Here is a 144,179-nt window from a genome sequence, read left to right as displayed (position 1 = left end):
TCGGATGATGTGGTTTTTCAGTTTTCAAGCAGAGATTTGCTCGCTTCGGGGAACATTTTATCGGTAGAAGCAGCATTTATTCCCAAATGTATAAAAATAAAGTCAACAAACTTCCTGGGGAACGAGGAAAATGGACCTCAAAGTAAAGCTCCAGAAAATGGAGGCCCCATTTCGAGGATTTATGTGGTGACAGTCTGTGTGAGTTGTTGAACTCATCAAAAACCAACATCGAACGGACGAACGATTGCTACTTTGTGTCAATGTCAATGGTGATGGGCCGTTAAAGTCGACATTTAGGGAGGGCGAATTTATTTTCCTTCTTCGGCAAAAATGGCACGTTTGGACAGATTCAAGAGCTTCTGAGTGGAGATTTTATTGGAATGACGAATTTTCGATAGCCTGCAATATGAGATCATTGAAAATAGGACACAATTTGAAGACTCTTCTCGAAAAGAATAAATTCTTTCGATTGGAAAATTATAGTTGCAGTCTAGAAAGTTTAATAGTTTGATCGAACAAAAAGACTTTTAAGAAAATATTCAACTAAGAGAAATTAATTAGAAACACATCAATTATATCTGACCACAGGTCTACAAAATGGACCTATTGCCAGGAAGCCAATATTTATGCAGCCGTAAAGGTTATTTGAAGGCAATATACTAAATGCATTTCCAGTTCCATTTCACGATTAAAATGTTATGTATTCGTTGGAGTGGCATATGCTTGCTTATACACAGCAAAAAATTTCTATAAATATACGCAATCTAAAACACGAGGGATCTACTTTTTAACCATTGTAATCAAAAAATGATGTAATTTTAAACTCTTTTTGATCTCTTTTTGAATCGTTGGTATATACTTAATTTTGTTTGATGTTCTTTTACACGCCCTGATCTAAAAAATATTTCTCAATACCAAATTATATCGAAATCAGATATATCTATCGCAGATCTATCGTATTCCTTTTTTTTGTGGCATAAGTTTTTCTGCTTTGATACACCCATAGAAGAGGTTGCAAAAATCCAATGCCTATTTAGCACATCTCTGTGCCGATAATGCGCTGAAATGTGCACTGTTCCGAAGATGATATGTTTGAAAAACCGTAACTGGCATAAGGACTCGGCTCCCAACTAAAATGATGCATGACCATTACATTCAAGCAAAACAAGAAAAACATTTTATGGGATTTTGTTCCTATTGGATAATTCATCCCAGAAACAAGAAAATAAAAATATAAACCACAGCGCCCGAAGGGAGAATCGAACTCAAATCACTAACTAGATGGTCTTGCCAGACCGACATCTTAACCAGTGTACTATTTGAGCTTCATGCAGGAAGAGGGATATTTGTCATAGGCATTCTGCCACCGATCAATCACAAAAGAAACGCACGACAGTGGCTTCCTTGCGATGGAAAAGGGAAAGGGAACGGGAGTGGAGGAAACGGGAAACCCATTGAATGAGAACTGTGCTTTGCTTACTGCCTGCTATTACATACACACGCTACATATACACAGCTGCTAAAGCCGGGCAGCTTGGCCGGTGCTTGTTTGCCGGTGAATTGAAGGAATATATTCTCGTTGCTTTTGCTACATACACACGCACAGCTTAGCCGTGGTTGTTTGCCGGCGAATTGAATTGAAGGAATGTTTTTTTTTGTTGTTGCTTTTACTGCATACACACGCACAGCTCGGCCGTGGTTGTTTGCCGGTGGATTGAAGGGATTGAATTAGAAGGATGTTTTTGTTGTTGCTTTTGCTACATTCACACGCACAGTGCTCGGTTCGCTGGCTGCCTGGTGTTGGCCGGTATTTATTTCCATCCTTCTTCGTCTTGTGATGCGATAGGGAGGGACGTGAAAACGTTTTTATTTTGTTTCTTTCAGACATACGCAATTCGGTTGCGCTGGGAGATTAATGCCGGTGGGAGCAAATCGAATCAGCACCGATCGCGTTATCTTCTTGTACCAATGATGCTATGTAATTGACTACACGCCATTGGCACAGATGCTGAATTTTGGGTGTACTAGAAGGTGGTTTATTGTGCGAAAAGCCAAAATTTCTTTTTCGCAGCTAATGTGGTATTCGTCCCGAACAAAATTCTTTCAGAATTGAATTGAAAACTGTTAAGTTAGAAAGATGAAATAAAAAAAAAGTGGAATTAAAAATTCTCTCTGGAACGATTATTGCAGTTAAATGCAAGGATCAAAGGCCGAATCAATGTAAATTTTTTCTTAAGTTCAGGATATTTCGGTATTTGTAATTTATAAAACCGATAAAACCGGTAAAACCGGTATTTTTCAAAGCATATCGAATTCATAAAAAACAATTACGTCTAATTACAGTAGTAATGGCATAAAATGCTCAAAATTTATAACGCAATAGATTTAGTAACATTTGCGATTGAAAAATATTGTTTTGTGTCTTTAAATTATCCCTTTGTCATAAATCTATCATCATCCTCATAATCATCATATTTATCATAGTCTTTTCATAATTATAATTTCGCTGTGAGGTTGCAGAAATTATAAAAGGTTCATATAATTTTTAAGGAATTTTTTTCTGTACCCCGTTATACAGTATTTAAATTTAAGAATAGATTTTACAGATTTAGTAACAGTTTTAAAAATATATTTCGATATACAAAAAGATTAATCGGTAAAAAAATTACTTTATTTCGCTAGACAAAACACAAAACACTGTGACAAAGTTTCTGGTTGACTCACAGAATTATAGATTTTTGCTGTCCAAAATACAAATGTTTTCCCCACAACCTAGGTAGTGATCGCATTAGTTCGCCTTTTCAACATTAAAACGAACAAAAAGGAAAAAAACTATCCAAAATCCAGTCAAAATTCAGGAATAAATATAGTTGTTGGGTCTGATCCATACGCTTTTTACTATAATACTGTTGCAAATTTATAAAAAACTTTGTTACTACTTTGTCTGGAAAAAGAAATTGCTTCAACAGTGTTAAAAATAAAAACAACCGAGTTCCATAAATTACCTGAAAAATATTGATAGATAGATTTTTTACCAAAATTTTAACATGTGTTTAACTGTAGACGCTGTTGCAGCATTTAATGTTTTAAAACAAAGTAGGAAGTTTCTTATCAGTTTTTAACATTTTCGGTTTAAATTTTTTAATTTGTGAAAGCTCGGCACTGCTTAGAACGGTTTTGATAAACTTCGCCTGCTTAAAGATAAATCATTTTTGCATCTTTTGACCAAATTCCAGTTTTTTAATAAAAAATACAGTGATTATTGTGGAGCAATCTTAAATTTCTTGTAGCTGTATCTTTTCTTCAGTCATTGTACACTTGTACAGTCTTTGAATATTGTGGAGCTTCAGTTCGATAGCTAAATTGAAATGTGCAGCTTGTCAATGCTCTTTTGAACGCCACTATAGCTTTAATCCAAAAAATTTTATCAACAAGTTTTAGCAATAATCAAATCTCACATAAACATTGCAGTTAAATTTATTGAGCTAAGATTTTTAGCTGATTGAACAAAATTTGAGTATTTGTACTCATACATATTTGGTAAAAAAAAAGATTCAGCTGTGTCAATTTTATTTCAATGCCAAAGAACAATGAAAATTTTACCGGAAATACCGGTTTTTTACCGTCTCAATAGCCGATTTTTCTTGCTGTGTACCCAAGCAACCAAAAGTCTCGTTAAAATGGTCGAACACAGCTTAATCAGCATAATCAATGTGCTGAAGTTCGTTTTATTCAGCACAAAATTTAAGTTCTTATTGAAACTTTGAAGTTCCGTTACAGATTTGAACGGCCTTCTATCCAGCCCACAAGTAAACGTTTGATCAGCAAAAACAAAAATAATTTTTCTCTCCTCTCTTACTTTGGTCACCACAAGCCCATGTGGTGCTGCTGGTTTCTCGGCATCCATCTTTATTCCTCCCTTCACCTCCCTCAATTGATCTTACTTAATTACTTTGTTTTTAACTTTGTTCGATACATGCCAGCACGCACGCTCCTTGTTTTAAACTCAAAATTAAGTAGTTTTGGTTCAAAACAGCACTTCAGTTGCAGCCCTCAACTTTGAGTAAGACTGAGCAAACGCAAAAACTAAGTTCTGGCTGGCATACTCAAACCTAAGTTCGAAAGCGAGTTCCATTTTTTGAACTTTCTTTATGCCTTTATTCGTAGCTACCCAAAATGCAGTTCTCGCAGCCGAACTCGCTAAGTGCTTTCAGTTCAACACACGCGAGGAGGGTTCAATTTTTAGTTCATTAGATCGATCTCAGTTTTGCTCCTTCGCCGAAGGAAAAATGGGATTAGTTTGAGTTCGCAGTTCGAACTTCCTTTTGAACCATCGCAAGGAGGAAAAAAGGAACTCAACTTTAGTTCATACAATCGAACTATGATTTGACCACGGTCAAACAGCACTTCAGTGGCAGCCCTCAGCTTTGAGTTTGATTGGGCAAGAGCGAAACTAAGTTCTGACAAGCATACTCAAAACTAAGTTCAAAAGCGAGTACCATTTTTTGAACCGTTTTTTATACCCTTGTTCGTAGCTACCTGAAATGCGGCTCGGCAAAAATGGCACGAATGGGATTAGTTTTGAGTTCGCAGTTCGAACTCCATTTTGAACAATCGCGAGGAGGAAAAAGGGTACTTAACTTTAAGTTCATAGAATCGAACTATGTTTTGAACCTCGGTCGTACTTAATTTTGAGTTTAAAAAAAGGAGCGTGCGGTTCTGCTACACAATTATTTGATTCGCTTACTCAAGCAATCAAACAGCCTAATGGAAAAAAATAGTCCTGGTACCAGATTTGAATCCGATCCTCCGAAATTATAGCCAAATACGATATTTAATGAATGCATTGCTTCAACTGACTTTCTATGTGTGATAAATTTGTGGTAAGTAAATTCAGTTGGACGGAATTTTATAAAGTCAAAATATTAACTCTTTTCAAAAACAATCATTTGCGAGTTAGCTTTAGGTTGTTCTGATTTGAAGTTTCAAAATAAATTATACATTTCAACAATTCCCGAGCTCCAAAAAATGATTTATTTATTAGATGCCCTTTTGTGATGTTCGTTCACATTTCATATTCATGAAATGGCGGACATGTCTCAAAAAAGGCTATTTGAGGAACTTCTTGGAACTTGAAGTTCACAGAAGGCTATTTGAGACCTAATTTGTAACTTTTATACTGCATGGATGCGATTGACATGTTACAAAAAAAGCTATTTGAGGAACTTTTTGGAACTTCAAGTCCATAGAAGGCTATTTGAGGATCTTCTTGGAACTGTCATGCTCACATTCGAGAAAATTCGGTACCAGTTCCCTTTGGAACCTTTTTTCAGCGAAATTCGAACTTTGGAGGCACGAGTTTAAGAAGATATGAGACTTTTGGTTGCTTGGGTACTATTTACTACTCATCTCATATCGGTCGGGCCCTCTGTGCAGTATTGAACGCAGAGACAACTGGAATCAAGGGAAGAAGAAATGTGGACAGCAGTACCAAACGTTTCCAGGATTAAAAAATATTTGAAATATTCATGTCGAAAGCTGTTGATACTCATGGTTTTCGGATCCTCTACAAATTCGTCCTCCTGTTCATCCTGGGATTCCGTTCAGGAACGCTCCTACACGCCGGTGAGAAAATCCAAAACCACGTTGATTTGTTTTGGTTTCGTTTTCCTTTTTGTTCGGTCAATTCGCATACTGAGAACAATAGCGTTAAGCCTAGTCCACACTAGGCAACATGAACTGCGATTTTTGTTATGATACGAACTTTGTTGTCTGTTGTTGTTGTTGGAAACCTGAGACGGTCTCAGTGTCTCCCGAAGAAAATGGGAGACGCTGAGACCGTCTCGAGACGAACCGTCTCCTAATGTGCACTAGGCTTTATAATAGCTAATATTTATCGATGATGATGACAGCAATACAAATGTTGTCATCGTACACGATCAACTTAGCCAACACAGCATGTGGTTAAGAGTAACCCAGCAGTGTTATCCAGAGGTTATTGTATAAGGACTTGACGAAGGGAAAAAAAGAATAACTCAATTCCTAATTCCTACACAAACCTGCGTTGATTACTCATACTTCAACAGAAGCACATTTGCTAAAATTTACTGTGCTTCTTGATGTTGGCCCTTGCGAGTTCGTCCTTCAGTGGCTGGAAATGAAGTTTTTGCTGCACAGAATTCAGAAACAATTCAGTATGAATTGAACCAATAGATAAATAGTATTTTTTAATTACTTTACTAGACGTTTAATTAATAGCGTTTTCAATGGTTGGAATCAGTAAGTTTTGGCACCGAATGTATACTAAGAGAATAGTTGGAATAGTTATTGTCATAAGGAATCTTTTGAAAACAAACTTGGCAGCACTTAATGTAGTTTTAAAAAAGGAATTTAATTACCTTACACTACATGTTCAATGAATAAATAAATAATCAAACTACATGTTTCGAATTAGTGTGCACCATAATCTCTGGTCATTGACCTTGAATAAAGCACCTTTACTCGCTCTTGAAAAAAAAAATTAAAGCAAAAAAAATTATTACCATTACAAAATCTTTTAAAATAAAGTCTTCCAAAGATTTTGCGGAATAATTGTGAAAGTACACATCCATGACTGACACAGTATCTGGACGATTCCAATGTGTTGTCATGGATATGAATCATATCGATTAAAATTATATCTTTCAATAACTTATCGCCAGTTGAACTCTAGCATACAAAACTTTGGTAAATATCAGAAATTGCAAACCTGTGACATGATTTAGTTATAAAACGAGCACCTAAACAAACTGTTGAGTTTCAAGACACAACGTAATTGGAAAATGCCCTTATTTGTACGATGATATCTGACGTATTTCTTATGAGCATCTCATTTTTCATCCAGTTACTTGTTTTCAAATCTCAAAATACGACGGCCAAAGCGCGATCCCGGAGGCTGTATACGATGATGCTGACGAAGTTTTACTGCGTGGTAATGGACGACGAAACCTACGTCAAAGCCGACTACAAGCAGCTTCCGGGACAGGAGTTTTATACGGCAAAGGAAGGGGAAAGGTAGCAGATATTCTCAAGCACATGAAACTGTCAAATTTCGTTAAGAAATATCTGGTTTGGCAAGCCATCTGTACCTGTGGTTTGAAAAGAATAAACATCTGCTGCCTTTCGTGAAGAAACACGGTTGTTCCGTACTGTTTTGGCCGGATTTGGCATCTTCCCATTACGGTAAAAAGGTCATCGAGTGGTACGCCGCCAACAACGTGCAGGTGGTTCCCAAGGACAAGAACCCTCCCAACACGCCAAAGCAATTGAAAAATACTGGGCTATTATCAAGCGGAACCTAAATAAGGCAAAAAAAACTGCTAAGGACGAGTAGCAGTTCAAGGCAAACTGGCTTTCTGCGGCGAAGAAGGTGAACAAGGTGGTTGTACAAAATCTGATGGCAGGGGTTAAGCGTAAGGCCCGGTAATTCGGATTTGGAAAAGCGGAAGCCTAACTGAATAATTTTCCTGAATTTTATACTAATTAAACTTGAAAAAGAAATTTAATTTGATTTTTTAAAGGAACGATTTCACCGATTTACACGCATTTTCCCTTGACCAAATTTTGACCGTATCACCCTTTATTCGGGTTAGCCCGGATGTTTGGGAAAAGTCCTGTCCGGCCCGGTTGCCCAGATTTTTTGAATTATGCTCAGATTTTGCCCGGATTTATTCAAAACCGTGTTTATGAATATTTTTATTCATAAATCCATCCGATGCAAAAAAAATGAAATGATGAAAAAAAAATGTTTTCTAGATTTTTTTTCTTGATTTTTATTGAGTTCAAATCAAATGTTCGGATTTTGCCAGGAGGCTTGTGATATAGCTCAGTTGGTAAGTCAGTTGCTTCCTGAGCCGATGTCCGTGAGTTCGAGCTCAAGAGTAAACATCGATCACAGTTGAACCGGATACGTTTTTCAATGACTGTCCGTCAGCTGCATCGTTGATTAAGTCGCGAATGGCATGAAGATTTTAAAACGACTATATTCGAAACAAAAAGCAAAGGATTTTGCCAGGTTTTTACAGGGTACGGCAATTGAAGTGGTACATTGAAATAAACATACAAACTGATCAAACAACAACTTTCTATTTCAAATTCATTTAGTTTAACCAATCGCCGCAGACGGTCGAGGAACGCATCGTATGAGGCCCGCAGGTGTTCTTTTGGTATTTTATCCCAGGCTGCCACGAGTTGTCGCTTCAGAACCTCCACACCTTTATGTTTCTTAGAGCAGACTTCGGCCTCCAAGATACTCCAAACAGCAAAGTCCACAGGGTTCAGGTATGGCGAACTCGCCGGCCACTCGGAGCTCGAAATGAACCCTGGAAAACGTTGCGCAATCCAAAGTTGGGTTTTCTTCGCTTTGTGAGCCGGCACCGAGTCCTGTTGGAAAACCCAATCCCTGGAACCAAAATGTCGACGTGCCCGCGGTTCGACGACATTCTGTAAAACTGGTTCCCGATATGTATGTATTTTGGTTTATCTTCACTCCTTCAGGGACAAAAACCAGCGGCCATCACGGGTGATTCCGGCCCAAACCATCACCGATGCTGGTTTCTGTCGCCGAGTGGCCGTCAGCAAGTCGGCATGGCTTCGTGATCTGTCTAGCAACCAAACTCTGTCGTTCTGTTATTCACGAACTGCTGTACGGTTAAGAGTTTCTCGTCGGTAAACACAATATTCTTCACCTTCCTTCCGCGTCCTCTTCAGCAGCGCCTTCGCTCTTTTTACCCGCTCTTGTTTCTGCTTCACCGTAAGGTCTTGAACCTTTTGGATCTTTTAGGGCATGGTCTGAAGTTTTTTTTTTCAGGATCCGACGGAGAATTCGATCCGATATGTTGAGATCCTCTGTCAATTTAGTGGCACTACGACGAGGATTTCTCTTAAGGCGCTTCTTGACGATCTTCGCCATGGCAGGTGTCACCACAGAAGGTCCGCGTCCCCCTTCATACCGTTAACACTTTGGAATTGTAGAGTGATTCAGTCGGAAGGTTTCTTAAAATTTTTATGGCTTTATTCTGGTTATATGGAAAGTACCTATATCTTCCAGGCTGTATTTTCAGAAATTAGTGAGCGTATTTTTCTTAAAGCAAACATATATGGTGTTATTTTGCCACAGACGTTTTTTGTAGGAATATACCATTTCATGTTCTCATCTATGAATAGACCCAAATACTTTGATGAGCCGACTTGTTTTATCGGAGAAGCTTTAACAGTAATGTTTAAAGTTTGAGATTTTCCCCGAAGTTTGAACAACATAAAATTGGTTCTCTCATCAACAGGAAATCCAAGTTGTGTCTGCGAAATAAGTTGCTCGCTCATATACAAACAGGTGTTCCGACCAGCGATAATGTATGCGGTTCCGATTTGGTCTAGCTGCTGCGCGACGAGGAAGAAAGCCATCCAGAGGATTCAGAACAAGGTTCTGAAAATGATTTTGCGGCTTCCACCTTGGCACAGCACCGAAGATCTTCATCGGATTGCGGGCATGAAATCTATCGAAGAGATGGCCAACAAAATCATCTCCAACTTCAGAGGCAAATCGATGCAGTCTTCCATCGCCGAGATTCGTTCTCTTTACAATTAAGTTAGTTTTTAGGATATAGTTTAGGCTTAAGTAAGTTAAGTTATAGACAGTATTTATTAGATTTGTTCCTTGATCCGATATAACAAAATTCTTCAAATCAAAAACAAAGGGATAAATCTTCATCCGATGAACTTGGATCCATCTTCGCTGTTTTCGGTAATCGATTTCCAAAATTACTGCCGCTGAGGTGATCTACCAGCAGGCATTCGGCGGATCATTCCATGGACGAAAAAGGCAGGCAGAGAAGCGCCGGATGATCGTCGTGGCCCATTGCAGCCAACTGGGCAGATTGCTGGGCAGCAGAATTTCGACTTGATTGTGACCACCCCGGTTATTTTCCCATCACCGCTTAAGTGAGTAATTATCTTGTTAAGATTGGAAGTTTTGTTTACTTTTTTCGCCTGCAAGCCTCTTCACCCATCATTTGGCCACGATCATCGTTCTTCGTTCCGCAATTTCCGCCCAATTCTTCGGCATCCGTCGGCTTGTAGAAGGTTTAATTTTTGGAGCAGCTTTCCATTTTTTGAACTTATTTTCCATCCTTCTGCGCTGGTCGAGACAAGAAGCCACCCAGAGTGAACCATTATTGGGGCCCGGCCAACGTAAAATGGTTTGGGGAAATTGCAGCCTCCGCATTGCATATTCTCATCGATGGCGGCGTGGCGGAGGCCCCAAATCGGAAGATCTTGATGGTATATTTGGCTTCGTCGTATGCGCTCCTAATTGCGAATCGCCTCAATTTTCGGCATACCGTTCACGTTTCGTTCCGTATTATTGCCGATCTTCTGCAAAAAAAGCAGAGTTGAGAAAAAAAGCAAGTAAAATCAAATATTCCCGTGGCAATGAAATCCAAGCTGGTCCACCAGGCGTCCAGCTTCAGCGCAAACAAAACGAAGCTGCATATGTGATTAGAGTTTCGATAATGACGTTTTTATTGAATTTCTTCCATCTGTCTTTGAGATCGTTTGCTGGTGGTCCCATATGGAATATGGGATATTTGATTAGTTTGGGCTCCGATAAAGCGAACCAGTCAATTTATAGATGGAAATGATGTATCGTTCACTATTTAGCTTTCTGATCATTTACTTTGATATGACAAACCAAATATTTCTGACTTTTTGGTATTCTATAATTTAACCTCTAACCCTCATTCGTCCCTGAAATGTTTTCAAGCTATAGCTCTATAATTAAGTTGACTACATCGAGTTGAATTCGCTGCTAGATGCTACGGCAGAAAACGCTCATCGTGCCCCGATTGATAGTGATCATTTTAATGTCATAAATGCATATTTTGTGGAGCTCAAAAATTATAAAATTTTCGTCACTTGAGAACCAAGCTGGTTTTTTCTAAATATTTCTGTAAAGATGATAAGAAGATTTCTTTTTTGGTGAAAAATTAATACTTTAGAAAGTACGAAACAAATCCTCATGAAAATGTATTTAAGAAAATACGTACTTTTGTAGAAAAGAGGAGTGTTTATTGTGCCTCGGGTGCTCGTTATGCCCTTATCTCCCCTATCTCAGAAATAATTTTTGGATTCGTTCTATTCTGTTTTTATGTACATTGTAGTATGGCTGCTTCACTATACTGGCGTATTCGATGGCAGTTCGGATAAGACCAACATAAATCGAAACAATGGTGTAAGGATTGTCCAGCTCGTGACAAATCCTTCTTACCATACCGTACATGGGGTTTGCTTTGACAACGACTTGTTCGATATGTTTTGAAGAACTGAGTTCCGCATCCAACTCAACGCCTAGGTCCTTCACCGACGATTTTCTAGCAACGACACTGCTATTTTCGAAACGACATTCATGCAAGATGTTACTCATCTTCCGAGAAAAGGTTATCGTGGTACATTTTGAGGCATTAATTTCCAATCCAAACGCGCTACAGCACTCAGAAAACCTACATATATATACAGGGTCCAGCAATTGAAGTGCTACATTGGAACTAACAAATAATTTGATCAAAACAAAATTTTTTTCTTTTAAATTTAATACGATTTACATCAAAACAGATCATATTTTCAAAATCCATTGGCGCCTTTCGATCTTTTGTTCTTGAGCTTAGCCACCCGCTGCAGAAGCTCAAGGCACATATTCTAAAAAGCCCGCAGGTGGATTTTGAGATTTTTCATCCCAGGATTCAACTAGATGGCGCTTCAGAACTTCCAATCCGTCATGTTTTGTAGAGCAGACTTCGGGCTTCTGCATACCCTAGACAGCCAATAGGGTTCAGGTCCGGCGAACTCCCCGACCATTCCGTACTCGACCATTAACCCTTGGAAAAAAATTCGCACTCAAAAATTGGGACCTCTTTCCTTCGTAAGCCAATGCGAAGTGCTGCTGAAAAACCACCAACCAAAACCAAAATTGGGACATGCCGTAGAACTTTTTTCGATACGTAAATTGATTGATCTACACCTCTTCAGGGTGTTCGGTTTATCTTCACCAGGAAAGTACGGGCGATTCCGACCCAGACCTTTAATAAGACAGATTTCTGTCGTCTTGTGGCCTTTAATACGTTTGCATAGGTTCTCTCTGTACAGTATCGTTGATACTCGACACTATTAAACGGTGGTCCATTATCCGAACGCATGGTTGATGGGAAACCTTCCCTGTCGAACACCTCTTCGAGGACTCGTCTGGTGTGTTCGAAACTGGTTGATCTTACTGCGCGAGTGATAAGGTATCTAGACCGGTAATCTACGTATACCAAAATAGATATTCCGCCTTGTTTTATGTATGGACCATTGAAATCAAGTGCAATAGTTTCCCAAACGGACTGAGGGGCGAATATGCGCATCATCGGGGTTGACTTTTCGGGCATACCGTTCATTGCGCATGTTTTGCATGATACGACCCATTTTTCGGCATCGGCTGCCATTCCCGGCCACCATACACGTTCCCTTAGGATACTCTTCAGTTTCGCTATTCTGGGGTGACCATCATGTGCCAGCTACAAAGTGCGTTCTTTCAGAGTTTCTGGTATTACTCCGCAACCATTCTTCACTATCAAGCCGTTCTGTAGAGAAAGTGCTTTTGCAACATAGCGACAACGACATCTGTTCCTACATAAAGTCTGGACGACGGGTCAGCGATATTGTTGCGTCTTTTACAAATTGTACTTCGTAGTTGTATGGACTAAGGCGGAGTGCCCATCCGTCAGCCCTGGTAAGTGTTCTTTTTGAGTTCTCACGCGTGCGGTTACGAATGAACATTATGCCTTCCGCATCGGTTCTCAAAATAAAATGCCTTCCGAGGAGGAAGAACGAAAAATGTTCGATTGCCCAAACGACTCCTAGTGTCCACGCTGACTTTGAGCATACTTCTTTTCAGTCGTAGTTAAGGCTTTCGATGCAAAGCTTATTATTCTTGGGGAATGCCCAACTCTCTCTTGTACCAGGACTGCTCCTAGTGCGATTGGAGAGGCATCAGTGTACAGTATCGTTTTATCATGCTCCGAGAAATAACCAAGGGTAGTGGTGCACTGTGTGATCTTGTTTTTGACATCTTCAAACGCCTTCTGTTGTTGGGTTCCCCAAGTCCAAGTTTTCCCTGAACACGCTGCCAAAGGGGGCTTGTTAACCTACTAAAATTGTTGATATGCGGACTTAAAAAGGCAGCCAGGCCCAGGAAACTGTGGAATTCAGAGCTTGTTGTCGGAGGGCGAAAGTTTTTTTTATATCTTTAATCTTCACTTCATCCACATGGAAGCCATGCTCGTCCAGCTCATGTCCGAGGAACTTGATGCGAGTCCTCTCATATTCGCATTTGGGGCTATTAAGCGTCAGGTTATTAAAGCGCAAAATCAAAAGTACCCGGCAGGTGTTCGTTCTAAGTTGCTCGATAGAATCCGCAAAGATAAGCACGTCGTCAATGTAGTTTATGACATTCTTCTCATTCCCGCGGATGCGGGACATTTCCCTCTGGAATATTTCAGGAGTGCAATTGACCCCGAATATTAGCCGAGTGAAACGGTACATCCCGTTCTCCGTCAAAAAGGTGGTCAAATTTCGGGAGTCCTTACTTAATTCCAAGTGATAGTAAGCGCTGGTAAGATCAAGCTTCGTGAATATCTTAGCACCATGCAACTTTATTTTCATTTCATTCACTAAGAGGAGTCGAAAATACTCCCTCTTTATAGCATTATTAGCCGACCGCATATTCACGACAAGCCTGAAGTCATTTTTGCTCTTCGGAACGGCAGACATGCCGCTGATCCAGTTGGGTGCCCCAATGACTCGCTCAATGATCCCTTGATTTTCCATTTCCTGTAGTCGCCGTCTGGCATCTTTGCGGTATGCAGATGGTACATTATAGTAAGCATTTTTATCAGGTGGTACGGTCCGATCAATGCTAAATTTTACAATCACACCCGGCATCTTCGGGAAAATTTTCAAGATCGCAGTTGTTTACAGAAAGGCCTACCCTCAGCAGGTTCATTTCTCCAGCGGTTGATACCCTCACTGACGACTAGGAAATCTGCTTGCACTATCGGTTTAGAACTCCCAATAACTTCAACAACGCACGCAGCTCCTGAGTTATTACGTCTTGCGTGATTTCAAGATGTGCCGAACCCTGCTGGTATTGTGTTTTTTAAATTTTCCAGTCCGAAACTCTGATTATGTTGGCATCGGCCCCGGAATCGATCAGAAAACGAATAGGGCCCGATTTTCCAACCCGGCAGTTTACCAGAACGTCATCAAATGATGTGGAAATGACCTCCTGCAAAAAAAAAACATTGGAATGAACATAACTAACAAATAAAATTTCTTTACTTCAGTTCAAATTTTCTTCATTCTTACTCATGTAAACTTATTACATCATACCTGCTCAATATCATCGAAGCGTTTATTACGCTTCTCGAGTACATTTATGTTCCTTCTGTTGCCACGGCAGGCTGCGGCATAATGGTCCCACCTCTTGCAATTACGACATTGCTGGCCTATTGCGGGACATTTGCTACCGTTATGAGATGCTTCGTTGCACCTATAGAAACGGAAACGTCTTCCTTGCCCAGGTGTTTTCTTAGTCTGCCTTTGCTTATACCTGTGTTGTGGTTCTAACAATCTGGGAGCTAATGAAATTGTTGAGACATCAAGTCTGGCTGAGAATGGTGCAGGAGATGTACTCTTGCAGCTCGTTTTGGAGGGTTGGAAGAAGAGGAGGACAGCTGGTCCGCGGTAGGAATGGTAGATTCCAATCAAAAGGACAACTCTAGTGCTGTGGGAGAGAAAAACGAACTACAAGCTGGTGATTTGGGTGAACGGATGGATCGGCTAGAGCGGCTTACTCTTCAATTGACCGACTCGCACAGAAAACCTGCAGCAATTGAGCCGACAAAGTCGACGGAAACTGGTTGGGGTTTCCCTGAGGAAGATACACCACATTTTCCAAGATACCTTCCCGTTAGATTGGAGGCGATTCCTCCATTCCCAAGGGATGTCCCATCTAACAAACTTTGGGAAGCATGGCGTCGCTTTATTGAGAATTTTGAAATCTCTGTTTCGTTGTCGCAACCACTCGATCCTGCGCGTCGCACGAAGCTCCTGTACTTATCGATGGGTCAAGAGCTACAAGGGCTAGTTCGTGCGGCAGATTTGCTCCCGAAACTAGATGACCCCGGTTGTTATTCGGCTTTTATATCGAACATAGACGGCTACCTCAAGGCGATGACTGACGAATCTGCGGAACATGAGGGTTTTAGCTCGATGAAACAGGAAAAAAGGTTCAGGCACTTTAACACCAGATACCAATATTTTCGTTTTTCCTGTTCTTCGATTGGGTTCGCGAAAATTTCATTTATTTAACCATTTAGACCTTTAAAAAAAATTTATTTGCCTAACACTTCATAGAGAATTTTCACAATAACAATAAGTTCAATGAATCCTTGTGATCTCAAACAAACTTCTTCGTGCAAAACCGATTTCCGATGCAATAATTCGCGGGGCTCTCACCAGCCCAACCGAACGCAACCGAAGCCAGATCCGAACTGCTCTACGGTGACGAATTCATCGGCAGAAAACGCGATATTCTCCAAAATTTTTTTTTCTACCCATTGTTGCTTCTGTTCAAACGGGAGGTCTAGAAATCTTAGGATCTTGTAAGGCTGGGTCTAAAGATCATCTTCCAAGATCCTTCGGCGATTTTGATCCGGTGTATTAAAATCTATCACCAATTTAGTGTTACTACGCCAAGAAATTCTCTCAGGGTGCATCTAGATGATCTTCACCATGGTAGGTGTCGCCACTGTAGCTTGACGGTCCCCACCATATTATACTTGGGTACTTCTGATCTCCTGGTATCTTCCAAGTGCGAGCCAACATAAAAAAAATACATACACTCTTTGGACAACTCACGAAATATGTCTTTCTACCGTTTCACAGCCTGGGACTAGGCAATCAAAGCACTACGTTAAAGTTTGAGGACTATTTTTACAAAAAACACTTGATTACAAAATTAACAAAAATACACTCTGACATCTTAGACATAATATTAACAAAGTGACAAGGTGTCATCTAACTCGGTTTTGTATACTTCGTAATAATCACTCCTAAAGTTATGTAGAAGTTCAATTGCAGGACCCCGCATTTTGCAGAGTCAAGCAATCCTTGGGGTTTTGAACTGGAAGGAACATTTTCAGATCATCTGCGTACATCAAAACATACACGTCACGCAACACTCCGGTAAACTCGTTCATAACAGTCATCAAAAGAAGGGGTCCCAAGTGACTCCCTTGTGGTAAACCACTGTTAACCGAGAATACGCTGGATCTTGCAATCCCAAGCTTCACGAACTTAATTCTTTCTGCTAGGTATGAACCAATCCCCTGCAGGCAAGTACCGGTAATTCCATTTTTACATAGAACTGACAGGAGAGCATTGATGTCGATCACGTCAATTCCGCCAAGTTCGTCACTGTTGAACTTTTTTTTTAAGCCGTGCTGGAAATATGACATCTTTCTTTCTTACCAGGGGTACATTTGATTGTAAATTATGCTCTCAAACAGTTTTGGGAATCGCAGAGAGAGTTTCTACCCCACGGTAGTTTTCAGTAGGCAGTAAATATTGAACCATTCTTATGAATCGACAAAATGTGTGAGATCTATCATTGTTTTGGAAACTGACCTTCACGAATTAAAGCTGAGAATAGCTATTGCATAGGCACTTCGATGCTGGTTTTGCACTTTTTGAGGAATGAATTTGGAATTCCATGAGGTGCACTTCCTTTGGGTTCATCGAGCAGTGAAATTTTTCATTGAATGTCTGTGATCGATACCTTCAATTCAGGAATAATTTCGGTTGCGGCTTGGAATCGCAGTTCTGCATTCAAATCGCTAACGCTGTAAATACTGCGAAAATATTCGACGAATAATTCTGAAGCGTCATTCAAAGTTGGACTTAGCTGGCGGAAACCGCATTTCATAAATTCAGCCGCTCGCTGCGAGACAGACGCTGTTTAAGCCGCCCCTGACCTGGAGAACAGACGCTCGGTTGTTGTTGCACGCCACCCCTGACCTGGGGAACAGACGCGTGCGGCCACCTTCTCAATCTTCGGAATCCGAAAGAAATGACCGACCTGGAACTTTGGCGATGACTTTTAGCATGAAAACACGGACACGAGTTGGAAATTGGAACGTTTTAACCCTTGCCCAACAAGGCAAACTGGAACAACTTGCTAGAGAAGCTAGCCGCCTCAAGCTTGAAATTCTGGGACTGAGCGAAGTACGTTGGCCTAATACTGGAGAACACAAGACTCAATCCGGGCAAGTCCTGCTTAACTCTAGCATACGAGGAGAACATGCTACTCGGGAACGAGGAGTTGGTTTCCTGTTATGCCCGCAGGCCTACGCGGCCCTCATTAGATGGGAACCGATAAACGAAAGAATAATCGTAGCCAGATTTAGAACACGGGTTAGAAACCTTACGATGGTCCAGTGTTATGAGCCAACTGACGTTGCCGATTTGCAAGAGAAAGAGCAGTTTTACAGTCAACTGAACAGCGTGGTAGAGAAAATTCCGAAGGGTGACGTTCAAATCCATTCGGGCGACTTCAACGCAAAGATTGGCTCCGACAATCAAGACCTTGAGCGCATCATGGGGCGCCATGGCCTAGGACAGATGAGCGAAAACGGAAAGCTGTTTGTAGAATTTTGTGGCAACAACAACATGATGATCGGTGGATCGCTCTTCCCCCATCGACCAGCACATATAAGGTCACTTGGGTATCTCGAGATGGCCGAACAGAAAATCAAATTGACCACATTTGCATCAGTCGAAAATGGAGAAGGAGCCTTCTTGATGTCCGCAACAAACGAAGCGCAGACATTGTATCTGACCATCACCTCGTCCTTGGCGAGATACGACTGAGAGTTGCGCGTGTCCAACGGCGCGAGGAGAAAGTCGGGTGTCGATACGACGTCCACCGGTTGGAGAATCTAGAGGTGAAAAGGGCATACGTTGAACAGCTAGAATCCCGAGCCTCGGAATTGCCGACAGACGGAACAGTCGAAGAACAGTGGTGTGGAATCAAGAATGCCTTTATCACGACGAGCCATGGTACTCTTGGTAAAGTGTGTGGAAGAAGAAATTAATGGATGTCGGATGAAACTTGGAGGATGGTCGATGATCGGAGAAAGGCGAAAGTCGGAATTGAGCAGGCATGTACCGGGTCAGCCAAAGCAGCCGCCCGCTTACGATATGCGGAGCTGGAAAAGGCAGTTAAACGAGCTTGTAGACGAGACAAGAGAGCCTGGACAAACTCCCTAGCCGAAGAGAGAGAAAGAGCCGCCGCCATTGGAAATATCCGATTACTTTATGACATTTCTCGCCACCTCAGTGGTGCAAGGACTAATGCAAAAATGCCGCTGAAAGACCGAGCAGGTCAGTTATTGACCGATCGAACAGATAAGCTCAAACGATGGACTGAGCACTTCGAACAACTCTTCCGACTCACGAATAGCGATGGCCAACAGAATCCGCAGCTCGAAGCACCAACAGTAAGTCGCATAAATGGCGTCAACTCGGAAGCGCCTTCGTTGGCTGAAATAGAAGCGGCAATCAAAAACATGAAATCCAACAATGCACCTGGGATCGATTGCATCCCTGGTGAAATGCTGAAAGCCGATCCTGCCTTGTCAGCACAAATGTTGCATCGTCTTTTCTCTGACATCTGGGATACAGCAACATTCCCGGCCGACTGGATGCAGGGTATCCTTGTAAAGGTCCCGAAGAAAGGAGACCTAACAGAGTGCGGTAACTGGCGAGGCATAGCGTTGATTTGTACAACCCTCAAAGTACTCTGCAAAGTGATCCTGAACAGGATCCAGGAGAAAATTGACGCTATACACCGACGACAACAAGCTGGATTTCGATCCGGATTATCATGAGTGGACCACATCACAACGCTACGAATCATACTGGAACAAATCAACGAATTCCAGAACTCTCTTCTGCTGGTTTTCGTTGATTTCGAAAAAACATTCGACCGACTTAACCATGAAAACATCTGGGCGGCTCTAAGGCGACGAGGGGTCCCAGAGAAACTAGTCCATCTCATCGAAGTACAGTATAAGGCATTTTCGTGCAAGGTCTTGCACGATGGTGTAGTGCCGATGTGGTCTAGTGGATAGGCTGGTGCGAGTCTGGTATTGGTACGCCAGGCGTACTGGGTTCGATTCCCGGTATCGGCAAGAAAAACTTTTGGGTTCGAATCCCATAAGCGAGCCGACAGGTAAGATGTGTTTCATTATATAACTGACTTGGAATGTTCAATCAGTTGCCAGCTGGCCATGTATATACACGGATGCCATAATACCTGTAAGTAAACTAGCCCACCTGATTGATTCGTTCTTCCAAAATATACCTACGTTAACACACGCAATACATTCACCACATAACAGTTCATACGAAGCCATGGGGTCCGGGTATGATGGCGCGCTGCATTGGAGATTTGTCGAACCTAAATAATCTAAGGAATGTATGTGAACCCATACTTTGGCAGAAACTGCGGTGAATCCGTGCACTCATGGTGGATTACCAACTTACATACATACATACAGGTCTTGCACGATGGTGTCTTGTCCGAACGAATCCCGGTAAGTGCTGAAGTGAGACAAGGATGTATCTTATCATCGCTACTTTTTCTCATCGTAATGGATGAGATTCTGACTGGATCGATCGACTGTGCACCGAACCGAGGATTGCCGTGGAATCCTTCAACAATGGAGCAACTGAACGACCTTGACCTGGCTGACGATATTGTTTTGCTCGCCCAAACACAACCGGATATGCAGAGCAAACTCGACGACCTCACCGAAAGTTCCAAGGCAGCAGGTCTCAAAGTCAATGTCGGAAAGACCAAGTCGATGGAGATCAACACAGGAAATCCCTCCAGTTTCATGGTAGCTGGGCAACAAGTTGAGAAAGTGGAGTGCTTCCAGTATCTTGGTAGCCAGATAACGCCTGATGGTGGTACCAGGAAAGACATCGAAACCCGGATCAGAAAGGCCCGATTTGCGTTTGCGTGTCTCCGAAACATCTGGCGGTCATGCCAGATCTCTCTACGAACGAAAATCCGAATCTTCAACTCAAACGTCAAATCCGTATTGCTGTATGGGTGCGAAACTTGGTGCACATATGCGGTAACGACGCGAAAACTGCAAGTATTTGTGAACCGCTGCCTGTGGAACATCATCCGCGCTTGGTGGCTTAGCAACTGGATCTCAAATGAGGAACTACATCGCCATGTCATGAAAGGGCGCTAGAAATCGAGATTCCTGAACGTAAGTGGATATGGATTGGGCACACGTTGCGGAGAGATGAACTTTTGAATGCATGGATGTTAATTGATAAAATTTTCAGCGAAGTTACCTGGTAATGTAATGTTTACCAATGCAAATTTTTGTGTTCTGTCATTTTGAGATAGCGTCCAAAGAAGAATTTTTTCAACATAAATTTTAGGGCAACAAGTGCGTCATCTATAATGCATACTATGAACCACCTTTTTTCAAATCGAATGTCTCGCCAAGAGCAGTCCAAATATTGTGATCACGATTTGATCACCGCATTTTGTTTATTTTACCGGTGGGCTGCTTTTCTTCCTCAGCTAGAAGAACCAGTCAGAAAAAATGACTTTTTAATCACTTCCTCTACTCAAATTTTCGAATTCAGCTTGAAAAAACCTTTCATATTCCCCTCACTTCATTGAATCAATCATCTGAACTTTTATTCGAATTTAAGCTTACTATTGGATCCTCTAAGAATTCTTAAACAATTTACCATATGAATTTTGGTCAAATAGTTTATTTCCAGCTGTTTTTTGGTCTCCCATTTGGACTTTTCTGAATTTTCTCGATCCTGCTCAAATAATTTTGCCAAAGTTCTTCAGTATTGGACACTATCTCAAAAACCACTTGACAGATTGTCACCAAATTTTGAACGCGTACACATTACTTTACAAGGTTGTTTCGCTGAAAATTTTATCAATTTCCGTCCACGCTTTCAAGAGTTATTCATAAAACAAAGTGTTGCTTTTTTTCGAATACACTCCTTACTTTAGAAGAAAACCCATCTCATGTCCCAATGTGAAAGCTTCGTCCTCGATTTCCAGAATTTTTGCAGACGTATTCAGACCGTACAAAACCGGGCTGTTTTATCTAAAAACCTGGCAATGCGGACATTTGATTTTAAATCTGTCGACAAAAATCCGGACAAATTTGGTCAAAACCCAGGAATCACTCAGTAAAATCCAAAAGAAAATCTTGAATAACAATAAAACTTGTTCAAAAAACTTAATTCTGGACGTATGGGGAAAAAATTATAACAACTTTTTGTTTTTTTTTCGTTTTTGGAAAATAAATTGAATGTCACTTTTTTACCAACAGTTTTGTAGAAAAAGAAAGGAGATTTTCTCTAATTTCCTTAGTCTGGCCAGAAAATGATTATCACTTATAGAGGTTTTTCATCCTCACTCAAAGAGATATTGTACTTTTGAAATTCTTGGGATCTGGTGATTTCTCACACTTATAGAGGTATCTTGCTTATCCAGTTCTCGCTTATCCAAGTTTGATTGTTTAAAGAAGAGCGGTCCTAGACTGCTTCCTTGCTGGATGTCTGATTTGCCATCGAAGTTTTACAAAAAAACTGATCTTAACAATTCTTGAAGCTTGTAGTTGTCATTAAATAAAATGCTGTAATTTCCTTAATTTCTCCACCTGTAGTGTCTTTGCTCCAAGTTAATTTAAGACCTCATCGACGGCACGTTTCAGTAATTCATTCATCAAGTAGGAACGAAATCTTCCGGACTTTTCAATGCTCCTCGCTAAGCTTATTCCAACAAACTACCGAATGCTCACTTAAAACTGTCCAGAGAAACGGAAAAACTCTTCGGCTGCTGACTGGTGAAAATCCGTCAGGCAAATCATCAAAATCCAACCCGGGCCCGGGATTGAAAAGTTTCCAACAAATCCTCCCGGTTTCTTTTCGCTTGGCCCGTCCTAGCCGTATCTTGTCACGATGATGGGAACTTTTCTGCCTTCAAGAAAGTCCCAGCATCGAGCCACGAAGAAGACGATTGCCTTTTCATCCTTCTACTTCTTCTGGAATGGAGGATCGCTTTGAGCGACGACTTTGCCGGTGACGTTGCTATAAATATTCAAATTAAATTTATATAAACTTTATGAAGCGCATAATTTGCCATCGTTAATATTTTTGCTTCCTTCGTCCACTTGGCCTTAACTTTCTTCCGACAGAGTTATCTTCATTGGTTGGTCGGTGTATTTTTTTATGCTCTTCGAAGGAAAGTGGCGGGCGGGGAAATTTTTCAATATGGATGTGTTGCAGTAACAGAAATTTTTGGTCAATTTTTCTTCGGGTCGCCTGAGCTGAGCTGGACAGTTTCGGGGAATCGTTAAAATCTAGAACTTGTGCTCTGGACCGGGCACAGAAAGCCATTTTTGCTGGAAGATATCTTGCGTGTTGTGTACCGATTTTCCATTCCTCGATTCGAGAGATGGCTTCCGGAAGATTAATGGAGCTCGAAGCCCCCGGAGGGACAGATCAAACGACGAAGATGGCGAACATTATAAATTTCTTTTCGCTTTCACGCTCTGGTCCGGGTCGAAAGTGTCGTGTATATGTGTGGGATTATTGTTGTTTTTTCTCTCGCAGTTTTGCTGAACAACTTACTTCGAATCGACGGCTGGCAGAGATATCCGGGAATCGGAATCCAAATAAGTCAATTGTTTTAAAGTTATTTTGTTCCATCTTGCTTGTCCTGTCCCGAAGCGCAAAATTAATGTCTGTTGTGGAAAGTTGGGCGTTGCGCTTAATTGAACCCATATTGGATTAATGTGATACGGGCCATTTGTTGTTGTAAAACAACTGCCGAAAAAGCTCACTAAACGAGAAAAAAAAAACAGGAAAAATGTTTTCAGGCAATCCCAAACTTAATTTGCACAGTTTTTTTTAATTGAAAAAGAAATTTATTCTTTGTTTTTGAAGTTGGATTGAAATGAAATTTATTGCCTTGAACTCTCTTTTTGAATCTTTTATCTGATTCTCTGTAAACACAGTTAGTTTGAGATATCCTATAGTTTAAAAATACATAATTCAATAAATTGGGGCTTTAAGACACTTCTTATATATTTATATTTGTATCTATGTTTACGCGACATTTTTAAAAGGATATAAAATCTTCAATGTGTTTGGGTTATGGTATTTATTTGTATAAAATGCCAGTTGGAAATTATTCTTTCATAAAATACAAAATCCGATTAGGCTCCAGATGGGTAAGCCAACTCAAAAAGAACTTTGAAGTGAGATTAAGCGTTTGGCACCACAGCATGTAATACGATTTTTTCTACCTAACGAAGATATCCCCGAAACTGCTAATTCAAATAACCGATCTATGTTAGATTTTTTGAGTAGCGTAGAAGTTTTCAACAAAATTAATGAAAATGATCGTTCTGAAGGATGTGCCGTGGATTTCGACGTGTTGTGGTTTTACTCTGTTGTTTATGGTCTTTTACTCGATCACTTCATCAGATATCCAGGCCGGACGAATCCGGCCAATTTTATCATAAGACCCAGCAAAATCCGGGCATTTGATTTCGAAATTAGCCAATAATCACTAAACAAAAATCTAGAAAAAAAAACTTAAAAACAATTTTTTTTACTCCAGAGGTGAACCAGCCTGTGGCTGAAAACCTCTTAAATATAGACAAAAAAAATCCTCAAAAGTTATCAAAAGATTTAACATTGAATTTTAGGCTTCCAAAACACCTTTTATGTTTTTTCTTAGCTTGCTAGAAAAATTGCTTTTTTGAACGCAAACATATCCCGAATTTTTTTTTATTTTTCCCAAAATTTTGTTTTGACTATCCGGACAAAACCGGATAAAACCGGGCAATCTGGCAACCTTAGTGTAGAACTGTCAGAGTGAAATCGTTTCTAGATACCAACACGCAGAAAAAGAACGGGGGTTGGTTTCAACAAAACGTTTTGTTATATTATTTTGTATTTTTAAAGCAGATTTTTGGATAGCATTCACTTCATTTTGGCATATAGGTAAACGAACATTTTTGTTGTTTTTACTAACTAATTTTTTATAACATGAAATTAAATTTGGTTTATTTTAAAACAAATATTGCGTTTATTCGATAAACGTGTAACTAAAAAACGATAAGTCAAAAAAAAGAAAAAAATGAAATTTTAGCTTTAAAGCTTTAAATTTAAGGTAGGCAGCTTTGAAGGTAGCTATCAAAGATGTTAACTAGCCGAAAAACTGTTCAAAACCGGCTGGTGGAATAAAATTTTCTGAGCTTACATTTTACTTTTTTTTCTATTTCAGATGCAACGACTCAAATCGTGCGGTCTATTCTTCTTGGAATTATTTTTCCTTAAGGTTTTGTGTATTTCTTTAATGATTTGTGAAAAAGGAAAATAAAATAACTTTTAGATGTTTTCTTGATTATAATGGTAGATTGGCTCAAATATTACTTATTTATTGAGTGATCCAAAAGGCTAACAGTCATTCTGAATTCAAATAGGCGCTTACATTTTGGCGAAAAGACAAAATGAGAAAAAGAAAGGGGCAATAATCCAATTTCTTCATTTTTATTATAACCTATATTTAGCTCTCGCAAAATGAAATTATACTAATTTTATAGAAGTTTAGGTATTAAGTGAAGAAAATTATTAGATACAGCAAAATAGGCACTTGATTATATTTTCTCAAACTTTGAATGCGTTTTTGTCAAAACAGAGGTCTTGTCGTATTGGCCCTTTTCGAAAATCGATACCGAAATATCAAACAGTGGCAAATTTAATTAAACCAAATATCCAATCTATAACACCACTTTTTCAGAAAAATGTTGAAATGAAAGCAAACTTATCACTTTAACATTAGTGTGTAATTTTTGAGTTGAAACTTGACACAAACCCACTTTTATACCAGTGATTAACAACAGATTTTATCCTGCTAAATGAAATGCTCCGCACTGTGGACTGGACTCAACTTGCTTCATGTCAGACAATCCGAATTAATGATTTCGTCACACACAATGATTTCGTCACACTTTTCACAAACCTGATAACCGATATGTTCCAGATCATAGTACCCAAAAGTAAATCCATGCCCGAAACCACCGTGGTCAAACCATCAACTAAAAGCCTTAAAACGCAAAAGAGCATCAACATTGAAATTTTATACGCATAACAGAAAACCCTCATCGAAAGCTGCTCTTACTGCAGCAAGTAACGCTTACAAGAAGCAAATCCGTTTTCTTTACCGGTGTTATGTATTGCAGTCTCAATCCAACCCTAAATGCAACCCTAAGAGCTACTGGAATTTTGTGAACGACAAGAGGAAGGAAAATGGCCTTCCCTTAACGATGTACCTCGGGAACAAAAACAGCAACAACGCCAGCGAACATAGCGAGTAGCGAGCTTTTCGGGTAGCATTTCTCTTGCGTCTTTTCGAACGAAACAATTGATGATTCAGATATCCAGAAAGCACTCGATAATCTACCTGCTGATTCATTCCACATTTCCGTTCCTATATACACCGAAGAGGAAGTTCGAATTTCGATCACGAAACTAAAACCGTCCACTTGCCCAGGGCCAGATGGTATACCGACAATAGTGCTAAAAAACTGCGCTCATTTTCTCTGTAAACCATTGACGAATCTTTTTACCTCATTCTGTGCATGTTCGAAGCTCATGGAAATTCACGGATTCTACCCAGGACGCTCGACAACTACGAATCTTCTGCTGTTTACTTCGACCTGTCTGAAAGCAATTAAGGATGGGTTTCAGATCGGCACAATATATACAGATCTGAAAGCCGCCTTTGATAGAGTCAACCATCAACTTCTACTAGCCAAGCTACAACGACTAGGATTCTCAAGCGAATTAGTTCAATGGCTAAAATCCTACCTAACAAACAAGAAAATGACCGTTAAATTAGGTAGCTGTGAGTCCAGCGAATACACCAACTTTTCTGGAGTCTCACAAGGCAGCGACCTAGGTACTCTGTTGTTCTCAATGTTTTTCAATGATGTACATTTGCTGCTCCCACAAGAATGCAGGATGTCTTACGCAGATGATCTTAAAGTTTACGCTAAAATCAGATCTGATGCTGACTGTTTCACCTTACAAACTCTCATCGATAAATTCATCAAATGGTGTGAAACAAACTGTCTCTGCGTTAGTGTTAAAAAAAATGCGCTATTATATCGTTCAGCCGAAGAGTCGATCCGATACAGTTTCCTTATCATATTTGTAATACACAAATCGAAAGAGTGTGCTTGCTTTTAAGAACCTCGGGGTGCTTCTAGACTCGAAAGTGACCATTCGCGACTACCATTCTCATATAATCTCCAGAGCAAATCGCAACTTCGGATTCCTCAAAAGAGTATCGAAAGAGTTCCGAGACCCTCACTGCCTTAGATCCTTATACTGTTTCCTAGTGCGCTCATTACTAGAGTATGCCTCGGAAGTTTGGTCTCCTTATACGATGGTTTGGTCCAAAAGACTGGAAGTTGTACAATCGAGGTTTGTAAAATACGCACTCAGATTCCTGCCGTTGAACCACCCCCACTGCACAGTGGTGCAGAACATCAATCTAGCTGTACGAAATTAATAGCGCCCAGGGATGAGAAGATAGACATTTGATGTCTTCAGCAACATTGTTCAGTTTTACAAGGAGCATATTCTAGTATCAACATTTTTGCCGAGGGGTCCACCGATAGCGAGATAAAAATGCTAACTTTTTTGTTTTTCAAATTAGAGCTTTGATGTCTTCAACAAAGTTGTTTATCTGATCAAAATACATAAGTTTGTTGAATATGTCAAAGTCCTATCACATCACCCTCAGGAGTTACAGTCAAAGTAAAAAAAATGTATTGAAAAAACAGTTTTTTGAACCTGACACGTTGTAGATTGGATAAAATGGTTCGCTGTCTTTGAAACAAAGTTGTAACAAGCCACGATCTACATTTGTCTCATACATTATGATGGGTTTAGAAGTTGCTGAAGCTCTATAGAAAGCATATAGTGCATTTTATTGGCAATTTTGGAAGGCTCGTCCATCGAAAAGTGCACATTTTCGCAACACCCCCTTTTTTGTGATTATTTTTGATGATAAGCGAAACCGTTTCCATTAGAAATTAGCGCGGAAATCGGTGGAAATAGTAGAGATTTGAATGATTGAAAATACACATTTTATGAAAAAATTACCTATTTTACTTATAGAAAAAACGTTAAAACATTTAATTGATTAATAAAATGTTAGAGTTTTCTTTAATATAGTTTGCTTGATTAAAATACATTGAAATTCGATTTTTCAAATCATTTAAACCTAAAAAAACAAATGGAACTTATCTGTTAAATTTGGTAGAGCACTAAATTAGTATTTGATATTATTTAAATGAATAAAAGAATTTTGTCATTACAATATAACTGCTTCAACTGGTTCCAAGTAACCAATCTTACAAGCAATTCGCTTTTGTCTTTTCGTTGAGTCATGATTTTGAATAGAATTTAAATGCTTTTTAATAAAACAAAAATATAAAAGTAAACTGCAACATTTTATTAATCAATTAAATGTTTTAACGTTTTTTCTATAAGTAAAATAGGTAATTTTTTCATAAAATGTGTATTTTCAATCATTCAAATCTCTACTATTTCCACCGATTTCCGCGCTAATTTCTAATGGAAATGGTTCCGCTTATCATCAAAAATAATCACAAAAAAGGGGGTGTTGCGAAAATGTGCACTTTTTGATGGAAGAGCCTTCCAAAATTGCCAATAAAATGCACTATATGCTTTCTATAGAGCTTCAGCAACTTCTAAACCCATCATAATGTATGAGACAAATGTAGATCGTGGCTTGTTACAACTTTGTTTCAAAGACAGCGAACCATTTTATCCAATCTACAACGTGTCAGGTTCAAAAAACTGTTTTTTCAATACATTTTTTTTACTTTGACTGTAACTCCTGAGGGTGATGTGATAGGACTTTGACATATTCAACAAACTTATGTATTTTGATCAGATAAACAACTTTGTCGAAGACATCAAAGCTCTAATTTGAAAAACAAAAAAGTTAGCATTTTTATCTCGCTATCGGTGGACCCCTCGGCAAAAATGTTGATACTAGAATATGCTCCTTGTAAAACTGAACAATGTTGCTGAAGACATCAAATGTCTATCTCTTCATCCCTGGGCGCTATTAATTTCGTACAGCTAGATTGATGTTCTGCACCACTGTGCACTGACTACAGCGAACGTTGCAGACTGCTTGGTCTAGACACTCTTGTGGAGAGTGGTAGTCACAGCACGAGCTTTACTTGTAAACAAGATCTTCAGACATCTTCACTACCGACTGCCCGGAATTACTAAGCTCCTTTAATATCAACGTTCCGGCAAGAACACTAAGGCAACGAGATTTCCTTCAACCAATAAGATGCATGAGTCGGATCTTCAACTGGTTTTTTTAACTTCACGAATTTGACATTACAACTAAATGTTTTAGATCTAGAATAAGAAATTCACCACAACTTAGAAACCTGATTGTCACGATAGAAAATTATACATTTTAGTGAATTATGTTTGTCATGTTCCCGTTAAATTTGGAATTAAACTCCTGTAATGGTCATTGCATTCTGCCTGCACCTTTTATAGAATCGGATAGGTTCAGGAGTTGGAACTTGCTTCGACGAACGGCAGCCTGGATTCTTCGATTTACACACAGTGCTCAATACAAGAAGCATAAAGAACGATGGTGTGTACCTTTATCGGGAAAGGAGCTTCAACAAGGAGAAGAGTTGATGGTTAGACTAGCTCAGGGCGAATTTTTCAAAGATGAGATAAACTCATTGTTGTCGACAAAATCTACTACACCTACCCTAAACAAATCAAGTCCAATCTACAAGCTGTGGCCATTTCTCGATGATGAACTAGTCTTGCGAGCTACAACTCGAATAGAAGCATGTGAAGCAGCTAGTATGGATGCAAAAAATCCAATAATTCTCCCGAAAGATCATCCAATTTCTCGACTCATAGTGCAACACTATCACATAAAATTCTACCATCGGAATCATAAAACGAACTACGACAGAGATTCCGTGTGACTCCTAGACTATCTTGTTTATATTGGAAGGTGCGAGCTAATTGCCAGCTATGCAAGAACTTAAAAGCAGCTCCTAGACCACCCCGAATGAGTAATCTTCCATCTGCAAGCAAGGCTATCGACATTCACAAGACCATTTTCTTTCGTAGGCATTGACTACTTTGGTCCGATGTTTGTTTCTGTCAAACGTTGTACTGAAAAGCGTTGGGGGGTGTTAATAACGTGTTTAACTGTTCGAGCGATATACATTGAAATCGCGCACTCTCTATCGGCAGAGTCATGTATTATGGGTATTCGAAACTTTATGGGGAGAAGGGGGACTCCTAACAAAATCTTTAGCGACCGTGGCACTAATTTTATTGAGGCAAGTAAAGAGCTTAAGTTGGCACTGGGGGAAATGGACCAAAATACTATCTTCCAGGAAATTTCAAGTCCAGATACCACCTGGTCTTTCATTCCACCGGTGACTCCCCATATGGAGGATCTTGGGAACGTATGATCCATACCGTCAAAAGCAATTTGAACCAGATTAAACCCAAGCATCAGCTCAACGACGAGGTTCTGCGCAATTTATAAATCGAAGTGGAAAACATTGTTAACTCTAGACCGCTAACACATGTTTTATCGGAGGATCCAGAACAACCAGTATTGACACCCAACCACTTCCTCGTTGGATCATCGAACGGACTGAAACCAGCTTGGTCGTTTTATGACAGCGAACAGGTTGTTAGGAGATCGTGGCGATCTTCTCAGGTGGAAGCAAACATATTTTGGAAACGATGGTGTAGTAAATGAGGTAAAGAATAGTAATGAACAATTAAGTTAGATGTAACTTTACCGGTGAATGACATAAGAAGTAGAAGAGAATTTTATTAAGTGTTTTTAGCTCAAACGCTTCGGAAACCGTTAGAATGAAATGGTACATTGACGAGAATTGAGAATTGCAAGAGTAAAAGAGAGGTGAATATATAAATCGGATGGATGAGGGTGCCGAAGAAAATACGAGAGCATTCTATCTGTGATTGTTACTGAAGGTAGACGCGCCGAGATTAACAATTTAAAACGCGAAAAATTCCGTCACAAAAAAGCGAAATTCACACAGGATACGACAGATGGGTACACGACTTCCCAGTAAGCGCGTCCTCTCAGAAATCGACAGAGCATTAAAAAAATTGAGAGTTGAGTCACCGAACTTAGAATAAAATGGTTAACTTCGGCGACACTCCAAGAACGCAAATATTTTCATTCGGTTTGTCCTGCCGAGATACCTAGAGGCAACAAATACGAATGCGTACATGCGAAATCAGTTTGAATCGTACACTCGTACGGTGTGGTCGCATTTTGTCCCCGTGTCCCGTGTGTGCTTTCAATCGTGAATGTCGACTTCTCAGGCAGGCGAACACGCGTCTCGGAGGGAAACATACAAACACGATTCGGATTGTGTTCGTGTGTTTCTTTGGAGGGCGTGTCTTAGCTTAATTCGTGACACTCACCCAAGGCACGCGTATGGTGTGTTCCTCTCTAACGATGTGATGATGCAAAATCGCCAAAGAGATCGTTACGATCCCTCTGGCGATTTGAGTTACCTCTCTGCCGATTCAAATTTACCGGCTACCTTCCCCCGGTAAATTTGAATCGGCAGAGAGGTAACTTAAATCGCCAGAGGGATCGTAACGATCTCTTTGGCGATTTTGCATCATCACATCGTTAGAGAGGAACACACCATACGCGTGCCTTGGGTGAGTGTCACGAATTAAGCTAAGACACGCCCTCCAGAGAAACACACGAACACAATCCGAATCGTGTTTGTATGTTTCCCTCCGAGACGCGTGTTCGCCTGCCTGAGAAGTCGACAGCTACGATTGAAAGCACACACGGGACACGGGGACAAAATGCGACCACACCGTACGAGTGTACGATTAAAACTGATTTCGCATGTACGCATTCGTATTTGTTGCCTCTAGTTATCTCGGCAGGACAAACCGAATGAAAATATTTGCGTTCTTGGAGTGTCGCCGAAGTTAACCGTTTTATTCTAATTTCGGTGACTCAACTCTCAATTTTTTGCATGCTCTGTCGATTTCTGAGAGGACGCGCTTACTGGGCCAGATCTAACTCAATGCTCTAAATGGCACTCTCCAGATGTGCCAATCCAAGTAGACGATATAGTGGATGCCAATCTCCCAAGAAATTGTTGGCCAATAGGAAAAGCTATTTCTGCAGAGGTAAGCAGCGACGGACAAGTAAGAAAGGCTGTTGTTCAAACAGCTAATGTAATCTACGAACGACCGGTAGTGAAACTCGCTGTAGGTATTGGGTGTTCGACGTAGAGAAAAGTAAGTCATGACGGATCCACTGGCTTACACTGGGGGGGGGGGGGAATGTGACGAGCACTCAGACGTAGCGTTGCTATGAACAGCTCCGTCACCAAACACTTTATCACTGGGGTTATAGTTATAGTCGATTGAAGAAGAGGACAGCTTGGAATTGAACCAAGAAATCCTACAAGCAACAAACATACGATTAAAAAGAAGACGCTTAACGGAAGTGGTAGGGAATCACCTAGTAAGAACGGTTACCCTCGTTATTTAATAGAAGAATAGTTACGTTTAATAGTGCAAGAAGCACAAGTAAGTTTATTTCCCTATTTTTCTCATGTTTGCTTATCCTAATTGCAAACACTCAAAAATAAATTAATTTATATAGGACACTAGAGCTAATCGAAACGCCGATCATCCCGATAGTAATCCTCGCCGCCAGTAACCACCTTAGAAAAAACGGAAGTCCGGTTCACTGACTCCGTGGGAAAGGTAAATCCTAAAATGATAAAGCGAAAACTATCAATTTACAAACAAAAACAAATGTTAATCACAGACTCGTAACTGCATTAGTTGCACCTGAGTGCTCTCGATAACGGAAGATTTGTAGTAGACAGAAACAGAATTAAAAGAAACGAAAACTAGTAAACGTATGTCGAATTACCCATTTAATTGAACTGCTGATTAACTTGATCACTATTTAACCATTTAAGATATTTCAATATACTACAACTATTAATTTATTTTTCGACCGGGAATAATTTATAGGTTATGTTCGGCTTTCGGTCTTTCGGTCAAGATATACAACACTTTTTATGTGTTCTTCATCCAACGTTTCGAATAAATATTTGTTCTTTTTCAAGGAACTAAAATAAAATATAAAGCATAAAACATATTTCTTATGGAACCAAAAACTGTTCACTTACTCGAACATTCGTGCTATAGTCCGAAACAGATGCGCTCCTAAAGCGTTCATCAATCGTCGGGTTCTGGCTATAAAATTTTAAATTTGAAATGGTTCAGCTCAAAAGTGAGGAGGATCGCGTGTAACTTACGTGCCCGATACTATAATTTGGCCTGGCCGGCGGCGCCTAATCCGTATTTCGAATGACGTCCGAAGCAACACTTTATCACTCGACTCACAGTTTGTTATTGTTGTTTGGGTTTCTTCTTCATAGTCAGAAACCGGCGCCGATGAGTGCTTGTGAGCAGTCCGAGAGAGTGTGTGGAACACTCCGCTGTAGGAGATCGCTCTTCCGTCTGTGTCGTTCTGTATAATTACGGTATTCGGAGTGCTTTGAATATAGCACATTTCGAGTACCGTAAACTGGGGGAACTTTGATCAGCGGGGTAACTTTGATCAACATGAAATTTTTGCAGATAATCATCATTAACTAAGTAAAAAGTTAAAATATATGAAAACGAATTACTACGTTTGAAAGTCTTTAAATTGAGTTACAAATAAGCTAAATTTGGGTTTTATTAGAAGATGTGTAATGTTATTTAAAATGTTATTTTAAAATCTTAAAATATCTAGTTTTTTGTAGACTCACAAACAAACATCTCTCCTGATCAAATTTAAGCATATAGGAGCAAATGGGTTGTTTAAAGTGAAATTTCAACTTTTTTCTTGGTTTAGGTTTAGTTTAAGTGTCATTATTATGGCCATTTGATGATTATTTGTGGATGTTGAAAAAAACGGTCATTTTCCATGAAAATGCCCGTATAGAAAAAATGGCTAAAAACCCAATCAAACGGTTAAATTTGAAGAAAACAAAAACATGGGAACAGTGCGAGGACCTAGGAAATTGCATGAAAGTAAAATTTATTTGTTTTTGAGACCAAAAGCAATGAAAAATATTTATAATTTTAGCCCCTAAATGTATGCAGCAAAATGATCCATCTTTTGAGTAAATTTGATTTTTAAAGAAAACGATGATAAATTCAATTGAGTCCAAACAAAAAAATACTTTTATCGATGTTTTGAGCTTTCTTTACTAAATGGCATCAAAACAATTAATTTGAAGATGTTGAGATACGTAAATACCATAATGATCAAAGTTACCCCGAAACTCGAAGTATGTTTTTGTAACAAACATTTAATTATACCCACCAATGTCGTTTGAATTTACTGTAATCAATGATCATGTTTAATACTCCTCACCTCAGTAAGTGTTTTAAAGCTTTCAAGTTAAACGATTACCCTACAACGTTAATCAATAGATTAGTGCAGAAAGCGAACGAAACCGACACCACCAGCCAAAACACACAAGATACACCCACACAACATTACCGATCCATACTGAACATCGACGGCCTAACTGCGAACATAGTTCGTTCACTGAAAACAGACTATCCGCAAGTACGCATCGGCACCACGCAACATCATACAATACGTAGCCTACTGCCTGTGGTGAAGGACCCGATACAACCGATCGATCGTTCCAATGTGGTATACAACATCCCGTGCGCAGGCGCATCCGACCGTAACGAGACATGCTCAAAAGTTTATGTTGGGCAAACTAGCTACAAACTTCGTACTAGAATGTCCAAGCATAAATACGACGTCACCAAATTGAACCGAATCATCGCCTCAGGGTCCACAGCATCAGACTCAGCCATCAGAGAGCTACGACAATCGGCCGTTGTTGAACATTGCTTCAACCAGGGACACATGTTCGACTTCGATAAAGCCACCGTTCTCGATAGCTCCAACAAGCACCGCCGGCATCTAGAGGTACTCGAAATGTGCTATATTCAAAGCACTCCGAATACCGTAATTATACAGAACGACACAGACGGAAGAGCGATCTCCTACAGCGGAGTGTTCCACACACTCTCTCGGACTGCTCACAAGCACTCATCGGCGCCGGTTTCTGACTATGAAGAAGAAACCCAAACAACAATAACAAACTGTGAGTCGAGTGATAAAGTGTTGCTTCGGACGTCATTCGAAATACGGATTAGGCGCCGCCGGCCAGGCCAAATTATAGTATCGGGCACGTAAGTTACACGCGATCCTCCTCACTTTTGAGCTGAACCATTTCAAATTTAAAATTTTATAGCCAGAACCCGACGATTGATGAACGCTTTAGGAGCGCATCTGTTTCGGACTATAGCACGAATGTTCGAGTAAGTGAACATTTTTTGGTTCCATAAGAAATATGTTTTATGCTTTATGTTTTATTTTAGTTCCTTGAAAAAGAACAAATATTAATTCGAAATGTTGGATGAAGAACACATAAAAAGTGTTGTAAATCTTGACCGAAAGACCGAAAGCCGAACATAACACAACTATTAAAAAATCGGAAAATCACATGTTTCTCTACAAATCCACAGAAAATTTCTGGGTCTTTTTAACCTTTGTAATCCTTAGTGATTGAGGAGATCATTTTTCTGCCTATCTAACAATCGAGAACCAAAAAATACTGCAATTGGTGCCTTTTGCATTATGATATCACAACTATATTAAAACTATAAATTTTCAAACTTTTCCATTAATTTATCATTAAAAAATAGTTTGTCACAATTAACCTAGTAGGGTGAAAATCGCAAGTTTTTGTAAATCTCAACCGATGAAACCAATGATTTTCCAGACTACATCAATTTGATGTCCCACCAACCTTAAAACATTGGAAGTACAAGCGTTATGATTATCTGCAGACTTTAAGTTTTTAGAAGCCACTGAAGTTGAAAAGTGTTGAATGATACCAAATTTTTAAGCCGGTTCTTGTCTCCAATTGATTCGTTGTTACCTAGGTAATCGAAAAAACGCAGTACGTTAAACTGGAGAACACGAGATCTAGTCTTTTCTCGATTTATCGTTGCATACCACAAGGTAGTCACTTGGGACCCCTTTTCTCCATCACTGCACAAAACAAGATTGTATATTTGTTCTGGCCTCAAGGAGTCAACTAAACCATCTCATATTTTACACTGAAACTTGGTGACCCTAAAACGTTAAAAAAAACAAATGAGAGCAAAATGTTAAAATTTTTAACCATTAATATGGCACAGTAGGCTGATTCGATTTGGGTTCATTTTTGAATTTCTCAAATCCTATATTCGACAAGGTTGTTCAGCGGAAAATTTCCCTGAAAGAATAAATAAATTGGCACAAAAACCATTAGCAGGCTCGGTTCCACCGAAGAAACAAAAATTATGTTGATTTTTCAGTACAAAATATTCAATTTTCCCATACAAACCTAAAAGTTCAAATTTTCTCATGTAAACGTTACTTAAAAATTCTGCAAAAAATCATGGATGAGTTTTGGCCCAAAACGAAGCTTTTAAGACCTCAGGGTTTGAGAAATTCAAAAATGACCCCAAATCGACTCAGTCTAATGGCACAGCCATTTGCAATACTAAACAACAGTACTCGCTCGTTAATTGGACACGCTTAGTAAACAGACGATTTTGGGAGCTTTGTTTTAAGCGATTTTTTCTCAAAAATCGGACGTTTAATTGAAATAATTCCAAAAAAAACATGCTTTTTTAAATTCACTGATTGGACGCTTCTATTCATTACTCGATTATTTTTTTTTTTTTTTTTGCTTGGCTATGTTATCAGGCAAATCTGTTGTTTTCATATATTTTAAATCAAATGTTTGTAGCTCTTAAACTCATTCGATTCAGTTTTTCTCACAATTTATTACTCAACCTTCAATAATATATCAATATTTGTAATGAAAACTAGACGTTATCGTTAATCGGAGACACCCGTTGGTCCCGTGTGGTTTATTTTCTTTTAGCCGATTATTTATGCTTTCTTATTGTGCAATTGCATTTCCCGCTTCTGTTGTATAATCACTGATAAACTGATGTAATTCCCTAAGCAAACGAAAGAATGTTTTATCGCCCAGAAATTTTGGGCGACATCTAGCTCATCATTTCCGAACCATAGGCTCCTGCGTGAGCATTTCCTATTCTACTAGCGCCATCACTATCAACGGTATGATCACTAACTATTGAAATGATGGTTGATGAAAAGGGAGCCCAGAGTTACATCAGCTTATCAGTGGTATAATTTCAGGGGTATAAAACGTTTCATATTTTCTCTCTCAGAAAATTTTCTTTGCACGAGCCCTTACGCAGATGTGTGATAAAAAATTTTTATTATTGTTTGAATTCTGGCATTCCGGAAACAGATTGTTCTATAAATTAGAACTAAAAGACGTTTTTTGCATTTAGGAAAACATCAGTCTTTACGAATTCAAACTCTGATAAGTGCACCAGAAAAGATGAACGATAAATAAACAGTAGTACCAACTCATCTGAACCACATCAGCAAGAAAATACTTTGTCGAAAACTTAGAAAGAGCATCTTGCAAAACTTTCCGAGCACATGCACATGCAATGCATGTATGCAAGTAGTTCACATGCAGCCAGCTAGGGTTATGTGTGGGATATAAAACATATGGAGAGCTGAGTTCTTTGCCAGATATCTCTGCCTGTGGAACTTTCATCGCCAGCTAGCTCCTGGATAAGTTGGAAATTTCTTTGGATCAGTAATAAGTGGCTGACGGGGGGAGAGAGGAAGAATGAGCTATCTTCCTTCGACAACTTGGAAGCAACCTTTCGGAGCAGAAGCACAAAACTTCGAACAGAATGACGCTTGTCTTGGGAAGTTTTCGGTGTACAAGTACGTTCATACAGATATTTTCGGTGCTAGCAAGAGCAAGTGCCAATCGATGAATGTTAAGCTTCCGAAAGTTATCTCGGTGCTTTATTTTGCATTCATGATACTAGAAAAGCTGAATGCAGGAACACTTATCTCATGCTTTTAAGCCAAAACAAACAGTTGAAATCTAATTAAACGATTTTCTCTAGGGTATCATTTTTTATATTTTTTTCTCAATAATTTAGTTTCAAGCGTTAATTATGTCTAAGAGCTAGTGTTATTAAATAAGAATTTAATTATAAAAAACTGTGAACGGTACAAAAAAGCTGATCAATGTTATAAGTGCACCATGAACTTTGAACGTAATATATCAGCATCATCCGAGCAGGCGAGTGGAAAAAAGTTTTCCATCCAGAGCTAAATCAATACTTCCCAGAAGCTTCGCCATCTTGGACATGAAAGCTCACTGCTGCTAACTTTTAGTTCCCAAGTCGATGATTTCAGCGCGTCAAGATCCAAATTGAGGAAAACTTCTTCATCTAAGAAGCAGGAAGAAAAAAAACATATCAGAAGCAGCTGGACCAAACTTTTAGAACCCCCCCTAGCAGAAGAGCTTGAAATGCACGATTGCACTTTTTTTTATCCTCTCCCGATTTCTTCGATAATCAAACTAACTTACTGAGTTCTTGGAGTTTCAGACGAAAGGCAAAAAAACTTACTTGTTCGATGTTGATAAAACTTACGCGTAGGTGGTTTTAAGAAAGGAGAAACCTGTGGATGATGGGTGGAAAAAGTTAGTTTACATATTGTTTTGAAAATTTAATTTTCAGCTAAGCTGGATTCTTTATCGACAAGTCTTGAATTCACGATAAAATAAGCGTATTTTGAAAAAGGTTTTTTTGTCAATAAAACAGCAATAACATGTGTCATGACAAGTTCCAGAAAAACTTTGACAACTTAAAATTTTTCAATTCTAGGATAGAAAAAATAGTTAAGAAAACTTCTTTCTTCTAAAAGTTTTTTTTTTCAGATCAGACTAGTTTACGCGAAACCTGCCCGACACCCTATTTTATTTAAGTTGTGAAGACTAGATCCTGATTCCAAATTCCAATACTGAATCTGAATCCTGACCCTCTATCCTGGATTCCCAAGCTGAACTCTTATCCTGATCGTGAGCTCTAATCCCGGATACCATTTTTGTTTGTTTGGTTTTCATCACCGCACTTTTTTGTGGTCTTCTTTAATTGATAGTTTTCGATAATAAAACTGCTGTTTTTTTACGTTTCGGCTTACTGAATTTATGCCATCCCCAAATAAAACTATATAAAATAAGAAAAAAATTAAATGTAATTTTTTCATAACTCAATTATTTTCTTACTCCCGGCACATTAAAACTTTATAAGTAAAATGCCTTAATAAAACCTTTGTAATTAAAAAAAAATTAATTATTTTCTAAATTACATACTTAAAAATTTCATTAAACTATTTTAGTGCACATTGTCGTGAAAATCACAACATGTTTCGCCACGTGTTTCGTTTACGGCCGTCGCTCGATATTCAAAATCGACGGCAGATAGATTCTCCTAGTCATCCGTCGTCCAAAATTTATTTAAATCCTGAGCCGAAATTGGGATTATTTCCCAGATCCTGGTTATGAACGCGTAATCCTCCATTCTGATCGTAATTCTGATCACAATTTGTGTTCCCAAGCTTGGACCCTAAACTTTTGTCTAGAAACCTGATTGCGAAACCCGATGATTAGCTTGGAGCTTGATCCCAGATTTTGATACCAATCCACAATGTCGGATTCAGATCTTGAATTCTGATACCGGATTTAAATCTTGAGTCCTGATTCAGGACCTGATATTTTTTATTTATTTCGCCAAACAGTGCAGGTTACATAATGGTACCTTAATGCTAGGTGATGGGATCTTAATGTAAGCTAAAATATCATTTTACATTTTCCAAAATTTAGAGTCTTCGGTGTCTGTTGCCGTGAAAGCACTTTTTTTTTTAATTTTTAAAACGGATTTGTGCCAACGTAAGAACTTAACTACACAATTAACCCACGACGTATTACACGACACTTAACGTTCTTACAAACGGAAAAAAAGATTCAAAATTTCCTTTTTTGTCGACCGGTTTCGGTCTCGATGTTGCCCATCTACAGGACGATGTCCAACTGATTACCCGAAGAAATTACTAGCTAGCAGGATCGTACTACGAGTGACGTAGTATTCGTCGAAAGATGGTTCCTTTAAGAAATATTCCTTTTGGTGAAGGTGAAAAGCGGCGACATAATTCGTGGGTCATCTTCATTCCTTAGCGGTTTCTCGGAAGTACTAATGAACATCGACTCCCATGCGTTCAAATGTGAGGCTTTTCTTACACATTTCCTAGAGATCACTTTTTCCCAGTTTATGGAGTGATCCATTTCCGTTGCGTGGGCGGCTACGCTGGATTCATTGACTCCGTAGTTGTCTACAGCAATTCTATGTTCTTTAAGTCGAACTTTAAATTTGGGACGAAATTGGCCAATGTAAACAGCTGGGCAACTCTCACAAGAAAATTTCATAGATTCTAGATCTCTCATCTTGCGAAATCTTATCCTTCAAGGAGACTAACCGTTCCTTAAGGGTGTTACCGCTCTTGTATGCTGTTTTCAGACCGTGTTGAGAAAGGAATTCTGTTATCCCATTAGTTAGTTTAGGGTGGAACGGCAGGCTAATTCTGCAGGACTCTTTCTTCTCTTGCCTGAAAGTGGTTGCATCACTTCGGTACTTTTTTCGGGCATGTTTTCGGATAATTTTGAGAACAAATTCGTTTTCAATACCGTTCAAAAAAAGGATTTAATGCTTTTCCTCTTCAAATTCTGCCTTTTCCATAGGAATATTGAACAGGCGGTGCGCCATGGAGTGGAAGGCGTATTGTTTTGCGCACCAAAGTGGTTGGAATCTGCTGTTATGTATCGGTCGGTTGATGTTGGTTTCAGATATATTCTGAATTTAATGGTGTTGTCCTCTTTCCTTGAGACTAGGAGGTCAAGGAAAGGGAGTTATCCCTCAGCATCCTTTTTCTATTGTAAATTCTATCGACCTGTGTTTGGAGTTTAGAAGCTCTAAAGTCTGCGTGAGATAACGCTCCTTTATCGAGGCAAGGAAGTCATCGACGGCGCCACCAGACACGTGGGAAATGTCTTTCTCTTTTCTCCAAATCTGCTTCCAAGTCGCTCAGAAAACTTCAGCCAAAAGTGAAGATAGTTTGCTAACCAAATGAGAAAAGCTTCTCATTTCAACGCATGGGAGTCGGTTGGAGAATCCAGAGGTGAAAAGAGCATACGTTGAACAGCTAGAGTCCCGAGCGTCGGAATTGCCGACAGACGGAACAGTCGAAGAACAGTGGTGTGGAATCAAGAATGCCTTTGTCACGAAGAGCCATGGTACTCTCGGTAAAGTTTGTAGAAAAAAGAAGTGAATGGATGTCGGAAGAAACTTGGAGGATGGTCGATGATCGGAGAAAGGCGAAAGTCGAAATTTAGCAGGCATGTTCCGGTTCAGATGAAGCAGCCGCCGCTTACGATATGCGGAGCTGGAAAAGGCAGTTAAACGAGCTTGTAGACGAGACCAGAGAGCCCGGACGAACTTCCTAGCCGAAGAGGGAGGAAAAGCTGCCGTCAATGGAGATAAACGATTACTTTATGACATTTCTAGCCGCCTCAGTGGTGCAAAAATTAATGCAAGAATGCCGCTAAAAGACCGAGCTGGTCAGTTATTGACCGATCGAACAGATCAGCTCAAAAGATGGACTGAGCACTTCGAACAACTCTTCCGAGTCACAAATAGCGATGGCCAACAGAATCCGCAGCTCGAAGTGCCAACAGTAAGCCGTATAAATGGCGTCAACTCGGAAGCGCCCTCGCTGGCTGAAATAGAAGCGGCAATCAAAAACATGAAATCCAACAAAGCTCCTGGGATCGATTGCATCCCTGCTGAAATGCTGAAAGCCGACCCTGCCCTGTCAGCACAAATGTAACATTCCCGCCCGACTGGATGCAGGGTATCCTCGTAAAGGCTCCGAAGAAAGGGGCCTGACAGAGTGCGGTAACTGGCGAGGCATAACGTTGATCTGTACAACCCTAAAAGTACTCTGCAAAGTGATCCTGAACAGGATCCAGGAGAAAATCGACGCTACACTCCGACGGCAACAAGCTCAATTCCGATCCGGACGATCATGTGTGGACCACATCACAACGCTACGAATCATACTGGAACAAATCAACGAATTCCAGGACTCTCTTCTGCTGGTGTTCGTTGATTTCAAAAAACCATTCGACCGACTGAATCACGAAAACATCTGGGCGGCTCTAAAGCGACGACGAGTCCCAGAGAAACTAGTCCATCTCATCAAAGTACAATACGAGGCATTTTCGTGCAAGGTCTTGCACGATGGTGTCTTGTCCGAACCAATCCCGGTAACTGCTGGAGTGAGACAAGGATGTATCTTATCAGCGCTACTTTTTCTCATCGTGATGGATGAGATTCTGACTGGATCGATCGACTGTGCACCGAACCAAGGATTGCCGTGGAATCCTTCAACAATAGAGCAACTGAACGTCCTTGACCTGGCTGACGATATTGTTTTGCTCACCCAAACACAACCGGATATGCAGAGCAAACTCGACGACCTCACCGAAAGTTCTAAGGCAGCAGGTCTCAAAGTCAATGTCGGAAAGACCAAGTCGATGGAGATCAACACAGGAAATCCTTCCAGTTTCATGGAAGCTGGGCAACAAGTTGAGAAAGTTGAGTGCTTCCAGTATCTTGGCAGCCAGATAACGCCTGATGGTGGTACCAGGAAAGACATTGAAACCCGGATCAGAAAGGCCCGATTTGCGTTTGCGGGTGCTGTACGCGTGTGATACTTGGTGCACATATGCGGTAACGACGCGAAAACTGCAAGTATTTGTGAACCGCTGACTGCGAAATATCATCCGCGCTTGGTGGCCTGGCAACTGGATCTCGAATGAGGAACTACATCGCCGGTGTCATCAAAGGGCGCTAGAAATCGAGATTCGGGAACGTAAGTGGAGATGGATTGGACACACGCTGCGGAAAGATGAAAACGAGATTTTCAGAGAGGCGCTAGATTGGAATCCAGAAGATCATCGAAGAAGAGGCAGACCTAGAAACTCGTGACGACGAAGCCTAGCCCGGAAAATAAAAAAAAGGTAAAAAATGGTTGAAGCAAATCCTTTTTTTTGACAGGCTCGTGGCAATTCCGTTTGCGTTCTTTCAAGCCAACATGTCCGCTGATTTTTCCTGTATTGCGTTAACATAATCATTCCCTTCTCTGTTCGACTAATCAGGTCAGGTTTCCGGAATGATATCTGGAGGATAGCGTGAAGGTGTAGCTCTGTGGGCCGATCTGAAACAAAAGCAAAGTATTATGACGATAACCAACACAACTAGATGCAATCTAAGAAAACACAATAAACCTTAAGAAACGGGTTCGGCAAATAATTATTTTTCTCGAGATGATTTGTGCCGTTTTGTTTAGCTCAATCCAGGTCATTTTCACCTCGCTACGAGGTAAGATCTACCTTTTATGGATTCACCTTTTTTCTCGGTGAATTGTACCTTTTTTCCAGCAAGGTTCAGGTAAACTTAACCTCACTGTGAGGTTAGTTTCACCTCGAAAAGGTAGAAATTACCTTTTCGGCTTCCACGAGCGTTCACCTTGCTATCCCGGTAAATTTTACCTTTTTATTATTTTCCGTGTAAATTTCTATGGAATCATTTTGTGTTTTGGCAACTCAAGGAAAACAAACAAAACAAAGTCGTGAAAAAACACTATTCCCGGTCATCTTTTTGACATAGCTCTGCAGTATCAAATTTAAAGAACTTAAAATGTTCAACAAAGTGGTGTATTTAAATAAGACAAACAACTTTGTAGGACATATTATTAAACTTAAAATTTACTTAAAAAAGTTATTATTAATAAACTGATTTTTAGAGGTTAAGTTTCTTATTGAGCCTATAGCTCGGAGAGTTATTAGTTTTTCGAAGACATTAAAGAGCTTTAGCCTAGAATAGAGACATTAGAAATTTTATTCCACTTTAAGGAGGATTAATCAGAAAAAATAGTTTTTATTATACAGCTGATTTTACTGACAAACATCTCCGAAGACACCAATAACTTTGTTGTGGCCATGAAAAGCCATTGGGTGCGGCGCTTGGCAAAACGACCACTGGTGGGACTCACTCCCCCTACGGGAGCGAGCCTCTTCTAGACAACCCCTGGTGGCTGTCTCACCAGTGGAGGCAAGCTCGGACTGTACCTGGAGGCCAAGGCCGCGTCGACGTGAGCGCTTGGGAAAACAACCACTGATGGTCCGCTCCCCTCGTGGGATTGGACCCTAAGAGACAACCACGCATGGTTGTCCCATCAGTGGAGGCAGGCCCTCTTGACGCTGCCTGGCGGCCAAGGCTCGTGGAGATCTCGGTCGCCTGGTTGACAGGCTTCGGACGAATCCTGAGGCGCTACTCAAAAGAGGCAGAGCAGTACCACTCATAGAGGAGGAACTCCCAAACTCCTGGCAGTCGGAAATAACTCTTTCTCGCTTCTCCTAACGCCAGAATCTCTAAGAGCGCCAGTCACTCTTTGCTCTCCCAGAGGCTCTGCGTTCCTCCCAAAGAGGCCTCCCCGGGAGGAATTACTTTGCGTGTGACGATTCATAATTGCGTTCGAGTTAGGTACATATTTGATCGCTTCAAGTAGCTCACAGCTGCTGGCTGCCTGATGGGGTGGCTGTGCGGCGATGTAAACACAACGAGTTTTAGACTATTTTTAACTTTAACAACCTTTACATTATTACTCTAATTTACATTCAATGATCATGTAAAACGTTTGTCGTATTTTTAGTTTTCAGATAACTTGTATTACAAAGAATTCGGCCGGTGTTAAAAGAAGTACCGTCAACTGGGGCATCATGCACACTTTTCACCATGAATGGCTTCTAAAAACTTTACGTACACATAATTATTATTGATAGGACATCAAATTAACTTAGTCAGAAAAATTATTGGTTTCCCCAGTTATTTTTGAATTCACAAAAATATGCGAATATCACTCTAATAAAAAAAAGGACAAGATGCAACAAACTTTGTTGTTAATGAAAAAACAAATGGAAACGTCGAATATTTAGATATAGCTCTAGATATAATTGTGATGTCATAACGTATAAAGCACTAATTTTAGTAAGTTTCGATTTTGCTCAAATTTGTTCTGTCAAAAATGATTTGAAAAAAAAAAAGCATAAAGGCGCTGCATACATTTAAGGGTAAAAAAATACTACAAAAATCAACTAGCTTAAACCATAAAAGTTCATGTTATGATAGATGAAATTTTGAAACTAACAAGCGCGTGATGCAAAACAATAATATAAAAAAAAAGTTCTGTCGAAAAATTATTTTAAAAAAATTCATAAGGGTGCTGCATACATTTAGGGGTAAAAAATACTACAAAAAATCAACTAACTTAAATCATAAAAGTTCATGTTATGGTAGATGAAATTTTGAAATTAACAAACGCGTGGTGCAAAACAATCATATTGAAGTATATGAAATCGAGATTTTAATTTGATGAATTTTAGCCCAGACTGGTAACTGAATTATATTTTTTTTTAATTTATTTATTTAAAAATATTTGCATCAGAGTTGTTATAGGGTAATAAAAGCAGTATAAAGTTTGTATGTCGTCAAACTTGGTAAAATGTTTTACGACATCGAAAAATGTGAAAAATTGTACATCTATTGCTCAATTTTTAAAATTGAGAAAATGGGAATCAAAATTTCAAAAATCTATCTCGCGATGTTAAAAACTGAGTAATCATCATTATCATGAAATGATAATTTTATTACATAAAATATATTTATTCAAATCAAAATTGAATAAGTGTGGTGGTATACAAAAGTAGCATCTAACCCTGCTCTTGCATGATACCCCGTTTGACGGTTATTGAAGAAATACTAGCTACTGGTACAAAATATCTCAAATTTCTTACTAACCTGAGGCTTGTTGCGCGATTTCTTCTTATGCTATCGTACTTAAACTTTTCATGTAAACTTCACACAGCAATCTGCTTATTTTGGCCGCTCTACTCAACAAACTTATCAGCCGGGACACGTTCTTTTCACTGCTATTCGTATTAAATCATTCCCAAATGACACCGCCGGCGTAAACCAAAACAAACGAACAAGGGCCAGCCAGATACCTAGCACATAACGTTTGCTTTATAAGCGTGCTCCTAGGGAGCTACTCCCGTAGAGCGCTCGTTTCCCTTTTCAGAGCAGAGCGAGAGGCAACAAGAACTCCCTGGGAGCATTGCATCATTGAGGCAAATGGTAACTCCTTCTCATTCCATCTTGCCGCCTTAAGAGTGGGAGCAGATTTGAGCTCCGTGGGTGTTTGCTCTCAAATGAATCCGAAGCCTGCTGGTTGACCGAGATTCAAAACTCTTTCTGGATGGGAGGGGCTCTGAAAAGAGCCGATTGTGGCAACTGGACCCGGGAGCAAGGCGACGGAGCGAAGCACCAGAAGAAGAAGGCACAAGACACTTTTTCTTTACGTTGCTTCTATTTTATTTCTCTTCACTCATTTCTAATTTAATTACTACTATTTACACTTTTTACACTTCCGCCTATCTTGACGGTTCGGCGGTTTAATAACGACTGACTCCAGGCGCATCGAAGAATACGCCCCTAAATAGGCTGACGAGCAAGCATACAAACACGTGCTTGCGCCAGATGAAACCGCCTAGAACTTTCTAGGCGCTTTCAGCGAGAGCGGCCGTCTTGCTCTCTCAGTGCAGTACTCTCGCGTATTTTCTTTCTCGCTCTCTCCACTTCAGCCGACTGGTCGGACTGAACAAACTTATACCGTATTTTTTTCACCTGGAGGCAAACTAGAGGCAACCTAGGTTCGCTCTAACTGCTGTCATCGTGCTCATTTATTGCTCGAGAGGCAACCTAGGTTCGCTCGAAAAAGGGACGGAGTCGCCCTGAGAAAAAAGTCAGTTTCGCGAGAAGTTCACCAATACTCTCAACGTTGTTGTCAAAACATTAAACAGCTGTTTTTGGCTGAAAACAAAACAGTTGAAATAATGAACGGGCAAATGATTATTGCCGCGATTTTGAACCTCTCAGCCAAGCAAAATCGTACTATCTGCAGTCCAGTGCAATCCGGACACGAAAAACGGCAATCCGGATGTGAAGAACCGAATGAAGAAATCCAGAAGGGAGAACAAAATGACAGCTGCATGTAAACATTGCGCTCGTTCTCACGCACACCTACGTATAGAATAACTCAAAACCCGAAACTTGCTTTTTTATTCTGACGGTTCCAGAGCCAAATCCGGAATCAAAAAAAAATACGCCATTAAAATGTGAACTTGAAAAGATATAAGCAACGATCACGTTTTTCGCATTTTGGCCACAGTTCAAAGGCGTAGTTGGTAGAGTAAATACAAAGAGCACAGATTCTTGAGGGTGCACAACGATTGTTTATTTATGATTTGGGAACCGGTAAAAAGTCGGATTGGCTGAGGAAGCACAGGTTTTTAAGGCTGCTGCAACGATTATTTTTTGTTCTGGCTCTGCTTTACAAAGACAGCGGCTGAAAAAGCACAGATTAGAAAAACTGTGGCTAAGAATGTTTTTTGGACTGTTTTGGCTCTGGAATGGCTGTTGCTTAGAATGTTACAGATTGTTTCAAATTTGGTAAACAAAGTCAGGGCGGCAGGAAAAGTACAGATTTGATAGGATTTTGCTTAATTAAAATGGGATGTAGAATTGAATTGTAGACTATTTGTGAAAATAAACAGCAGCTTTCTGCGAAGGATGAAATGAAATATTTGAAAAATTGAAATAAGATTATTAGAGTAATATCGGTTTATAAATAAGTAAGTAAGTTTTTCTTAAGAATAGAGGTGAGAACAAAAAAGGAAAGGAACTTGAAATTTGGCCCACATGCACCAGCGGTACAAGTAGATACAAGGTAAGTATTTCGATATTACGTCAAATACCTGCCCACACTTGAGTCTCAAATGGTACATTGTCTTGATGTACCCGGCTGTTTTGTTCCGCTGAATCGGATCAATATCCAAAACTCATCTTGAGTTTTGGAAGCGTTAGGAGAAATTTTCCACATTTTCAAGTAATTTAAAAAGGAATTTAATTTTTTTCGCAATCTACTGCGTATCACCCGTAAATTCCGACCTTTGGCTGAAAGCAAAGTATCATCAGCAAACAATCTTCTACCCTTTCCTTCTGGTACATCAGGAAGATCAGAAGTAAAAATATTGTATAAAATTGGTCCAAGCATACTACCCTGAGGGACACCAGCTCTAATGGATGTCCTTTCAGAGCATGAATTTTGATAGCTTTCTTGTAAGGTTCGGCTAGTCAAATAATTTTGAATAATTTTGGTGAGATATACAGGAAAATCAAATCGAGCTAATTTAGCTACTAAACCTTTGTGCCAAACACTGTCAAAAGCTTTTTCAATATCAAGAAGAGCAACACCAGTTGAATATCCTTCAGATTTGCTAGCGTTAATCATATTAGTTACACTCAAAAGTTGATGTGTAGTAGAATGTCCATGACGAAAACCAAATTGTTCATCAGGGAAAATAGAATTCTGATTAATGTGAATCATCATTCTATTCAAAATAACTCTCTCAAATAGTTTACTTAAAGAAGGGAGCAAACTAATTGGTCGATAACTTGAAGGCTCTGAAGCACTTTTTCGAGGTTTTAAAATTGGAGTTACTTTGGCATTTTTCCATTTATTTGGAAAATAAGCCAAGTGAAAACATTTATTGAAGATTTTAACTAAAAAATTTAAAGTGCTTTCAGGCAACTTTTTAATAAGAATATAGAAAATCCCATCTTCCCCTGGGGCTTTCATATTTTTAATTTTTTTGCAAATCAATTTAAGTTCATCAATATTTGTCTCATAAGAACTTTCGAATACATTTTGTTTAGAAAGAATATCATCACATTCAAGGGAAATTTGAGCATCAATTGGACTTACAACGTTTAAATTAAAATCATGAGCAGACTCAAATTGTTGGGCTAATTTTTGAGCTTTTTCTGCATTCGTTAAAAGAAGTTTATCCCCGTCTTTCAAAGTAGGAATTGGCTTCTGGGGCTTTTTCAGAATTTTAGTTAATTTCCAAAAAGGCTTTGAGTAGGGTTTTATGTCCTCTACTGCTTTGGCAAAATTTTCATTACGAATGAAATTTAAACGACGTTTGATCTCTTTTTGAAGGTCGCAATAAATAAATTTCAAATAAGGATCTCTAGTACGTTGATATTGGCGTCGACGAATGTTTTTCAGTCGTATCAAAAACTGAAGATCATCACCAATTAAAGGTTGATTAAATTTATGTTTAACTTTAGGTATTGAAGCGGCTTTAGCATTGACTATTGAAGTTGTCAAATTTTCTTCAGCCTGATCTATATCTTCTATTGAATTCAATGGAACGGTGTGGGGAAACTATTTTTCTCTGTCTCGTAGTTGTCATAAAAACACATGTTGTATTTAGCTTGTTGCAACCATAAAATTTAAAAGTTATTTGAATTTATAAATGTAGCATTAGTAAAACAATAATGTAATGACTTTGAACAGTATTTTGCGACCATTTTAACTTAAAAGTACAAATTCATTTTCCTTTGTGTAGTGTTATAAATTTTGAATAAATTGTAATTTTATCTCATTTAAAAAACCTTTCGAGTTCTAAAGAGATCTCGAAAGGTTTTGTGTTATTTTACAATTTTTCTTTGTTCTATTTTTTTATTTCAAGAGCGAAAAAAGGCGCTATATATCCTTAGTCGATGACAGGGGTGCCAGGTGGTTTCGACATAATCAATCAACAACACGAAGCTAAAAATCAGGATTTTTCAGGACAGCCCTTGATTCATGGAAATAATAAGCAGCTCTGCTTAGATTACATAAATAAAGGCGCAAAAAAAGTTTTGTAAACGCCTAGATTTATGCATAAGCAGTACACAGCTTCTTGGCTAGCCTTCAGTTTATCTCGAAAAACATCATTTAAATATAATCTTAACCGAAGATTACCTTTTGTTAAACGGGTTAAACTATTTTATTACAGATTTATTCGATTTTCTCATAGTTTAACTACAAATTCGATTATATTTGAAAGTTTTCATGAAAATCAGGACAATTGAAGACATTTCCCAAAAACCAATTATCAAAAATCAAGACAACTCAAGAGTTTTTGAAAAATCAGGACGGTCTCTCGAAAATCAGGACAAATCCTGATAAGTTAGGACACCTGGCATCTCTGGTCGATGACCTCAAATGAGGCTATATAGAAATTTAAAATTGAATATCTGTGTAACAAAATAACTCATTTTCAACCATTAAAGAATGACGGATCGAAACTATGAAAACAAATTTCAGCAAGAACCAAAATTCTTTAGCACTGTGCTCCCAACGATAATGCCCCTCGGAGCGTATGGCACTGGTATTAAATGGTGAAAAAATGATATTAATTTCGATGGAAACGTTTTATATTTTGGCAACACAAAACAAACGACTTCAGTAGCGTCTTGAGTAAATATTTGCAAATGTCCGACAAAAATGTACCTGTAGATTGTAATGAAACTCCATCACCCAAACGTAACAAGGCTTAATTTATTTCAATTATAGTTCTTTAAATTTTATAATTTTTTTATTTTCTATACGTGATGTCTAAATGTTGATTCAATTTAGTGGATAGTATAACCATTAATTTTTATCATAGCATCTTAGAGTTGAATACTTCAAATATTAATGTAATTTTTGTCATTCTTGACATTTTTGTCATTTTGTTAATTTTGTCATTTCTGTCACTTTTGTCATTTTTGTCATTTTTGTCATTTTTGTCATTTTTGTCATTTTTGTCATTTTTGTCATTTTTGTCATTTTTGTCATTTTTGTCATTTTTGTCATTTTTGTCATTTTTGTCATTTTTGTCATTTTTGTCATTTTTGTCATTTTTGTCATTTTTGTCATTTTTGTCATTTTTGTCATTTTTGTCATTTTTGTCATTTTTGTCATTTTTGTCATTTTTGTCATTTTTGTCATTTTTGTCATTTTTGTCATTTTTGTCATTTTTGTCATTTTTGTCATTTTTGTCATTTTTGTCATTTTTGTCATTTTTGTCATTTTTGTCATTTTTGTCATTTTTGTCATTTTTGTCATTTTTGTCATTTTTGTCATTTTTGTCATTTTTGTCATTTTTGTCATTTTTGTCATTTTTGTCATTTTTGTCATTTTTGTCATTTTTGTCATTTTTGTCATTTTTGTCATTTTTGTCATTTTTGTCATTTTTGTCATTTTTGTCATTTTTGTCATTTTTGTCATTTTTGTCATTTTTGTCATTTTTGTCATTTTTGTCATTTTTGTCATTTTGGTCATTTTTGTCATTTTTGTCATTTTTGTCATTTTTGTCATTTTTGTCATTTTTGTCATTTTTGTCATTTTTGTCATTTTTGTCATTTTTGTCATTTTTGTCATTTTTGTCATTTTTGTCATTTTTGTCATTTTTGTCTTTTTTGTCTTTTTTGTCATTTTTGTCATTTTTGTCTTTTTTGACATTTTTGTCATTTTCTTATAATGTTGGATAATGTTGGATAAAGTTGGATTGAATTGTCATTAACTGTGAACTGTTTTTCCAGACATTAGGTGACAAGTTTATACCCAAATAAATTTGAACATTTCTTTGACATAGAAAAGCATTCTGAAACCTATCTGGAGTTTTCTTTTTCAAATCAAGCACCGTAACCAAGATCCTCCTATATGATCACCATGTAACTTCTTCAGTGTTCTTTCCAAGACTGTATTCCAAGAATCGGTTTAAATTGACGTTGCATTGATATTAAAGTCCGTTCGACCCCCTAAAGGTGGTTGGAAATTTCGTTGCGCACCCCTGTTTCGTACCACCTCACCCCACGTACCCTTAGCACAGCCAAAACTGGATGTACCATTTGAATGCGAATCTTGCTACTGGCAATTTTCCTTAATATTTGCACCAGCTCGTTCTTGAACGGTTTGTTTTTTTTTTCTAAGATATATTCACCCAAAATTTCCCCATCTTCCATCCGTGGAAGCTACAAGAAATGGTATAAAAATGTGAAAACGATAGCACCAAGTCGTTGAGACTTATGGTCACATTGAAAAATCCCGGTCCGAAAAAGGGGTAGTTGGAGAGTTCAGTTTCTTTCTATTGAACGGGTTGGATTTTTTTTTTTGCGAGGGGGTTCAATTTTGGCTAGATTTGAATGCTCCTCTTGGTGTCGCCTTCGAACGAGACCTACTGCTAGTCCTATAACGAGAAACGACGATGATGATGATGATGAGGACGGCTCCTGTTGGTATGCAATTCGTGATATTTCAGATGTTGTTGCTTTTGCTGCTGGAAGCCGTCTTTGAGTCGGACATATTCCTCTGGAAAACGGATCCTTATTCACAGTGAACAGACAATAGGACATTTCTTTTTGGGAAGGGTATCGTTTCTTTCTCTGAAAAGTTGTCACTAGGAAACGTGCTTGAAGAAAATAAAAATTGGAGTTAAATATTTAAATTTTTTTAAATTTTTGGTGAGATAAAATAATTTATTGAAAATTTAAATCCAAACTAGGAATTTTTGCGTAACGAAAAATAGAAATTTCGTTTCATAAAACATGTAACAAAAATATTTTTTCCGAAGTACGCTCAACTCTTGCCGTCCATGGAAGTTCAGCCACCCGAAAGGGGCCAAATTCTTACCTTCTCAGAAAAGGATATGCCCGACGACGACGGTGAGATCTCCGGAGGTCCGGGGCCACTGCTATACTCGTTTACCGGTCTCCGACTGGATCAGACAGCTTTATGTCCCAAAATTTTCACCAAAGCTGACTGCATACTAACGATTGTCTGGGATCCGCAAAAGAAAATAAGGACCTATCTGGTAAAAGCAACAGCAGAAGAAGATTGGGATGGGTTTCATGTTTAAACAGCTTCAGTCTCCAATTCCCCCGGCAGCATTCTCCATCCGGTTGTTGGTGGGTCGTTGACGGCTCGTTCCGAAAAAAATGGGGGATATGGCATAAGTGTCTACTTACTTATTTGGGAATGTTTAAAGGGTTTCGGTGAAGGTTCATTGACTTGAGCTGAATTTAGATCGGTTGAGGGTTTCTTCTGTTATTTGAACTAAATGCTTGGCTTTCAGAGAAAGAGAGCATATTTTTGGTAATCAAGTTAGAATGTTTTTCATTTTGTGTTATGCTTGCAGATAAGTAATTTATATTGTAATAGTCATTCATTTGGAAATACGATATTTATAAACAAAAAAAAATGAAACTATGTGAATGAATTTGCTCATCTCAAGTTAAAGACCTAGAATGAATGTCCATAAAAAAATTTAAAAAAAGGCTTGACAATCCAAAGCAAATGTCATCACCTTGATCCCAGTCAATATTCACTGCCTCTTGATCAAAGTCTATTTGCATTCCAAAAAAAAACTCTTTTTGGTTAACTTGTCTGCATCTCGCAGCGTAGTACGTTCAATTCATCTTTACGTTTGAGATCCAGTTAAAAACCCACGAAGTATTGATTGTATTCTGCAGGCAACAATTTTCATAAACTTGTTTTTTTGCAGCGTTGTTCCGCAGCATTTCTGAAAAAATTGAAACAATTTAAGGGTGCTAAACTGTTTTTCAATTTCTTTTTTTGCAAAGATTTTTGAATTGAAACGCATGCGCAATTCGAATAAATTCAATGGGATAAGAGTGCCCCAAATGACCCGACTTTTGAAAAATTTATACGCTGCAGGCTAAAATTGATTCTAGGCTTAGTACAAGATCTCATGCCAAATTTGAGCCAGATCGGATCACGGGAAGGGGTCGGTCAACGAGCCTAAAGTTTTTATGGGATTTTGAGACATTTTGTTCGGGAGAAACATTAAAAACCAGTTTTTCATCAATAACTTTGGTCTCCGTCGGCTAATTTAGGCGACGATATGCTCGACCGATACGACTCATAAACAGTGATGAATAGCATCCTTAAAAAAGTTAGCCCATTTTGAAACCTAATTACTTTTTATCTTAACTCTTAGCGAAACGCAGTCTTCGGATGATATATTTCTCATAATTTACGCTTTAATAAAACCCGTTTTTGAAAGAATTTGGCCGAAAAACTGATGAAAAACTGGTTTTTCATGTTTCTCCCGAACAAAATTTCGCAAAATCCCATAAAAATTTTAGGTTTGTTGACCGACCCCTTCCCGTGATCCGATCTGGCCCAAATTTTGCATGAGATCTTGTACTAGGACTAGGATCAATTTTGGCCTGCAGCGCATAACATTTCACAGGTTTTTAATTTCCCATACAAATTTGGGGCAGTCTAATGGGAATGCATGTTCTAGACCATGGGTGGCCAACATTCTCAGCTGGCGGGCCAAATTTTAGAAATGTGATTTGTCTGTGGGCCAAAAATATTTTTTTGCTAGGCACATTTTTTCCTTTTCATACTTACATATGTATCTATGTATGTTTTCAACATATTACAACAGCATTTAAAAGTCGTAAAAATATATGTAGATGATATGCAGAAAAAATACTGTAATTTCTACAGATTGGAAAATCCCTTAAACCTCAATGAATGTGTCCCAGTACCCAATGAACAATGTTTAATGGAAATGAGCAAAATCGCTGAATAAAAATAAAAAATGAAATAAAATAAGTTCTAACTAAAAATTAAAATTAAGATTAAATGTTTAAAGAAAAATATAATTTTAGTGTTCACTGATGAGGAGCGAATGCCAGAGTAGCTCGAAACGTCCGGGCAACTGGTACATTTTCGTTTTTTTATATCCAAACTCGCAGAAAAAAGTCGTCAAAATTCTAGACCGATATCTATAGAAACATGCAAAGAAGCAATTTAAGAGCGATGAATGAAGATTAGGGTGTACCAATATTGCATAATGTCTGGTAATCTGGGGGCTCACCCTCCAAACGGTAGATTAGATGTGGATTAATTAAGACCCCATCCTCTTCGATTGGGGAGATACAAAAGGAAAAAGCGAGTCTTCCATACAGTAACAAATCATGGAGATGAATCCAAATTTCACATAGGAAGGTATAAGATTACGAGTCAAGTTTCTACGATGTTTGAGACCCATCTGTCCTTCCACTGGAGAGATAAGAATGGTGGAGGGAGTCTCCCTTTTATGCATTACTTGAGAACTTATCAAATAAAACAAACCAAATTTATCATGGAATTATATCCGAGTACGAGAAATGTTTTTTTGAGACCCCTCCATCTCTCCAAAGGGAAGAGGGGAAGAAGGAAGGGGGCTTCATACAACATTTTGAATCACTCGAGAGCCCATCATTCAAGATTAAAAGCAGTTGGTATATGAGTAGATTTTTATTCTATTATTGTTTAAAGCTTCTTCCTCTTTTCATTGATTCGGGGAATGGGGAAGGGGAGCTCCCATACAATATCTCAAGTGCTAATCTTGCAGATGGTAAAAAATCGGGAAGAGTATTTTAATACAAGAAATATTTTAACATGATTCATTCCTCACGGGATAGGAAAGAGACGAGAGGTACCATACGATTGTTTTGATAAATTCAAGAGCTCATCGAATAAATTAACCAAATTTAACAGGGAATTGTATAAGAGTACGAGAAATTATGCTATGGTTATTAAAAAAAAACTTTATCATCATCCAGTGGGAGATAAAAACGGAAAAAGGAGTTTCACGCATTTTTTTTATATAATTTGCGAACTTATTCAGCAAATGGAACCTAATTTGAAAGAAAAAGTATTCGAGTACGAAAAATGTTTTTAATGTTTTAAAGGAAAGATTCCATACTGTACAGAGCCAGGAATGGGGGAGGTTTTATCGCATAGCTTTTAAAACTTTCAAGCAATAGAAACAATATTTTACATGAGAGGTTTATTCAAGATTCACGACCTCTCATTGTCGGCTAGTGAACGGTAGACAATGTGCAACTCGAGACCCCATACACCCAACCTAAGGGGTGGTGGTCATATCACCTCTTGTCTGCAACTCCGATTCTCTACCTCCCCGTGGTGCTAGCTGGGGTGCGAGTAACCTTAGCGGAGATCGGGTACCCAACCCCGGTGGATGCTTTGGTCGCATGCAGACTGAGTCAGGGGGCTTCGTACGCGTCTGTTCTCTACGTCAGGGGCGGCGTGCGGAGCGCAACAACGTCCTGGTGGTGTTCGGGACCCAAAACAGACTCCTGCGAGATAGTGGGGTTAGCTGCGGGCCTTGCGAGCCCGTGACTACAAAAAACATAAGCAACGAACAACGACCTCTCATTGTTTCAGAGAAGAAACGGGAGGTAAGAAAGTATGTATAGCTCGAAAACTTATCAAGTAAATGGAGTCATATATGAAATGTGATGTTATTCGGTTGCGAAAAATGTTGTTATGGCAGTTTATGGACCCTCCCCACATTGTAATTTGATGTGAAAGCTCTTATAGTAAAGATATCGAAAATTTATTTATGATGAAAATATTTTCGCACAATTTATTGTTATTTAGAAGGTGTAGCAAAGCACACCAGGTCAGCTAGTTAAATATAAAATTTATGTATAACTAACGCAAGCTGCTGTGTTGGAATAGAGTGTGTTCGGTAGTTGAGCACCACTGGATGCATCCATCCAAAATCCAATCCTCCACCAACAGATTAAGTTTTTACAATTGCCTTTGTGGAGCGACGATTGTCGTATGGTGAACAATTGTTTACCTAAATGCACTCTCCCACCGAGAATACGATTGTCCACAACCGACCAGGAGAAATCATCATCACCCATCAGTAATGATGGTTCAGTACTGATAAGTTATCATCGCCGCCCGACCAGCGGGAGAGGTTTTCTCCAATCGGATTGTGCCTGGACGAGTTAGTCGCACACCATTCCTCGATTATACCACACGAACCATTTTTAACCGTTGCTAGTTGTTTTTAAGTTAAGCCTAAGCTGTTAGTTGTTAAGCGAAAATATAAAGTTAAGTTCCGAAACTAGTGCGTTTTAACACTTGAAGTGCTATCGGGAAAACCCAACTTTAGTTCGGTTGTAAAGCCGTTGGTGATAGTCTTTTGCATGATATTGCATGTGATAAAGCCCTGCTGTTGATGTGGTGATTGGCATATAGTTGCCACTGGATCGATCACCGTTTGTTGGTTGCTGGTGAAAGGGAGTTTCTGCCGATTGTGCTAACTACTTTACTGCCACGGTATTGGCCCGGTCAGCATACAAGGGGATCTACAAGCCGACATTTTAAGGCAGCTGGTGTTTTTTGGCAAACCAGAACGATCGCACGGTTGGTTATCTCTTGGTAACCGCGCATACTGTTGTTCGTGGTGAATTCAACGGTGGCTCAGGGCAACCTAGCTCAGGTTGCGGACATCGAAGGCTGAAATTTCTATCCGGATAAGGTAACTTTGCTCTGACCCATCAGAGTGGCTTGGTGGTTGTAAAAATATATAGTTCAAGGATTAGTGGCTGGTAAATGGTGGATAATGTGCAACACGAGACCCAATAGTGGTCATATCACCTCTTATTCACAACTCGTATCTCTACCTCCCCGCGATGCCGGCTGGGATGCAAGTAACCTTTGCTCAAAAATCGGTATAAATACCGGAAAATCGGTATGTGTGGCATCGCTGTGTATGAAGAAGACGAGGCACACATACTCATTTACGTTCTTGAATTTGAATAACTCCAGCCGATAGCTGTCGTTGAGGAGAACATCTTCAACCTCGCCGCAAAGGTTGAGGCAACAACAAAAACAACCGAACTTATTGCATTGCATTGCTGGCCCGCAACGTATGGTGCAAAGAGAGGGGAGGAAAAAGAAACGAACAAACTAGCTGCCGGCGTGCGGTTGCTGTGCAATAATAGCAATAGCAGAAAAACCTCACGCATTCGATCCAGGCACAAACGAGGAGACTCGGGTTTGCTCTGCCTTTTGAATTCGGTTCCATCAAGTTTGTAACAGGAGATGAGTGAAAGTCATTCGTTTGGTTTTTTGGACTCGCTACCTCGAATGCATATTGCTTCGTGAAGGCGGCCCATGTTGAGAGCGTATACATCATCGGTTTTGTCGTTTTCGCTGCCTCAAAGCAACCTTTGCTTTCGAGTAAAGCGTTGAGCGAGAGATGGTTGATCAACTCATGCTCAGCAAAATTCAATCACTGGTTTTAACCCTTGCCCAACAAGGCAAACTGCTACAACTTGATAGAGAGGCTAGCCGCCTCAAGCTTGAAATTCTGGGACTGAGCGAAGTCCTTTGGCCTAACACTGGAGAACACAAGACACAGTCCCGGCAAGTACTGCTTTACTCTATCATACGAGGAGAACACGCTACTCGGAACGAGGAGTTGGTTTCCTGTTAAGCCCGCAGACCTACGCGGCCCTTATTAGATGGGAACCGATAAACGAAAGAATAATCGTAGCCAGATTTAGAAGATCAACACAGGAAATCCCTCCAGTTTCATGGTAGCTGGGCAACAAGTTGAGAAAGTGAAGTGCTTCCAGTATCTTGGTAGCTAGATAACGCCTGATGGTGGTACCAGGAAAGACATCGAAACCCGGATCAGAAAGCCCCGTTTTGCATTTGCGAGTCTCCGAAACATCTAGCGGTCACGCCAGATCTCTCTACGAACGAAAACCCGAATCTTCAACTCAAACGTCAAACCCGTATTGTTGTACGGGTGCGAAACTTGGTGCACAACTGGATCTCGAATGAGGAACTACATCGCCGGTGTCATCAAAGGCCGCTAGAAATCGAGATTCGGGAACGTAAGTGGAGATGGATTGGGCACACGCTGCGAAAAGATGAAAACGAGATTTTCAGAGAGGCTCTAGATTGGAATCCAGAAGGTCATCGAAGAAGAGGCAGACCCAGAAACTCGTGGTGGCGAAGCCTAGCCGCTGAAATCGGAACTGTTGATGAGAATCTTGACTGGGACCAGGTGATAACTTTGCTAAAATTTTCCTTCATTTCTTGATTGATCCGCTAAAAGTTTTCACAATTGAAAGGCTGACAATATTGTAGTAAAGATCAAACCAATTAAAATTAAATCAGTCAAAAAATACAAATATTTGGAAATATGATTTATTTATTTTATTTATTTATTGTTCACGGTCTTCGATAACTCAATATCATACAGACTGGTTACTTAAACTACGCTTAAAACTATCCTTACTTATATTAAAATCAAAATATACATACACTTGGTTAAACAATCTACAAGAGATGTCAAATGGGTTATAAAATTCATTTCTTCCATAATTGTTCAATCTTAGCGGCTCGAAGCGGCTGATGCCAATCGGTGGTGCAGAGTGATCATTCTGATGCAAGATGGAAGCATTCAATAAGATGTGGTTTTCAAAAGCATTATGTTATGTAATGTGTGTGCCCGATCGGGCAAATGTAATACATAAAATATAAATAAATTGTCTCAAATAAAATAAACATTTGTAGCTATAAATACAATGAATTACACATAACAAATGAAATTTATAAAAAACACCAATATGGATAAAAAAATAAATATATTCCAATAATGGGAAAATAAATATAATACAATAATAATAGAATATTTATTTTAGATTTTTTAACAATAAATGTTAGATGGTTTCTCAACAAATATATAAAATGATGACTGAAATGAAAATTTAATTAAATTAGTTCATATCTCACATTACATTTAAGCTTAAATTGACAACATGAAGACTTATGATTAAAATGCTGAAATTTTTCCTGTAAAAAAAGAGTATAAAGAAGGATGGCATAAAAAATATTTTTCTACTAAGGCTAATAACAATTTGTTACCATGATAAATTTGATGTCAGGCAACGTCTTATTCAGGCAAGGGAGGAAGTCTAGAAATAAGAATTAAATTTCTGTTAAAAAATTAACGCATCCATTTCTAAAATTCAACAGAAAATTGAGCATCTACGATAGTAAAAAATATTAAAGGAAATAAAAATGGTAGCCTTATTCGTTCCTCCGTTCTGGCCTGAATGTTTAATGTTCCAACGTCCTTGCATTTAAAACACTGACTGTTCTAAATAAATAGCTAACGAGAAAAGTCGCTGCAACGCCTTCTATGCGAACAATAAAATATAATTTCAAATAACAATAAATAAAACAGAAAAGTTAATTCAATCAAACGTGTCTTCAGGAAAGGTTTTTGTAATTTGTTTCAAAACTTTTCATGAAAAATGATAGTTGCTAATAACGTACTGAAAAAACAATAGAATTTTCACCGGAAAAGGGGGTTAGCTTAAACTTATAGAGATTATTTTAAAAAGGTCAATTGAGCAGTTCAATCCATATTTAACATTGGTGAAAATTAAAATGAAATTTATGAGCGAAATATTGATGAAATTGAATCCTGAGTGCTGAAAATCATGACATATTTTTTATGTAAATTTTATTTTGGAACGCTGAAATCATATATATTAGATCATGAATTACAAAACAGAAAACACTTCCAATTGTTCAAAAAATTAAAGAAAAACAGCGAGTAGAAAAGATAACTATTTAGGCATCTGAAATACAGGAGGGAGGAGGGGTAGAGACAAAAAGGGTGCAAGTGGAAGATTGGAATTGGCTCACAGAGTTTTCTGCTCTCGCAATGATGAATCATCATCATCATGGATGTAGAGTCAATCGCAAAATTGATCGTTCACCCATTTTTAATTCTTAAATTTCGAGTTTTTCGGGGTTTAACAGTAAATAAGTAGAAACAACTTTAATCCATTAAAAAATACCCCCGTTTTACTCTTTATCTGTGAATAAAAAATACAAATTATTTACATTTTCACGTCAAATTTGAAAAAAAAACCAACCAAAAAACCACCATTTCAGACGTATCAAAATTGATCGTACAGTGCCACTTTATCTTAAAATTTTATTAAAAATCAATTCATAGATGTAACAACGGCTAGCTCAGTCACTCGTTACCTCAGGGTCGGCTTCACTTGCTGGGGAGTGGACAAACGACCTGGGGAGGAAGGGGCAAGCAAATTGACGAAACTAAAACCAATATGTACCAGGGGGTTTCGGACGTATACTCACAAGTGACGTGTACATTTTTAACAATTTATTCAGGGTAACATTTTAGGGGGAAAGGGTTCAGGGATAAAGGAACGTTGGGGCCCATTCACGGAAATTTTACTTGCCGGTGTATGCTGGCGGGATTCCGAGCGATGCCGATGACCATGCGCATTGACGAGTTGGTGTCGTGTGATCCTCCCGGGGAATGCCTGGCCCATGGACGCACGTGGTGATATCTGCACCACGAGGGTACTCTCCGAGGCCGAACTACCAGCGCGCCCCACTCTCCCGACCGGTAATGCACTGCCGGATCTATCGGGATTGCAGGGTAATTCCTCCTCCCGATGACTCGGTTGAAGGCGCGCCGAGCTTACCTCCACGGTCTGCAGCGCCGGAACTAGGGGCAGGGTGATAGTCCGGACCTTCGGAGCCACGGTTCTGGTGGGCCGAGAGCTTGGTGTGGCCGCGGGGTCCTTGGAGCTGGGACCTGATGGGGCCTGACCTTGCAGTTAAGCCTTGGGATACCGGACCGGTCTGGTGAAGGAGCCTTGGATTGCTGGCACGAAGGCTGCTGGCACGTTTTGACGAGTGCCACGTGGTTATTTGTTGGTTTGCAGGCGGACGGATTTGGACGTCCTCACCGATCAGCGACCACACTTAGAATGACGTTTTCTTTCAGCGCCTCTTCTCGTCCGCTCAGGAAATGTCATCGAAGAAGGGTTGCCAGTATTCCGAGTTCTGACAGATGAGGGATGGGGGACATTGGTTGGGACGAGGGACCTATGTATTTTTACTAATTCCCTAACCGTTATACAATTCAAAATCCGAGGTCCCAGCACATGAAGGTTCGCATTTAAATTGTTGCTACGGTTAGTCCGTAACATAGAAGAAAAAATGGCTAGTGAAAGGTAGACAATGTGCAACTCGAGACCCCATACACCCAACCTTCGCCTGATCGGCGCTCATGCAGGAGACCAATAAGATCAAGGTGGTGGAAGCTACATGGTCGGCGTAGCCTATGACGTATAGGAGCCACTCCCAATGATGAGTGAAGTTAAGGAAGCCATTTGCCAGCTGAATAGTAACAAATCGGCTAGGAAGTATGACACCGCAGCTGAACTTATAAAAATGGATCAGGACAAGTTATCCGATTGCCTACATCGGTTGATGGTCCGGATCTGGGACACAGAACAGCTACCGAAGGAGTGGAAGGAGGGGGTAATATGCTCCATTCACTAGAAGGGTGAAAAATTGGACTGTGAGAGTGAGAACTAACAAGCGATCACTGTCCTAAATGCCGCCTCCAAAATGCGGTCCCGAATCCTACTCCGCCGCCTAACATCACAACCAAACAGATTCGTTCGTCCACGACAGACCAGATCTTCACATACGGCAAATCCTCCAAAAATGCCGTGAATGCCAGGTCCCTACGCACCATCTATTCATCGACTTCAAAGACGTATACAACACGATCAACCTTGACGAGCTATGGAAAATCATGGACGAGAAAGGCTTTTCCGGGAAACTTACCAGACTGATCAAGGCGACGATGGATGGAACGCAGTGCTGTATGCGGATTTCGGATGAATTGTCGAGTTCATTCGAATCGCGCAGGGGGCTTCAACGAGGCGATGGTCTATCCTGCATGATGTTCAACGTGGCGCTAGAAGGTGCAGGAAGGATTGGGACGATGATTAATACGTCCAAGACGAAGTGTATGCTGGCCTGCGGACCCGAGACCGACCGAGCCCGCTTGTCCTGTAATAACAAGGTCACGATCTATGGCGCGGAGCTGTAGATAGTCGAAGACTTTATCTATCTCGGCTCACTGATGACCGCAGATAACGACACCAGCCGTGAGATCCGGAGGAGAATGATCAACGGATATCGTTCCTACTATGGACCCCACAAGCAACTGCGGTCGAGGAGACTTAGCCCTCGCACGAAGTGTAACCTGTATATGACGTCCATTAAACCAGTTGTCCTCTAAGGGCACGCGACGTGGATATTGCTCGAGGAGGACCTGCGCACACTCGGAGTATTCGAGTGATGAGTGTCAAAAACCATCTTTGCGGTGTACAGGAGAGCGGAGTGCGCTTCTCCTCGATGATCCACGAGCTCGCGCAAATCTGCGATAAACACAGTATCCATAAGGTGGCGAAGGCTGGACGGATACGCTGGGCAGAATGTTGCGAGAATGCCGGATGACTGTCCTGCAAAACAGATGTTCGCTGCGAATCCGGTAGGAACGAGACGAGCAGGAGCGCAACGAGCGAGGTGGTTAGGCCATGTGGAGCGTGATCCGGCGAATGTGGGATGCCCGAGAAATTGGAAAACGGTTGCCATGGTCCGAGTGAATTGGAGGAATATTGTTCATTAGGTTATGTCGTGAGATATATAAGATATAAAAAAAAGAGTGTGGCATTGCTCTTGCCCTTATGAGCGACACCTCAGGACTCAGGTCCTCAGGCGTCCGAAACCTTCCTACTGAACCTCAAAAGCGCACAAATATGTCAATGCAATTATCTAAGGTGAACATGGCGTAATCCATTTTATGGAAAGTATCTGATAGCGTTTTCGTTTATCGGCAGACTGCTGTCACTGTATTCGTTGATCCAATAAGGAGTTCACCAGTTTTGCTCGAATTTTTACTCTCAAGCAGGCGGTGGCAACCTGTAGAAAGTTTTCAGAGTTAAGATGTGCATGTGATGAGGGTGAGTTTAGCAACCATATATTTGCATTGTCCAGGGTAACGATTTTGTTTGTTTATTAGGAAAAAGTTTGTCACTGTGTCCCAGTGTTATAAACGAGAATGCTATAAAGTAGCTTTTCAAATCTGAAAACGGCTAACATACAGTCGTAAGTATTCAATAAATGTAGTTATGGTCGTAAATATTGGTACCTACTGTGAATCGCAACTCTAGATGATTAACCAAACGATTGTAAAAACAGTCATTTGAAGTCGGTCTCTTGAATTTGCTCAATTCGAGTAGTTTTTATTGATTTACAAAAATCATGATTGTATATTAACTCAACTATGATAGATACGTTGTATTCAACCTTTCATTTTTTTACTTCATATTGTTTTTTTTAGGTTTTATTATTGACACTTTACCATCATTATGGCATTCGTGTCTAACTTCATATTGTGAATGTTCCACCTTACATTGAAATCATTCAAATAGAAGCACTTGAAAGTTATTTCAAACATTCGCAAGCCTAACTGATATTAGGGGTTCCAACTCTTGTAACAAAATATCCCCCAGTTATAGAAGCTTCCCCTCTTCTGATCCTATACTCAGGGCCCTAGATAATCGTTCCACCACGAAATAAATCGCAGCAATATATCACTCTGCACATTACACAGAAGGGCACATATGACAAAAAGCTTAAGCCTTAAAAAGGTAGACCCGTAACAAGATTAGCACCACCACCGACTGTTTTATGCGGCACGTTTTCCATATATTTAATTCTGTTAGTCAGATTTTTTTTTTGCTTCACCACTTTATTTTTCTGTAGGACTTGTTGCTTGCTGCTCAAGAAGCATGACTGGTTGCAACATCGAGAGGTTGCAGCGCAAAGCAAAAAAAAATGCTGTATCCTATTTATGTATAGATTTCGATCTGAACGACATGGTGTCCCCTGGCTGGTGAACAGGCGCGCGCTCGCGCTAAATCGTGTCTCTTTTTTCGGTTTGCGACCTCAGCGGCTTCCTCTTGAAAAATGGTCCTCCGAATTATTAACCCTTAAACTCATGGCATTTGTTTGAAATTATCCGCCGCACCACACCGTTTTAATAGATTTTGATTGGCAAACGCAAAATAAAATAATCGAAATTGTACTACTGTCCTTTAAAGGGTCCGAGTTCAATTTGCCAACCTTCTAGCTGGGATCTCGTAGGAATTAGGTTCGTGCAGTTTTGCAGCAGCTATCGAATGTCCTCCCTATAGCTATGATACCTTTTGCAACTGCTGCTCGTTCGAGCTACAAAGAAATCGTGTGTGAACCACAAAAAGCACCGGTAATTAAATAGTTATTACAAGCTTTATTAATTATATTAATATATCGAGCGAGGCTGCTGCTGGTATTAGCTTACACCAGAGAGATCTACCAGCCGATCTGAGCGTTCGTTCAGCGATGTTTTTAAAAGCGGTCACATTCTTTGGTGGGCTCCATCCATTCCCGGTCCAAGACAGCACCATCTTAGCCCTCGACGAACCTGTGGGAGGTACTTATTTACCTTCTAATGGGTGGGAAAATGAGCTCGGGAGATCGCGATGAGGACACAGCTAGCGCTAGTTTTTCATGTGATAATTATGACCGTGATCCGATCTCGACGTTGCTCGATCAGAGTTTTACAAGTTTTGATTAACTTTTTGCTACGATCTGCTACTGCTCTTTTTTCCTAGATCTTCATAGAAACATCAACTTTACAAGTAGGGCAATCAATGAGTCCCGATCTTGTTTGGTCGGTTATCTTCGGTACCTCGGACTTGAGCGTGGACTCAAAAAATTTTTAGAGAAATTTGTCAGTAAAAAGTGCTTATGAAGTATTCACATTGTAGGCAGTACTAAAATAAGGTTGCCTGAATATTTCCACACGTATCCGGGTCGGACAATTACGTGCTATTTTATATAAATACCTGGCAAAATCCGGGCATTTGATTTCAAAACTTTCGAAAAAAAAATCCGGGAACTATCCAGTAATATTTTAACAAAAATCAAGGAAGCAACACGAAATTTTCTTTTCTTCAAAACTTATTAGCATTTTGTTTTTTTTTTATGATTGATTTTGGCGAATTAAGTGAATCAATCCGGTCAAAATTCGGGCTTTTTCAATAAAATCTGAGCAACCGGGTCGGACCGGTCTTCTCCCAAATTCTGTATTATATATTCGGGAAAATCTGGATAAAACCGAATAATGAGGCAAGCTTCCGAATCCTAATTTTTAACACTGGTCTACGAGTTAACAAATAGTTGCATTTGTTATAACGACTTATAAAAATCACTATAAATTCTAGTTTTAAGAATTCAACGGTGGTCTCGAAAAATTCTCATCACGAAGCATAATCCCAATAAAGGGTGATACGGTCAAAACTTGGTTAAGGGAAAATGCGTGTTAATCGGTGAAATCGTTTCTTTAAAACATCTAATTAAATTTCTTTTTCAAGTTTAATTAGTATAAAATTCAGGAAAAATATTCAGTTAGGCTTCCGCTTTTCTAAATCCGATTTGCCGGGCCTTACGCTTAATCCCTGCCATCACATTTTTTACAGCCACCTTGTCCACCTTCTTCGCCGCAGAAAGCCAGTTTGCCTTAAACTGCTGCTCGTCCTTAGCAGTTTTATTGGTCTAGACAACCCGCCGAGCCGGTAAGGACGCCTGTCGATAGTGGAGAGAGCGGAGAACCCTTCGCTCAGGTTCAGCAGGCAGTCGAGGAACTCCTAAGCTCCCCGGAGCTTTAGAACCCTGAGACCCTTGCTGAGCTAGCTGTCACGATGGCTGGGGTGCAGGACCTTGTGGATTGTGTGAGGAAGAAGTCCAACATCCACAAGGAAGTGCGCGAGAAACTCGCAAACGTGATGGCAATGTTTGTGAAAGCAAACAGGGCAATAGTGAGCCTGCTCACGGCTCCAGAGTGCCGGTCGAAGGCACGCGAGAATGTTGCTACCCCCCTTCGGGCAGATACAACCCGACCGAAGAAGGCCAGCGTCTGCGTGCAGACGGATGGCAGTGAAGAGGTAGCCGGAAACGGCAAACGAAAGAGAGGGTCGTCAGGCGAAACGAGGCCAGAAGCCCTAAAAAAGCGGGCCCGGGATCCTACGGTCCGGCAGGATCCGGGCGGAAATGAAGACAAGGGTGTAGGAAGTGCGAGCGGCCAAGTTCCTGAAACGCCAACCGGGTGGCAGACGGTTGAGCGCAAAAGGAAAAAATCCAAGCCCAAATCCAATCGGGTCAGGGACAAGGGGCAGGCTTTGGTGGTAAAGGCACCGGAAGGGACCAACGCTGATGTCCTCCGACAAATGAGGTCAAGCGATAGGCTGGTGGGCCTAGGAGCCAGCAAACGCCGCACTCAAGTGTGGGCGGCTAAAGGTGGGTTGGTCTATCTGCCAGATAGCCATCCCCCAGCAACCGGAAAGGTGCTTCAGGTGCGTGGAACTTGGGTACAAGTCTTTCGCGTGCAAGGGCATAGACAGGAGCGGTTTGTGTTGGCGGTACGGTGAAGCCGGTCACCAGGCGGCTAGCTGCACCAAAAACGCAAAGTGTCTCCACTGCGGTGGAGGAAACAGGGCTGGCAACCCTAGATGCCCCGCCTTTCAAAAGGCGTCGGCTGCACCTTCACGGGGCTAGAAGCGGTCCAGCTCAACCTCAACCACTGCCACTCAGCACACCAGCTGTTGCGGCAGTTGGCATTTGAGGAAAAGTTTAACCTGGCGTTAGTAGCAGATCCGTATCGCAGGACCACGGATGGCAGCAATTAGGTAACCGATAAAGCCAAACTGGCGATGGTTACAGGAAGATACCCCATACAAGAGGTGGTATCCGCTGGTGAGGAAGGCTTCGTTATAGTCAAGGTCAACGGGATCTTCGTCTGTAGCTGCTACGCCCACTCAACCCCTCCCCCCCCGGCCCCCCTCCGAGGTGGTCTCTGGAAAGGTTCGGCAGCATGATGGACAGAATCGTTGAAGGTCTCACGGATAGAAGCCCCGTTGTCATAGGCGGGGACTTCAACGCGTGGGCCGTAGAATGGGGTAGTCGCCTTACAAACCCCAGGGGACAACTTCTACTGGAAGCCCTGGCAAGGCTAGACGTTGACCTGAGGAATGTAGGCAATACAAGGACCTACCACAGGAATGGGAGCGAGTCCATCATCGACGTCATCTTCAGCAGTCCGGGCTGGACGAGCAACTGGAGGGTAAGCGACGTGTTCACCGATAGCGATCACTTTGCGATTCGTTATCGTGTGAGCACAAGTTCGCGGGCAGGTAGAAGCGGTACGACAACAGGAGCACGTCTCTGGAAGACAACACAATTCGTCCGGAACGTCTTTGTCGAGGTGTTAAACTGGGAGCGGACGTTGGAAAATCTGTCCGCGGAAAACCTAGCGAGGGTACTCGCACGCGCATGCGACGCTGCGATGACAAGGAGGGCCAAGCGGAAGGACACTCGGCAATCCGTCTACTGGTGGACGGCGGAAATAGCAGACCTGCGTACTAGCTGATTACGGGCTAGGCGCATATGCAGAGAGCGAGGTCCCCGTTAGCGAGAGCAGAGCGGAGAGTACCCTACGCAATTGCGAGGTCTGCCCTCTGCAGGGCAATTAAGGCGAGTAAAAAGGCACGATTCAGGCAACTCTGCGAGGACGCCAACGACAACCCCTGGGGCGACGCTTACAGGATTGTCATGGCCAAAACGTGGAGCGGAGGTGCGCCACAGGAATCGTGTCCGATAAAACTGCGTGAGATCGTCAACGAGGTGTCCCCACAGCACGAGGAAGTGTCATGGTCGAGGGTCCCATACGACTGGGGTACGAGCGAAGAGGAGAGGATTTTCCAGGTCGCGCTCATAGAACATCCCGAAATGTTCCGGTCTTCACTGCAGCAGTACGTGGATGATAGGGTCTTCCCAAATAAGTGGAAGCGGCAGCGATTGATGCTCCTGCCAAAACCAGGCAAGCCACAAGGTGAACCATCAGCATATCGCCCGATGGAAACTGCTGGCAAGGTTTTAGAAAAGGTGTTACAGAGCAGGATCAAGCTCTACACCGAAGGTGCGAACGGCCTATCCGACAAACAGTTCGGTTTTCGGAAAGGTCGCAGTACGGTGGATGCCATTCGACGAGTCATTGAAGGGGCAGATGAAGCCAGATTGAGGAAGAGGAGAGGAGACCGGTCTCGCGCAGTGGTCACCCTTGACGTGAAAAACGCCTTCAACAGCGTCAGTTGGGCAGCGATTGCGGCGTCGCTCATCAAAATGAGGAATCCGGCATACATATATCTGTAGGATGGCGGAGTGTTACTTCCATAACCGCCAACTACAGTATATGACCAGCGAGGGATTGGAAACAGTGAGAGTCTCGGCAGGTGGATCAAGGATCAAGGATCAATACTTGGCCCGGTGTTGTGGAACATTGTCTACGACGAACTGCTGAGACTGCGTCTCCCCACGGGAGTGAGACTTGTGGGATTCGCCGACGACGTGGTTCTCCTGGCATCGGGCCCATCAACCGAAGAGGTCCAGCTACTCGCCACAGTAACTATTGAAAAGGTGGAAAGTTGGATGCGCTCCAAGAGCTTGCGTCTGGCTCACCACAAGACCGAGATGGTGCTGATCACCAACCTGATCTCAGCACAATCAGGGACGATTGCAGCTGGAATGTGTGCAATCGAATCCAAGTGTGCGATCAAGTACCTGGGAGTGATGATCGATGACCGGCTGAGCCCATGTCGACTACGCCTATAAAAGAGCGGCAATGGCGACAGCAGCCCTCTCACGAGCCATGTCGAACAACTCGGCGATCCGTTGCAGCTGAAGGAGGGTCCTGGCGAGTGTGACCTCGTCCATTTTGCGGTACGGAGCGGCAGCCTGGAAGGTAGCTTTGAGTAGGCAGTGTAACCTGCAAAAGCTCTTCAGAGTGCAGCGGCTGATGAACCTGTGCATAGTCAGCGCATACCGAACGGTGTCCTCGGTAGCTGCTGATGTTGTGGCGGGGGTCATGCCCATCTCGGTCTTGCTAGAGGAAGATACCTTCTGCTACGAGCACAGGAACCTGCCCGATGTGCGGAAACATGCCAGAGAGGCCTCGATGTCCAACTGGTAGCACCAGTGGGACAGCTCGGAACGTGGCCGGTGGACCCATCGCATGATCCCTAATATCGGATCCTGGATGGATCGGAGACATGGATAGGTGGATTTTTGCATGACACAGTTCCTGACTGGTGACGGATGTTTCATGCAGTACCACCATCGGTTTGGACACGTGGCCTCGCCATCCTGTCTAACCTGCGGTGACATAGTAGAGAGTAGAGAGCGTGTAGTGTTAAACTGTCCAAGGTTCGAAGAGGTACGTGCTAACATGCTTGTCTCCTGCGGACCAGACATGACAGCCGAAAACATCGTACAGAGGATGTGTGAGGAGGCCAATACTTGGCGCGTGGTCAGCGATGGGTTCACCCGGATCATGACTGCCCTGCAGAAGAATTGGAACCAGCACCAGTCCGCGATCGGTGTAGGGTGACTCCTTCGTCGAGGAGCACCTGAGTAGTGTGCGTCCGACCCTGGCAGTAAAGCATTCAAAGATAAGACAATACCTTCTGCGTATGCCGAACTGCTAGGTACGTCGCGCATCTGTGTGTAGGATACCTCCAAGGTAACCGTCGTGGAGTATCCGAGTCGAACGCGCCCTCTGCGACGGAAGCTGTGGGGATAAGAAAATACCTTCTCCACAGACGAACTCGTAGGGGGAAGAGTATTCACGTCGCGGAGTACTCTCGGGTAGAGTGGTCTCACGTCGCCGTCGGATGATCCACTCGAGTCGGGTAGGATGACATCACCATCGGGATTCATTGGGATTGTGGGGGGCATTTGAGTAGTGTGCGTCCAATCCTAGCAGTAAAGCATACAAAGATAAGACAATACCTTCTGCGTATGCCGAGCTGCTTAGGTACGTCGCGATCGTTGTGTAGGATACCTCCACCGCCGCGAAGTATCTGAGTAAAACGCGCTCCCTACAAGGGAAGCTGCGGGGATAAGACTCGACCTTCTTCGCAGTCGAGCATCTAGGGGGAAAAGTATTTACGCCGCGAAATACTCTCGGGTAGGGTGACTTCACGTCGTCGGCGGGTGAGTCACCTGAGTCGGTGTAAGATGAATTCTTCGCCGGGAATCATCCGAGTAGTCTTCCGTAAAGCCCCGGACGTGTGCGTGACAGGCGCGTGTCCAGGATAAGCTGCTCTCGACCGGCACACGGACGGGCAAAAAGGAGAGAGGGCCTCGAGCCAAACCAAGCGGACCCAAGACCTCGAGTCGTTAGAGGAGAGGTCATTGGTGTCTTGCAGTGGTCTCGAACAGAGGCGGAGCGCACGATAGTCGTGGGAACCAAGCGAGCCTCGAGTTGTGATTTAAGGCCGGACCTCGAGTCGTTAGAGGAGAGGTCCTTAATCTTGAATCGTAGCAAGAGGCAGGGTATATATGCTGGAGTTTTGACTCGAACTGGAGTTTGTCGATGAGTGCTTAAGCGTGGACTTGGTCGCCCAACTCGGGTATAGCCTTCGTTGCAGGTCCGGATGGGAATTATGGCCAGAGGCCCCAGGTGGACTTTATGGCGTAGGGGTACATACTATCATGAGTCGTCCAATTGCACCCATGGACCCAGAGTATCATACTGGGGGGACGCGGTAGCTCGCCGTGCCTTGGAATGCAATCCGTAAAAAGGATTTACCATCTGGGTGATCAACTAAAAGAAAAAAAGACTTATCTATGCGTTGCTTTCTGATCATCTATTGTTCTCTGGGACAGGGCACACATACATATCACACGAAATTCTGCCTCTGTATCAATTCCAAATTAAATGAACTCACACGTCTAGAATAGACTTTTCACAATAAAAACAAAACACTTCGACAAGGTAAAACCGACACAATAAATAATTGCGACTTCTACCGATAGGAACGACACAATTTTCTTTTGTAAATATATCTACTGTTCTTCTCCGCAAATTTTCTAATCTGGAGAACAAATGCAGAACCGGTTGAAAACATTAGACGAACTGATTTCGATTTCCAACTTTCATCTTCTTCTGAGCCTGTCTTTTTCCATTTTGCATTTTGTTCCCTTGCTGGAATTTGGAGTGATGCAAGAGTGGTGAATTTAATAAAGATGGTAGATTTTTAAAGACTTGTCAGTTGATGATGACTTTTGATTTTATTCGAGCAATGGAAACGATAGAGGAAATATTGATTTGATGAGAAATATGATGATCCGAGGTCACATATATACATTTCAGATAGCAGAAGTACCATATAGAGCAATAACACATTTCTCGTACAGGCACATAATCAAAACGATCAACCTCTTTTTTCAATGGAACAGTACTTGGGGTGGTGAATTTCTGATTTGTCATTTTCTTTCAATTGTGTCAATTGTTGTTGTATTGCTGGTAGCCGATTAACGATTGCAGTTTATTGATCATTAATTTGCCGATATTTTTGCCTCAATTGACGAGCGCATGACATAAATAACTAGATGACAATGAAGCATTCTAGGATATTGTATTTTTTCAATTAGCAGGTGAAGTGAGTGCCGTTGACGCGAGTGGAGTTGGATTAGAAGATTTTATTATGTATGATAATTATTGTGAAATGAATTGAATAATTGAGCGACTTATCGACATGAACATAAACTTATTCCTTGATAATTTTGTAATTTTTGTAATTTTTTAATTTTTTTTCCATTTTTGTAGTTTTTTTAAATTTTGGTTATTTTTGGAAATTTTTGTAATACCTATTTGAAAAAAAAAAATTAATATTTGGAAATTTAGTTTTTTTTGTTTAGCTTTTGTTGAGTTTTTTTTTGTTAATTATAATTTTGAAATTTTTGTAATGTTTGTATTTTTTGAAAGAATTGGGGTCATAAATCATCAATAAACAGGTTTCATTGCCATTCTGTTGACCAACTACCAAACCTTCGATGGGAATTAAAACATGTTCCGAAACCCACACATAACTTTTGCAGTTAAACCAGTTGAACTGCACCTGCATGCAGGCATGGAAAAAATCGGATCGAAATACATTCAATCTGCAATCCGTGGTGAACTCATTCAGTTCTAACTGCCAATCGAAGCAATCGGGAAAGGAAAAAGTTCACACACCAGAATGAACACTAACGATTGCAATCCCGAATGCATGAACTTTGAATGGGGGTTTGGGGTTTGGGTGAACGGAACGAAGCCCGAAACATTCGCCGCGTTCAATTGGATCGTTTTTTATTTTCACCACGACGTTCGTTGGATGAATTGATTCGCAAGTGAATGTCGAAACACATTCGCCAAACGATTGTATTTAAGATTGCATTCGCGAATGTTTCCGTAACCGGTAAAGGATTGCGCCATCAGGTGCTTGTTTTTCGGCTTATTTTGTGCATGTTTTAGCCCCCGCGCTCGCTGATGGTTTGTTTTCTCATGATGTTATTTCAATTTATATTCGAATAAGAACATTCAGCATTTATGTAGTTGGTAAAAAAGTGAACTTTTGCGCATTGCGTGGATAAAAAACCGGACAAATGAAAGGGTTTAATTTCCACTCTTTTTCTCGAAGCGTGGAGGTTTGGTCTTTGTCCACTAGAACAATATTGTTGTTGAAATCTAAATTCAAATTTCTAAGCCTCAATTCGAAATTTTAATTCATGAATTCTGAATTCTTACTTCTTAGTTCTCAATTCTTAATTTTTAATTCTAGGTTTTTAAATATAAATTCTTTATTCTAAATTCTATATTCTCAATTCTTAATTCTGAATTCTGAATTCCCAATTCTAAATTCTATATTCGTATTTTTAAATTCTAAATTCAAAGTTTTAAATTATAAATTCTATATTCTAAATTCTAACTTCTCAATTCTTGATTCCTTGATTCTAAATTCTTAATTCCAATATCTAGATTAATACTTCTTTATTCTTAATCTTACTTTCAAATTCTAAATTCAAATTCTAATTCGAAATTCTAACTTTCAAATTCTAAACTCCTAATTCTATATTCTAAGTTCTAAGTTCTAAGTTCTAAGTTCTAAGTTCTAAGTTCTAAGTTCTAAGTTCTAAGTTCTAAGTTCTAAATTCTAAATTCTAAATTCTAAATTCTAAATTCTAAATTTTAAATTCTAAATTCTAAATTCTAAATTCTAAATTCTAAATTCTAAATTCTAAATTCTAAATTCTAAATTCTAAATTCTAAATTCTAAATTCTAAATTCTAAATTCTAAATTCTAAATTCTAAATTCTAAATTCTAAATTCTAAATTCTAAATTCTAAATTCTAAATTCTAAATTCTAAATTCTAAATTCTAAATTCTAAATTCTAAATTCTAAATTCTAAATTCTAAATTCTAAATTCTAAATTCTAAATTCTAAATTCTAAATTCTAAATTCTAAATTCTAAATTCTGAATTCTAAATTCTAAATTCTAAATTCTAAATTCTAAATTCTAAATTCTAAATTCTAAATTCTAAATTCTAAATTCTAAATTCTAAATTCTAAATTCTAAATTCTAAATTCTAAATTCTAAATTCTAAATTCTTAATTCTTAATTCTTAATTCAAAATTCCAAAATTCTAAATTCTAAATTCTAAATTCTAAATTCTAAATTCTAAATTCTAAATTCTAAATTCTAAATTCTAAATTCTAAATTCTAAATTCTAAATTCTAAATTCTAAATTCTAAATTCTAAATTCTAAATTCTAAATTCTTAATTCTTAATTCAAAATTCCAAAATTCTAAATTCTAAATTCTAAATTCTAAATTCTAAATTCTAAATTCTAAATTCTAAATTCTAAATTCTAAATTCTAAATTCTAAATTCTAAATTCTAAATTCTAAATTCTAAATTCTAAATTCTAAATTCTAAATTCTAAATTCTAAATTCTAAATTCTAAATTCTAAATTCAAAATTCTAAATTCTAAATTCTAAATTCTAAATTCTAAATTCTAAATTATAAATTCTAAATTTTAAATTCTAAATTCTAAATTCTAAATTCTAAATTCTAAATTCTAAATTCTAAATTCTAAATTCTAAATTCTAAATTCTAAATTCTAAATTCTAAATTCTAAATTCTAAATTCTAAATTCTAAATTCTAAATTCTAAATTCTAAATTCTAAATTCTAAATTCTAAATTCTAAATTCTAAATTCTAAATTCTAAATTCTAAATTCTAAATTCTAAATTCTAAATTCTAAATTCTAAATTCTAAATTCTAAATTCTAAATTCTAAATTCTAAATTCTAAATTCTAAATTCTAAATTCTAAATTCTAAATTCTAAATTCTAAATTCTAAATTCTAAATTCTAAATTCTAAATTCTAAATTCTAAATTCTAAATTCTAAATTCTAAATTCTAAATTCTAAATTCTAAATTCTAAATTCTAAATTCTGAATTCTAAATTCTAAATTCTAAATTCTAAATTCTAAATTCTAAATTCTAAATTCTAAATTCTTAATTCTTAATTCTTAATTCTTAATTCAAAATTCCAAAATTCTAAATTCTAAATTCTAAATTCTAAATTCTAAATTCTAAATTCTAAATTCTAAATTCTAAATTCTAAATTCTAAATTCTAAATTCTAAATTCTAAATTCTAAATTCTAAATTCTAAATTCTAAATTCTAAATTCTAAATTCTAAATTCTAAATTCTAAATTCTAAATTCTAAATTCTAAATTCTAAATTCTAAATTCTAAATTCTAAATTCTAAATTCTAAATTCTAAATTCTAAATTCTAAATTCTAAATTCTAAATTCTAAATTCTAAATTCTAAATTCTAAATTCTAAATTCTAAATTCTAAATTCTAAATTCTAAATTCTAAATTCTAAATTCTTAATTCTAAATTCTAAATTCTAAATTCTAAATTCTAAATTCTAAATTCTAAATTCTTAATTCTAAATTCTAAATTCTAAATTCTAAATTCTAAATTCTAAATTCTTAATTCTAAATTCTGAATTCTCAATTCTTAATTCATAATTCTAAATTCTTAATTCAAAATTCTAAATTCTTAATTTTAAATGCGAAGTTCGAAATTCGAAATTCTGAATTCTTAATTCGAGATTCTAAATTCTAAATTCTCAATTCTCAATTCTTAATTCTTAATTCTTAATCTTAATTCGAAATTCGAAATTCGAAATTCTAAATTCTTTATTCTAAATTCTAAATTCTAAATTCTACATTCTAAATTCTAAATTCTAAATTCTAAATTCTAAATTCTAAAATCTAAAATCTAAATTCTAAATTCTAAATTCTAAATTCTAAATTCTAAATTCTTAATTCTAAGTTCTTAATTCTTAATTCGAAATTTGAAATTCTAAATTCTTAATTCTAAATTCTTAATTCTAAATTCCAAATTCTTAATTTTTAATTCTTAATCTTAATTCGAAATGCGAAATTCTAAATTCCTAATTCTAATCTCTTAAATTCTAAATTCTTCATTCTTCATTCTTAATTCTTTATTCTAAATTCTAAGTTCTATATTCTGAATAATAAGTTCTAAATTTCAAATTCTAAATTCTAAATTCTTAATTCTATATTCTAAAATTCTCAATTCGAAATTCTAAATCAGATACTAAATTTTTAGTCTAAATTATCAATTCTTAATTCTAAATTTAAAATTCTAAATTCATAATTCCTAATTCTTAATTCTTTTCTCTAAATTCTGAATTCTAAATATGAAATTGCGAATTTTTAATTTCAAATCCTTAATTCGAAATTTCAAATTCTTAATTCTCAACACTTATTCTATGTTCTTAATTCTAAACTCTAAATTCTTATTTCTAAATTCTTTTTAATTTAAATTCTTCACTTTTATTCTATGTTTTTTTATTCTAAATTCCTTTTTCTGAATTCTATTAATCCTAAATTCCTTACTCTTTTTCTATGTTTTTAATTTTAAACTCATTATTCTAAATTTTCAAACCTTCATTTAAATAAATAATTATAAATTTTTATTTCTGAATTCTTTATGCTTAATTCTGATTTTGAAAAGTTTAAATCTTAAATCCTTATTCTTAATTCAAAATCTATAACTAAAAACTCTTTATTCTATTTTCTTATTCCATCCCTATAGATCTTTACTTCGAAGCTCTTAATTCTAAATTCTTTCTGTATTTAGAATCAAGAATTAAGATTTTAGAATTTTAATTAAGAATTAAGAAATGAATTATTTACTAAGACAAATTGAAATTTTTAAATTGAAATATTTTAAATTTTGAAGTAATAAATTTTCAAATTTAATGTTAACATAAAAAATTAAGAATTGAAAAATTATGGTGAGAAATTTTGAATTACAATGTAGAATAAACTATTTAGAATTCAAAAACTACAATTTCGAATTCACAATTCAAATTTAAAAATTAAGAATATAGTCTTGAGAATGTAGTGCTAAATATTTGGAATTTTGTGTTGAGAATTTAGAATTTAGATTTCGGAATTCAGAATCTAAAATTTTGAATTGAGAATTTGGAATTGAGAATTTAAAATTTAGAATCAAGAACTTAGAATTGAGCATTTGAAATCAAGGATTTGAAATCGTGAATTTAGAATTAAGAATTTAGAATTTAGGATTAAGGATTTAGAATTCAGAATTTAGAATTTAGAATTTAGAATTTAGAATTTAGAATTTAGAATTTAGAATTTAGAATTTAGAATTTAGAATTTAGAATTTAGAATTTAGAATTTAGAATTTAGAATTTAGAATTTAGAATTAAGAATTAAGAATTTAAAATTTAGAATTTAGAATTTAGAATTTAGAATTTAGAATTTAGAATTTAGAATTTAGAATTTAGAATTTAGAATTTAGAATTTAGAATTTAGAATTTAGAATTTAGAATTTAGAATTTAGAATTTAGAATTTAGAATTTAGAATTTAAAATTTAGAATTTAGAATTTAGAATTTAGAATTTAGAATTTAGAATTTAGAATTTAGAATTTAGAATTTAGAATTTAGAATTTAAAATTTAGAATTTAGAATTTAGAATTTAGAATTCAGAATTTAGAATTTAGAATTTAGAATTTAAAATTTAGAATTGAGAATTTAGAATTTAGAATTTAGAATTTAGAATTTAGAATTTAGAATTTAGAATAACGAATTTCGAATTTAGACTTTAGAGTTTAGAATTTAGAATTTATTATTTAGAATATAGAATTTAGAATTAAGAATTTAGAATTATTAAATTGTTAAAAAATTTAAATTTAGATTGAAGAATCTGTTTCTGAGTATGCAGTAACATTTATGAAACTATGGGATAAGTACAACTTCATTACGAACTTTGAAATTTCGCAACATTTGTTTAGCTTAATTTAGGAATAAAGCATTGTCCTTTTTCCTATTCAGGATGTTTGAACTAATCAAATTATTAAATAGCTTTGCGATCTCAACATATTTTAATTATTATTTGGCAATATTGGTTACAAAAAGTGTCCCAGTAGACAAAGACTAAATCCCTTCGCTTCATAAGCAAGAGTGGGCATTTACAAACCTCCTCTTTGTCCATTTAGTTATTTAAGCAAAGTGCAAAAGTCCATTTTTTTCTAACTATATGCTGACTGTTTTCATTCGAACATAGAATAAAATAACATCATGAGAAAACAAACCATCAGCGAGCGCGGGGGCTAAAACACGCACAAAATTAGCCGAAAAACAAGCACCTGATGGCGCAATCCTTTACCGGTAACGGAAACATTCGCGAATGAAATCTTACAATCGTTTGGCGATTGTGTTTCGACATTCACTTGTGAATCAATTCATCCAACGAACGTCGTGGTGAAAATAAAAAACGATCTAATTGGACGCGGCGAATGTTTCGGGCTTTGTTTCGTTCATCCAAACGTATTCAAAGTTCATTCATTCGGATTGCCAATCCGACCAATCGGCGATCGTCTGTTCACGCTCGCATCGCTGATGCTACCATCGTAAACGGAGCGGAGATTGAGAATCATTAGCGTTCATGCTGGTGAATGAATTTTTCCATCCTTGCCTGCATGAACAGATCATACTCACATCTTAGTAAGGTAAACGTCAAATACTTAGTGCAGGTGTCAAAGAACGGACCAGTTCGAGATCCGCTCACTTTTGCCGGCCTTGACTTGGTTATGCACAAATGTGGGGTTTCTAATGAAGAAATGAATCAAAGCAATCGAAAGATTCCTTTTAATTCAACCACGGTATACCGTGGTTGAATTAAAAGGAATCTTTCGATTGCTTTGATTCAGTTGAATCATTCAACCAAGTAGGCTCATACCACAACAGAATGAAGAAATCTTTCCAAGGGTGGTGAAATAAAATCTTCATCGGTTTAGTAGAAGCCAAAGAATTTTTTAAATTTTCCTTCGCATTTGAAGCACCAAAAACTAGCTTTGTTTTGGTAACTTTTGTGTTTCAAGTTCTGTTATGATAAGATCAGTTGTGATTGTTTGATGATAATCGTAATTTTTGTTTATCTATGTTATACTGTGGAGAAGTTGAATCCAACACATGGAACTTTTCCTTATCACAATACAAAAAAAACACCGAAAATATTCAGTAGCTTCTAAGTAGCAATTAAGTTATTCATTTCTAGAACCGGTGCAAATAAAATATAATGACAATCAAAAATAAACTCACTCTTTTTTATCAATGAGCTTGTACTACGAATGAGTAGATGCTGCTTATCGGTTACATCATTTGCTGTGTTCACACGTGAATTGACGTTTCAAGCTCAGAGATAGCTAACTCAACTCTGCCTATTTACTCTTGCGATAAGACTGTTACCACACTGAATAGATTGTCTCAGTCTAACGGGAGATAGCAGTTTGGACAGCTCAACTGTGCGAATTTCATGTTTTGAAAGAGTGTTTTTCGCAATAATATTGGCTTTTGAAAGATGTGGAGAAAAATTACGCTGTTCTCTCAAAGTTGGGCCTTGTCCTTGTTTTATGTTTCCAAAAACCTTCATACAGAAAGTAAACTTTGTGTCTCTTTTAAGCTAGTTATTGCTATAATAGACGTAATAAAGGAAAATATATGTCCAATAAATGACGCTTTTCCGATTCACTGTTAGGCAGCTGTAGTATGCATATGATGACCGAAGTCCCATAAGTATTAAATACCATTTTTTGTATTTCTTCTGATCTATCTCTGGTAAGACTTCTAAGAGTGATCTGTCTCAATTTATGCTGACTGATAAGCTCGTCATTCTTAAGTCATCAGAAACATTTTCACCACAACGAAACGTTCGAGAGAATTGTCTACAATCAAAATCAACTAGATAGGTAGTCAATATCTGTATCGGGGAACTCTCTAAGCGTCTTATAATGCTTGTACCGGTTTGTGTTCTGGAGAACTTGCTACTAGGTAGTCAATCAACGACTACCGGCCTTACGTACTGTTGTATACCTGCGAGATTTTTACTCAGCATCGTCAGTTGGAAGTCGATTTGTTTCGCATTCGGTAAACCAACAGGTTGAATTTTGCACCTGTGCGCAAGGGGATTTCCCACGGTGTGCGGTAAACTTGTGCTTGGATTTTTACGTGGGCTGTGCGCTCTATCTACCTATAAGATATGAAAACGATTGCGGTAGAATCGTTGCATATCAATGCCGGGTAAGTGAATGATAATGTTTTGGTTGTTTTGCACGATGATAACAATGATTTTTGTTCCAGTGATGATATTTCGTATGACCCATTCAAACATCGAGATGTCAAGAAACCAACTTCGTGAGTATTTTGTCCATTATTGTTTGAACGTTAGGGGAGATAAGGGAATAACCCAAGTAACAATTTTAGCTTTATTATGGTCCGCAAAATTTCATTAGGACTATAGCATTAATCTTCATAAGAAGCTAAAGCGCATTCTATAACATCATCAGAACTCCAATTAAGCCAAAATCTGGCTATTCCTCAATCCTAAAAACGTCACATTGATCAATTTTTAAAACCTAGGTAAAATCTTTATGCTATACAATTTTGGTAACTGAAGCTTTTATAAAGCTTTTATTAAACTTGGATTTCAAGATGGCGTCGGAAAGGAAAAATAAGACTTCTTGTTGTTCAGCCCTTTCACCCACTATCCATATAGTAGTAGTTTAATACGATTTTTTGTCATTTCCAGCATTTGAAATTAAGCGAAAGCCGCCATCTTGGATTTCAAGATGGCGTTAGATAGTGAAATTCAACTTCTACTCGTTTAGTCCTTTCATCCAATACCAATATGCTGGGAGTCTCGTGCGGTTTTCGGTCATTCACAACATTTTAAAGATCAGCGCAAGCCGCCATCTTGAATTTAAAGATGCCATCTTAACCCTCATCCGCATTAGGGTGTCATTTTGACACCATTGCAAGTTTGAAGGCTTGTAACTTTTTTCAGAAGCTTCAAAATACAAAAATTTCTTCGGGGACCCTAAATGAATTCAAAAGTTCTTCAATATTGCATCTTTACTTTTTTTATGGACGAACCCTGGAAGCCTGGACAAAAAAACTCCCTTTTCCGACTTTTGGTGTCATTTTGACACCACAAAAGTAAAATCTATTTAAGTCGTTTGAATTATTATGAACTTCATATAAAACTTATATCAATAGAAACCTTGTAATGTCAGTAAAATATGTTTAGAACATTATATACAGCTAAAGTTACAAGTTTTCTCGTTATTCAGCATGAAAGAAAAAAATCTGAAAAAACATGCCTCACGAAAACTGCTGTAGTTCATATGTTACACGTCCAAAAAAATATTTGGCTTATGCATATGAAAGCTGAAGTTAATGCCTACATCATGAAGACAAGAAATATTTTTTTAAATTTTTTTTAATGAAATGGTCACAAAAAGTTCAAAAAAGTGGTCTAAAAAACCTACTTTTCATTCGATTGCTAGTAAATACTGTTTGAGCGATGGTAGAGTTTTGAAAAAAATATGACTACAAAATGTATAAAAATTCTAACATTTTGCTGTCTTTAGATTTTTGATGCAACAAAAATTGAATTTACTGGAATTTTTCAAAGTTCACTACTTTGCGCGATTTTTTTACAAATTGAAATTTCATCTGTTTTTGTGGTCCACCGTCAGGTTGTACCCGGATTATCAGTGCTTTTACTTTGTTTGGACCAACCAAGAGTATATTCATTGGAAAGCATATTTAATCTTCATTCTAGTGAGGTGCAACAAATCACGCTGTGAGATTTCACAAAAATATGAAAATTATAAACGTAAAATCATTCCTGAATTTCTAGAACTACAAGCACCTCGTCCAGCAAAACGTGTTTGTTTGCTCTCCGAGTAGGTACGGTGGGTGGTGATTCGGGCAGAGAGCGAAGCCGACAAACGAAATAATGATGCGTGTCGTACATTTCTTGGTTGAAAATATTCTATTGAGAGTAGTTTGCATTTGCTAGTCACGGCGGTATAAATAGGTATATCACATAGGGGAAAGGTTTCCTAAATGGGCCTATCGGGTTAAATGACCCTACGGCTGTTTGATGAAATGGCTAACTAGACAGCTTATCTGACCAATGCATTTTGAGGGTGATACGCTTAGAACATAAGGCAAAAAAGAATTTTATCAATTTACAAACTCAAAAAAATTTAAAAAATCATACAATGTTTTGATACATTTTGATGTAATATTTCGACTTTTAAAAATTCTACCTAAAGAAGCTTAAAATAAAAACTGGGTGGTTTTTGTTTCTTACTCAAATGAACTTCAGAAATTAAACATATTTTAGCTTTTGTGGAAGTTTAATAATGATTAAATAGTGGAATAATACAGTGTTTTTGTATGCCCCCATCATGTTTGTAAAATGCCTCCATCCTAAAATAACAGGTTAAATAGAATAAATAAGTGATTTTTATCATTGAAACTTCAAATCTAAGCTCTGAATAACATCTTAAGAGAGAATTGACGATCTAAAAACAGATTTGATAAAGTTTTACTCATGGATGAACTGCCTCCATAGTATGGCAACCCAAACTTTTGTTTGATTCCATAAAATTATAATATACATAGATTTTTATGAAACTTCAGCTTTGACGTACGGAATTTATTACTTTCTAGCAGTTTCAATGAAATTATTCGGAAATATTGCCAAAAAAACAGAAATTTTGTTCAAGACATAAATAGGCGCATTTAGCCCGCACGGTTTGAGGTTCGGCATTTTAGACAACACTTATAATAAAATCATTTTCTTGGAAACAGAAGAAAATTTTAACATAAAAATTACTCCAATGTATAGAAAACAGATGCCTGCACACGTGTATATAGTTTTTGTACACATATTCGATGTGATATTTGATTAAATCAGTGTTCTGCTTAATAGGCGCATATAGCCCGCTCCTCCCCTACGTTTTTCGAAATCCACACACTTTAAAAAATGTGTTATTATGAAAAAAGACGTGCAATTAAAATAGGGATATAGTCATTTGAAGCTCATAAAATGTCATTTAACCCCCTCCGGTACGTTTAGTGTTAAACACCAAGGTAAAAGATTTTAACTTAAGTACTTTGTTTGTAATTTTACTACCTTCTTTCAGATGTTATTGAATTCGATTCCGAAGAGAAAAAAGGCTATGATCATTTAGAATTCGGGTAGATACAAACGTGTTTATTTCAAATACTATTCATTTGCTTGAAAGACTTTCTATGAAGGAAATGAAGGTTTAAAAACTACTCTTGCTTTATCATAAAATCTCTTTTTTTTTCATTGCACACTCTTTTCACACTGATCTATTATTTTTACCACTGTAGCAGAACCTTTGCAAAATAACGATAATTTCCATTAATTCACCAGGAAAAACCAATTGGAAACTGGTTGGAACCTTTTCATGAGCAGGGCTCTCGAAAAATTTGATTTCTAAATTCGGTATTAACATAAATTTCTTTGTCCATCAGAACACATCTGTCACATTGCGTAAAACCGGTTGAACAGATTGCGATCCATGGAATTGCTAACTATTAGTTATTTGCTGGGTGTCTGCTAGTCAGGCAGCACTTTTTGCATGCCGGAAACGGATTTACTGCATAGTTTAGGGGTCTGCGTTCAAATATTCGCATTAACCATGTCTTTATACCCATATTAGAGATCGAGGGTCCCCCCACTCCGATGCTTTGTTTGAATTTCATAAGCATCCTAAAGTGGTTCTTTATACTTCTTTACCATTTGGGCCAGAAAGAAATGCCGAAAAAAATCAACAGTTCATGAGTTTTCAAGTCGACAATGAAGAATTTCCGAGGTGATTGTGCAAAATTATTTTTCCATGTCTTTTTGCATCGTAAATATCTCAAACACACGTCAACTTAAAAATCCGAAAAAAATAGGCAGGAAATTCCTTTTTACGACCAACACAACGCTACCAACATTTTGCATATTCGAATTTTGAAAATGTAGCTATTACCGAAATGAAGTGCCTATATTCTAAATGATCATAGCCTTAAACACTGGTTTGAGTTTTATAATATAAATAAAGTGTATTACTTTCACGTTGCCACCCTGTACATAACCATTCATTTTCAACACTCACAGCGCATTACTGTTTGAAAAAAAAACTCTATTACTCGATCATAAAAAGAAATTCTTTTTTTAGCACTATTGGAACGTTGTTGCATCTCATCAAAGGCTCTCTTGGCACGGGAATTCTGGCCATGCCGTTAGCATTCAAAAATGGTGGCCTCGTGTTTGGTTTCATCGGAACAGCTCTCGTTGCAGTCATCTATGCTCACTGTATTCATTTGCTGGTAGGTAGTTGTTACCATATTATCTTTCGAACACAGGACACACAATTTAAAATAAGCTTTTTTTTACTTCCAGGTTGGAACGTCTCAGAAAATCTGCCGCCGAAAGCGATTCCCTTCACTCGAATATGCACAAACGGCCGAGCAAGTCTTCCTGAATGGCCCTCCAAGACTGCGTCGCCTAGCCCCTGCCGCGAAGTTAGTGTTGTCAATATCACGGTATTTCAACGACCTTTTTTTAATGTTGTTTTTTTACATTTTAATTTTAGGGCCTATATCGACTACATGATACTGCTGCTCAGCTTCTTCTCGGTCTCCGTCTATTTAGTGTTTATTTCCACCAACTTCAGAAACGTCTTAAATCATGAAACTGACTTGGATTGGGATATCCGGAGCTACATCCTGCTGACAGCGGTAGTAATTGCGGTGATCACCCAGATACGTGAGCTGAAATATCTGGTTCCATTTTCTTTACTCGCCAATTTCTCGATACTGGTAGTGTTTGCCATATGTTTGTTCTACATTTTCAAACTACCACTAAGATTCGAGGAGCAAAGACTATGGCCGGACGTTACCCAACTTCCATCTTTTTTCGGGTAATTTCAACTTGATATTTTTTTTTTTACTTTTTTCAATCTAACATTAATTTTTCCTTTCTCAAGAACTGTTGTCTACGCTTTGGAAGGGATGGCAATCTGTTTGCCGGTGGAAAATAAGATGAAAAATCCCCAATACTTTCTCCGGCGACTCGGTGTCGTTAATGGCGCCATATTTTTCATAACAGTGCTGTACAATATCACTGGATTCTTTGGGTATGGCGTTTTCGGTGCGGACGTTCAAGGTTCGGTTACACTGAACCTTCCCCAGGATGACCTGTAAATACATAATATAGCAACTTGTATACAACTCTTAAAAACAATTCAATTTTTTCTTTTAGCTTAGCAAAATCCACTCAAATACTGGCAGCCGGTGCCATCTTATTAACAACGGGTTTATACTACTACGTTCCCATGGAGATTCTGTGGAGGAAGATTGGACACAGGATTCCGGAGAAGTGGCACAATTGGACTCAAATTGGATGCCGCTTTGCTATTGTACTGATCATGACGATCCTGGCGCTGACGGTGCCCAAGTTGGAACCTTTCATTGGTTTTGTGGGTTCAATCGGGTCCGCAACGCTGGGTTTACTAAATCCTATACTTCTGGATACCGTTTATCGGTGGCCCAACCACTTCGGATGGATGAATTGGCATTTGGTCAAGAACTTGATTCTCGGGGCATTTGCGTTGCTGATTTTAGCTGTTGGGACGTACTTCAGTATGTTGGATATTATAGCGATCTACAAATGAATGTTTGTTATTTCTTTTTTTTTCCGAAACGTCTCTGCAGGGCCTTGACATTTAGTTTCGGTTTCTTTTCATTAATGAGTTCATACAGCAGTTTCAAAGGCTTACAAAGGCATAGGGCTGTGGTAAAAGACCTCCACTGTTGACGATCCAGCCAGCGTCTTCACCTGTTTCCAGTCAAGAATCTTGTCGACAGTTTGCATTTCGGCGGCTAGACTTCGCCGTCACGAGTTTCTGGGTCTGCCTCTTCTTCGATGTGCTTCTGGATTCCATTCAAGCGCCTCTCTGAAATTCTCATGCTCATCTCTTCGTAGCGTGTGACCAATCCATCTCCACTTGCGCTCTCGAATCCCGATTTCTAGCGCCCTTTGATGACACCGGCGATGTAGCTCCTCTATATAATTTCATAATCTTAAGATGTTTTTTCTAAAACAGGACATTACTTTTCACCGATAAGGTCGATAAATGAAGTAACAAATGAATACAAAGAAAACATAGAAATGGAGAGAAAAAAAGAATACGAGAAATTTTACTAACTTGAAATCACTTCTCAAGTCGTCCAGACGCGTAGAACACCTCTTTGATTTGAGCAGGCTTTGGCGTCAACAAGGTTTTTCCAGGCGAGCTGCTCAATGAATTACGCAAGTTATCCATCTCCAAAATAATCGAAAGACACAATTGATACTACTCTGCCGGTGGTCTTGGTGCCAACAGGTTTACTGATATTCAGTGTTCGGCACAAAAGCGCTAATCCGCTAATCGCTTATTAGTACGTTAACTGTTTGTTAGCGGTTTAATTTTGTAGCTAAATTTTGATTGAGCTAGCGAATTGAAAAGTTCCGCTATTTTGTGGTTCCGCTAATAATTGACCGCTATCTCCCATTTATTTGTATAAATCTCACGAATTATTACTGAAAGAAATATACTTTTTGTGAATTAGCATGTTAAATTCGAACAAAACACTTTCGGGATCTCAATAATACTTGATGTTTCTTCGAAGGGATTCCTTTAACTTAACTCTAAGCGTACATCTTTCGAGGTTATGATGGCTAGCATCTTACAAATACTTAAACCATCAACCTACAGGAAGTTTACTTTGTATCCCGTGATCGAAATTCGATCTCATGACCGTAGGCTCAGTTATAGTGTATCCTCTACACCACGGGCTTTGTGTTTGTGTGACGATTAGTTTAGTTTGCTTATATTAGTGCGGTCGAAAAATATTCCATTTCTGAACACACCAATACTTGCACAAGGAATCGAGGTAGCACAGACAAACAGACGGGACACTCTTTTTCCATTCTTCGCAAAACGTAAAACAAAAGCCAGAGTGGTAGGCAATGTCACCACCAGGTAGCTCTACTTTTTCTGTTTTTGAAATCATTATTTTCATCATGGTAGCCATTTGCTTTGTTTATCTTTTCGTGACAACCAGTAACTCTTCAAGAAATAAAACAATTGGTCTAGAAACACTTGAAATGTAAGTTGACTCACTTTTAAATTTTTTCAAATAATTTTTAACAGTTCTACAGTTTAAGTTTCAGGAATAACCTCCAGCTGATGATCAATACTCTCCAGTATCTTGATAGAAGAGAAAATGCATTCAATAAACTTATGTTGTGACGATTTTATCCTGGACCTGTCAAAATGCAATAGTTTCCCAAAAAGACTAGTTAGCAGCCATGGAATGCCAAGCCGAAATGGATAAGAAACAATAACTTAGGATTTTTTTTCCTGGGTTGTGTATATTCCCCCTGTGCTATTAGTACAAATTGTTTGTAAGAAAACCACCCACTGAATTTAGAGAGGGTTCTTTTACAGGAACAAGGCATCGACCATCATGAACAGCTGTATTAGGTTTAAATGAGAACAGATAACATTAAAAAAAAACTTTTCAAATGAATGATCATTTAATTTCTGAAATTAATCTATTTTGACCAGTTTCACATCCGAACCTCACATAACGTTTGAGACACACGTTGCTCTTTCTTACTGTGATTTTTTGGCAATAAATTATTGGTGCAGCCAGAGGCCGAAACGACGAGAAACTTTATGGGTAAGTGTGGACGCGGGGTAAGTGTGGACGGCAGCTTTCAAAAAACAACGGAACACTATTTCCAAAATCCAATCAATAAGAAAGTTTAGCACACTCGTGAGCTACACGTTGCTGTAAAAAAAGTTTTTTTTTGACAGCTATTGATGAGAAGACACTTGTTTTGTTTACATTTGTGTTTTGAACTCTGCTTACGAGGTGCGTGCGATCAATTTCAAATTGATTTTATCCGCATAAAAACAAGTTTTAAAATTTTTTTTCTTGTAGGTTTTTTAAGAGTGACTGGTGTTTAAGGTATTTGAGAAGAAAGAAGTAAAAAATTCTTGAAAACAAGTCCGAAATTGATTGTTTTTTTTTAAAACGTATTTTTGACCAACCTGGGGTAAGTGTGGACGATATGATTTTCGTTTTTTATTTCCACAAATTTGATGCAAACTCGTTTATTTCAGTTATCATGCCTCGACATTACGTCCGGAAAACGAGAAGAGGGGAAAACTACACGGAAACCGGCATGGTTTGTGCTCTGAATTCCGTGGCATCCGGAGAGCTCTCCCTAAAAGGCGCTTCGGAGAAATATGGCATTCCGAAATCCACACTCCACAGTCATGCCAGAGGAATCCGCGGTCACAAGAGTGAAACACAAGGCCGATGTACGATGCTGAGTAGGGACGTCGAATTACGATTGGCCACTTGTGTGAAAACGCTCGAAAAATGGGGATTCGGACTGTCTAAACCAGAGATCCTGGAAGCGATTCGACAATACGTTGTCGAAAACAAAATTAAAAATCCGTTTAAAGATGGGATTCCTGGCGATGACTTCTTCATCGGCTTCAAAACACGGCATGGACTTTCGCAAAAGCGTCCGCAAGTTGTCGAGGTGGCCCGTAAAAAAAGCTTGGATCCGTTTATCATCTCGGATTATTTCGAGTTGTTGAAGGAAGTTACTGAAAGGATTCCACCATCACGCATCTATAATGTAGATGAAACGAGCTTTTGTCTCGACCCTTCCCGGATAAAAGTAGTCGGCGAAAAAGGAACAGCACACCGAGTCACAGCAGGACCAGGCCGTGAAAATTTTACTGTTTTGATGGGTGGAAGTGCTTCTGGCGAAAAACTGCCTCCTTTGATTGTTTTCAAAGGTAAGCATGTTTGGGATACTTGGGTCGCAACTAGTGAAGAGTTTCCCAACACTACGTACGCGGCAACTAAGAACGGTTGGATGGAACAGGAAACGTTTAAAAACTATTTCAAAAATAGTTTTCTAAGGAGTATACCTACACAAAGGCCAGTAGTGTTAGTCTATGATCAACCCCCTGGCAACTTGACAGTTCTGGCGAGTTTCGTGTGCCTGATTGAAATCCGCAGGTGTCGCTTGTGTACCGCTTGTTTACATACTTTTCGAGCCATGCGTATGGAAAGGGCAGATCATCAAATGTGGTGCAAATCATAAAATTCGAATGAATGAAAAAAAATTTCAACCGAAATTATTATTCTCATTGAATATTCTACATATTTATTTATTGTATAGGAACAGTTTTCCATAAACCGAGAAATGTTCTACTATAATTTGAAAGTTTTGTTATACTAAAATTATCATATGTATAGCAGTTTATAAAAATCATTCGATGATTGTTGTGGTAATGTTTTGTTTTACATTTATTTTGTACGATCGTCATCAATAGTTTTGGTGGAAGGGGTTCTTTTCCCAAAAATCTGCCGTATATCAGTGAATTATTTTGATCAGTCCAAAAGTTTTAAACGTAATAAAGGACATACAGATTTACGTCTGTGTGCCCTTTATTCGACTGAACTTTTGAAAACAGATTCATTTTACGTATAACTGAACTAATTTTCAATTCTGAACGTTTTTTTCATTTGTTGAATCGGTTAAAAGAAAACATATTTCCATATGCGTCCTTCCGACATGTTAAGTCGCTTGATTTTCGATTTGACAGAACCAGAGAACCAGAAAAAACTGGCACACGCGATTTGTATGGGAAACGTCAAGTTGCCAGGTCAAGTTGTCTATGATGGACATGCATCCCACATTTGTTTCGAGTTGATCGAATTAGCCCTATCCGAGAATGTTGTCATTCTGAAGCTTCCAGCACATAGCAGCCATTTATTGCAACCGCTCGATTTGAGTGTGTTTAAACCACTCAAAGGCATGTATGATAAAGAATTAATTAAGTGGCAAAGAACACACTACGGAAGGAAGCTACCGAAATCAACTTTTTCTACAATCATTGGACGCATTTGGACAGCTCTGGACAGTAAAATAATTAGAAATGGTTTCAGTAAAGCTGGAATTCATCCGTTTTCCACGAGTGTAATTCCAATCGAGAAATACGAGATATCGGCATGGAAAAGGTTTCAAATCTCAAAACAATCTGATTCAACAGATCTTGCCGTTGTTCGAAGTTCTGCGCCCCATCTTAGAAATAGTTATGTACTACCAGACTGTCCCAGTGACGCATCCTTCCATGGATTTGACGATCATTCGGTTTCGTTAACTTTGCCTGATAATATAAGTCCAAATATTTCCTCAGAAACTCATTCAATTTCCAATTCAATCACATTTGAGGAAATATTTTTGCGTTTCGTTAAGCAGCTGCCGAGTGAAACTAAAAAAAAGAAACGTGTTTGTAATGGAGCAGAGGTTGTAACCTCACGAGAAGCTTTGAGGAGGGCAGCCGAACAAACTACCAAAACTAGAGTAAGATATTAATGTTTTCATTCCATAAAAGTTTGCTCTTTCAACGTTTCTTTGTTATGATTTTATTCACTTATTTTTATTCATGAATTATTATTGTTATTTATTTGTTCTTTTTATCATTTCTAAATTAGTTTTAAGTTTCGAACATTATACTTCCACTGTTTTCATTTTTAACACTAATAAATAAAAATTTATAAAAATCGTTTACGCCTTTTTGAAATATCACTCTAGTCTTTCTAGAGAGGTTAAAAGCTGTAAATAATGATCAATGATCGAAAAAAGAAAGATGATAAAGATATTTGAGTCGATTGGTGGAAAAAACGTATCGTCCACACTTACCCCATAAACTGGGGTAAGTGAAGACGACGCTCGCTCTTCAAAGATTGCTCTAGAAAAAAAGCCAGGCTTTTTCAATCTACTTTTCACCTTGCAGCTTTAACAGGGGATATGTTTAGGCTCCCATTGAACCTTTTTTTAAATAAATACATCAAATCGCCGAGAAGTTATGGGCGTTTGAAGTTGAACCATATGAAAACCCGTCCACACTTACCCCGGTGTACCTTAATTGATTAGACAACTTTTACCAAAATAAATATTTCTAATCTAACTCGTAAGTTTTTGTTGTGTACACATGCTTCGATCCCGCCTTGGAAATGTTCCTACAGGATCACGAAAATTGCTGCTAGTCAACGGTTAAGTTTTTGTATTTTCCAAATTTGCTCCTGCAATATAAAATTGTTAAATAAATTATTTTAAATATACTTACGAAGCATTGATGCAGTGAAAATATAATCCGATTTCAGAAGCTTAGCTTTATGTTTCATCCTCTGTTTGGCTACTATCGTTAAGTTTCAGGAATCTCTTTATTATTTCGGTTTCAACTAGGACACTTCCAAACTCCACAACACTCGTGAATGGCAATAAGGCCAAATTAAAACATTTTCTTCAAAACAGTTGGGTTAGATTTCTTGTTCTTTGATCTCCAATGATTAAAGCTGTCTGGGTCACGCTTGAAACAAATAAATTGAGAAGCAAATCTTGGCACAAGTGCAAAAAATATTTGTTTACTGTTTTTGGTAACATCACAATATCATAGGCTACCTGGATCAGTTTCTTTTATAAATAACTAGTTAGTAGGCAATACCGACACTAGATGGCAATGCAATCTCTTGCGAAAATTCTTACGAATTTTCATCTAAGTGTCTTGTCTGTTTGTCTGTGGAGGTAGTATGAAGAAAAAAAATAGCTTCAATCTTGCAACGACTTTTGATGCGGACGGACGTTTTTAGCGAGTCGGGATTACAGTTATTTAAACGGTTGTTTTGAAGATTGACCAATTTCGAAAAATCATGGACTACGACATTGATGACGATACTGTTGAGTCATGCCCAGACTCAGACCCTCAATGAAGAATGCTACTAAGAGGACGACAGTTCCTAGGACAAAAATTAAGACCCATATCTGATATTCAATTTACACAACTTGAGAGGAAACTAAGCCAATTTTGGCATAGATTTGGTTTTTGGGCACCTCTTGCGTTCCTAGAATTAAATCGTTTTTCTTCACGAAGCATTCGTGGCGAAGCATGATCGTCAGCGAGTCTAGAATAGGGTTACCATACGTACTCTTTTAAGAGTACATGTACTCTTTTTCGGTCGAGAAATAGGCGTACTCTTCTTTTTGTGAAATTTTACCAAATGTACTCTTTTTTTTGTTGGAAGACATTTAATCTGAAAAACCTACATATTTCTTCCATTTTATGAGGCTGTTTCACATCTTATGCTAAAACTACGAAAGGTATACGATTTACAACAAATTGCTTTAACATCTTGTTTTCAATAACATGCATTTTAGTCATAATAAAGTCAACGCGATAAGCGCCTCTGAGTATGCAAACAGTAATCAATACATTTCGATACTTTACTAGCGTTATGACATTCAAATAATGATTGTAACGTAAATGTGCGCGAAATGGATTGTTTTAAAATGTATTTTTTTGTGGTTTGTCTGCATTACATCTTAATACTGCTATCTCTTCGAATAATCAAACATTTGCATAACTTCGTCAAATTGACTGAATTTGATTGAATAGAAATATTTCGGTTTCCAATAACAGTAGAACCCCGCTTATTCGTGGTAGTAGGGGCCTCCTCAGATGATTCGAAATGTAGGGGAAAGTCGGGTAAGATGGACACACTAAGGTAGAATCGCAATAGAAAATCAGATATTGCTTTATTTATCGCAGTTTTCGTGCAGATGGGCAGTTTGAGTTGTTTGCTATCGCATTAAATATTGGAATTTGTAAATTTCCTTCATCAACACTGTTTTTATAGCTTTTTAAAACATGCTTGCAAATTAAACTTTTCAAAAATGGTCGGGTAAAACGGACACTGCTCAGAAAAGGTACATTTTGCCGCAAAAATTGCTGAAAAAGCTGATGTTATTGTGAGTAAAATATTTGAAAACGCTTTTCAACCAAAATGGAACCAACTGGTCCGAGTCCAGAAGCAAAACAGTGTGGTTTCGGAATTCCATATTTAATAAGCGCTTTCTTCACCGGAGATCCTGTTTTTACAGTAATTATGGCCTGATTGAGATGATGAGTGCTTTTCGACCGACAATTGTTCTTGCCAAGGTCTATTGAAGGCATTTGGAGGATCAATCTGATGAAAAAAATTAAAATACCTTGATAACCTTATGTGTCCGTTTTACCCGACCTTTAAGTGTCCGTCTTACCCGCCTTAGCAACTTTTTTTTCAAAACGTTTGTTGTTCAAGCTCTTTGACCGAAATTCACCGATTTTCCTCCAGATGGTTAAAAAGAAGTCTAATAAATACTGTACCTTTGAAAACGGTTGAAATTTTAGAAAATTTTGCGAGTTATGAACTACTTTATGAGGAGAGAAAATTACATCAGATAATGGATCCTCAAATTTTTTGTTTATTTTGTTTATTATTATAAAACCTTGCTTGCTATAAATAAACAAAAGGTTTCGAAAGTGTTGATACACTTAGACGAACATATTCCCATCATTAGATTTGTGCCAAACATTGTAATTTTCGAAATATTGAAAGTGTCCGTTTTAGCCGACTTTCCCCTACATCTTCTTCCTTCTGTTTTGTATACCATCCAGGAGCAAAGCTCAATAATAAAATGAATCTTGTATCAACCTGTTGGCTGTAAGCTCAGAAAACCGAAGTTTTATCGTTTCTCCTGACTTTTTGGGTAAATGATCTCAATGTACTCTTTTTGGTGTTGCGGGATCTGGTAGCCCTAGTCTAGAAGACGTCGAATGATTCAACGCGCTGTTTGTTCTCTGGTGTTGGGAAAAAGTGATAGATATTTTGTCACTTTTAGAACATTATGAAAACTTTACCAAGGAAAAACATTTTCAAGGTCATGACCTTCATGTTTTTTTACAACACGTGTTATATTTTCGCTTGCTGTGATGCAAAAATAGCTTTATTTCTATCACATACGGCTGAAATAGAAACAGTGCTGTAAAAAAAACAACTTCCAATTATCTTGAAAACATTTTTGCATGGTAAAATTTTCAAAATGTCATAATTTCTACCAGTTTTTCCCAACACCAGTGAACTTTCTCTAAGGGCGAATGATGATTGTTTGATGGTTGTCGATAGTAACTCAGAAAATAACTGATCACTAACGAGGGGAAGAAAAACAAACTAGGAATGCGTCGTTCGATGCTGAAAAGCGTCGTTTCTAAAGAAAACAGACTTTCTATCTTAAGGAGCTGAATCGGTGACTAGGATCGGGGAAAAAATCATTCTGATCGAAGATCAGCAACCTTGGGTGCCGATAGTGATGGCAAAATGAATTGATGTTTCTGCCCATATGTCGGGACCGCACTCTAGGGATGGTGAGGACAGCTGGCCATCCTTCACTGCTGTATGACTTTGGTTTATAACCTTGATAACACGGAAAACAAAACACATCCGCACTCTCCGAGCTACTGGGAATGGACTTCAAGTTAAACAATTTGTTTCAAATTCTGAGAACTAATAATTTTACATTGAATTCCGCCAAGTGTGAATTCGAAAGAACAGGCATAGAGTTTATTGGTCCTAGCTAGATTATATGAGAAAGGACATAAGATCTTCAGAGATGATGTGTGAAATTGTTGAATTAATTTAATAATACCAAATTTGTAGAACAATCGAAGCATATACTCAAGAAATAGAGTCTAAAAAGTGTATTTTGCAGTTTCTCTTAAAAAAAACTTCCATACAAACTCGAGTGTCGTTGATTGGGCCCTTGGAGTTGATCAGGGCTATTAAATCTAGGGGTGGAACAACTTTGACACAAAGTAGGCGCGGTGAAGAAGTGGGCACGGAAGCCAAAATTTTGACAGCCTATTACATTGTTTACGTTTTGTGTCAAAGAAAATCAATGAAAAGTAGGACGAAACATTCGTGCTTTGGTAGTGGTGTTTTATATGACGTCACCATCAACTTGATTCAAATCTCGTTTAGTTTTGTTTTTAATACAATAACCAACAGTTACTATTTTCTTACTCCGTAATGCCGTCTTTGTAATCTGTCGACGACAAATATTAATATCGAGGTAAGTATATGGCCCTGATGGTCGGTTCCGGCTGGACGGATCGAACTAGCAGAACATCGGATTGAAAATCGGCAGGCACTCGTTTTATTTTTCGCATCCCCCAAAAATAACTTTTCATATCTCCATAGATAATTGAGCTGCTGAAAACCAAATGCACCCTGTTGCGGTCTACGTCGGTCGAGACTAGCAGCACCAAGGCGGACTTCAGAAGTGAACGGCAAAAGTATCTCATACTGTGTGTCCATGTATCTGCCCTCGGTGTTCGATATTTTGGAAAAGTGCGCCAAGGTGTGCAACCCCGATTATAAAAACGCAGCTCGCTATCGGATGGGGTTCTGAGGGAAAACAGTGATAACAGTAAACAGTTTCAGTATGGTTTCGATAAGCAACTGGAAGACCTGGATGAAGATGTAAGTTGTAGAGAGGATTGTCTTTTTTTAGGCCTAAATGTTTTTGTGTTTTTATTTCAGAACGAAACAGAGCTCCAACATTTTTTGGTCAACCGTTACGCTGATTGCCGAAATTGAGCCGATAGTTTTCCCGGAGTTCGCTTCGGATGCCAGTGTCACATACACGCAGGTGCTAAGGGAAGTGCTAAGGTTACACGCAGTTGCTCTCCACGATCGGTTCAGTACTTGGGGCCTCCAGCGGAATATCTTCGTCGAGACCACCGGAACTAGACGCAGATTCACGGACAGCATTGCGCTGTAAATTCCGGGACTTCATTTCATTGTGCAATTGGCCGTGCGGATAAGCACCCTGTTACACAAGCGTTCGGAAAAGCTCAGCACGTCACTTGGAAGGCTAATTGAGGATCTGATGAAGCTGATAGAAATGGTTTCAAGTCAAGTCATCCGTCGCATCGAACCTGCAATTGAAAAAAGAAAATTATTTGAAAGCCGTGCCGCATCCGGTAGAAACCAACCTAGAGGGGAATAAAATAGATAAATACAAAACATAAAAACAATTTTTAAATACTTTCCCTGAACCAACATTATTCAGTCACTCAATAATATAAAATTACCGTGATACCTGTGCGCTTGATGCACTTTGATCCGTTCCTGTTTTGTAAACAATGTAACAGCATGGCTGATTGGGCTATTTGACATTTTACACCACCCTAGATTTAATAGCCCTGGGAGTTGATCAAATAACCTGAAATAGAGTATTTCCTGAGACAGATCGTGATAGGGTAGCATTTTGTTTTTGTTTTGAAAAATGTTAACATCTACTGGTCGTCATTTTGAACTTGGGAGATTAGCACTGTTAAATTATTTCTTCAAAACATATAATTTATTCAAATTAACATCACATAACATCAACATTACCTTCAAAGTATATCATGCCTACAATTTTTTAATTTAGGCTAGTTTAAAAAATCAAGGGCCCTTATCTCGAGGCGCAGATCGAGTGACGTGACGATAGTCGAGTCACCCAAGTCACTCTATTCTAGCAGTCGGTTTAGGTGAGAAACGTCACTTCGGATGAACTTTGTGAGTTCTTACCCTATTCTCGTAGTCACCCTGGGTGAGAATCGTCGCATTTGCGTGACCATTTTAGGTGACAATTGTCGGTACCTTTTCAGGTGGTGACGAGATAGAAATTTAAAAGAAATTTTATTGAAAACGGAGAAGTTAGGCTGTAAATACCGATTTTCACTACAGTATGATGGTTTAAGAATCAATTAAGAAAAATTCACTTTCATATTTGTATTTTTAAATTTATTCATACAGCGAAACATTTTTTTTACAAGACGTTATTAATAAAAATCATATAAAATTGGGCGACGGTTAATTTTATTTCACTGTTAATATTCAACATGTAGAAAAAAACACACTTATATAGCACTTCACTCCATTTTATTCGATTCCCGTCGCTGGGGGAAAATTTCACTTGCACCGAGTAGTGGTTATTTCGGACAAATTTAAGGTTCGGCTTCGAAGTCCTGCCCTAAACCATTCTTCCTCACTCGCAGTATCCCACGTCTTTCGCCATGTCCCGCGATCAAATCCGCCTTTTGTGACCCGGCTGGTTGAAGCAGCAGCCATCAATTGTTGTGCTTTTTTTTGTTCTATTCGATGCGAATTCCGGATTCATCGTTTTCACTTAGGGCGCACAATAATGCCCGTTTTTTTTTCTTTTGTTGCTTGCTGTCACCTTACGACCCGTTGATGTCCAGTTACGAACCGAAATTATCACAAAAAACTTGGAAAATCAGCTCGGAAAATTCAAATTGCGAGCCAAAAAAAAAACAATACAGAACAAATTCTACCATTTTGACAGATGCGTTCATTCGGCCACTCACCCAGAATGAACCTCTGTCACTTTACCCACGTCGACTACGGGAATAAGGTGACAAATCTCACGGTGACTCCGAGGTGAGGTGACAATCATCACGTCGCGCGCGGCGCAGAATAAGGGCCAAGAATTTTGCATAACCATTAATATTGCACTGCCAATTTGGTTTCGTTACTATCGCACCATTGAACATGCGTAGTGTTGTTGTTATTTTTACCCTACCACCAGATGCCGAAAATTATAAACATGAGAAATCAGCTGTTTTGTTGACAAGTCGGGAAATACCTTATTCATCAAGGAACCTGCTGGCAGATCAAGGAATGATTTCAGACCCAAGGTTTGGATTCCGGATAATACCCCTATTTTTGGACTACTCAATTTTACACCTGTTCCGGGTTGCGGAGGAGTAATCGAACGTCGATCTTTTTAGCAGTTTTACAGACAGCTTTAAGCTGTAATTTTATTTAAGAACTTGTTTAGGGATATAATAAAAAATAAGAAAAATTGTAACTTAAATAATTCGGTGTGATTCTTATTCTAATAATTCCGTCAACCTGAACGTTAAATGAGACTTGCCAGATGCTGTGAACGGAAAAGGAAAGTGAGCGCATTTGTCTTTGTATGCGACGTTGCTTTAGCAAACCTGAGTGCCTCAAAGGCGATATTTTTATCGGCACTGTCCACTACAGTTTCCTAGCTCTTCTGATTATTCCAACAACCGGAGCACGCTTAATTTGACTGGCAAAATGCTGAGGACGGAAAGAAATAGTTTTTTTTTTTAACTTCATTTGCCTTTATTTGTTCAAGATAAAATCGTACATTAAAACTTAAAATCATGAATCACTTTGTTTATAATAAAAAAACAAGAGTATTTAACTTCTACACTTTCACTATTTGCTAAGAGAACGGCAAACATCAGACGGGATCGAATTTATCGCTGGTCCTTTTTTTGCCCGCCTTGAAGTTTTCTGCATAAAACCATCTTCGTCAGTATAACCGGTAGTTTGTTCCGTAACTGGAGATCTCCGCTAGCTGTGGGAACCGAGTGCATTTTGTCGTGTTGGTTAGAGTTTCTTCTATTTTGTGACCATTCCAATTTTTTTTCGGCAATTGGCCTTGAGATGGCCTTCTTGTTTGCATAAAAAACATCGTTGCTCGACTCCTTCATAATATATCCTTCCTCTTCTATTCAGAAAATAGAGAAATCCTGGGATATATTTTTTAATCTCGATAAATACACCTCTGACTCCTGTGAATAAATCTAGATCCAGCTCCATGGGAAATTTTTCTCTTATCATTCTTTTTACTGTTCCGTATTTGCCCAAAACAGCTTCTACACTTTCATTCGTGATTTCCGGAGGCAAATCGAAAATCCTTAAATACTTGGTAAAAGATCCTGCAATCGCAACCGTTACTTTCACTATTCTACCATCGAAGTATGGGAACTCAATTTGATGAACAATGATCTTTCCTCTCCTATTTTATAGTACGATTCCATCATCGACAAATACGCATCAAAACTCTTCACAAACTTGACCATTTCGACGAGTGATGGACTGGGAGCACCATCGGGGAACTTGATAGCTAGCGTATTTTTTACTAGTTCGTCGGCCATTTCTAACACGTGTTCAGAGAACGATATCTTATCACCGCGTTTGTGGTTATCTTGTTTGCTGCATCGACCCGAAAGCAGGTCTGTTTCCAACGAAGTCTGATCGTCAACTGTATAGTTCAATACCCGTCTTTGCATGCAACGTGGATTTCTTTAAACCTGCCTTTAACTATGGAATTGCCTAGCGCTAATATTTAACAGTTCCGTCAACCGGAACTCGCGGACATGCCAAATACTGTGGACGGAAAGGAGATAATTGAACATGCGTCTTACATGTGACGTGGATTTGGCAAACCTGAATGACGCGAATAGCAGTATTAAGAACGGCACTGTCTACAACAGAACTTTCACTATAGTTTTTAGTAGTATGGGGCCCGCCCCGGGCGGGAATTCCCGGGAGTTTGAAAAATTCGGGAATTCCCGATTCCCAGGAATCGTTGTTTCATTCCCGGGAATTCCTGACATGTATGAAATTCTTTCTCTGGAATAGCCTGAAAGTTGTTCTTTTTGAAAATTTAGTCATACAAAACTCATTGAGAATATGCCTCCTGTATGTATCCTGTGGCAGTAGACATTTTGCAGCCATTTTGTTAAATTTTTTATATTCAAATAGATAAGTTTAAAAAGATTATATGTATTTCCACACCGTATTCATTGAATGAAAACTCACAACAGTTCGAAAAATATATGAAAAATTGCGTAGCAGGTAGACAGAGTATTGAAAGTAACATTCATGCACTTGTTTCCCTTTGGCTTTGAAAGCCAGATGAATTTCAAATCCTCAAAATGAAGAATAAAAAGTTTGTTTTTATATAGAGAGCAAATGTGTAAAGTGTTCAGAAAAACGAAAATTTTTTGGAATAATCAAACAAATAAAAACATATTTTTTAATCAATCCCTAATTGCATGGATGAATTTTTCATTTGACTTATTCAGGTTATTTTATAGTTCGTTAGACTGTTTCTAAAACATCATTGTTGAAAACAGTTTAACTTATTTGATAAAAATAAGCTAAAAAACATTATGAAGGGTACATTTTGAACAAACTATGGGATTGTACGCACGAAAAGTTCGATAAGCGATGTATATTTGAATCGAGGTGTATATATTTTACATGTTCTTTAATATTTCCCGGGATCCCGGGATCCCGGGAAACAGGCCACCAGATTTCCCGATTCCCGGGAACGAGAAAATGGCCGGGAAGTGGACACTCTCTTTAGTAGGTCACTAGGTAGGTATGAATTATTGGGCTAATATTACAATTTTTAGGTAGGGTAAATAATTAATAATTAAGCATAAGAAAACGATCTGGAGTATGCGAACTTTTCACCGGATATGGACCTGTCATCCGTCGCTGCTCAAGAAAACGTCAACCAGCAAGCCGCTGAACTGCAGTTGAAGGCGCCGACGTATAATGGCGCGACGCTTGAGCTGGACCAGTGCACCCAGTTGCCAACAACACCTAATAACTAAGTTTTATACACTTTCTCGGTGTCCTTCGAGTTCCATTTTCGTTTAAAAATGTGTACGACTGTTGTGTATTTCAATCAACTTTTGCATTTCAATGAAAAATTACAACAAAATAGTCTAGCACTATGCTGTTCAGATGCCAAAACCCCGGTGCGAGTCCTGTAATCTACTTGTGAATACGAGTGGTCCATAAGAAAAATAATGTGATCCCGAAACTCGATGCTAAATGGAAGACCTTGTATGGAATAACATTTAGTTTGAGAAGACCAAAAATGAAGATAAAATCACAAACACCCACAAAAGACAGTGCCAAACATATTGTTTAAGGTTTTTTCTATTTAAATAACTCAAATGATACGAAATTCCGAAAAAAGCTTGAGTGTCACGATCTTTCCTTAAAATCGACCAAACAGGATCAAAAATAGAAATGGTTCCTTCAAGAAGACAAGTTTTTTTTTTAAATTAATTTTTTTTAAGCCTAAAAGCCTTCATCTCATTAGAGGACAATTTAAAAATAAAACTCCCATGTTTGTGATTCCAGAACGTATCGTTTATGTTTTGGACCCACAAAATATGCGTAGAGGCTCGATAAACATTCAGCAATATAGCTAATCAGTCCCAACTTTTGAAATGTGATAAGCTGGCCATAGACATAACGATTCTCATCTCATTTGATTGGATCAATTTAACAGTATCTATAGCGGAAGGCCCATTACCAAAATGACACCTTCTCAATTTTTGTAAACGTTGTTGTCAATCGAGGACTTATGGCTACAATTGAACGAGATAAACAGACAGTTTCGGCAGATTGGAGTCAATCTGTTCCGCATTGAGTAAGGCCTGAACAGTGCGGCTCAGTGAGGAAGATATTTCGGATGATTAAAGAGTAGTTCAATATGAGTGTAATCGAATCGTCGCGTAACATTTCCTGGTAAGCAGAGAAAAGTTTAAATTAATCAAATCAAACCTTTGAAGACATATATTTTTCTTATGCTAGTGATGATATTGCGTATGATCCATTTCAACATCGAAATGTTAGGAAACCAACATCGTGAGTATAGTTATATGGCGACCGTCAAAATTTGAGTAGATTTCAATCAACGGTTGTGTGTTGAACGACATCCTAGAATTTAAAAATGATGTTAATCTAAATAATGTGTCTCTCCGAAGTACTACTGGAACGTTGTTACATCTCATCAAAGCATCTCTCGGTACGGGAATTTTGGCTATGCCACTGGCTTTCAAAAATGGCGGACTAGTGTTTGGGTTGATTGGAACAGCTCTCGTTGCAGTCATTTATACACACTGTATTCACTTGCTGGTGAGTAAGTTTTAAAAATAAACGAAAACTTATTGAACTGTACCTATCCCATTCCAGGTTGGGACATCTCAGAAAATCTGTCTTCGTCAAAAGTTTCCTTCACTTGAATATGCTCAAACAGTAGAACAAGTTTTTTTAAATGGCCCTCGAAGACTTCGCCGTTTGGCTGGTACTGCCAAGTAAATTTTTAAAGTTATACCAAGTGTTTTCAAGATTTTACCCAAAAACAAATTTTATTTTTAGAGCCTTCATCGACTACATGCTATTGGTACTCTGTTTTTTCTCCGTATCCGTTTATTTAGTGTTTATTTCCACCAACTTCAGAAATGTCATAAATCATGAAACCGACCTGGATTGGGACATTCGGGTCTACATCCTGCTGACAGCGGTAGTAATTGCGGTGATCACCCAAATACGAGAGCTTAAATATCTGGTTCCGTTTTCCCTACTCGCCATTACCTCGATACTGGTAGTGTTTCTCATATGTTTGTTCTACATTTTCAAACTACCACTCAAATTCGGAGAGCAAAGCCTTTGGCCGGATGTCACAAAACTTCCATCTTTCTTTGGGTAAGTTTGATTCTGTATAGAATTTCTGTTTCAACTTTTTTTTTCTCCCTCCAAGAACTGTCGTCTATGCCATGGATGGGATTGCCACGATGTTACCGATTGAAAACAACATGAAACGACCCCAACATTTTCTCAAAACTTTCGGTGTGGTCAACGGAGGACTTTTTTTCATAACAGTGCTATACAGTATCACTGGATTTTTCGGATATGGCGTTTTCGGTGCAGCTGTTCAAGGTTCGGTAACATTGAACCTTCCTGAAAATGATCTGTAACTATTTTTTGTTTCAATATGATCATTATTCTTCAAAGAATCATGAATACATATATTTTTTAGTTTAGCTAAATCAACGCAAATACTGGCAGCCGTAGCCATCCTCTTGACAACGGGTTTGTATTACTACGTTCCGATGGAGATTTTGTGGCGAAAGATCGCTCATCGGATACCGAATAGGTGGCACAACTGGACTCAAATCGGTTGTCGTTTCGGGATTGTCCTGATCATGACGATCCTTGCGTTGACGGTTCCGAAGTTGGAACCTTTCATAGGTTTCGTGGGGTCGATTGGGTCCGCAACGTTGGCTTTGGTAACTCCGATACTTTTGGATACCATCTATCGGTGGCCCAACAATTTCGGATGGATGTATTGGCATTTGGTCAAGAATTTGATTCTCGGAGTCTTTTCTCTGATGATCTTGATCTCCGGGACGTACTTCAGTTTGTTGGATATTATAGACATTTACAAATAAATGAATACAAGTTGTTTAAATTCGGATTGTTTTTTTTATGTATCCATTTATTGTATGCATGTGATGATATCGAAAACACTTTGTGCTTTTAATGTTACGGTTGGTGTGGGTGATCCTTTTACTCGTTAATTGATAAAAAATAGACTATAGATTAACGGTCCTACAAAATAATCATGAGCCAACTTTTTGGCAATTGATTTGAAACGCGATAGTTAAAACCGATGGTCGTCCAAAAAAAAACGCCTTTAAGCCAACTTTTAAAATATTCTGCTTGATTTTGAATGTGGACATCCTCTGAGTGAGGACATGCTTCGGAACGCTCAACTTATCTTTGGCGTGAAAACAGGTTGCCGTTTGAAGTTTGTTGCCTTCACTTATGTTTCGTCGTCTATCATGCAGCATTCAACTTTCGTCAGCATGTTGAGGTACAACTTCCTGACACGGGTTTTGGCAGACTTGTTCTGCTTCTCGTCGCGATTAGGGGCCTTTTATACCTTGGCCTTCTGGACAAAACTTCGGCTTAGGTGCAGCTTGTTAGCCACATCCCGAACGGAGGCGTTCGGGTTTCGGTTGAAGGCTCCAACTCCGCGGTTGTGATTTTTTATGTTGTACAGAATACATTCTCCTTCACTTCTGAGCTTCCGATCGGTGGTCAATCGTTCCTTGAACCGCCTAATCACTTGCGACACCGTGTGATTTGCGATTCCCATCGTTTTAGCGATGGAACGATGCGAGAGATCCTTGTTCTCGTGATGAATGCGCAAGATGTTATCACACACGTGTTGTTCTTTCGATTCCATTTCCGCGAGTTGCAGGATGTAAACAATGCACTATAAACTAAATCTACCTAAATTTTCATTAAACTCTACCCAATGGTTAAAAATTTAGAGCAATTTCATAGTGTGGCAATTTAATCGTGGACACCCTTTTCTAACGACAATTTTACTCTCATCTTCTGAAAAAATTTTAACATTAAAAAAAATTGGGACATTTTCATTAGTAAGCATGTAATGAATAAATGACTAGGAACCCTATCAAATGGTAAAGTTTAAAAAAATATAACATTTAGAAAGCAGTTTGGTCTTTACAAAAAATTACTGTAATTGGGGCGCTTGGGATCAGAGGGGTGCTAGTGCCAATATGATAGTTTCGAGAAAACGCGCTTCAAAGTTGTGAAGGTGCTCGATTTTTCATATATTTTTTTTTAATTCAATCGAAAAAGTCTTCAAAAAAAAATTATAAAAATTTCGAGTTTCGCACCAGATGGTTACCATCAGCAGCAAATCGACACCCGGTTCCGATAGGGGAACATGCCCTATTATGCGCCACCTAAGCGAATCGCTGATTTTTTATGCATTCCACGTACAAATTGTGTTAAAAATGGGTGAAATCGTTGAAGAAAAGTGTTTTCTACAAATGCCTATGATTTTTTATTACTCAAATGGCTATAGTTGCTTCAAAAACTTGATTTTAAAAAACAATATTCAAAGCCACAAAACAAAACTGTGTTGCAAATACGCGCCGCAGTGTATTCAATACGCGCCTAGAAGCCGAACACACCCGAAAGCAGCCGAAGACCGAAAACACACCAATACTTACAGACACTTTGAATGAAAAGATAATCTAAATGGACTAAACAAAATTTAAAAAAAAATTAAAAGAAGATTTTTTGGGCTGAATTCACGCTCAAAATATGGTTTAAGACTTTTTGTACATTTTCAATGAAAATTGGCCTTTTTGAAAAATCAAAGCTATTTTCAGTTTACTACGATTGGCGCGTTATAACGAGTGCATGGGCCGTGATAGAACATACCCATAAAAAGCATACCTTAGCGAGTTCAATATGATTTTTTAGCATAAAATCATAGTTTAGATTCTCCTCTATCGATGAGTCAGAAAATATTGTCTTATACGTTTTTCTCTGCTTGGTGACACCTTATTGAAAGTGTTTTAAAATTTAGATCGAAATGAAGAAAAACCTAAATAGTGAAATTATCACGACACAGGGGCATTTTGAGGAAAAATTCATACTTGCCATGACCAATCACAGCATTTAGAACAAATTGGTAATATTTTGCAAGCTTAAAATGTTACAGATTCTTCAAAACAAAGGTGGCGCGTATTAGCCACATGGGGCGTTATATGAATTTTTCCCCTAATCATTTTTGCCGCATCCGGTTCTTTTGCCTTGCGCCTTTTGCCGGTCAATATGCTGAAAAGTAAACCAAAAATGTATTTTCAGATCGCAAATATATTCAACGTTAGCAAAAATAGAAACTTTAACTCAAAACTTACCATTTAAAAGACCACAATCACATTCAACTATGCATTCAGGAAAACATATCATTTAAAAATGAGTTCTTCGGCTGATGATGAAAAATACTGAAGGAATGAATAAATTTGTTCATTTTATTTTGACAATGTCGTTTCTTCTATTTTCCATTAAATGTTCCTATGAAAATTGAAATTATTTCATAAGACTCTTATGAAAATCAATTTTGCACTCTAAAAAGTGGTTCATCAGACGCATCTTATGAAAATTATCATAGGAATTTGCTTGATGTAGGTGTGTTCGTCCGTTTGGGTTGAGCTGGTTGCTGTTGATGTTTTTTTCCTTCTATTTGTTTCGGTTCTGCTATTGGTTTAGTTTGCGTACTGTTTCCTCGAGTACCACGAACTTTTATTTATTTTTATTGATCTTATTATTAATAATTAAAGATACATCGTATCATCCTCATTTTATGCGTAGATCATTAACAAAAGATAACATGTATGATCCAACCGGTTCGTTGCATTTGAATCGTTGTTGAATCGTAGCTCTACTTAACAACCCGTTCACTTTATCGTAAAGTGTGTCCAAACGATACCCAAAACGATTCATAAAATCATACTTGAATAATCTGATAACCATTAGGGTAATCTTTTGGGTGTCTCAGGAGAAAGATTACAGTTACGGTCATTTTATGATACTTATTTATGCGGGTTGTTAGTTTGCTGTATCAATTTTCGGGCGGCTGCAATCGGTAGATTTTGCTCCTTGCTAATTTTGATTGCTGATGATTCGGCTAACCAAATAGGACACGATCTGTTTATCGGTGAGTAACCTTCTTTTTGACAGTTACCGAGTACGGATGTTTCTTACCGCTTTGGCTGTCGTGTTGAGAGGAATTGCATTTGGTACACGAGAAGAGACTCCCGCACCTTGCCTGGGTGTGTCCGTACTGCAGACAATTTCTACACATCTAACGGCAACAGATAATACAATCGAGTTCACACTCGGAGAAATTCAAACTGCAAAAACTCGGATATAACCGTCCCGTTGAAGGTTATTATCAATGTGGATGCGTCAATAATTTTCGCAGAGGTCTTCTTGGTGATTCTTCGTACATCCATCACATTTTGAGACGAAAGTTCGCTGAGCAACTCTTTTTCAGTCATTCCGTTCACTTCGTTACACGTCACTATAAATTTCCGCTGGTTTAATGTAGAATGGCGTTCGATAACAATCGGTGTTCCATTGGTTTTATTGGTGAGTTTTTCGAGTTCACTTATTTGTTGTTTGTTTCTTGACTTAATCACATACCAACCATGTTTTTTCTCAAAGAAACTCAAATTTTTCCCGGTTTTCGACTGATCTTCCGATGAGAAATGGGTTCTGCGAAAGCTTATGGCCATCTGCTGCTTTTAAAATCAGATAGTGTATGCGACCATGCAAGGTTTAAGAATCCATCCATTCCGGTACACTGCAAAAAATCGACACTTATAGAATATGTTCCTTCACACATAAGCCAAAAATAACTGCTACTATTTGATTCAAATAAAATTTATGTTTGAGTATTAGTTTTAATTGGATTGGAATATGATATCATCTTTGAAAAATTTCACTCTATCAAATGGCCGAGATTGAAAAAGAAACACGAGGTGCCGGTGAAGAAAACTTTGTTTTCAGATTTTTGTCGCCGTCATAACTATGTTATAATATTTTAATGGCATTTCGGCGAGATGAACTCTAGTAAAATGAAATTGAAAGATAGGAAATGATAGGTGGATAGGGCGCTTTTGGAGAAGAAACATTGAAAGGTGGTTTTGAAAATGTAAGTCTAGGGCATGTGGGAGAAAGCTCACGGTTGAATCTTTGCTCGGCAACGGTTAATTCTTTATGGGAGGCGAAGCAATCGCAGCTCCCATACAGAATCAACCCGATGGATTAGATGTGTACCTACACACCTAATCGAGCAAAAATTCAACCGACCAGCGACTTACTGAACAATCTCGAAGGCGCATACAGATCTAGCGATGTGTGCTGTTTTCGGGTCTCGCTAGGTAGTTTTGCTACTCTGTTGTTTCACATATTGAACTACCCGACGCACCTTACTTTTTGCAAAGTACCGCGAAGAACAGTGTTGTAAACACATTTCCCCCCCTTTTTTGCCAATGAAATCTATGTTTTCAGATTTTTATCGCCGTCATAACTATGTTATAATATTTTATGTTTCTCAATGTTTCTTCTCCAAAAGCGCCCTAACTTTAACTATCCACCTATCATTTCCTATCTTTCAATTTCATACTACTAGAGTTCATCTCGCCGAAATGCCATTAAAATATTATAACATGAAGAAAACTTTTCCTCGAAACAATAAAAGCAAATAAAGTTTAGTAAATTTGTATGTATGTGTATGTATGTATGGTTCCCCCATCGGTAGCAAGGTCCAGCCTATGTCTATGTGGCTTGGCCTTCGAATTTCTTCTAGGGCTTCAACGGCCGATGGTTCGTCGAGGGAAGGCATCCAACCTTCAGAGACCTACAATGGTTGGCAATCCACTCCGCTTGCAATAGTCTCTTCAGATCAACCCCAGATGCATTCCCTCTGAAATATTTAGTGCATTTAGTTATTTATACAACTAAACACATCTTACCTGTCGGCAACTTAAGGGATTCGAACCCAAAAGTTTTCTTGCCGATACCGGGCATCGAACCCAGTACGCCTGGGTTACCAGACTCGCGCCATTCTATCCACTAGACCACATCAGCGCTCAGCAAATAAGGTTAGTAAATTTCATTATAAATATTATTTCATTGTATTTTTTTTCTATCTCTCTTTCACAGCAAGTTTTGGTGGTAGTTGCTGGATTCGGGAAAGGAACCTCGGAAATATCGGATGATGAGCCACAACAGTGTAGAGACGAAAACCAGCTTTGTATTCATTGAATAAAAAAATGTTATCATTAAAAACCAAAATCACAGTTTTCCTGCTTTATTCCAAACGCCGGATACATAATTTGAATCCTTTTTTTTGGCGTTTTCATTGCTCATAACGTCCATATACAGTATGCAAAAAAGTTTATCCACCCCACAGCAAAAAACTAAATTTATTCCAATAAACCCTACGGAAAATTAAAACACAGTTCTGTACCAACACGTGAAAAGGATGTATCTCCATATATGGCGAATCGAGAAAAACGCGTGTGAAGAAAATACAACCTATTTTAAATCGCTAATTAAAAATCACTTGAAACGTTTGCATTTAATGACAGACAAACGATGTTTAGAAGCATCCTCTATATGTTAGAATAGAGGAATATCAATTTTAGTGAAAAAACAACGCGTTATCGTAGATAGAACCTAGCTCACGTAATATTTTGTCTCTTTTGTTTATACACCCTTTGCTATTTTCTCATTTCTAGCTTTAGTTTTAAGCTCGCGTTCATTTATAACTATGTTTTTATGTTGAATAAAGTGTCAAATCTTTACCAACACATAAAAAGCATCTATCTCCATATGTGGCGTATCAAGAAAAACGCGTTTGAAAAAAATACAACTTATTTTAAATCCCTAATTAAAAATCACTTCAAATTTTTGGTTTTTATGAAAGACAAAGGATTTTTAAGAAGCATCCCATGTTAGAATAGAGGAATATAAATTGTCATGAAAAAAAAACGCGCTATCGTAGATAGCACCTTGCTCACGTAATATTTTGTCTAACCTGTTTATACACCCTTTGCTATTTTCTTATTTTTAGCTTTAGTTATAAGCTCGCATACATTTGCAACTATGTTTTTATGTTGAATATAGAGTCGAATTGATTATTTTGAGTTTGTTTGAGGAATAGTAGCGAAAAATTGTTCCGGAGTAAAGGGTGTATATCCATGTGATGGCAGTTCTGGTTTTAGAATGTTTATAGATCCTTTACTCAAATTGAGTTTTCAATGTAACGGAATATTATTTTCTCAAAAGGGTTTTACCGTTAAGTAGGGCAACTGTTGGCCTATCATGAGGTACTGAAAATGGTTTTTGTTTACTTTTGGAGATAGATCCTTTTCACGTGTTGGTACAGAGTTGATTGTTATTCAGTTTATTATTGTTTTTGTTAAAACAAAGTCAATTAATTCAAGTTTCAAATAAAAAACATATTCTGTTGCATTTGAGATTATGAAGTAAAAAAAAAGATAAAAAATAACGCAAAAAAAGTTTATCCACACCTCTGGCTCTCATAGCTTTAGTACTTCGTGTGACCTCCTTTGGCTTCAATAACTGCTTGACAACGTCGTGGCATCAATTCAATAAGCTTAGCAGTTCTTTCCGGGTGATTTTGTCCCATTCAGTTGAGATTACCTACCGCAATTGCTGGATGCATGTAGGTTTTTTCTCCTGAACCTTAATTTTCAAAATCAACCGGAGATGCAACCATGGCTTCTTAAGCGACCTTTCTTATGAAGACGATTTCGCACGGATTGTGATGTCAGTTGAATGGAAAATTCGCTTTCAATCTGTTACGTAATTTTCGGAGCTGATAGTCCCCGGTCCATTTTCATGTGTCGCATATAAACTTGAAATATTTCCAGAACCTACTTATATGTGACACATATATTTTAATTGGGAGACAAATTGCAAAAATCTATTTAGGCCGACACATACCCCTAATAAGGAGTGTATGCAACTCCGATTCTCTACCTCCCCGTGGTGCTAGCTGGGGTGCGAGCAACCTTAGCGGAGATCGGGTACCCAACCCCGGTGGATGCTTTGGTCGCATGCAGACTGAGTCAGGGGGCTTCGTACGCGTCTGTTCTCCATGTCAGGGGCGGCGTGCCGAGTGCAACAACGTCCTGGTGGTGTTCGGGACCCAAAACAGCAACATCACGATGGTCCTCCTGCGAGATAGTAGGGTTAGCTGCTGGCCTTGCGAGCCCGTGACTACAAAATACATAAGCAACGAATAACGAACAACAAATTTCGGATGGAAATCGGCAAAGTCCCACGCGACGAAAAGGGACTAGCGATTGGAAACTTGGAACATGGAACTGCCGATCTCTAAATTTTGTGGGCAGTACCCACGTGCTCTCCAACGAATTGAAGAGCCGCAAATACGACATCATAGCGTTGCAGGAGGTATGCTGGAAGGGCTCCACGGTACGAACGTACCCAGATGGTCGTGTCATCTACCAGAGCTGCGGCAACACACACGAGCTTGGAACAGCTTTTATAGTGATGGGAAAGATGCAAAAGCGCGTGATCGGGTGGTGGCCGATCAACTCACGAATGTGCCGGTTGAGAATCAAGGGCCGGTTCTTCAACATCAGCATCATCAACGTGCACAGCCCTCACCTCGGAAGTACCGGTGACTACAAAGACGAATTTTACGCGCAGCTGGAGCGTGAATACGACCGTTGCCCAAAACATGATATCAAGATCGTCATCGGGGATTTCAATGCTCAGGTCGGCCAGGAGGAGGAATTCAAACCGACAATTAGAAGGTTCAGTGCGCACCAGCTGACCAACGAAAACGGCCTCAGACTTATCGATTTCGCCGCCTTCAAACAAATGGCCGTACGTTGTACCTTTTTCCAGCACCGCCTCCCACATAAGTACACCTGGAGATCACCGTACCAAACTCAATCACAGATCGACCACGTTTTGATCGACAGCCGGCACTTCTCGGACATCTTCGACGTCAGATTCTGTCGGGGCACCAACATCGAGTCGGACCATTATCTGGTGATGGTGGAGATGCGCCCAAAACTCTCCGTAGTAAACAACACGCGAAACCGGCGCCCGCCTCGGTTAAATATCGCGCGACTGAAGCAACCCGAGGTCGCGGCAGACTACGCGCAATCGGTCGAAGCAGCGCCGGCAGAGGGCGAGCTTGACGAAGCCCCTCTCGAGGACTGTTGGGATACCATCAAAACAGCCATCAACAGTGCTGCGGAGAACGTCATCGGTTATGTGGAGCGAACTCGACGGAACGACTGGTTCGACGAGGAGTGTAGGAGGGTGATGGACGAAGAGAATGCCGCGCGAGCGGCAGTAGTGCAAAGAGGCACCCGTCGAAATGTGGAAAATCACCGACAGCGGAAGAGGCAGCGAGTCCGACTTTTCCAGGAGAAAAAGCGCCGCCTGGAGGAGGAGGAGCTCGAGGAGCTGGAGCAGCTGCATCGTTCCCAAGAAACACGAAAGTTCTATCAGAAACTCAATGCATCCCGCAAACGCTTCGTGCCGCAAGCCGAAATGTGCCGGGACTAGGACGGGGGTATCCTGACGGACAATCGTGAGGTGATCAAAAGGTGGAAACAGCACTTCGATGAACACCTGAACGGCGCACATGCAGGAGATCAAGACGGTGGGGGAAGGTACATCGTCGGCATAGCCAACGACGAAGAGGAGCCACTCCCAATGATGAGTGAAGTTAAGGAATCCTTTCGCCAGTTGAATAGAAACAAGTCGGCTGGGAAGGATGGCATCGCAGCTGAACTCATCAAAATGGGCCCGGACAAGTTGGCCGATTGTCTACACCGGTTGATAGTGCGGATCTGGGACATAGAACAGCTACCGGAGGAGTGGAAAGAGGGGGTAATATGCCCCATCTACAAGAAGGGCGACAAATTGGACTGTGAGAACTACCGAGCGATCACTGTCCTCAATGCCGCCTACAAAGTGTTGTCCCGAATCCTACTTCGCCGCTTAACGCCGCAAGCAAACAGATTCGTGGGAAGTCATTTGGCCGGCTTCATGGAGGGACGGTCTACGACGGACCAGATATTCACATTACGGCAAATCCTCCAAAAATGCCGGGAACACCAAGTCCCTACGCACCATCTATTCATCGACTTCAAAGCCGCATACGACACGATCGACCGTAACGAACTATGGAAAATCATGGACGAGAACGGCTTTTCCGGGAAGCTGATCAGACTGATCAAGGCGACGATGGATGGAACGCAGTTCTGTGTGCGGATTTCGGGTGAATTGTCGAGTTCATTCGAATCGCGCAGGAGGCTTCGACAAGGTGACGGTCTATCCTGCATGATGTTCAACGTGGCGCTAGAAGGTGTTATTCGACGAGCGGTGGGCGAAATGCGGGGCACGATTTTCAACAGATCCAGTCAACTTATTTGCTTTGCCGATGACATTGATATAGTCGGCAGATCATCTGCGGTGGTGGAGGAGATCTACCGCAAACTGAAACGCGAAGCAGGAAGGATTGGGTTGATGATTAATACGTCCAAGACAAAGTACATGCTGGCCTGCGGATCCGAGACCGACCGAACCCGCTTGCCCAGTAATAACAAGGTCACGATCGACGGCGACGAGCTGGAGATAGTCGAAGACTTTGTTTATCTCGGCTCACTGGTGACCGCAGACAATGACACCAGCCGTGAGATCCGGAGGCGAATTATCAGCGGAAGTCGTGCCTACTATGGACTCCACAAGCAACTGCGGTCGAGAAGACTTAGCCCTCGCACGAAGTGTAACCTGTATACGACGCTCATTAGACCGGTTGTTCTCTACGGGCACGAGACATGGATATTGCTCGAGGAGGACCTGCGTACACTCGGAGTATTTGAGCGACGAGTGTTAAGAACCATCTTTGGCGGCGTACAGGAGAACGGAGTGTGGAGGCGAAGGATGAACCACGAGCTCGCGTGACTCTACGGCGAACCCAGTATCCAGAAGGTGGTGAAGGCTGGTCGGATACGCTGGGCGGGACATGTTGCGAGAATGCCGGACGACTGTCCTGCAAAACAGATGTTCGCTACGAATCCGGTAGGAACAAGACGAGCGGGGACGCAACGAGCGAGATGGTTAGACCAAGTGGAGCGTGATCTGGCGAACGTGGGATGCCCGAGAAATTGGAGAACGGTTGCCATGGACCGAATGAATTTTAGGAATTATGTTCGTCAAGTTATGTCGTGAGACTATGTAAATAAATAAATAAGGAGTGTATCGAAAATTTACTATAAACATATTTGGGCCTTCTACTTACTAACGCGTGAACGCGCACAACTGTGCTCTCCTGTATGTAGCATCTTGATCTGTCAAGAGTGAACCAGCGCTTTGTTTACGTTTGAAACGTTTGTTTCTCTCAAAATTTCGCGAATTTTTAAATTCGCGAAGTTTTTTTTTCTTTATTATAGAGACTTTCAGCCTCGGGCTGGTTCGTCTCTTTAAAAGAAGTAAAAATTCGTGTGTTGGACACTTGGATGCGAGAGAAGGGCATCTCGATGAATGAAGTGGCGAAACGTTTCGGCATTCATCCGGCGAGCGTAAAATCCATCATCCACAAGTTCGGGGTACACTATACGTTCGATGATTTGCCAGGAAGAGGCAGAAAACCAGGATCATCTGACCTAAATCTGGACCGTAAGGTAATCAACCTCATCAACCGGAATCGATCGATGTCCATATGGGATTTGGCGAAAAAAGCTGGGACATCGATCGGAATGGTACAGCGGATCAAGAAGCGGAACAACCTGAAGACATACAAGAAGCAGAAAGTGTCCAAACAAACGGCTGAACAAAAATCAAGAGCCAAAGCCAGATGCGTGCATTCTCATGGACGATGAACTTATGTAAAAGATGATTCCAGTACTCTTTCGGAACCACAATTCTACACTGCAGCTATTGGGAAGGATGTGAGTGACCACGAGAAGTCGATTGAGGTTGAAAAATTTGGCCAGAAATGCTTGTGTGGCCGGCAATCTGCTCCTGCGGATTGAAGTCGGCGAGGAACAATAAATGCCGATATCTACCAAAAGGAGTGTTTGCAGAACAGGTTGCTGCCACTTTACAAGAAACATACGACTCCACCATTGTTCTGGCCGGATTTGGCGTCAACCCACTACGCTAAATCCACTCTTAGATGGTTTGAGGATAACGATGTAGATTTCGATGAGAAAGATATTAACCCACCAAACTGCCCCCAGCTTCGCCCCATAGAACGATATTGGGCTATCGTCAGTCAAGTTTTCAAGAGAATGAAACAGGACCATGGCGGTTTTCAAGAAAAATTGAAATGCTGCGACCAAGAAGTGTGATCAATCAGCTGTACAAAACCTAATGAAACACGTCAAGTCGAAAGCTCGAGAATATTACCAATAATTACTTTTTTACTTGTATTTCTTTTTCGGCTGGTAAACGGTGGATAATGTGCAACACGAGACCCCATAGTGGTCATATCACCTCTTATTCACAACTCCTATCTCTACCTCCCCGCGGTGCCGGCTGGGGTGCGAGTAACCTAAGCGGAGATCGGGTACCCAACCCCGGTGGATGCTTTGGTCGCATGCAGACTGAGAAGGTGGCCGCACGCGTCTGTTCCCCAGGTCAGGGGCGGCGTGCAACAACAACCGAGCGTCTGTTCTCCAGGTCAGGGGCGGCTCAAACAGCGTCTGTCTTGCAGCAAGCGGCTGAACTTATGAAATGCGGCTCCCGCCAGCTAAGTCCAAGATGGCAGCCCCATCGCGGGATAGGGACTTTAGGCTAACAACCTACTGCTCCCGATTCATAAACTTGTTACGGAATCCGAAAGAAATGACCGATCTGGAACTTTGGCGACGACTTTTAGCATGAAAACACGGACACGAATTGGAACTTGGAATGTTTTAACCCTTGCCCAACAAGGCAAGCTGGCTCAACTTGCTAGAGAAGCTAGCCGCCTCAAGCTTGAAATTCTGGGACTGAGCGAAGTCCGTTGGCCTAATACTGGAGAACACAAGACACAATCCGGGCAAGTCCTGCTTTACTCTGGCATACGAGGAGAACATGCTACTCGGGAACGAGGAGTTGGTTTCCTGTTAAGCCCGCAGGCCTACGCGGCCCTCATTAGATGGGAACCGATAAACGAAAGAATAATCGTAGCCAGATTTAGAACACGGGTTAGAAACCTTACAATGGTCCAGTGTTATGCGCCAACTGACGTTGCCGATTTGCAGGAGAAAGAGCAGTTTTACAGTCAACTGAACAGCGTGGTAGAGAGAATTCCGAAGGGTGACATTCAAATCCATTTGGGCGACTTCAACGCAAAGATTGGCTCCGACAATCAAGACCTTGAGCGCATCATGGGGCGCCATGGCTTAGGACAGATGAGCGAAAACGGAGAGCTGTTTGTAGAATTTTGTGGCAACAACAACATGGTGATCGGTGGATCGCTCTTCCCCCATCGACCAGCACATAAGGTCACTTGGGTATCCCGAGATGGCCGAACAGAAAATCAAATTGACCACATCTGCATCAGCCGAAAATGGAGAAGGAGCCTTCTTGATGTCCGCAACAAGCGAAGCGCAGACATTGCATCTGACCATCACCTCGTCCTTGGCGAGATACGACTGAGAGTTGCGCGTGTCCAACGGCGCGAGGAGAAAGTCGGGTGTCGATACGACGTCCGCCGGTTGGAGAATCCAGAGGTGAAAAGGGCATACGTTGAACAGCTAGAATCCCGAGCCTCGGAGCTGCCGACAGACGGAACAGTCGAAGAACAGTGGTGTGGAATCAAGAATGCCTTTATCACGACGAGCCATGGTACTCTCGGTAAAGTTTGTGGAAGACGAAGTGAATGGATGTCGGATGAAACTTGGAGGATGGTCGATGATCGGAGAAAGGCGAAAGTCGGAATTGAGCAGGCATGTACCGGGTCAGCCAAATCAGCCGCCCGCTTACGATATGCGGAGCTGGAAAAGGCAGTTAAACGAGCTTGTAGACGAGACAAGAGAGCCTGGACAAACTCCCTAGCCGAAGAGGGGGAAAGAGCCGCCGCCAATGGAGATATCCGATTACTTTATGACATTTCTCGCCGCCTCAGTGGTGCAAGGACTAATGCAAGAATGCCGCTGAAGGACCGAGCAGGTCAGTTATTGACCGATCGAACAGATCAGCTCAAACGATGGACTGAGCACTTCGAACAACTCTTCCGAGTCACGAATAGCGATGGCCAACAGAACCCGCAGCTCGAGGCGCCTACAGTAAGTCGCATAAATGGCGTCAACTCGGAAGCGCCCTCGCTGGCTGAAATAGAAGCGGCAATCAAAAACATGAAATCCAACAAAGCACCTGGGATCGATTGTATCCCTGCTGAAATGCTGAAAGCCGACCCTGCCCTGTCAGCACAAATGTTACACCGTCTTTTCGCTGACATCTGGGATACTGCAACATTCCCGGCCGACTGGATGCAGGGTATCCTCGTAAAGGTCCCGAAGAAAGGAGACCTGACAGAGTGCGGTAACTGGCGAGGCATAACGTTGATCTGTACAACCCTTAAAGTACTCTGCAAAGTGATCCTGAACAGGATCCAGGAGAAAATCGACGCTACACTCCGACGGCAACAAGCTGGATTCCGATCCGGACGATCATGTGTGGACCACATCACAACGCTACGAATCATACTGGAACAAATCAACGAATTCCAGGACTCTCTTCTGCTGGTGTTCGTTGATTTCGAAAAAGCATTCGACCGACTCAACCATGAAAACATCTGGGCGGCTCTAAGGCGACGAGGGGTCCCAGAGAAACTAGTCCATCTCATCGAAGCACAATACGAGGCATTTTCATGCAAGGTCTTGCACGATGGTGTCTTGTCCGAACCAATCCCGGTAACTGCTGGAGTGAGACAAGGATGTATTTTATCACCGCTACTTTTTCTAATCGTAATGGATGAGATTCTGACTGGATCGATCGACTGTGCACCGAACCGAGGATTGCCGTGGAATCCTTCAACAATGGAGCATCTGAACGACCTTGACCTGGCTGACGATATTGTTTTGCTCGCCCAAACGCAACCGGATATGCAGAGCAAACTCGACGACCTCACCGAAAGTTCCAAGGCAGCAGGTCTCAAAGTCAATGTCGGAAAGACCAAGTCGATGGAGATCAACACAGGAAATCCCTCCAGTTTCATGGTAGCTGGGCAACAAGTTGAGAAAGTGGAGTGCTTCCAGTATCTTGGTAGCCAGATAACGCCTGATGGTGGTACCAGGAAAGACATCGAAACCCGGATCAGAAAGGCCCGATTTGCGTTTGCGAGTCTCCGAAACATCTGGCGGTCACGCCAGATCTCTCTACGAACAAAAATCCGAATCTTCAACTCAAACGTCAAATCCGTATTGCTGTACGGGTGCGAAACTTGGTGCACATATGCGGTGACGACGCGAAAACTGCAAGTATTTGTAAACCGCTGCCTGCGGAATATCATCCGCGCTTGGTGGCCTGGCAACTGGATCTCGAATGAGGAACTACATCGCCGGTGTCATCAAAGGGCGCTAGAAATCGAGATTCGAGAACGTAAGTGGAGATGGATTGGGCACACGCTGCGAAAAGATGAAAACGAGATTTGCAGAGAGGCGCTAGATTGGAATCCAGAAGGTCATCGAAGAAGAGGCAGGCCCAGAAACTCGTGGCGGCGAAGCCTAGCCGCTGAAATCCGAACTGTCGACGAAAATCTTGACTGGGACCAGGTGAAGACGCTGGCTCCGGATCGTCAACAGTGGAGGTCTTTTACCACGGCCCTATGCACCGGAGGATCGGCGCGGGATCATTAAGTAAGTAAGTTGTATTTCTTTATAAACTGTAAGAATAAGCTTTTTAGAACACTTCCGAACTGTTGCTTTATTTGAATCATCAATCAAATGAATACAATGAAAAAAATGTGTTTGTAACTTATTTTCGATACACCCCTTATGAGGGGTGTAAAAAACTATTAATGTGATATAGCTTTCTATTCTTTCAAACGGTTCAGAGAAAGTAATTTTTATGTAAAGGTAAAACTGCACGATTTTTGAAAAAGAAGCCACTTTTTCCATACAAAAAAAAATTGAATTTTTAGCTAAAACACATATCTTGTTATTGGGCCTTTGTTCTGGTCCAGCTAAGCCGATCTAACGAACATACTCACGTTTTTAATTTAACCTTTTAAAAGCCCGTTTCTGGTTACTTGTTTGACTATTTCCTACAAAGTTTAAAAATATATTATTTTACAGTGTGGGTCAGCTGATGTATTGATTGGTCTGTGGTTCCAATGGAAATAACCTTATGATGTAAAGTTTTCGTTTCTTTTATCACTTTATCATTACGGGTAATCGATTGCACACCACCGTTGGACATAATTTGCTTGTTTCAGTTTGACCTAGAAAGGCTTGGCAACTGTGTGAGCAATGGGCATCCTGATTTAGCTGCGATAATAACCAGACATCCACGTGCCTGCCCAAAATGGTACTAGTTATCGAAAAATGTTTCACACGTTGCGTACGTCAAATTAATCAAAATACCTTATCCTTCAAAGAATCGCCAGTCACGCTTATCAGCTGTAAAGTGGTTCATTTTTATTCAACGTAGATTATATTTCGATCTGTTGAAAATTCGAGTTGTTCAAAATTGAATACAGTCAAACCATTTAAATAACAATCATTAGATAGAAATATTACCCAGTTGTAGAATTAAAAAACAAGAAAGTTAAAAGGTCTTTTCTAAATTTTGAAACACCCTGACAGAACAATCTTGAAAATCAGTAGTGAGCATTCCAATGAACCCAATTGTTCGACTGACACAGTTTTGCTAGAAATCATACGGCACGTGTTGATGTTATCTTTTGAAGTTCACCGACCGCAATCTTGTTTTGCACCAGGTGAATAACCTTTTTTTGCCACACTTTTGAGTTCGTACTCAGGGAACGAGAAAAGCGAGGCTCATTCTGAAGTTCGCGCAAGGGGAATCCATTGTTTTTTGCTAGGATGTATCGGTTAGTTTCGATTACGAGGGCGAGATCTAGAGCAAATTTGTATGAGGACTGATGAGACCTACCGACCCACTTTTAACCGGTGATTAGAAGAGGTCACATCGATTTTGCCGAGTCGGGTCCTTGTGAAGTAATTTTGAAATAAGTCGTTTACCAACGTTCAATTTGTGATTCCCGGGCCAAGGGTCTTGATCTTCAATCAGTGTTCTATTCGATAAATTCTCGTCCTAGATCAGATATTCTATGGAAGTGTTGTGCAGTGTGCAAAGAGTGCCAAATCCAGGGATTTCCTGATCGGAAATTCCCTCGAACTTATGAAATTTCAGGAATTTCCAAATCCTGGGAAACGCTGATAAATCCTGGATATTCCTGAACGAAACGAATGGTGTTTAATTACTGAAAATTTACTCGATCTTGATTAGAAAATTGGAAAATGATTGTTATACTTTGATACATAGTCACAGATGAACAGATGCACAAGCTCGAACAAAAAATCTTCAGAAACTTGTGTAAAATTCACAGTGCTCTTTTTTAAAGAAGCCGTTAAAAAGTGACATTTATTGCTTGATTTGTAACCTATGAACGGCGCAATAGATGGCACTGTTTGTAGATAGCTCTTTTGAAAGTAAGAATTTTTAAAGAGGACGCAATGGTATTTGAACTCATAAATAAATAAATTTAAAAACAATTAGATGAATAGTTCTATATAATTAGATGAACCACGAATAAATTTCAGTTGAGAAAAATAGCATCATAATAATGTTTTAACTAGAGAGACTGACGAAATGACAGATGTACAAGCTTGAATTATAAAATTCCAGAAACGTGTGCAAAAGTTCAAATGCTATCATTTAAACAAGCTGACTCAACTTTTGAAGTACCTGATTCTTGGAAGAGCGCAATTGTAATAAACTTACATCGTAGAAGAATGGATGGCTTCAATTTATTCACAACAAGGTAAATTCATTTAGTTCATTTTACCTTGATTCTTTTTACTAAAGAGACAAACTAACAATTTTGAACAAGCCATACGAACCAGTTATTTTATATAGCTGAACTTAAAACTATCAATTCAACGAAACACAGATTCTAGGCTTCTCTGAGCGGGAATTTTCTCGCATCATATCTGTTTATATTAAGTGCTTCATGCTAGTTTTAAGCAATTCGAAAAACAGCTTAAGGCTAAACGTAACTGATAACGTAAACCATAAATGTGTAACGAATCTTCAAAATCAATTTTCTCGAAACTCGTCAAATAGTAATACGACCATTACATAATTGACTAAAAGCAAAGATCTCCAAGTATCAATATAGTCGGGCTGTTTTTTTTTTCGAACAAATCGTTGGCGTCACCTACACAATGTTTATGGTGCTGCCGCCCTGCAAGATGAGATCCAAGCTTTGCAGCTTTCCACACAAGTATTGCAGCTTTGCATTCAAGCTTTGAGTGGAAGTACATCATCACACAAATACTTAGAAAATCAAGCGTAACTTCACTCACACAATGTTTATGATTATATTGTTTACAACGATGCAATTTGCACTGGTACATGTGTGTGCGTGAAAAAAGTACAAACTTGAGCTTGGATATCAACCCGCCAATACTCATTTGGCGCTAGTATTTTGTCGCCAGAATTCCGTGCAAGCCGATAGCGCCTGCTAAAAGTTTGTAATTTTGTTTGTTTACATTTGTTTTTCTTCTTGACAGTTCTCTCTGGTGTCCTCGGAGACATCTGCTGGCTCAAGCAAAAAACATTAAATTGATTCAAAACGGTCGTCTGGACTTTACACACTTTTCAAGGCTTAGCTTGTACATCAGTTCATCAGTGACATAGCTTAGACTTAAACATTTTTTTTCTTTAAATTGGTTAATACATTTGATTTGACAAAACAGTTCTTTTGAATTAGTATTAAAGTGAAGAACGACAAAAAATCGATAAATATGTAACACAGAAATTCTACAATCAGAATTGAACACCCAAAATAATCTACACGTAGCGGCTACGTGAAAAACTACATAATTTTTATCCAATTGATTTTCACGTAAATGCTACGAAATAAATATGTAAACGCGCTCCGATAAGAATCGGTGTAGAATGATCATCAACTAAAATTTACGTGATTTTATAATGAATACGACATGATGAGATAATGAAAGATTTGTGAAATTCGTTTGGTTTTGAAATGCAATTTATATGATCGTAGATTTTGTTTTGTTGCGCAACATAAACAGAATCAAACTTTGTTACAAAAAATCTGCAACCATCCGCAGTCTTGGCCTGTTTCGATTGGGCCCCCCTGTACAAGTATAAAAAAAGTTGAATAAATAAAAATGAATTTCCTGAAAAGTAAATAAACTACCTTTCTCGAATCAGTCGAGAATTCGTATCCTTTTAATCCCTGGAAGACACTCGGATTTACTTGATTCGTCAGGATGTTTAAACCTAATACCAAGCTACCGTGAAGGAATGTTCCGTGGCCTGAGAAAATAAAACGATTCATTGGTCACAAATTTGGATCTGCCCAATCAACGGTTAATCTATTCGAATCCCGAATATTGTGACCACTCACCTTCCAAATATTCCTGAGGCATCAGACAGAAATCGCAGTTTTCAGTGTAGTCCTAGGTCAGTGTATCACAACTTTCTCAAACAGAACGAACAAAGTCACCAAACTAATCTTTCCTTATAAGAATTTGAATAAAAACAATTCTCGAAATCGATTTGAAGCATCCACTAAGATTTTACGTGAAGTTCATGTGGCAATTATGTGGAGCTACTGTAGTTACTACCTGGACGCACTTGAAACATTGTAGTTACTAAAGATTCACGTAGAAACGATATGATGCAACAAAATTATAGTTTACGTGAAAAATCCCGTAAAAATAATTTCTAAATTCTTTTGGGTGAAGTGTTCTATTTTGCAACACTCATAATTTAGAACTAGAGTGTCCATTTCCCGGCCATTTTAGCGTTCCCGGGAATCGGGAAATGTGACGATCATTTTCCCGGGAATTCCCGGGATCCCGGGAAAAATTGAAAATGAATATTTGAAAATGAAGATCTTAATCCTGTACTGCGTACGAATTCTTATCAATATGGTATTGCTAAATTTAAGGTAGTAGTTTTTAATGCGTTTAAAATTCAATAAGTAAACCAAAGACCCCAAAGTCTGTTTCTAGCTGCAAAAATTTGAAATAATTGAGAAAGATTTTTCACTATCGATAAAAGTTAGTTAGCTAGACTGTAATTCATCGAACATCTTAAATTTTCAGATAATTATCCATTTGTTTAACAATATGTCACATTTTCATATGTGATGAAAGAAATGAGAGAAACATGAACTATCAAAGAACGAAAGAACATAAGCCGTAAATATCATGAAAATTTCGAAAAAGATACAACGGCTCACCGACAGGACTTGAACCTGCAATCTCCGCTTCGGTACAACGGCGCGTTAGCCAATTCCACCACGGTGAACGTGATGGAACCGGCGAACACGAGCAATCGAGCTCTGCCGATCAACTGCTGGACCTTCTATCGAAACACCATGTATATCCCGCATGTGATCTTTCCCTCTATTGATCTCTCTTGTTTCTCTAACCCCACCCATCGACTCGGGATTTTAGCCGAACGAGCACATGGTCGATTGCTTCGGGTTTGCCGCAACTTACGGTCAGATGAAGAAGCAATCAGTGCCGCTCAAGGTTCCGAGAGATCAATAGAGGGAAAGATCACATGCGGGATATACATGGTGTTTCGATAGAAGGTCCAGCAGTTGATCGGCAGAGCTCGATTGCTCGTGTTCGCCGGTTCCATCACGTTCACCGTGGTGGAATTGGCTAACGCGCCGTTGTACCGAAGCGGAGATTGCAGGTTCAAGTCCTGTCGGTGAGCCGTTGTATCTTTTTCGAAATTTTCATGATATTTACGGCTTATGTTCTTTCGTTCTTTGATAGTTCATGTTTCTCTAATTTCTTTCATCACATATGAAAATGTGATCATTTTCAGGTACAAAGATGTACCAAGCGATTTCATAACATCAGTATTGAACAATATGTCATTTCTTTGCTGATGATTTTGCTACTGTAAACAGTATCCGAGAAGAAAGTTTTAATTGATGAGTGTTGCAAAATAGAACATTCAGATTCTTTCCGTAGCGTTTCATTATTGGAATTGTTTGGTTTTATAGATTCTTTGGCGTTTTTCACTATTACTCTAAGTTTTCGATTGGAAAAACATGTTTTTATCAAATTCAATTTGATAACCAGATTTAAGAAAAAAATATTTAAGACTAAGCCATCAAGGTAGAACCACTGACATGACACTAAATAAGAACACAAATTCAACCATTTCCTGGCTATTTTTTCGTCAAATTTTGTAGGTTTGCAAAACCGACGAAAAAATGAACCTATTTAGCCCGATTTTATCGTAGAAATTGCCTTTTTTTTTAAAGTTGGGTGGTAGTTAGAAACTGGGATAGCATTTCTTCAAATCGATCGATGCGCACTCTGGAGTCGATATTATGATTCATATGATTCATTTTTCTAATTTAGATCGTGTAAATTTGTAGTAATTTAGAACATTTTATTGGCTTTGGGAATTCCCGGGATTTTTAGAGCGTTTCCCGGGATTCGGGAATTACCGAATTTTTCTAATTCCCGGGAATTCCCGACCGGAAAATCCCGGGTAGGACACTAGAGAACTAAATTCGGCATAAAATCAAAGTCAATCATTATTTTACTAACTTTTTAAGAAGATTGTTTCAAAACATGTTTATTTTACAATCTGTACTATTAATAACTGTTTGACAAGCAGTTGATAAGAGCAACAACTAAGAGATTTTTTTTAATTATTTAATTAAGTACTCGGCACATACAATTATGGCTATTTGTACTTTAGCTACCTTAAGCAGAAATAAAACCTAATCTTATCTTATTACTTACAAAACTAACTCATCTGAATTTCATCATACAATATTGCTTTCCTGAGAACTGGCCTGACACTGTGATTTTGTTATGCGTTCTAAAAGGTATTTATGCGTTGATTTACAATGACCAATCCGAAAACTAGTCAGTATAATAGAATCTTTTCTAAAAAATCGATTAACACCTTTCCATTCACTGACAGTTTTCTGAATCTTCCTCAGCTTGTTATTTTCCATGGTGTTTCAATTTTCATTCTAATCTACCCATCAGGCTTGCAATTTCTCTAACGAGAATCACCGACGTGCTCGGTTTTCGAATCTCGGTAGAGATTCTCTGAAACGCACCGCAGAGATTTTTAGCCGAACCTCGGTAGAGAACCTGTAAATCAACACAACAGAGCTAACACACACTACAGTTGAAAAATGTTTTCACCACGGAGAGCGACAGCGACGGCAGCTGGCTTGGCTTGTTGCGTTTACCAACACATACGAAGCTGAAACACTCGCCCGAAACATTCATCGTTTGTTGATGCTATTATTATGCACACCGTCGTGTTTGTTTTTGTCTTTGCTTTTTGGTGGCTTCAACTAGTCGGTTCTGTGTTTTCACCGGGGTGCTCTACAGTGACAAATCGTCGCACGCCGGAGCTATTGAAATTAGGTGTGTGTGGCTTTCGAAACCGGGGTGCGAATAATGTGTGGAGAGGATCGAAAAATCTCACCCGGGTGATTTGCAACTATCGCACGGGGGTGTGTTTTTCTCCGTTCTCCGTTTTTCTCGGTAGAGAATGGCATCTCTGCAGTACCCATGCAACATTTTTAATGGCTGATGTTATATCGTGTATACATGGAGCATTAGACTGATTTGATTTTGCGTCATTTTTGAGTTTCTCAATGCCTGGGGTCTAGAAGCTTCGTTATGGTTCAAAGTTCATCCATGATTTTTTGCCAGGTGCTCCTTACAACGGCCGTGATCAAACTTATCGACGATCATGGCAACACTCATCTCGCCAGAGCACTTCTCGACTCGGGCAGTGAATGCAGTTTCGTTACCGAGTCATTTTCGCAACAGCTGAAGTCTCGTCGAAGAGTTTCTAGTGCTGCCGAAACTCACACTCAATTTGCCGTCCGCAACACTAGATATCTAAAAATGGAATCTACCGAAGGAAATAGAGCTAGCAGTTCCCACTTTTTACCAAAATTCCCCCATCGACATCATCTTAGGTGCAGAAGTGTTCTTCGACCTGTTCGAGCCTTCTGGAAGAATTCCTTTGGGTGAATCACTGCCTGTTCTGAGAAATTCCGTCCTGGGATGGGTCGTGTCTGGCAAGGTTAAAAGCTTCAATGCAGTCAGCTCAGTAATTCCCAATCTTGCAACAGTAGCTGACCTTTACCAACTCATGCAGCGTTTTTGGGTAATTGAAGAAGATTCTACTCCTTGTGTGTCGGTGGAAGAAGCAGCCTGTGAGCAACACTTTGTTCGCACTGTTCAACGCAACTCGGAAGGTCGATACGTAGTTCGACTGCCCCTGAAGGAGCCAGTATCCACCATTCGTGACAATAGCAGCATTGCCCTACGACGATTCCACATGATCGAATCCCGTTTGCAACGAAACAATGATCTACGAGCTGAATACCAGGAGTTCATGTCTCAATACGCTGCTCTAGGTCACATGCAACGAGTAGATCACACAACGCACTCCAGCCCGCAGTACTATCTTTCACATCTCGCAGTAATTAGAGAAGAAAGTTCTACGACCAAGGTGCGAGTCGTCTTTGACGCCGCCTGCAAATCGGTAACTGGGAAATCGTTGAACGACGTACTCATCGTCGGCGCAGTCATCCAAGACGATCTTCGAACCATCATCTTGCGAACCCGAATCAACGCAATTTTGCTCATCGCCGACATCAAACAGATGTATCGTCAGATCCTAGTAAACGAACATGACACACCTCTTCAAAGAATTCTCTGGCGGTACTCACCCGATGAATACATCAGCACATTCGAGTTGAGAACAGTCACCTACGGTACGGCTAGCGCACCTTTTCTAGCCACTTTAACACTTCAACAATTCGCTGAAGACGAACAAGTAGATTTCTCGCTGGGCTCAAAGATTCTTAAACGTGATGTGTATGTAGACGATCTTGTGACCAGCGGAAGGACGGCCGAAGAATTGCTGCATTGCAGATGTGCAGACGAGGTGGATTCGAATTTCGCAAATTTGCTTCGAATTTGGATTCAGTATTGAAAAGGGTTCCTGCTGAAAGACGTGCACTCCAATCTTCTGTCTAACTCGCTACCGATCAGTGTATCAAGACCTTGGGATTGCAATGGGAATCAACTACGGACCACTTTCGTTTCCAAATTCATCTACCCGAACAATCCCAGTCCATACTCATGAGCAAAAGAATGGCCCTTTCTCAGATTGCTCAGCTCTTCGACCCGTTAGGATTGGTAGGTCCAGTCATCGTTACAGCGGAGGTATTCTTGCAGACTCTGTGGAGTCTCAAAGCAGACAACGGCAAAGCCTGGGGATGGGATCAACCCTTACCACCCTCACTTACAACGTACTGGCAAAACTACTATTCGCAATTATCGCTTCTGGAGCAGCTTCGTGTTCCTCGTTGTATTGTGCTACCCCAGTACGATACAATAAAACTGCATCTGTTTTCTGACGCTTCGAAACACGTTTATGGTGCTTGTGCATACTTCCGGTCAACAGATTCCTCTGGCGCAATTTCTGTCGGTCTGTCAAATCTAAAGTTGCCTCACTGAAGAAGTGTAGCATACCCAGGCTTGAGCTTTGCGGATCACTCGAAGCAGCTCAATTATACCACAAAATAGCCTCAGCATTCGGACAAAAGTTTCAGACGTTTTTCTGGGTCGATTCAACTACTGTGCTCGCTTGGCTGAAGACATGTCTATCAGTTTAGACAACATTTGTCGCAAACCGGGTTGCCAAAATCCAGCTCTCGACGGAGGGTACATCCTGGAATCATGTCTCTGATCAGCACAACCCAGCTGATCATATCTCGAGAGGTATCGATGCTAAAACGTTGATTTCCTGTGAGCTATGTTGGCTAGGACCAGATTGACTTCGCTCGGATCAGTGGCAACCATCATTGTCGACATCCTCCTTTGAAACCCAGTTAGAATTCCCCGCCAAATCCCGGCTAAGATGGTTTACTCGGTTTCTGGATCCGCGCCAATGCGCATAGGAGGACGAATTGGAAGATCACCGTTAAACTACGACGCTAGGCATCAAATTTTGCTTCCCTACAATCAACCAATGCAACCCGTCATTTCACGGTAACAGGAGTGGATTACTGGGTTATTTAATGTTGTTAAAAGTTGTTGTTTTAATATTATTTAGTGAAGTAGGAATAAACATTGTAGTTTGTAAAAATGAGTAGTTAAACGAATTGGAAATTACAGAACGTGGAAGAACTTACCTGGCCGCTTTAAATACTTACCTGCATAAACACCTGCATGGAAACTTACCCATCTGGAGGGCTTACCCGCAACTGGATCCCGCAACTCTGGAACACCGAAATCCTTTACCGACGAAGCGCTGAAAGGTTTAAGGTACTTACCATTATGGACTTTTAATTTCGTACGCAGGTAGCATAATCACGATACAAAAATATGATACAGTCTCTCAAACCATTTCTCTCAATCTCGAAAAAATACTACCGATACCGAGATTCCAAAATTTGTTTTTCTAAAAAATGATCAATTTGGTAATCTGAGAAATCCTTGACCCATATCCTTTCGATCTTAAAAAAAATGGCAGCTAGGTCTGATAGTTAAAAACTTTCTGGATTGATATTTTAAGAAAAAAAGATTCTAAGTTTTGTAAGATAGATCAAATATAAACCAAGTATATAGAAAGGGATAAGAAAAAAACGACAGCAAATCAACAAAGTTGAAATATCTTAGTTGTTTTAGGAACAATAAAGAAACACAATTCAATACACCTATGTGACAATCTTCAAATGTTTCTAAATTAGGGAGAAAACAGCTGAAGTGTGGAAAAACTTAACCCGAAATAGCACTGAAAATAATGATGAAAAATAATCTGATCTAGCCCCTGTGATTATGCAACTTTAGCTAAAATGGTTCAAAAATTCCTGAATGTTAATGTTTTTCGTGGAAAAAAAATTGTTAACTATCATCAAACCAAATGTATGAGAGTTTTCCAGCAAAAAACAAATTAGTTTTCACAAGGTTAATATCCTGACACGGGAAAAGTCCTGATCCAGATCCTAGATCCCGGATATGGATTATGAACCCTTATCATGGACTCTGATCCATATCCTGCATTTGAAAAGATCGTGGATCATAATCCTGAATCATTAACTCGAATCATGAACCTGTATATTCGTTCTAGCCCCAGCATTCTGGATCACTATGCTGATCCTGGATTCTGATCCTATACTCGAATCTTGACACTGGACTTTGTATCCCATTCTCATCCCTAACTCATACAGTAGTTACTTCAAAGTTCTGCAAATATCATGGATTAGTTTTCATTCAAAACGAAGCTTTCAGACCTCAGGGTTCACTCCACATGACCCCAAATCGACTCACTATAAATAATAGCCTAATATACTTGTCTTGATTAAGCCCATGTTTGATGCGTCAAATAATGTTTTGTTAAATCTTTCGACATATTTTCGCAAAATTAGAATTAAAAATATCTTTCATCGAATATCAATGAAGACTTTAACTCGATGACTGGGCGCTTGGCAAGAGATGATAAATTGAATGGACGGTGTTGAATCTTAAGTTTGAGTATAAACATATGTACTCTTCTGATATTTTTGATAAAAATGTTGCAGATAAACAAAATGTCTTCTATCCACATTGCAAAAAGATAACGGCAAAAGAATGATCACAATTAACTTGAAAATATTGATTCTGACAATTTATATACTAGCGGCAATAAGACTCTACGCAATCTCCGATAAAAGTCAGTACTTCGGATTCAAAAATAAAAATGATTCATTCATACCTGGAAGCCTACCATCAATCGAGTTCGTTCGTGAGAACTCGACTACAATGGCAGCTGCTAAAACCCCACCTGAAAAGTATAGTGACCCGCCAATGAATTACTTAATCAAAACCAAAGACTTTTATAAACGAATTGACAACGAGAGCGATCAAACTTTCTGCCCCAATATGGGAGCCAATGTAACACTGTTGATGCTGATAACTTCGTCTCCAGATCACAATGAACAACGACTCTCAATACGCAGATCTTGGGGGTCTTACAGCGATCGACGAAACGTGTCAATAAGATTTGTATTGGGCCGCTCATTGAACCAATCTATCGAAAATGAAATCATGACTGAAAACCTTCAATATGGCGATCTGGTACGGGGAAATTTCATCGACAGCTACTGGAACCTGACGCTGAAAACGATCACCATGCTCGATTGGACCAGCTCCAACTGTCCGGAGGTTAAATTCATTCTAAAAACCGATGACGACATGTTCATCAACGTTCCCAGGCTGCTGGCGTTCGTCGAATCTCATGCAAGCTCGAAACGGACTATTTTCGGTCGTCTGGTCGTCAAATGGAAACCGGCCAGAAATAAAGGGTCAAAACATTACATAACTTTAGAACAATACTTCCCACCAATTTTTCCTCCGTTTACAACGGGTAAGTTATCTGTCTTTTAATTCCCTGCTTCTTAGAATATTTTTTTAAATTTAAATTTCTTCGCAGGACCAGCGTACCTGATGACTTCGGATGTCGTAGCAGATTTGTACAAAACCGCACTAGCTCAAACCTACAACCAGCTGGAGGATGTGTTTATCACCGGAGTGGTGGCTCAGTTACTCAACATCAAGAGGATCAACATGAAAGAATTTCTCAATCAACCGTTGTCACCGATGGATGAATGTACAGTACAAAAATTCATCAGCATCCATCGGGTCAACTCTACCGATCTGTTGAGGTTGTGGGAGAAATTGTCCGATGATAGTTTAAAATGTGGATAGGTGAACTTAATACCAATTAATGCATTATTTAAGTGGATATTTTAATTTATTTGGTTAATTACGAGAAACAATGAGAATCATCCCTGATTAAAGTTTTTGCTCGGGGTCAGAAATTTTCGCGTGAATATACTCACACATGACATAAAACATTAACAAAGTTGAATGTTCATTATTTCGATAGACTTGGACTCGTTACAATAATTGACTTCTTACAAAATGGTCCCTCTGAACCTCTGCTGAAATTGGCCAATTAAGCCTCCGACTATGGCCTTAAAGGCCCACGACTTGGGCTACTCGAGCCGAATTAAAAACCGTGATCCGTATCTGATGGTGGTTAGCTTGGAAAAGAGACCAAACATTAGGCTGGCTTTGACTCGACCCTTCGGAAAACTCTCTTCGTTGCCGAGAAAAATCCGATGATTTTGGTGCGCATGCCAAAATGTTGATGCCCGCATCATCGACATGTTGTTTGTTACCAGAGATGTCAATGTGCCTGATTTTTCGAGGCTCTGTTTGACAATCTGATAAGCCATTGAATTTCCCTGATTTTTGAAAATATGCCTGATTTGCCTTATTTTTGCGAATGTGATGAAAAATGGGTTAAAAAAAGGGTGATACGGTCAAAATTTGGTCAATATCAACTTGAAGTATTTCTTTCAATTTTGCATTTATAAAACCTGAACACCCCTCATTTTGAAGGTGTGTGTGTGTGTGTGTGCGTGTGTAAAATGTTGCTCCTATTTTGATTTTGGAAATCACTCTTCAGTTGTCAAAATGCTAACTCGCACGCAAAGCAAGCTGGCAAAATCGCTGAAAGTTGCCAAATCAACCGTTACAAATGTAATTAAAGCGTTTGGGGAACGTTTGTCGACAGCCAGGAAGTCTCTATCGGGGGGAAATCGAAAACCGGAAGCCGCCGAGACGACAAAGAGAGTTGCCGATAGTTTCAAGCGCAATCTTAACCTCTCTCTCCGAGATGCCGCAAATAAGCTTGGTGTATGGTCTACAACCGTGCATCGAGCCAAAAAACGAGCCGGACTATCGACTTACAAGAAGGTAGTGACTCCAAATCGCGATGATAAACAAAATACGACGATCAAAGCGCGATCCCCGTGGAGGCTGTACACGACGATGCTGACAAAGTTTGACTGCGTGGTAATGGACGACGAAACCTACGTCAAAGCCGACTACAAGCAGCTTCCGGGACAGGAGTTTTATACGGCAAAAGGAAGGGGAAAGGTAGCAAATATTTTCAAGCACATGAAACTGTCAAAGTTCGCGAAGAAATATCTGGTTTGGCAAGGCATCTGTACCTGTAGCTTGAAAAGCAGCATTTTCATAGCTACCGGGACTGTCAACCAAGAAATTTATGTGAAAGAGTGTTTGAATAAACGTCTGCTGCCTTTCCTGAAGAAACACGGATGTTCCGTACTGTTTTGGCTGGATTTGGCATCTTGCCATTACGGTAAAAAAGCCATGGAGTGGTACACCGCCAACAACGTGCAGGTGGTTCCCAATTGAGAAATACTGAGCTATTGTCAAGCGGAACCTAAAGAAGACCAAAAAAACTGCTAAGGACGAGCAGCAGTTCAAGGCAAACTGGCTTTCTGCGGCGAAAAAGGTGGACAAGGTTGCTGTACAAAATCTGATGGCAGGGGTTAAGCGTAAGGCCCGGCAATTCGGATTTGGAAAAGCGGAAGTCTAACTGAATATTTTTCCTGAATTTTATACAAATTAAACATGAAAAAGAAACATAATTTCATTTTTCAAATACAGTTTGCGCTCAATCTCTGAGCGGATAGGACGTATTTTCGATAACGCATATCAGAAGTCGATTTCAAAAGTTGTATTTCGAATATCGTATCGTTGGAGCGTTTAGTTCCACGATGGGGCGACGCGAAAATACGTTTCGAATTGATTTTCCGCGAGCGCCGAAGTCCCCAAGTTATGAAGAAATTCATAAATTTATCACACAAAAACTCGGGTTAACACGTGATGTTGTACTGTTGATTCAACCAAACCGTCGTATCGGTTGTGTCTTTGTTGAGGTCAACGACTTCGAACTTGCGCATCGCATTGTCGAAGAGCACAACGAACAACACGAAATGAAAATCGACGAAACAACTTACAAAATTCCAATAGAGATGGAGGATGGAGCTGTAGAAGTGAGGATTCTGGACTTACCACGTTCTGTGACGGCTGAGCAAATCGCTGAATTTCTTGGAGGGTATGGTGAGGTGCTCTCGATTCGGGAGTTGTTATGGAACGAGAAATATTTCTTTTCTGGAACACCAACGGGTGTACGCATTGCCCGTGTGATAGTTGAATCCAACATTCCGTCGAGCGTTACGATTGACGGCCACATCACCTGTCTTTCGTATAAAGGTCACCAATTCCGAAACTGCAACGGACCCGACCGGTCACGATTTTGCCGAAGATGTGGTGAAGAAGGACACTTCGCTAGAGTTTGCAAAAATGAACCGAAATGTATGCTGTTCAAGCAGGCGGATGTAAACGCTCACGAAACTGGTGGCTTGGACTGCCAGGAATACAAAAAGGCGAAGGCAAGCCAGTAAAATTGGATGTACTAATCCAGCTAAACCTCAACCATAGCGAGGTCGCACAGCTTCTGCTGGAGCAAACGGTAGGCAAAAGGAAGTGTGATGTGGCGCTTTTATCAGAACCATACAGAATTCTGTCTGGAAACGGTTATTGGACAGCGGACAGGTCTGGTTTAGCTGCTATTTACGCCACGGGACGTTTTCCTATCCAGGAGATAGCGGTAGATTCTCAGGACGGATTTGTGATTGTTAATATTAACGGCGTCTTCTTCTGCAGCTGCTACGCTCCACCAAGATGGACGATCGGGAAGTTCAACACAATGTTGGATGAACTCACTCACAAACTGACAGTAAGGGCCCCTATAGTGATAGGAGGACACTTAAACGCGTGGGCGGTTAACTGGGGTAGTAGGTGCAACAATCCTAGGGGCCGCAGTCTGCTAGAGTCCTTCGCGAGACTGGAGGTTGAGCTTTGTAACACTGGATCTATCAGCACCTATCGCAAGTATAGAATACCAGACAGAACGTCAGTGATAGATATCACCTTTGCGAGCCCATCATTAAAAACTGACATGAATTGGAGAGTGTGTGACGATTATGCGCACAGCGATCACCAGGCGATACGTTATAGCGTAGGAGACCGAAATCCGCTGGCAGTAAGGCAACTGGCGGAGATGGAAGACCAAAGTTTTCGATAAAGAAGTGTGCACCGAAGCTATTATCATGCAGGGAGCATCGCGGGTCCATAATGCTGAGCAGCTGATGAAAATGATGGTAGCGGTGTGTGACATGACCATGCCCAGAAGGAATACATCGAAGTGGTGGCGACGACCAGCTTACTGGTGGACCTCAAAAATAGCTGAGCTTCGTACTAGCTGTCTTACAGCCAGGCGACTAACTCAACGAACGAGAAACGAAGCCGATAGAGAAACGAGAGGTGCCGTTTACCGAGCAGCCAGGGTGGCACTTAAGCGAGCTATTAAAACAAGTAAAGAGAACTGCTACAGAGCGTTATGCCAGAGCGTAGATGATAACCCATGGAGGCAAGCCTATAGAGTTGCACTGGCGAAATTCGGTGGCCCAAGATCGCCGACCGAAAAGTGTCCGGAAAAACTGAGAGAGTTCGTTGCACATCTTTTCCCGCAGCATGGCCCGACGCAGTGGCCACTTACCCCGTACGACGCGGGTGCCCACAACTTCGAGCCAGTAACTTGTGGCTATCGCTAAGAAACTTTCGGTGAATAAGGCCCCTGGTCCGGACGGAATCCCAAATGCAGTGCTGAAAGTGGCGGTACAGAACATTCCGGATACCTTCAGAGTTGTGCTACAAAAGTGTCTCGACGAGGGTTCTTTTCCCAATTCTTGGAAAACCGTGAAGTTGGTTCTACTACCGAAACATGGGAAACCCCCCGGGCATCCATCATCATACAGACCTAATTGTCTGCTAGACACCCTTGGTAAGCTACTGGAGAGGATAATATTGAACAGACTTATTATTAACACCGAAGGCGAAAGTGGACTGTCGGACAGACAGTTCGGTTCCGGAAAGGAAGATCTACGGTGGACGCCATCCGAATGGTGACAGAGTATGCGCAGCATATAAAGCATATAAAAAGCGAACAGGTGTTCGTCACTGCGCTATTGTGACGATCGACGTTAAGAATGCCTTCAAAAATGCCAACTGGGAAGCGATTGCCAAAGCGCTTCATAGGATGCGTGTTCCCAATACCCTCTGCAGGATAATAGGAAGCTTCTTCGAAGATCGAGTCCTGACGTGCGAAACCGAAACTGGGTTACGATCTACTGCCCTAATAGCGGATGTTCCACAGGGTTCCATACTCGGACCTGTGCTTTGGAATGCCATGTATAATGAGGTATTAACGCTGAAACTACAGGCGTGCAGATAGTCGGATTTGCTGGCGATATCGTGCTCATGATCACCGGTGAAACAATCGAGGAGGTAGAAGACCTTGGAACGTTGTCCGTAGAAAAGGTTGGCATCTGGATGGAGGGAGTCAAGCTTCAGATAGCTCACCATGAAACCGAAGTTCTGCTCGTGACCAATACAAGAGTTGTGCCGCACATGGAGATTACTGTTGGAGGGCACACGGCATCTTCGAAACAGTTGTTGAAATACCTTGGAGTGATGTTCGACAACCGCTTAAGTTTTGGTGCGCATGTCGAATACTGTTGCGAAAGTGCATCGAAAGTCATAGATTCATTGGCCTGGATTATGCCAAACTGCCATGGTCCAAAGAGTAGCAAGAGCTCCTTGCGAGCGTAGCACTGTCGAAACTACGATACGGAGGAGTGGCCTGGTGCTCCGCGATAGAGGTAGAGGGCAACAGATCCAAATTATGCAGCACACATCGGCTGATAGCCATGCGAGTTTCCTGTGCATACAGGACCATATCAGCAGATGCAGCTTTTGTCATCGCGGGCATGGTTCCCATCGACATAACTCAGGAGGAGGATAGGGAGTGTTACAAAGCAAGAGCTGTTAGAGGAGTGCGTAAAATTCAACGAGAAGCGTCAATACTCAAGTGGCAGGAGCAATGGGACGCATCGAAAAACGCAAGATGGACGCATAGGCTAATCCCGAGACTTTCAGACTGGGTAAATCGGAAGTATGGAGAGGTCAACTTCTACCTGACGCAGTTCCTTTCGGGTCATGGGTGCTTTAAGCAATACCTTCATCGGTTTAAGCTTATCAGCTCGCCTTATTGCTCGGAATGCGTAGGTACGGAGGGATCGGCAGAACATGCTATCTTTGTCTGCCCCAGGTTCAGTGTTCGGCATTAAAGCGCTAATCGCTAATTTGTCTATTTCGTTTTTGTTAAATAGTTATCGTTTTAATTCAGTTTTTGACCAAACGTTTGTACTAACAGATAGACAAACTCCACCATAAGAAATCAATCAAGGAAGAATGCTGATATATGATTTTTTCTTGTCTCTGGCGTTAAATCGCTAATCGCTTATTAGTCCGCTACTTTTTTGCTGGTAAATTTATTTTATTACGGGATTGCTGTTGAAATAACGGATAAACAAACTCCACTAGGTGCCATTTTTCAAGCCGGAATGCTGATAAATGTTATTTTCTACAAGGTGATGGAGTTTTTTGAGCCGTAATTTTTTTAAAAATAAAGTTATAAAATAAATACATAAACAAAAATGTAGCGGACTAACTAGCGAATAGCGTTTTAATGCCGACCTCTGCCCAGATTCATTTCAAGGTGTCAACAACTTCAAAACTTGAACGCTGAAAACATTGTGAGTGAAATGTGTCGCGACGAACAGTGCACCAGTAGTTAATACTGCTTTTGAATATGGCTTTGTAGGTTTATTTTACTAGACCATGTGATTTATAATCCTACTTAGTCGGGTGGTGAATTCTAAATAACTCGTTTTATAGCTCAGGCGATTAAGTAGGCTCCTACACAATCGTGGTACTAAACGTCGTTTCTTTAAGGTGGAGGCCATTTTGTCAACTGGAGATCGAGCTCCGCAAAAAAGTGCGCAAATCATTCTGTTGACCTGCGCCAACAAAATATAGGTTTCCAATTATTTTCAAATAACCGGTTAAGGGATTTTTGTTATGTTGAAGTTAAGCATTTTTTTTATAGTTCCACCTTTTATGAGCTAAAGGTATATTATTTTGAAGCTCAAAAGTACGGTTGATGAGGAAATACATTGAAATTTTTTTTCCAAGCTTCCAGCAACACGAACCAGAAGATGCCAGAAAAGTTTGATGATATCAAATAAATCATTCAGTTAACGCCTAAGTAAGTTTTATCAAAGGTTCATCTTTAAATGTATACTCAGTCAAGGGTATTCTTACCCTAGTTTCATCTATACATGTTAACAATATCTTTGATGCTGTAGAAAGTCCCCGTCACCAGTATCAAACACGCGAAAGCTCCCAGAAGCCCATTCTTCCACAATCGCCACTTCATCCGTCCAAAGTCCCCGGGCCATCGCAGTGCCGTATCCAGAACGATTGGGATGATCATGCTCGTAGAAACGGACACAATCGCACCGACAAAGTCGATGAACGATCCCAGATTGGGAACCAGCAGCGCCGATCCGGTCACAAAGAGACAGTGACTGAAGCGCATCGTTATCTGAGCTAGGTTATGTCTTTTGACCGGGACCTTTGGCTCAATTGCGCCCCACAGGATTTCCATGGGAACGTAGTAGTAGAGTCCCGTTGTTAGCAGAATTGCTCCGGCTGCCAGTAGTTGAGTTGATTTCGCTAAGCTGGAAAAGAGAAGGTTTAATGGGGATGTTTTGATGCTTGTTTCGGATATCTCACGCCTCATCGGTCGGTAGATTAAGGGTGACCGAACCCTGGATTTCATCGCCGAAAGTTGCATAGCCACTGAAACCTGTCGTGAGGCACAACACAGTAATGCAGGCGAGTGCTACGTTCACAACGCCCAAAGGTTTGAGGTAGTTTTCCGGGTTTTTCATCTTATTCTCTACCGGAAGTACAAGGCTGGCCCCTTCGATGGCAAAGGCAATCGTTCTAAGTCAAAAGATTGTTTATCAAAATTAGCTCTCGATCAGTCAAGATGAGTATTTACGCAAAAAATGAAGGAAGACCAGCGAAATCAGGCCAGAGATTTCTGTTTTCCAGCGAAAATGGCTTCTCGAAGATGTAGTACATCGAAATTGCAAATGTTAACAGAAGGCTGAAATTGGCCAGCAAAGAAAGTGGGACCAGATACTTTAGCTCCCGAATCTGACTGATTATCGCAATGAAGGCACCCACCAGGAGGATGTAGATCCTTATGGACCAATCTATCGATGTTTCGCTATTTATCACGCTTCGCAAATTCGTTGCTATGAACACCAGGTATATTCCGATGGTGAATGTGTTACCCATAAACAACATTGTGTTAACTACCGATCTGAAACGTACAACACATTCTTATCATTTTGATTTAGTGTGCAGAAACTATTCCAATGAAGGTACCTCATCACATATTTGTATTTCTTTAGATCCACTTTACTGTGAAGAAACACACATTCTGCAGTCTTAGCGTAGTCAAGTAAAGGAACTTTGCTCAGCTTACACACCTTCCAAGAAGTGGATACCTGTAAAATAAAAAATGAATTACTTACAGAATTTCTAGTTTCATCAATCTCTTACCAACATGCGTATGCAGTGAGTATATACGGAGGCCACCAGAATAGTTCCAGGGATGCCAAACAGCAGTCCGCCATTTTTAAAGGCCAGCGGAAGCGCCAAAATGCCGGTTCCAAAAGATGCCTTTATCACGTGAACAAAGGACTCTAGCGTTCTGACAGAAAAATGTCAACCAGATTTAGGTTAAAACGCTGATTCTCTTTCAATCGTAAACTACTCACGAATTTGCATTCTTGATTTGACGGTGCTCGAATGGATTGTACTCTTCGGTGCTAAAAATGAAGATTTAATTAACCAATTCCCATCTAAAAAAAATCCGAGCACTTTTGATCTACACACCTTTGTTGCCGGCTGCTGTCCATGATCACTTCATTTGCGGAATAATCAAAACAATTTCACTCGGCTTGGAGGCGCTTACCTACTTACTGCGAGTCTTCGTCAACATTCTGTCTTCAGAACAGGGTTATCCGAAAGGAGGTAAATTCCACGAAACAGCTATAAAATAAGTCTTATCTTCTCATTCAGTTCAGACGACGATGATGATGATTCAAAGTTGTAAAAAACGCCTTTAGTTTATTGTGTGAAAAGAATTTACGTTCTATCGGCCTAACAATTGTCTTCGGAATAACACCATTCAACTGTGACGCAAGTAGTATATTGGCTTTCATTGATTATCCGGTATTGTACCTGATTTATGACCAAATAGCCTTTCAAAATACGATGCAATCATTTTCCTTTTAACTACAGCAGAATCCCGCTAACCTCGGACAACACGAAAAACATTGAAAACACTATCCGTTTTCGCAGGTTTTGCCTATCAGCCGGAAGCATATATTAAGCTCAATAAATGCTTTTTGAATGAACCCGGTGGCTCGGATGAGCGGGGTTCTACTGTACCAAAGATATCGGTGTTGGAATACTTGTTATTGTTTCTGTAATAAAAATGAGGCAAACGTTTGAGATATCCGGTTAAAATACGGAACAGTGATATCATCAAAGTTGAATTATTTAAATATACACGGAGAAAAGTGTATTGTTTAGCCAACAATATTCCACTTGTATTCATTTGTATAGATGATTGATTCAACTATTATTATGGTACATTATGGAAAAAACCAAAATCTCAAGAAAATGTATTTTAATTTTCACAAAAACTCGTTGAGCAGAACAGGAATTTAATAAAAAGATCCCAAATTTGGCAGAAATACTTAGAAGCATGAGGAACAATCCTAATGAATCCAGTTTTGATCTGCAAAAAATCGTAAAATGTCAACTAGTCTTATGTACAGCCCCTTTGTCTGACCTTAAAAATAGTTAAATCATAGATCCATTCAAATCATTCTTCAAACTTTGTCTATACAAAATTTAACAGTGTATAAGGTGCATCCATACTTTTAAGAAAAAAAAATGAAAAAGGTATGAAATGTGCTCTTTTTTTGGCCCAAATATTTTCGGCAAAATACTGCTTCCTATACACAATTAAATAAATATTTAAGTTGCAGAAATACAACTACCTAAGGGTCCGGCGTCGGTTGACCGACGCATAGGCCTGAGATAAAAGATCTACACTGCTGGCGATCCGGAGCCAGCGTCATCACATTTTGTCAGCCAATGTTTTCGTCAACTGTCAGATTTCAGCGGCAAGACTACGCCACCACGAGCTTCTGGGCCTGCCTCTTCTTCGATGCCCATCTGGATTCCAGTCAAGTGCCTCTCTGCATATCTCGTTCTCATCTCTTCGCAGCGTGTACCCAATCCATCTTCAATTAAGTTCCCGAACCGTGATTTCTAGCGCCTTTTTATGACACCGTCAATGTAATTCCACGTTTGAGATCCAGTTGCCGGGTCACCAAGCGCGGATGATATTCCGCAGGCAGCGGTTTACAAATACTTGCAGTTTTCGCGTCGTCACCGCATTTGTGCACCAAGTTTCGCATCCATACAACAATACGGATTTGACGTTTGAGTTGAAGATTCGGATTTTCGTTCGCAGAGAGATCTGGCGAGAGCGCCAAATGTTTCGGAGACTCGCAAACGCAAATCGGGCTTTCCCGATCATGGTTTCGATGTCTTTCTTGGTATCACCATCAGGCGTAATCTGGCTGCCAAAATACTTGGAAGTACTTCACTTTTTCAACCTGTTGCCAGCTACCATAAAACTGGAACGATTTTCTGTGTTGATTTCCATCGACTTGGTCTTTCCAACATTGACTCTGAGATCTGCTGCCTTGGAGCTTTCATCGAGGTCGTCGAGTTTGCTCTACATGTCTTGTTGTCTTTGGGCGAGCAAAACGATATCGTTTGCCAGGTTAAGTTCGTTCAGTTGCTCTATTGTAGAAGGATTCCACGACTAACTTCGGTTCGGTCTCCAGTCAATCTATCCAGTAAAGATCTCGTCCATTACGATGAGAAAGAGTAGCAGTGATAAGATACATCCTTGTCTCACTTCAGCAGCTACGGGATTGGACATCGTCTTGCCTTGCACGAAAATGCCTCATACTGTGCTTCGACGAGATGGACTAGTTTCTCTGGGAATCCTCGTCGCCTTAAAGCCATCCAGATGTTTTCATGGTTAAGTCGGTCGAACGCTTTTTCGAAATCTACGAACACCAGCAGAAGAGTCCTGGAATTCGTTGATTTGTTCCAGTATGATTCGTAGCGTTGTGATGTGGTCCGTAATCCAGCTTGTTGCCGTCGAAGTGTTGCGTCGATTTTCTCCTGGATCCTGTTCAGGATCACTTTGCAGAGTGCTTTGAGGGTTGTACAGATCAACGATATGCCTTGCCAGTTACCGCACTCTGTCAGGTCTCCTTTCTTCGGGACCTTTACGAGGATACCCTGCATCCAGTCGGCCGAGAATGTAGTAGTATCCCAAATGTCATCGAAAAGACGGTGCAACATTTGTGCTGACAGGGCAGGTCGGCTTTCAGCATTTCAGCAGAGATGCAATCGATCCCATGTGCTTTGTTGGATTTCATGTCTTTGATTGCCGTTTCTATTTAAGCCAGCGAGGGCGCTTCCGAGTTGACGCCATTAATTCGTCAACTGTAGGCGCTTCAAACCGAGGATTCTGTTCGCCATCGCTATTTGTGAATCGGAAGAGTTGTTCGAAGTGCTCAGTCCATCGTTTGAGCTGATCTGTTCGATCGGTCAATAACTGACCTGCTCGGCCTTACAGCGGCATTCTTGCATTAGTCCTTGCACCACTGAGGCGGCGAGAAATGTCATAAAGTAATCGGATATCTCCATTGGCGGCGGCTCTTTCCCCCTCTTCGGCTAGGGAGTTTGTCCAGGCTCTCTTGTCTCGTCTACAAGCTCGTTTAACTGCCTTCTCCAGCTCCGCATATCGTAAGCGGGCGGCTGCTTTGGCTGACCCGGTACATGCCTGCTCAATTCCGACCTTCGTCTTTCTCCGATCATCGACCATCCTCCAAGTTTCATCCGACATCCATTCACTTCTTCTTCCACAAACTTTACCGAGAGTACCATGGCTCGTCGTGATAAAGGCATTCTTGATTCCACACCACTGTTCTTCGACTGTTCCGTCTGTCGGCAGCTCCGAGGCTCGGGATTCTAGCTGTTCAACGTATGCTCTTTTCACCTCTGGATTCTCCAACCGGCGGACGACGTATCGACACCCGACTTTCTTCTCGCGCCGTTGGACACGCGCAACTCTCAGTCGTATCTCGCCAAGGACGAGGTGATGGTCAGATGCAATGTCTGCGCTTCGTTTGTTGCGGACATCAAGAAGGCTCCTTCTCCATTTTCGGCTGATACAGATGTAGTCAATTTGATTTTCTGTTCGGCCATCTCGGGATACCCAAGTGACCTTATGTGCTGGTCGATGGGGGAAGAGTGATCCACCGATCACCATGTTGTTGTTGCCACAAAATTCTACAAACAACTCTCCGTTTTCGCTCATCTGTCCTAGACCATGGCGCCCCATGATGCGCTCAAAGTCCTGATTATCGGAACCAATCTTTGCGTTGAAGTCGCCTAAGTGGATTTGAATGTCACCCTTCGGAATTCTCTCAACCACGCTGTTCAATTGACTGTAAAACTGCTCTTTCTCCTGCAAATCGGCAACGTCAGTTGGCGCATAACACTGGACCATTGTAAGGTTTCTAACCCGTGTTCTGAATCTGGCTACGATTATTCTTTCGTTTATCGGTTCCCATCTTATGAGGGCCGCGTGGGCCTGCGGGCTTACCAGGAAACCAACTCCTCGTTCCCGAGTAACATGTTCTCCTCGTATGCCAGAGTAAAGCAGTACTTGCCCGGACTGTGTCTTGTGTTCTCCAGTGTTAGGCCAACGGACTTCGCTCAGTCCCAATATCTCTAGCTTGAGGCGGCTAGCTTCTCTAGCAAGTTGAGCCAGCTTTCCTGGCTGGGCAAGGGTCAAAACATTCCAAGTTCCAATTCTAGTCCGTGTTTTCATGCTAGAAGTCGTTGCCAAAGTTCCAATTCGGCTATTTCTTCTCTCAGTTTCTGAAACAATACAAGATATCAGGAGCAGTAGGTTGCTAGCCTAAAGTCCCTATCCCGCGATGGGGCTGCCATCTTGGACTTAGCTCTCGGGAGCCGCATTTCATAAATTGAGCCGCTTGCTGCAAGACAGACGCTGTTTGAGCCGCCCCTGATCTGGAGAACAGACGCTCGGTTGTTGTTGCACGCCGCCCCTCACCTGGGGAACAGAAGATTCCGAGCGGCGACAGTTATCGGGTGGTACTTCGGGTGGGGCAGTGGCTCCATAAATTATCGCGGGCGCGAAAGATTGATTAAGTCTTTTATTTGAGGTGTTGTTATCGATCAGGTTTTCGTGAGCTTGTTGTCGGTTTCGTGCAAATCGATTGCTGGTACCCTCACCTGGGTCCCAGTCTCTTGAATCGATGATCAGAACGTTTCTGATTTGTTTTTGAGGTGCGACATTGTTCTGGAGTTCAGCTTGCAGTGCATCAGATTCTGGAAAATGTTGAACGGGAGGGACTGGTCGATTTGCATTTAAAAAATTACAAACCTTGCTAGCCCCCGGTTGCCAGTCACTACCACCACCACCACCACAACCACCGAGGTCCCTTGGATCAACGGTGGGGCCTGTGAAAGGCTGTTTGGGGGGGGGGGGGGTAGTGTAACGGCTCTGGTGTAGCAACCCATGAGAGTGTTGTCCTGCTGAACCATATTGAGAGGGAGTGCTATGGATCTCGATGGGATTTTTTGGGTGAGTTGAGCATTGCTGTAATGAAGAGTGCGTCAATAAATGCTCGAGCTGTGGTGGGGATGCTGAACTAGATGAAAAATCCATTGCGTTTTGTTGCTTAAGGTGACGTGAACGTAGATGTTGCTGAGTCAATGATCTATTACGTTGTGACGTTGATGTTTCTGTTGTGACTGGAGGAAAATTTTTGGCAAGTTGGGATGTTAAGTTTGTTATGTATGGGGTACAGACCTTTGTACTCCCCGACTGCCAATCACTAGCAGTCACCGAGGTCCAGAGGATCAACGGTGAGGCCTGTGAAAGGCTGTGCGAGGGGGGTGTTGTGGCTATTGAGTTGTCACCCCGAAGAGTGTTCTGCCGAGACCTGGTTAGAACGAGAGCTGATGATCTTGGTTGGTACTCATGGTGAGTAGAAGACTGCATAGATAGTAGAGTTGAGTAGAGCTCAATCTGTGATGATGATTTTAGGCTGGATTGATGTTCTGTTGTATTTTGATGTGCAGAATGGTTTGGGTTATGGTGGAAAGTTGATCTTTTGAACGATGACGCAGACGTTCCTGTGGCAACTAAAGGGATACTTTTGGCAATATGGGCTGCTGTGTTTATTATTGTCGGGGTACAGACCTGTGTACTCCCCGGTTGCCAATCACTAGCGGCTACCGAAGTCCCGAGGGGCAACGGTGGGGCCTGTGAAAGGCTGTGCGGGGGAGTTGTGCTGCTTCTTGAGTAGTTATCCGGTACGTATGTACTAAGCTGGATTGTTGAAAATTCTGTTTTTGGAATCGATGCAGTTCCGTGTTCTTCGAGTGGAACGATTGTGTTGGTAGCTGGAATTGGTTCAACGATAGAGTCTGTTCGGTTTACATAAGTGGGGGTACACCTGTGTACCCCCCGGTTGCCAATCACTAGTGGCCACTGAAGTCCCAAGGATCAACAGTGGGGCCTGTGAAAGGCTGTGTGTGGGGGGGGGGGGGGGGGTGTTACGTCTCTCTCGTGGTCACCCTGAAGTTTGTTGCTCTGCTGAGTTTCTGGTTGCATGGTTAGAGTTGTATTTGGTGCTTGTCGTTTTTGAAGAATATTAGTGTTGTAGTTGAAGTCGGCAGGATTAATTGACAGTGGTTGTGTTGATGATTCATAGTGCTGCGATCTTTTTGGTTTGTGTTTGTAGTTGCGGTTTAGTTCGGTGTTTTGTTTAGACATTTTGCTATTTTATTTATTCGCTATCATCTAGCATTTCAATTTCTGTTGAAACAACGATTTTATGGCTCGGTTCAGGGCATTTGATCAGCTTCTTGGTTTCTGTTGTAGGGGGAGAGATATCCAGAATTCTTTTCCGGCTTACACTGCAGCTATAGTTCTTGCTAGTGTTCGAGGAAGGTTGTTGAGTGATTGATTTTGTGGAGTTGCTTGTCTTGTTGTTGTTGTTTGTGCCAGAATCTTTACGAGAGAGTCTTGCCATGGTAGTTTGTTTGAGGTAAATTAGTTTGGATCGATTTTTCAGGCTGGAGATTTTTCGAGTTCGATTTTGTCACATTTTGGATAGAGGACTTCAGTTCTTCGAGTTCGTTCTTCAGAGACACATAGTCCTTCATCTGGTTTCGAAGTTTTGCCAATTCTTCTCGTAGTAGTTTTATTTCTCTGTCCTTATCAGAAAACTCGGAAAGTCGATTTTGTACTTTGCTGGAGTAGCTAGCGTTTTTTGTGGTTTCTTCAACTTCTTTCCTAGCTTCATTGAAAGCTATACCCCTGTCGGTTTTAAGTTGGATCACCGCCTCTTCCCTGCGGAAGATCGGACAGTCTTTACTGACCGGTGAG

The 144,179-nt window shown here is 39.8% G+C and overlaps 5 protein-coding genes across 5 annotated transcripts; 4 read left to right on the top strand and 1 right to left on the bottom strand.

The window, feature by feature from the left end:
- The first annotated feature begins 79,441 nt into the window (after nucleotides 1-79,441).
- On the top strand, nucleotides 79,442-85,141 carry LOC129739521 (proton-coupled amino acid transporter-like protein CG1139). Its single transcript, XM_055731002.1, has 7 exons — nucleotides 79,442-79,676; nucleotides 79,737-79,790; nucleotides 83,645-83,795; nucleotides 83,869-83,990; nucleotides 84,062-84,388; nucleotides 84,455-84,667; nucleotides 84,730-85,141. The coding sequence occupies exons 1-7, from the start codon at nucleotides 79,636-79,638 to the stop codon at nucleotides 85,139-85,141; spliced, it is 1,320 nt and encodes a 439-aa protein (XP_055586977.1). The 5' UTR covers nucleotides 79,442-79,635.
- A 15,626-nt stretch (nucleotides 85,142-100,767) lies between these two features.
- Nucleotides 100,768-102,508, top strand: LOC129761066 (proton-coupled amino acid transporter-like protein pathetic). The gene is made up of 6 exons (XM_055758770.1): nucleotides 100,768-100,802; nucleotides 101,042-101,192; nucleotides 101,250-101,371; nucleotides 101,436-101,762; nucleotides 101,818-102,030; nucleotides 102,097-102,508. The coding sequence occupies exons 1-6, from the start codon at nucleotides 100,768-100,770 to the stop codon at nucleotides 102,506-102,508; spliced, it is 1,260 nt and encodes a 419-aa protein (XP_055614745.1).
- Nucleotides 102,509-124,832: 22,324 nt separating this feature from the next.
- Nucleotides 124,833-125,681, top strand: LOC129761065 (uncharacterized). The gene has a single exon (XM_055758769.1). It carries the CDS (start codon nucleotides 124,833-124,835, stop codon nucleotides 125,679-125,681), a length of 849 nt encoding a protein of 282 aa, XP_055614744.1.
- Nucleotides 125,682-128,494: 2,813 nt separating this feature from the next.
- Nucleotides 128,495-129,439, top strand: LOC129761064 (N-acetyllactosaminide beta-1,3-N-acetylglucosaminyltransferase 4-like). The gene is made up of 2 exons (XM_055758768.1): nucleotides 128,495-129,098; nucleotides 129,165-129,439. The coding sequence occupies exons 1-2, from the start codon at nucleotides 128,495-128,497 to the stop codon at nucleotides 129,437-129,439; spliced, it is 879 nt and encodes a 292-aa protein (XP_055614743.1).
- Nucleotides 129,440-135,274: 5,835 nt separating this feature from the next.
- Nucleotides 135,275-137,884, bottom strand: LOC129739430 (proton-coupled amino acid transporter-like protein pathetic). The gene is made up of 7 exons (XM_055730883.1): nucleotides 137,489-137,884; nucleotides 137,371-137,421; nucleotides 137,153-137,303; nucleotides 136,976-137,097; nucleotides 136,584-136,910; nucleotides 136,313-136,525; nucleotides 135,275-136,257 (listed from the first exon to the last, which is right to left on the bottom strand). The coding sequence occupies exons 1-7, from the start codon at nucleotides 137,509-137,511 to the stop codon at nucleotides 135,846-135,848; spliced, it is 1,299 nt and encodes a 432-aa protein (XP_055586858.1). The 5' UTR covers nucleotides 137,512-137,884; the 3' UTR covers nucleotides 135,275-135,845.
- Between the last annotated feature and the right edge of the window lie 6,295 nt (nucleotides 137,885-144,179).

Source organism: Uranotaenia lowii, chromosome 1 (genome assembly GCF_029784155.1).
Source record: "Uranotaenia lowii strain MFRU-FL chromosome 1, ASM2978415v1, whole genome shotgun sequence".
Classification (NCBI taxonomy): Eukaryota; Metazoa; Arthropoda; class Insecta; order Diptera; family Culicidae; genus Uranotaenia; species Uranotaenia lowii.
Note: the sequence above shows the minus strand (reverse complement) of the source record. Positions and strands in the feature narration are given on the sequence as shown.

Coding starts and splice junctions, on each gene's coding strand:
- LOC129739521 (XM_055731002.1), top strand. CDS start 79,636: ATGAAAACGATTGCGGTAGAATCGTTGCATATCAATGCCGG. Junction 79,791..83,644: donor GATGTCAAGAAACCAACTTC/GTGAGTATTTTG, acceptor TTCTTTTTTTAG/CACTATTGGAACGTTGTTGC. Junction 84,389..84,454: donor CAACTTCCATCTTTTTTCGG/GTAATTTCAACT, acceptor TCCTTTCTCAAG/AACTGTTGTCTACGCTTTGG.
- LOC129761066 (XM_055758770.1), top strand. CDS start 100,768: ATGAGTGTAATCGAATCGTCGCGTAACATTTCCTG. Junction 101,763..101,817: donor AAACTTCCATCTTTCTTTGG/GTAAGTTTGATT, acceptor TCTCCCTCCAAG/AACTGTCGTCTATGCCATGG. Junction 102,031..102,096: donor AACCTTCCTGAAAATGATCT/GTAACTATTTTT, acceptor TATATTTTTTAG/TTTAGCTAAATCAACGCAAA.
- LOC129761065 (XM_055758769.1), top strand. CDS start 124,833: ATGCAGCGTTTTTGGGTAATTGAAGAAGATTCTACTCCTTGTGTGTCG.
- LOC129761064 (XM_055758768.1), top strand. CDS start 128,495: ATGGCAGCTGCTAAAACCCCACCTGAAAAGTATAGTGACCCGCCAATG. Junction 129,099..129,164: donor TTTTCCTCCGTTTACAACGG/GTAAGTTATCTG, acceptor ATTTCTTCGCAG/GACCAGCGTACCTGATGACT.
- LOC129739430 (XM_055730883.1), bottom strand. CDS start 137,511: ATGGACAGCAGCCGGCAACAAAG. Junction 137,098..137,152: donor CTCACTGCATACGCATGTTG/GTAAGAGATTGA, acceptor TTTATTTTACAG/GTATCCACTTCTTGGAAGGT. Junction 136,911..136,975: donor AAATACAAATATGTGATGAG/GTACCTTCATTG, acceptor TGTACGTTTCAG/ATCGGTAGTTAACACAATGT.